General features: G+C 56.4%; 1 protein-coding gene and 1 non-coding gene across 3 annotated transcripts; both read left to right on the forward strand.

Annotated features, from left to right (window-relative positions):
- Nucleotides 1–23,603: 23,603 nt before the first annotated feature.
- On the forward strand, nt 23,604–100,652 carry STK32B (serine/threonine kinase 32B). Of its 2 annotated transcripts, XM_054724205.1 has the most exons (10): nt 23,604–23,737; nt 68,997–69,170; nt 83,537–83,574; nt 87,983–88,072; nt 89,434–89,537; nt 91,299–91,415; nt 94,317–94,442; nt 95,677–95,808; nt 97,638–97,702; nt 100,514–100,652. In XM_054724205.1, exons 1-10 carry the CDS (start codon nt 23,619–23,621, stop codon nt 100,650–100,652), a joined length of 1,104 nt encoding a protein of 367 aa, XP_054580180.1. In that variant the 5' UTR covers nt 23,604–23,618. The 2 variants fall into 2 exon arrangements, with proteins under 2 accessions (XP_054580180.1, XP_054580186.1); XM_054724211.1 differs by lacking the exon at nt 87,983–88,072.
- Nucleotides 28,596–28,698, forward strand: LOC129147339 (U6 spliceosomal RNA). Its single transcript, XR_008554714.1, has one exon. It is a non-coding gene; the product is annotated as a U6 spliceosomal RNA (small nuclear RNA).
- Nucleotides 100,653–110,411: the final 9,759 nt, after the last annotated feature.

Here is a 110,411-nt window from a genome sequence, read left to right on the forward strand (position 1 = left end):
ACGCCATCCAAGAAAATGGACCTCCCGTGTCCTGCCCTCCAGATGGCGTTTGGACAACAGAGACAAAACATTCCCGCAGTCACAGCCCGCGTTCTGCTTGCCAGACTCCCCCGTCGCCCCCGGACCCGCCGACGGCCGCTTTATCCTAGACCAGTGGTCGGCAAACTCATTAGTCAACAGAGCCAAATATCAACAGCACAACGATGGACATTTCTTTGGAGAGCCAAATTTTTTAAACTTAAACTTCTTCTAACGCCACTTCTTCAAAATAGACTCGCCCAGGCCGTGGTATTTTGTGGAAGAGCCACACTCAAGGGGCCAAAGGGCCGCCTGTGGCTCGCGAGCCGCAGTTTGCCGACCACTGGCCTAGATCTTCACGTGGAGTTGGAGGGGGGCCCTTCACCAGGCTCGACGCCTCGGGGTGTTGTCCATTGGTAGCTTTTAGACACTTGGTGCCCCGGCACCTGCTGCAGCCCCTGGGGAACAGCGTGGGGTTTCCCTGAGGTCATGGGAAGGGGAGGGTCCGCGACCCCCGACCCCTAGCAGACGGCACTTCTGTGCTGCCACGTCAGGAGCTGCCACGTCAGGAGCCTGCGTGACTTGATGGGCAGGAACACGGCAGCGAAGATGAACACCCACAGCCACCACGTCACCTGCGTGGTGCTGGCCGCTGTGACGGGAGAGGGCTGGCCTTGACTGAGCTTCTGCCGGGTGCCAGGCTGAGCCCCGGGGAGGCGCATTCCACCATCGGCGACCCTGGGAAGCGTCCCATCTCCTCGCCAGAGACGGTGAACCCGGAGCCGAGGAAGCAAGGACGCACCCAGCTCACCAGTGGCAGCGCGGAGAGGTGACCCTCCGTCGTCCTGTCAACATGACATTCAAACAGTCAAACTCATGGCTAAGTTTTGTGTTTATTTGAGCCAAACTGCCCACGATTGCCGGGAATCAAAACCTCAGCGGGCTGGGACTGTGCTCCGGAGCGTGGCGGTGTTGTGCCTTATTTTATCAAAAGAGGAGACGGAGGTGGGTCACATGAAGTCCATCGGCGATGGGTTAGGGAGGCGGGAGAAGGCAAAGGGGGGACCTCGGGGATTGGATAAAGAGGAAAGGGATGGACACGTGCTTCTCTTACTTCGGGGTGCGGGATAGGTACCAGTCACCAGTGAACTCTAACCGCGAGGGGATTTGTGGTCTCCACGGAGCGGCGCCTGTTCGGGGAGGTCCGGGAAAAGGGAAGTTACTTCGACATTCAAAGCTACCCTATCGTAGATGCCAAAAGACAATCGGCTCAGTTACGGTAAAGATTGGCCTTTTTCAGGGAAGATGTTGGCCTAGGACCGTGGTCGGCAAACTGCGGCTCGCGAGCCACGTGCGGCTCTTTGGCCCCTTGAGTGTGGCTCTTCCACAAAATACCACGGCCTGGGTGAGTCTGTTTTGAAGAAGTGGCGTTAGAAGAAGTTTAAGTTTAAAAAATTTGGCTCTCAAAATAAATTTCCATCGTTGTCCTGTTGATATTTGGCTCTGTTGACTAAGGAGTTTGCCGACCACTGGCCTAGGACATGACTGCCTCCCAGAAACTGCTTTTCGTTAAAAAGTGTTCATTTGAGCCCTAACCGGTGTGGCTCAGTGGATAGGGCATCGGCCTGTGGACTCAAGGGCCCAGATTCGATTCCGGTCAAGGGCATGTACCTTGGTTGCGGGCACATCCCCAGTGGGGAGCGTGCAGGAGGCAGCTGATGGATGTTTCTCTCTCATCGATGTTTCTAACTCTCTATCCTTCTACCTTCCTCTCTGTAAAAAAATCAATAAAATATATATATTTTTAAAAAGTGTTCATTTCAGACCTCCCTTTGTAGTGACTTTAGGTCTGAGTTTGCAAGGCCGCCACGCAGGCCTCCCCTGAGCTACTGAGGCAGCACGTGGCCCCCTCCGTCCACAGTTCTGATCCTGAAGGCCTCAGCTGTTGCTTCTTGCCCTGCGGCCGCTCCACGTAGGTGACATCTCATTGCATCCGACTGGCTGCCTGGCCCGTGGCACTTGCATTGTCGGTGGAAGAGGGACATGCCAACTGCGCTGCCCTCACCAGGGAAGCCTGCCTGGTTCCCGCTGATGCCAAGCGGAGGTGGTCACACTCCCTCAGTGTTTGTTGAGTGACTGAGTGATATGCGTCCCGTGCACAAGCCTTAAAAATGGTGCAGATGCTCCCGCTATGCTCCTGTGTTTGCGTGAATCTACTCTTATCACATGAGCTCTGCCTCCTTACATGGTAAGACCACAGTAAGCACTGTTGACTCTGTGTACACCAGACCCGTGGAGCTCACTCGTCTTGCTTGACGGAAACCTTAGGTCGATGGTGACTAACTCCCTATGTCCTCCTCCCCCAACCCCCCGCCCTCAGCCCCTGGCCACCACCAGGCCACTCCTTGATTCTCTGGATTTGACTGATTTAGACACCTTATAAGTGGAATCGGTCAGTAGTTATCTTTCTGTGCCTGGCTTATGTCACTGAGCCCATCCGTGTTGTCACCTGCTGCAGAAACGCCTTCCTTTCGAAGCCTGAGTCATGTTCTCCTGCGTGTGTGGCCGCATTTCCTTACCCTAGCAGATGGGCATTTCTGAAATCAATGCAGATCCCTCTGCTGATGGCCACTCAGCTGTTTCCACACCTTGGCTAGTGGGACTAGCCAGTGAACACGGGAGTGCTGGTATCTCTTCGAGACCCCGACTTCAGTTATTTTGGATGAGCGCCCAGGAGTGGGATGGCTGGGTCATATGGGAGTTCTATTTCTCACGTTTTGAGGAATCTCTACACTGTGTTCTGTAGCGACTGCACCCGCTTGCATTCCTGCCAACACTGGGCAAGGGTTCCAGCTTCTCCACACCCTCGCCTCACCGGCGCTTGCTGTCTTTCGTGGTTGTGGTAGCAGCCAACCTGGCAGCTGTGAGGGAACGTCTCGTGTGGGTTTGAGTTACCTTTCCAGCACCAGTGGTTTAACACAAGATTAGCAACATTGAGGATTTGTTCGTATGCCTGTTGGCCACCTGTACATCTTCTTTGGAGAAATGGCTATGCAAGTCCTTAGCCCATCTACCTAATAAAAGAGTAACGTGCTAATTGACCATACCTTTGTGATGACCACAAGCCAATCAGGTGTGAGTATGCAAATTAACCCAACAAAGATGGTGAGTTAATTTGCATACACAGGCGCCAAGCGGCCGGGGGCGGGGCGGGACGCTTGCATCATAGCCATGGCGATGACACAGGTGTTCCGCACCACCCCAGTGGCTCCGGGCCTCTGGGCAGCGTGGGAAGGCGGAAAGGCAGCTCCAGGCTGGAGAGGAAAGGTGGCTCTGGCCAGAGTGAAGGCAGTGCCGGCAGCCAGGGGAAGGAAGGCCCATTCTTGCACGAATCTTCTTGCATCGGGCCTCTAGTTCTTAATAGGTTTGTTAGTGTGTTTTTTGTTTGTTTTTCTATTGAATTGTAAGCATTCCTTATGTATTTTAGAGATTAACCCCTAATCAGATTTTCCTCTCCATTCCAGAGGTTGCCTTTCTACTGCGCTGATGGTTTTCTTTTTTTTTTTTTTTTTTAAAATATATTTTATTGATTTTTTACAGAGAAGAAGGGAGAGGAATAGAGAGTTAGAAACATCGATGAGAGAGAGACATCGATCAGCTGCCTCCTGCACACCCCCTACTGGGGATGTGCCCGCAACCAAGGTACATGCCCTTGACCGGAATCAAACCTGGGACCCTTGAGTCTGCAGGCCGATGCTCTATCCACTGAGCCAAACCGGTTTTGGCAATGCACTGATGGTTTTCTTTGTCATCGCCCCCACCGCTTTTTGTTGGCTAAGTCAAATCTCCAAGCCTGCTCAGATGCCAGGACTGCGGAAATAGTCTTGCCCTGGCTGGGGTTGCTCAATGGTTACAGTGTTGGCCTGCCCACCAAAGGTTCAATTCCTGGTCAAGGGCAGGTACCTGGGTTGCAGGTACCCATCAGGGCATGTGCAGGAGGCAACTAATCAATGTGTCTCTCTCACATTGATGTTTCTCTCTCTCTCTCTCTCTCTCTCTCTCTTCATTCCTCCCTCGCTCCCTCCCACTCTCTCTAAAAATCAATGGAAAACTATCCTTGGGTGAGGATTAACAAAAAACAACAGCACACAAACAAGAGAGTAGACATTATCTCTTGCTGTGAGGTGCTGAAGAGCCGCTGTGCAAAGGGTGTGCACAGAGACGCGGAGAGAGGGTGCTGAAGCCGGCGGCCTGGAGCAGAGACCGTGTTCCCCTCACCGTGGAGCAGGGAGGAAGTAGGGTGTTTGGATCTGCATGTATTATCCACGTGAACGACAGGCCGGGGAGCAAGTGCACCCTGGGGCTGGTCCGCCACCCCAGTGTCACCTGGCTGAGAACCAGAGCTCTCCCCAGGTTGGGAAATCCCCCGTCAGCAGCAGAGAGCGGGGTGAATGCGTCCTAGGGGTGTACGAGGATGTGGCGTGCGTGTGCGCAAAGCGTTTGGGGCGAGTCTCGTGTGGACCAGGTACAGCTCACAGCGCTTCTGTAAGGAGGGGTGCCCGCCCCATTTTCCAGGCGAGGAGACAGAGACTCGTCCAGGTGAAACCGCTCACGTAAGGGTGCCACCGCTCCTCGGGATGGGCAGGACTCCAGCTCCGTGTTCCGGAGCCACGGCGCGTGGCTCTCCCACGTCCCAGCTGCCTCTGTGTTTCAGCAGGTTTCTCAGTAGCTCAGTTGTGTCCCCCGGTGACTTCACAGTGTGGGGTGAGGGACAGCGCATCCTTGTCCTTACGTGATTCTGGGACCCAGGGCAAGAAGATGCTGCCAGATTCAGCATCGGCAGGCATGTACATGTTAGTACCTACTGTGTGAAAAGGGGGCGTAGTAGGCTCCCGTTTCTGCCCTAATTACCATCCCCCGTGGTTTGATACAAGTTTAGTTTCTTCGCGTCTGGAGGCCAGAAGTCCGAAGTGGACCTCACGGGGCCTAAATCAAGGTGTCCGTGGGCCGGTTCCTTCCGGAGACCCAGGGGAGAATCCGTGCCTTGCCTTTGCACGCAGCCAGGCTCTGGCCTCCGCTGCTGCATCACCCTGACAGACTCCTCTGCTCCCCTCATCACACCTCAGGCCCCTGTGGTGACGTCGGCCCACCTGGACCGCCCAGACACGCCTCCCCTTCTACAGGTGCATGATTAGCAGCCGCCATTCATCCCTTTGTCCGGTGAGGTAACGTTCCCAAGCTGCAGCAGTTGGACCGTGGGCATCTTGGGAGCCCTTATTCTGCCCATCACGGAGAAACTGCGCTCAACTGGGGAGCACAGATGAATTAGGGTCTCTAGTCTCAAGAAGTTTGCAGTTGGCTGTGTGTGTGTGTGTGTGTGTGCATCTGCTCACAGCTAAGTGGAGTTAAAGGCAGGAGTGAAAAGCATAGGGCAGGGCTCAGTGTAGGGTCAGAGGAAGGGAGAGGAGGGGGCTGCTTTGGATCGGGAGTTGGGGCATTGAGAAAGGCTTCGTGGAGGAGGTGGTCTGAGAACTTGGCCTCGGAGGCTGGTTGCCATTCCAGACGGTAACGTCGGTTGGGAGACACGGTAGGCAAAGGGAACGGCCCAGAAACACAGGCACCACCAGCAGGATGAGGGCGGTGCGAAGTCGCGGCCCCTCTCGGCGGCCTTCAGGGGACAGAAGTCACAGGAGTGACCTGTTGGCACCTGCATTTCCAGGAGGGCCCGTCCCAGCAGCGGGGCAGCCACCACCCTGCGGGGACCTGTGCTGGGTCGCCAGGCTATTGCTTTTCTGCAGAAGCCGGATATCTGGATTTTTATGTGAAATGTTCAGACTTTAATGGTTAGTGTCGAAGGACGTTTTCAAAAACAACCCTGAAATAGGCCAAATAGAAGTCAGAGCATTTCCATCCGCAACCTCCGATGTGAGGCACAGAGAGGTTGAGTTACTTGCCGAAGGTCACACAGCTGGGAAGCTCCGCCAGCGTGCTCGGTGACCCCTGGGTTCTTGATACCGTGCGCCAAATCCCACGGCGATGAGGAGCATGCTCTGGAGAGGAGGATGGGCAACCGGCACGGCCACGAGAGGTGTCCACGCCGGAGAAGACGGCCGCTGATCGGCGAGATGGCGCCGTAGGAGGCGCTGGGGAAGAGGGCAGTCTTTCTTTACACCCGAGGTGCTGTCCTTCCAGGAGACCTGGGGCCCCTCTGGTCTCCCGGGAGGGGCTGCCCTGCTCCACTGCGTGAGGTCTGGTGCACGGATCCCAGAATTTATCTCTTTCCGGGAGACAGAGGGTAGGGCTGGGGAGGGAGGGAGGTAAGAAGAAGGCACAGGAGAAGAAAGAGAAAGAAGAAAGAAACACTGAAATTACCTCTTTTGTTTGTGCCAGCAGGAAAGGCATTTGGCTCACAAAAGGGGATGGATAATTGGGACCGTTATTGATCGGAAAGTTCATTGGAAATTCCGTTGTTGTTTTCCCAAGACCGGGAGGATAGAAATGATTCATCTGTCATCGTCTCCGATAGCACAGAAATTCTATTCCATCTTGTACCCCAATTACGGACGACAATGGCTTCGTCTTCTGAAAGATTTTCTTCTTAAACACCAAGCGTTCCTCTCATTTGCATGTCTGCTCCCTGGGGCGGCATCACGGCTGCAGTAATGACATTGCCGCTGAGTCCCCTCGGAAGGGAGTGGCTGTGGATTGGCATCGAGGCGCGTGCCTCTTCAGCAGCTGCCACACCGTGCCGCCCCGTCCGCAGATGTACCTCGCTGGGTGCTGTGTGGCGGTGGAAACCCCGGCCCTCGGGTAACAGAGGCCTGAGTTCATTCATTCAGCCTTTCCTGATGAAGTAGCCTGACCTCCGTTTGCTGGGAGCCGTCCCGGGTTTCCAGAGCCTCCTCAGCCCAGCGTCCCCAGTATCCTTAAGAGTGTCCCAGTTCTGCCCTGGCCGGGTTGCTCAGTGGTTAGTGCGCTGACCCGGGTACCAAAGGGTCTCTGGTTTGATTCCTGGGCAAGGGCACGTACCTCAGCTTTGGGTTTCATCCCTGGCCCTGTGGTCACGGCGCCTGAGGGAGGCAGCCAGTCCGTATGTCTCTCTCACATTGACGTTTCTCTCTCTCCCCCCGCCCCCCGCTCTCTCCCTTGCACGCTTTCTACAAATCAGTGGGAAAAATATCCTCGGACGAGGATTGGAAACAAGTGTCCTGGCTCTAACACTCGAGTGGGTGTCGTGCTCATCGTGGGCTCACTCTGCACCAGGCACTGCCCTCCACTGGCGGGAAGGGCGGGCGGACGGGCGGACACAGCCCTGCCCTTCCCTGGGAGACCTACCTCATGGCGCAGGGACCCCCTACGGTCCCTGCACGCACCGGGCCTCGGTGTCCTCCTCCTCGGGGCGCAGCTGGCCGCGTCTGCCTGGTGAGGTTGGGGTGAGGATGGGTGGCCCGTTGCCTGAGACGCGCCTGGCCGAGTCCCCGGCGCGGAGAGCGAGCCGGATGCCCGGCAGTGGCAGGGCTGCTGGCATTTCTCCCGAAGGGCCCAGCGCACGTGGGGGCAGAGGCTCACTGAGAGCTGGCCGCCAGCGAGCGCCCAGAGGACCGACTCCAAAGGCATTTTTTATCCGTTTGTTTGTTTAACAAGTAACGGACATGTTTTCTACTAAACGCGCCCAGGCTCCGAGCCGGGTGCTGGGGCCTCGCTGGGGACCGAGAGGCAGCCCCTCACCCCTGTGCCCAGCGCCGTGGCCGCCGAGGCGCGCTGTGCAGCGGCGGGTCTGTGTTCGGTGAGAGGGTCAGGGCGGCTCCCTGCGATGGGTGAGACATCTCCAAGTTCAGCTGGTGCCACCCTAACCCCGGGACCTCCGAACGTGACCTTCTGCGGGGAGAGGACCTTCACAGAGGTGATGGGGCGAAAGGGAGGCCCTCAGGGGGGCCCCGATCAAGGGCACTGGTGTCCCTATAAAAAGGGACGGGACCCAGGTGTGCACACAGGGAGGAGTCACGGGAAGACGGGGGCGGAGATTGGGGTGATGCGTCTACAAAGCGAGGCACAGCAGAGGTGCCAGCAGGTGGGGCAGAGGCCTGGGCAGGTCCCCCTCATGGCCTCCCGTTCTGCTGCCTCCGTGACCTCAGACCTGCGAGAGGGTGCACCCCTGTGCTCTGAGCACTTCGCTCCGGGGCCCGAGGACACTGACGCAGCTTCCCGGAGGACCGGGCGTGCTGGGGTGCACCCTGGGCATTGGGTGAGCTGCCGCGGGCCGGCCCCCCTCTCCTGTCCTTCGCTATGGACACTCTGAGCCAGACTCCTGTCCATTCGCTTCCCAGGCTCCAGAGCGGCGTCACAGTGTGACAGAGGAGATGAGGCTCCGGAGCGTGTTCAGAGGGAGAAGGGACACATGGTTGCTCTCCTGAAGCCGGGGGTCCCCGATGGGAACCTCGTGGGGGAGGGAGGAGCGCGGATGCCGAGTCCTCGGGCGCAGCGGCGGGCCGGCCACTCCGGTTTCTGGTTGCGGCCGGGCCCCCCGGTGGGCTGGCTCCTCGCACGCAGGCTCCCGACAGACATCGTGTGGAAGCTGTGACACCTCGATGACCAGCTACACCCACCAGGCCATTTGGAAGGGACACGCCTGCAGTCCCGTGAACTGGGCCTTCATGGACCCAGCCCTCTTGTTCTTCATTACTTCTTTAAGGACATGCGTCAAACACGGACAAGTATGGGCACGCGACCACGCGCAGCGGCCGCCCCTCCCCGGCGGGAGGGAAGGAACGCCGGAGAGAGAGGAGAAGCCCCTTGTCTGCCCACCGCAGACCCTTCCGTGGGTGGTTTATTTTTTTGCCTAAGGTTGTGTAGCCCAAACCAATAGGTCCTATTTTTTAAAAATATATATTTTATTGATTTTTTACGGAGAGGAAGGGAGAGCATATGCCCAGGTTGCAGGCTCCCTTCCTCTCTGATAGCAATACAAATATATTTTTAAAAGAACAGCTTTCTGGCTTTGCTACAAGCGGCCGGAGTTAGTCCTTGACCTCTGCCACAGTCTTAGTGAGGCAGTCCAGGTGGCTGCGCTGCGATGGTTTTCCGTCCAGGGTACGAGGGCTCTGGAATTCACTGGGTCCGTCACCAAGGAGGCACCTCGGGGCCAGATTTCCGTGTTGGTGAGGCGAACCAGGTCATCCTCCCGACAGTGATAACTGCCGTCCCCAGAGGGAAACTCCGTGGCTGCATATGGTGGCGGCGGTGGGTTTTATTTAAATGTGGCAGGCACATATGTCCCCGGACGTGTACTAAACCCACATACACCTGTTATGTCTGGATAGAGAGCTAGAAACAGCGATGAGAGAGAAACATCGATCAGCTGCCTCCCGCGCACCTCCTACTGGGGATGTGCCCGCAACCAAGGTACATGCCCTTGACCGGAATCGAACCTGGGACCCTTCATTCCGCAGGCCGACGCTCTATCCACTGAGCCAAACCGGTCCGGGCAATAGGTCCTATTTGTAAACTCTACCCCGATGAAATGAGCTTATCCTGCGTCTTGCTTTTTCACTCCCGTTCTGTTTGATCTGTGTTAAGGGCTCTGCCGCGTTCCCTGTGATTGCCACGGTTTACTGACTCCCTCCCTTACGGACGGTAATGGGCGCGCTCTAGCTTGGGTTTTCTGTGCACACGCCTGGGCGTGGCTGGGGGCACTTGCCATGGAACACACACTGGGAAATGGTGGCATTGCAGGTCACAGGGTGTGTGTGCCGCCTTGGAATTGGTGAGGTGTTGATTGACAGGTTGCTCCCCAGAAGGGTAACATTTGCCTATCCACCGGTGATTTTTGGTAGTTCCTGCTTGCCCACCTGTGGTCAACACTTGGTACTCTCAGACTTAAAATTTTTGCCAATATGATGAGTTTTTAGAATTGCATTTCCTGGTCCTGGTGAGGTTGAACCTCTTTTGAAATATTTATGATTCGTTGAGGTTTCCAAAATGGGAAAGGATATTGCCCACACGTCTCTTTGGCTCATTCCCTCCCCCGCAATGGATTGAATGAATGTATATCACCAGTAATAGAAGGCATCCTTCTCTTATTCATAACTTCAGTGGAAACGCTGCTAAAGTTTTAAAATTAAGAATGATGTTTGTTGTAGGTTTTTGGTTATTAACTACTAGAGGCCCGGTGCACAAATTCGCGCACGGGTGGGAGTCCCTCGGCCTGGCCAGTGATCGGGGCTGATCAGGGCCTGGCCAGCCAGGGGGAGGGACCATGGGAGGTTGGCCGGCCATGGGAGGTTGGTTGTGGGAGCACACTGACCTCCTGCATTGAGCATCTGTCCCCTGGTGTCCGTGCGCGTCATAGCGGCCAGCCTACTGGTCATTCGGTCAGTCGGTCAGTTGGTCAGTCACTGAGGCTCATATATATATAGATTGCTGGGTTAAGGAAGTTTGCTATGTTCCCAGTTTGCTAAGAGTTTTATGAAGCATTATGAATGGGCCCTAATTTTAACTCTTTCATTGAAATATTGCGGATGTGAAAGTGCCCAAGGCCTGAGTGTGAAGGGGGGTACGTTTTCAGAAAGTGAGCGTGCCCATGTGGCCAGTAGCCAATCCAGGACGAGAACATTAGCAGTAACCCACACACCCCTTCATGCTCCTGCCCTCTCTGCTCCTCAGAGGAATCCTTGTCATGAGTTCTAACGCCTCAGATTAGTGTGGCCTGTCTCAAACCTTCTGTAAATAGGATCGAGGAATATTTGTTAGTTCGCTCCCGCCTTCCCTTTCTCGGCATTGTTTGTAGTTCTATCCATGTTGCTTTCTGTAGCTTTAGTTTATTTTTATTTTTGCTACGTTCTAAGGTGTGCACATGGTACGGTATGGTTCTCTCTTCTGATCTGGATGCTCATGGTTAACAGAATCGCATTCATTTTGAGGGTATGTGCCCGAGAGGAACATTTTGAGGTCATAGGCTGGCCTCTGCTCGATTTCCCAATTGCCCCGACTGGCATTCCCGCCCGCGGTAAGGAGGGTCTCCTTGCTCCGTGTCCTCCCGGACAATTGTCGTTGTCATTCTTATTTTAGCTGTTCTGGTAGGTGTGTCCTGCCCCTTAATTGCGGTTTTAAGTTACATTTCCCACCACTAACACTGTTGAATACCTTTTCATGTGATTATTTTTTTTCAGATGTCCTTTTATGAAATACCTTTCACTTCTCTGCCCATTTCTCTATGGCATTTGTCTTTCTATTGACTGTCCTCTGCCTACTGTGGATGTACGCTCAGCCACGGAGGTCTTAGCTGTGTGACAGAAAGATCTGATCTGTAGTGCGCGTTTTTACTCTCTTAATGGTGAATCCTGATGAACAGATATTCTTAAATCTAATTTATTCGTCTTTTTTTATGGTTGGTGCTTAAGGGTCTCTGCCCACTCTAATATCTAAGATCATGGAGATACCCCGTTGACAAAGGGTACGGCCCATTTCCCCCCGATGGACTGAGTTGTTGAATAGCATCAGTATTGGATGGCATCCTTCTCTTACTCCTGGCTTCAGCGGAAGTGTTTCTGAAGTTTTGACATTAAGCATGACGCATGTTTAAAGTTTTCGGTTGTTAACTGTGACCACATTAAGGACGTTTCCTGTATTCCCAGTTCCCTCTAGAAAGGTAGATCATCCTTCTACCTCCCAGAATCCCGAGGAGAAATCATCAGGAAAACCCGGCAGGGTGGCTGAAACAGCAATTAGGAGAGAATGGTTCTGTTTAAGTCTGAAACACCCATTAGTTTTGAAGGATGGAAACTGTAAAAGGCAATTTATATGCAAACGCTCCCCATGTTCTCGCCGCACAAGGCTGCACCCTGTCATTAGCGGCAAAGACCTCCTTTCCCTCCGTCCTTCCTAATGGCCACGCCGTCCGGGCTCCCGTGTCACCTCCACGCAGGCTGAAGCCACGGAGGTCCCCAGAGCCTCGTCCGCGGCAGAGCCACACGCTTCATCAGCCGCACAGGTGCCTCCTCTTCCCGAGGGGGGCTGAGGCCGGAGAGAAGACGCGTGCCCAGGGCTAGCCCTTCATTCACGCGTTTGCTTGTCAGGAGGGAGTTAAGTATTCAGGGAACAACTATTTCACCGAGGCGCCGGGGAAACCAAGACGGGCAAGTGCCCTTGTTACAGACGGGCACTGAGCTGGCAAACAGGCATGGACGCGGGAGGATGTGCCATCAGCGAGGGCGGATGGATGTGTGCAGGGCCTGTGACAGAGAGGTGTGTGCACGGGCCTCCTTGACGGGTTGTCTTAGTTTGGGTTTCCCGAGAAGCAGACCCTGAGGCCAGGGTCCACGTGCGAGTAGTTTGTTTAGGAGGGGATGCCAGGCTACCCGGCAGGGAGGGGCGGTGAGACAGGGCAGGGAAGGTGGGGCGGGGGGGAAGCAGGGCTTACTGAGCGAGTTACTGCCGTGGGCACCTGCGGACTCTGGGGAGCGTGTGGCAGGCGCCTCAGCGTCATCCTCTCTGTGGTCAGGGACTTGGGTTAGTGGCCCTCCCATGCCCATCCGTCACGGGTGAGGGCTGCTCCCAGGGAGGTTCCGCTCTGGGCATTTCCCACCTGAGGGGGGCGGAGCAGGGTCCGGCACCGGGGGCAGCCCCCAGTGGAGAGATGGGCGCCTGCGCCGTGTGCACGCAGGTGGAAGAGCGAGGGCAGGCGGGGGCACCCACAGTCGCCTGGGAGGCTGCATCAGTCAGGAGCACAGAGGAGCAGGGCCACGAGGAGGGAGGGATGAGCGGACAGATGCTCGGCAGAGATTTATTATGAGGAACTGGCTCAGAGGCTGAGTCCCAAGATGTGCAGTCCCCGAGCCAGGGGTGTAAGTTTCCGTCTGACAGCCAGCAGGCTCGAGACCCAAGAGGGGCTGATGTCTCAGTTCGAGTCTGACTCCCCTCTGCAAGAAGGAAGAGCCAATTCTGTTTCCAAAATATCTCATTGTTTCTACAAGATGGACAGATACAGGTGCACACTCAGGTGTGATCACACACAGGTGTGATCATACAGGTGCACATGTGTCATCATACAGGTGTACACAGGTGTGATCATGCAGGTGCACACACAGGTGTGATCATGCAGGTGCACACACAGGTGTGATCATACAGGTGCACACACGTGATCATGCAGGTGCACACACAGGTGTGATTATGCAGGTGCACACACAGGTGTGATCATACAGGTGCACACATGTGATCATGCAGGTGCACACACATGTGTGATCATACAGGTGCACATACATGTGATCATGTAGGTGCACACGCAGATGTGATCATACAGGTGCACACATGTGATCATGCAGGTGCACACACAGGTGTGATCATACAGGTGCACAGGTGTCATCAGTTGTACACACAGGTATGATCATACAGGTGTGCACACGTGTGATCATACAGGTACACACATGTGTTATCATACAGGTGCACACACGTGTTATCATACAGGTATGGTCATGCAGGTGTGCACATGTGTGATCATGCAGATACACAGGTGTGAGCACACAGGTGCTCCTTCATTCATTCCTGCGTCAGCCATCCTTTAAGGAACCTCTCCTCTGGGCCAGGTGCTTGTCTGGGGGTGCTGGGTTGAATACTGTCCCCCCAAATTCATGCTCCCCTGGAACCGCAGAATGCGACCTTATTTGGAAGTAGGTCCTGGCAGATGTAAGGAGTTAAGATGAGGTCATACTGCGGTAGGCCCTCGTCTAACGACTGGCGTCCTTAGAGGAAGCGGAGAAAAGACAGAGACAGACGCAGAGGGGAGAGGCCCCGTGAGGACAGGGGCAGAGCCTGCCTGGTGCAGCCACCAGCCGGGAACAGCAAGGACTCTGGCTGCAGCCGGAGCGTGAGGAGGAGGGCTGAGTTTCTGCTGCCGGAGCCTCCGGTCCATGGGGCTTTGTTACCCGGCCCGAGGCAGTGGCCGCGCTGGGCGAGAGGAGGCCCAGGCGTCTGAGCAGCCCTCGCCGTCGAGGAATTGCTAGGGCCACACACGCCCCCTCAGACACGTGCAGCTGAGGAATGTTAGGGTCACACACGCCCCCTCAGACACGTGCAGCTGAGGAATGTTAGGGTCACACACGCCCTCTCACACACGTGCAGCTGAGGAATGTTAGGGTCACACACGCCCTCTCAGACACGTGCAGCTGAGGAATGTTAGGGTCACACACGCCCTCTCAGACACGTGCAGCTGAGGAATGTTAGGGTCACACACGCCCTCTCAGACACGTGCAGCTGAGGAATGTTAGGGTCACACACGCCCTCTCAGACACGTGCAGCTGAGGAATGTTAGGGTCACACACGCCCTCTCAGACACGTGCAGCTGAGGAATGTTAGGGTCACACGCCCTTTCAGACACGTGCAGCTGAGGAATGTTAGGGCCACACACGCCCCCTCAGACACGTGCAGCTGAGGAATGTTAGGGTCACACACGCCCTCTCACACACATGTTCGACACCCTCCTTCTCGCAGATGCCACCTTTCCCAGCGTCCACCTGGGCTGTGTCCTGGGTTATCAGCACAACATTCTGTCTGCATTGGGCTGTGATTTCCCGAATGCCAGAGGTTGTCTGTTTTTGCTGAGAAGCGTGCAGAGGGAGAAGAAAGCCCTGGGGTTTTATGAAGCACATTCATCAACCTGCACACAGAGCCGTTTGTAATGAGGCTGAAGGGGGGTGTGGCTCCGCTCGGCACACAGCGGCTGTCTGCTGTGCTGGGGACACAGGAGGTCCGTGCCGAGCGATGGTCCCGCCATGGTCCTGCCGTGGCCCCGGCCAGCCCGAGCGGACCCTGGCCGGCGCCGGAGGGCATCTCCAGCTGAACTTAGGCTGCGGATGTGGGTGTGGTGACCCCTGAACTTTGGGGGAGGCTGTGTGCAGGGGCCAGGACAGGCCTGTGAGCAGGGTGCCGTGGGGCTGCGGGGGCAGCTGTTACCCAAGAAGAACATGTCTCGTCTCCCCCTGTTGCAGGAGGGGGTGGGGTTCTTGGGGTGCTGCTGGAATAAGCATGTTCGGAGGCCCACGGGCGGTGAGACACGGTAGAACGCTTTATTTGCGTGGCATCACGCCCCTGGGCTTCCCAGTCCCATCTCCCTGAGTCCGTCATGGGAGAAGTGGAGCGGGGCGTGCAGAACAGCTAGAGCCACGCCAGTGCCCAGAGTGTCCGTGGGAGCCGGGTCCCGTCCAGCATCAGGCTCCTTCCAGCCCAGGGTCCAGCGTGTGTGCGGTCGGCCTGGCCACGGCCACGCCGGACAATGCCAGGGAGCCAAGCGAGAGCCATGAGCCCCTGTGCCAAGGGAAACCACGAGCATAGGAGAGCGAGCGTCTTGGGGATTATAGATCCCAACTTTCCTCCCACTGGGGTGGCCACGCCCATCCTGGCCAATCATCTCAGTCCCCAGGAGTGATTGACAGGCAGCGTCTCCCCTGTGTGGTACCCGCCCCCAGGGTTTGGCAGGGAACGTACACCCTCTGATGCCTGGCCTTCCCTTTGCTCCTCTCCTGCTCTGAGTAACCAGTTAATGACAGCGGGACCCACCTGCTGGCCCTCGGCGCCGGGCTCAGTACAGACCAGCACACGCAGCCCGCGTGCCTGGGCGTCTGTGGCCTTCGCGTGTCTTGCCTGGCGAGGGTGGAAGTCCCCTTCCTAGCTGGGTCCCGGGGGAGAGACTAGATGGGTCGGGAGAGAGGAGTCCGGGGTGAGCTCCGGGCTTGGAGCCTGTGCTGTCAGATGCATGGGGAGCCACTCCTCCTGGTCCCGCTCTGGGCCGGGGAGAGGGAGGCGGCTGGAAGCCACCAGGAGGCGCTGTGAGGTGGGCAGGGATCCGTGGGCACAGCCTGGAGACCAGAGAAGCCTCCCAGAGCCCTGGCGTCGGTGGGGGCGGGAGCCTCCGTGCCCGTGAGAAGAGGAAGGTTTAGGGTGCGGGCTGGATGGGCTCCGGGGGTGGGGGTTGGGAGGAGGAGGCTGTGGGTGCAAAAGGAGTGGGCAGTGAGAGGGGCCCTGCCATGGACGCCAGGCAGGTGCTTCCGAAAGGAGCGCGCGGCCGAGGGGAAGGAAGCCGGGGTCTGTGGGGCTGAGGGCGTGGCCACGTGTGGCTGCGCTGAGGGACACGGCTGGGAGCCAGGCTGGAGCGGGGAGCTGGACGGAGCGAGAGGGGACCCCCTCGGGAAACGTGCGTGAAGGCAGGCTCCAGACAGGGCTGTGCCAGGAGGAGAGTGTGGGCACAGCATCCCCACCTGCCCGTCGCCCCGCTGCCAGGTCTGAGGCTGGCACCCACGTCGGAGGGGCCAGGACATGGTCACGGCAGGTGGGGTTCAGAGTGTCCATGCAGGAGGCAGGGCTAGCTAAGCTGACGCTAAGTGGCAGGGGGACGAGGCGGGGGAAGGCCCCCTGGCGAAGGGCACAGCGGCGCAGAGTGTCCCCGCTCTCTGCCATCCCTTCCCCTCCACACCCCCTGGGAGGCGCTCACGGCCGGATGGATGCGTCGGGGGCGGATGGAATATGCCAAGAAGTGCCATGCGGGTGGGTGCTGCCGTGGGGAAGGTAACGCAGTGGGAACGAGACGCCGCTTGGAGTACACGGTTAGGTACGTAGGTAAGAACGTTCGAGAACGAATCCGAGGTTTGGCCAGTCTGACTCGTTCCTTTTTTTCTCTCCCCCCCCCCCCCCCGATTTTCTTTTGCAGTCAACTTTGACCATTTTCAGATCCTGCGGGCCATCGGCAAAGGGAGCTTTGGAAAGGTAAGAAGGATGGTTCTTTTTATATTTTTTTTTTATTTTTACAGAGAGGAAGGGAGAGGGGTAGAGAGCTAGAAACATCGATGAGAGAGAAACATCGATCAGCTGCCTCCTGCACAGCCCCCACTGGGGATGTGCCCGCAACCAAGGTACATGCCCTTGACAGGAATCGAACCTGGGACCCTTCAGTCCGCAGGCCGATGCTCTATCCACTGAGCCAAACTGGTCAGGGCAAGAAGGATGGTTCTTAAAGAATTTCATCTTCAAAATGCCCAAGCCCCTCCCGCCATTGGGCTCACGCTGTGCGCCTGGCTTTCTGTCGGTCACTGGGCCCTGTTGGAGGGAAGCTTTGGACTTGCCACATTGGAAATGTGAAAGGAAGTCGGAATGGTTTCCTCTGGACCCGCTGTAATTTTACCCTGAAAATTAACTTCCCCGCGGCGGCCCCGGTTTGGGTGAATCACAGGGGTAATTATTTCAAGATCCCTAATGCTGCTTCTCCCTCTGGGGGCTAAATGAAGGAGCGGAAAAAACCCACGGACGTAGGAGATGGCCCACATCGGCTCCTTCCCGCACACAGGCCTTTTATTTTGTTTTTTTTATTGTTGTGAATCCTCACCCGAGGACATTTTTCCATTAATTTTTAGGGAGCGTGGAAGAGAGAGGGAAAGACAGAGAGAAACATTGATGTGAGAGAAACACATCGATTGGTTGCCTCCTTTTCGGCCGCCCGTCCCATCGGCACCTGGCTCCGTGCTCAGCGCGTGGTAGAGGCTCGGTGATCGCTGCCGAGCAATGAGGAGGGAGAGAGGAGGAGGAGACGGCCCTGTCTGCGGAGCAGCCGCCGATGGCATCAAACACAGAGTAGATCGCGTGCTCGCTGCTTCAGACAAACGCGTCTCTTAGTGCCAGCCCGGGAGGCCCTGCGTCTGGCTGATGCCTGCTTCTCAGACACCCCCTGCCCCCCGTCTTCCTGCTCGTCCTCTCCAGCCCTTCTTCCTGTCTCTCCAGCACGCTGGACCGATTGCTGACTCAGGGCCTTTGCACGTGCTGCGCCCCCTCCAGCCCTCCCAGTCCACCCGGCACTGTCTCCTGACCCCTCTGATGCTGGGCCAGCGGAGAGAGTCCGGGGCGAAGTGCGCGCTCTGAGCGAACTTGGACGGAACCGGGCCCAACGCCCTTCCAGGGAGGGAGGAGGAGACCTTGGGGAGAGCGTTCCGAGAAGTTTGCTTCAAAGCCGTCCTTTTTGGATTGCCAGCGGATCCTCTGCTTCAAGAGCCGGAGGGTGGGAGCCGAATAAACGGGGAGTTAGTTAAAATTCATGGAATCGCGGGAGGCAGTGTGCGCACGTAGTCGCGGAAAGTGGGAAAGTGGCGCAGAGTAATAGGATGATAGTCCTTTACGCCCCTCGAAGGCAGGCCCCGGTGCAGCTGGGCAGGGATCGCACGCTTGGCAATGCCGGGCCACGCCGCCTGGCTAGGCGTGGTGATCATTTCCGAACGCGAACGTATTATTAGTCGTCTCATTCCACATGCCAGACTCCCACATCTGCATGTCAATTTACGGGGCGAGAGAAATAGTTGATTAATAGCAGGCTAACCAATTTAGGGCCCAGACTGCAACAAACCCGCTGCGGAATTAAGCAGGGGTTCGATTTTACACATGCCTTTATCAGTTTGAATGTTCAGAAACATTTTTTAAAAAATATTTTTATGGATTTCAGAGAAGAGGGAGAGCTAGAAACATCAATGATGAGAGAGAATCATGGACTGGCTGCCTCCTGCACACCCCACACTGGGGATCGAGCCTGCAACCTGGGCAGGTGCCCTGACCGGGAATGGAACCGTGACCTCCTGGTTCATAGGTCGACGCTCAACCACTGAGCCATGCCGGCCGGGCATGAATGTTCAGAAACATTTGACTTGGGTATTTCTCCCCACCTCTCCCCACCCTCATCCCCCCACCCTCCACCCCCACCCCCCACCCCGCTTAAAAATAGTCTTTAGGAATCGTTTTGATCTTTTAAGTTGCTGGCCTTCGTGGTAATGGTAGCTCTCAGAAAATGCCCAGCAGGATTTTGAGGTGGACAGTACACGTTTATGGCCGCTGCCCAGCACTGTTCTAGGCGGCTGTGTGTGACCAACAGCTGGACAAAGTTCATGATGCAACAGAGCTGACAGTTCCATAGGGGGACAGGCGGACATGCAAACAATGAGCAAACACGGTGTTTCAGCAGCGATCGTTGCTCTGTGCGAGAGAATAGTGCAATGGCCTGGGCGGGGAGGGCTGCTTTCTTTGATCATGTGAAGATCTGGGGGGAAGAACACCACAGACGAAAGGGGCAGCAGGCGCAAAGGCCCTGCGGCAGGCACAGAGTCAGTCATGGGGCAGGGGCAGCAGGTGCAAAGGCCCTGCGGCAGGCGCAGAGTCAGTCATGGGGCAGGGGCAGCAGGTGCAAAGGCCCTGCGGCAGGCACAGAGTCAGTCATGGGGCAGGGGCAGCAGACGCAAAGGCCCTGCGGCAGGCACAGAGTCAGTCATGGAGCAGGGGCAGGGGCAGGGGCAGGGGCGGCGGAAGCGTGTGCGGTCCCTGTCTGCTAAGCAGGGACGCAGAGTCCGTGGTTGCTCTTGGGGAAAGCGACGAGCTGATCGGTCTGTAGCATGCCGGTCGGAGAGCCTCAGCTCGAGTCTGTCAGAGCTGAGCTGGAACGCTGGCTCAAGCCGGGGACTCTGGCAAGTGGCCTCGCTTCCCGGAGCCTGGAAAGGGAGCTGGTACTGACGCAGGAACCGTGTTTAGAATTATGAAACATGATGCTCGCCCTGGAAGCCCTGACTGTGCGCGCAGACGTCTTTCCCAAAGGGCGGTGTCCGTCTCCTGGTGATGAGAGATTTGTTCATTTGCTGCTAATGAGGTTGTGTGGGCTTGCGGCGCCCTTTGGAGGGATTTGCTGGCTCCGGGCTCGCTGTATGAAGAGCTAAATGTCACCGGGAGTGCAGGCTCCCTCCTGAATGAATGGCTTTCGAGCCTTGGCCGGGGCGGCTGACCCCGCACTGACCGATTTGACAGCCTCCATTACTCAAGTGCGTTTCCCGTCATCTTCCCGTAACGCATCCCATTCCCTCCGCTGGGTGAGCCCTCCCCCTGCACGGAGCCTTCCAACCTCGCTTCACCCCAGCGACACGCTTCCATCGCCGAGGACGTCAGGAGCACCAGGCTGGTCCTGGCCCCTGGCCTCTGGCCCCACACTTCCTGGGTGTTTCCCGACACCGTGTGTCCCTCTGTGACTCCAGAGGGGATCAGTGGGTGTGTGAGCAGTGGCCTTCATTTATTTATAAAACACACGGCACCCCTCTTCCATCTGCCATCAGAAAGAACTCCCTTCCGCCTCAAATCTCAGATGTTCTGTGCTGTTTGTTTAGTCTTTATTTTATTTACTAGAGGCCCGGTGCACAAAATTCGTGCACGGGGGGTAGGGGTGGGGAGGGTTGTCTCTCAGCCCGGCCTGCACCCTCTCCAATCTGGGACCCCTCGAAGGATGTCCTACTGCTGGTTTACAGGGACCGGGCCTAAACCGGCAGTTGGACATCCCTCTTGCAATCCGGGACTGTTGGCTCCTAACCACTCACCTGCCTGCCTGCCTGCCTGATTGCCCCTAACCACTCTGCCTGATGGCCTGCTCGCCCCCAACTGCCCCCCGCCACCAGCCTGCTTGCCCCCAAATGCCCCCCCACCAGCATGATCACCCCCAACTGCCCCCCATGCCAGTGGGCTCGCCCCCAACTGCCTCCCCTGCCAGCCTAATCACCCCCAACTGCCCCCCGCCAGCCTAATCACCCCCAACTCCCCCCGCCAGCCTAATCACCCCCAACTGCCCCCCGCCAGCCTAATTACCCTCAACTGCCCCCCATGCCAGTGTGCTCGCCCCCAACTGCCCCCCCTGCTGGCCTGCTTGCCCCCAACTGCCCTCCCCACTGGCCTGCTTGCCCCCAATTGCCCCCCCTGCTGGCCTGCTCACTCTAAACTGCCCCCCCCCCCCCGCCACTGTCCTGATCACCTCCAACTGACACCCACTGACAGGTGAGGGGCTTAGGGCTGTTTTCAAGCTGGCCACACCCCCTTCAGAGTGGGGGTCCCCACTGGGGTGCCTGGCCAGCCTGAGTGAGGGGCTGATGGCTGTTTGAAGGCTGGCCAAGCCCCCCAGCGGGGACCCTTACCCCATGGGAGTGTGGCCAGCCTGGGTGAGGAGCTAAGGGCTGTTTTCAGGCTAGCCATTCCCCCGGGCAATCCAGGCTCCCAGCCCTTCCTTTTTTTCTTTTCTTTCTTTTTTTTTTCAGCACCTCCTTGAGCAGAGGCTAGGGCCGGCTGGAAGCAGGTATCTGGGATTTATTTATCTTCTATAATTGAAACTTTGTAGCCTTGAGCGGAGACCATGGCTGGCCAGGGTGCGGGGGAAAGCTTGGCTTCCTCCATCACCAGGGGCAACCCAAGCCTCCTGCTTGCTCCAGCTCCATGGCCGCTGCCATATTTGTTGGTTTAATTTGCATAATCGCTCCTGATTGGCTGGTGGTGTAGCAGAGTGATGGTTAATTTGCATGTTTCTGTTTTATTAGTGTAGATTCTGTCACAGTTGTATACCTCAGGTCCCCTTTTGAAACCCTTCAGAAGCTCCCCAGTGCCCTCAGGACAAACACCAACTACATGAGTTTGCTAACACCTCCATGACGAACCCTGCAGACAGGGCGTAACCGGCAGGAATTATCTATAGTCTCAGTTCTAGAGGCCAGTCGGCCATCGCACGTCCTCCGGAGCCTCGCTCCTTGGTGTGCAGACGGCCGTCTTCTCCCTGTGTCTTCACATCATCTTTTCTCTATGTATGTCTACCTCCAAATGTCCCCTTTTGTATACGGCCTCCAGTCCTATTGGATCAGGGCCCACCTTCGTGACCCTATTTTAACTTAATCATCTATTTGAAGACCCTCTCTTCAAATGCAGTCACGTTCTACGGTACCACATAGTAGGGTTTCAGCTAATGGGTTGTGGGAAATGCAATTCAGCCCACAGCACCAACCTTTCAAACTTGTCATTTAAGGCCATCTGTCACCAGCCCTCACTCACCTGTCTCCTCTCCTCTCCGAGACGTGGCTGTGCTGCCTCCCTCGGGCGGACACCAGGGAGCCTGGCCCAGCGCGGGCTGGAACTCGGAGAGGCGAAGGGTCAGTGTGGCTCAGAGGGGAGCTGGACACACCCTGAGGGACACCTCCCCGTGGTGCTGTCCCTTTTCATAAGCTGACTGAGGACAGTTTAGAATCGAGTACCCAGCAGCTTGAGCACCTTAGGGGACTGGGTGCCCAGCACTTGTGTATCAGATGGGCATGTGGCTGGCGTGGGAAACAGAAAACCTGCCTCATCGTGGCTCAGACAAAGCGGGGTTTATTTTTCTCACGTAACAGGAAGTCGGAAGGCAGGTGGCTCCCCGGTAACAGGCTCAGCATCTCAGAGATGCCCCTGGCCTCGTGGGCATAAGGGGCTGCTGCAGCTCCAGACATTTCATCTGTGTTCAGACAGCAAAGATAAGAAAGAGGTGGAGGGGAGAAAAGGCTGCTGGCTTCTCTCTATCCAGAAAGAAGACTTGCTGGGAGCGTCTAGCGGACTAATCTCTCTCATTGGCAGAGCTGTGGTTACCTCTGGGTGCCTGTATTTAACGGCGCACGTTGCCTCCTGGAAGAAAACGGTCGTCCTGTTATAGGGGGGAAGGGAGGAGGCGCTGGGCAGTCAGCAGGCTTTGTCTGCAAAGACAGCCTTCCCGTCGGCTAAGGACATTGAACAATGGACCCAGCAGGCTCACCTCCTCAGTAATGGAACTTAATCCTGATTCCTCCCCTCCCCAGATCCGTGGTTTTCTCGGAATCTTGGTCCTACAAACATGAGCGCCCTTTCCTGTCACACTCACGCCGTTTATTCCTTGAACAGCTTTTGCCAGGCGCACGCCAGCGGGGTGGGAGGGCGGTGCCGGAAGGTCAGCTGGGTCAGGGGAGGGCGGTGCCGGCCGGCCCACGGGAGGGCAGTACCAGCCTTACACCACGTAGTTCTGGGTCCCAGCTCCACTCCGGCCTCTGGTTCTGGGGCCCTGCGCAGCCGTGGGTGCGCCGACACCGTCCGCGCTCTGAGCGTGACGTCCGCCCAGAGACCAGAGGCCGCGGGTGTAGCTTCTTGTCCCCCTTATTCTCCGCTGACCCGGGACCCTCTCCCCGGGTTCTTATGTGAGGTGTGCCTGCCACCTGCCGTTCTTCGGTCAAATCGCCCGAAATCCACACTGGCCAGCGTTTCTGTGTTTGTCCCAATAAGTTGTAATGACGACGGCATCGGTCCCTGATGGAATTAGAGAACGAGGAGCCTTCAGTGGGCGCTGGCCTTGCAGCAGCCGGAGTGGCCGTGGCCAGATGGCTCCTCCTCCGCCTCCGCAGCTGCGAGCTGTGGCGGGAAGGGCCCGGGCTGCCCCGCTAAGGAGCGGAGGTGCCCGCGGGACCCAGCTCTTCCACCGTCCCCTGTGCCCCTGCGGTCTGGGCAGGGGCCCTGTTGCCGAGGAGGGCTGACGTCCCTCCACGACCCCTGTCCTGGCTCCTGAGGCTGAAAGGCTGCCAGGTCTCACAGGTCCCCTCCTCAGGTGGTTCCCGGCGTCTGTGTCCCGGGCCCTGATCTCAGGGAGGAAGCGGCCCTGGTGGAAGAGGAGGCGGCAGCGGCAGGGCGTCTGGTTGAGTCCAGACCTGCAGGGAGGGCGGCTGGCGCCCCGGGCCTGACTGTCGCTCTGCTGTCGCCAGGTGTGCATCGTGCAGAAGCGGGACACGAAGCGGATGTACGCCATGAAGTACATGAACAAGCAGAAGTGCGTGGAGCGGGGCGAGGTGCGCAACGTGTTCCGGGAGCTGCAGATCATGCAGGGCCTCGAGCACCCCTTCCTGGTCAACCTGTGGTGAGTGCCCGCACCCCAAAATCCCTTCCTGGTCAGCCTGTGGTGAGTGCCCGCACCCCCACACCCCTTCCTGGTCAGCCTGTGGTGAGTGCCCCGCACCCCGACACCCCCTTCCTGGTCAGCCTGTGGTGAGTGCCTGCACCCCGACACCCCTTCCTGGTCAGCCTGTGGTGAGTGCCCGCACCCCAAAACCCCCTTCCTGGTCAGCCTGTGGTGAGTGCCCCGCACCCCCACACCCCTTCCTGGTCATCCTGTGGTGAGTGCCCGCACCCGTCCCCCTGACGGAGGCGGATGCCCACGCGCCCTGCCCGCCGGCGTCTTCGTCTGTGAAGAGAAAGGAATGAGCCTTTCTGGTTCCGTGTCTCAGAGCACGTTCCCAGGGAATGGTTTGTGGACTCCTTTCCCGGTGAAATCGGTAGCGGGTGCGGATTTAAGTGTCCATGCCGTTTCCTCACCTGGTGAGCCGAGGTGAGAATGGATCTGGAGGTGTCGGTCTCTCTGAGGACGCATGAATGCGATGGAGGTGTCAACACCAGTCTCCTGGGGCCTTAGCTTTGCAGAGCTGGTGAGAAGGGCTCGGGATGGCTGCCCAGGTGGACACCCTGAACTCCAAATTCTCAGGCCAGCCCACCAGGCCCGCCGGGACCCATGTTCTGGAACCTTCTTTCCATCCCATCCCTAGTTATTATCTCTGCTTTAAATTTGCTTCCAAGAAATGCCCGCCTGCCTCGGTGCCTGTGCAGGCGACACCTCCTCTTCCCGACACCCCGCCTCCCCTGGCTGCCCGGTTCCTCTAAGCCAGTCCTGGGGGTGCCTTCTGTCCAGCTCACGAGGGCCTCGGGCCAGGAGCCTCAACGGCGAGGGCTGGCCTTGGCCCCCTGCTTCTGGGAGTCTGACAGGGTCCTGGACGCTGGCGGCTGACCCAGTCCCCGAGCTGGCTGCCTCCCTCCCCCCCCCCCCTCCCCCGGGCGGGAGGGGAGCGCGGTGAGGAATTGCCTGTCGGCTCTATGATAATGGGATGCGATTCTGCATCTCACAGCAGCGAGGAGGTGATTCATGGCAGCCCCGGAGAGCCTGACGCAGCCCTTCTGCTCCATCGTTCTCCGGATTTGCTCTGTAGCTGGCACAGGCGGGGCCGGGCATGGCTTGTCTCATGACAACTTTTTCTGTCTCTAAAGAATGAGGGACGGGTGCTCCTGAGCCTGTGACGGCCCAAGCTGAGTTCTCAGCAGTTTTTCGCCTGTCCTGCAGCAGAGCTGTTTGTACTCTCAGGCTATGGCAACCAGGGCGAAGGAGAAAGGGAATGAAGCAATCGGACCCGTGCTGGGGTGCGAGGGGGTCAGTGGGAGCCCTGGAGAGGAGGGCAGGGGCGAGGGGGGCGGTGCAGCACTTGGCTAGGGGTCTGATCTCCACGCTTCTAATCCCAGCTCTGCCCCCTGCAGGCGGAGAGGCTGTTATGCTCTGATTGGAGTGCCCGCCCCCATTCCTATGTTGAAGCCCTAACCCCCCATGTGACTGCATCTGGGGGTGGGGTCTCCAGGTGGTTAGTAAGGTTCACTAAGGGTAACTCCGCCACAGGGATGCTGTAAGGACCAACTGAGGCAATCCACAGCAAGTGCCCGACGGTCCCGGGCGGTCCCGGGCGTGAGGTGACAGCGGCACCAGGGACCTCCTGGGATTTGCTGTCCGGAGCACACGTCCTTCCGGCCGGCCTCTGGCTGGACGCCTTGCTGACTCATCCTCTCTCAGCAGGGGCATGAGCACCGCTGACTCTGCAAGATGAGGCCTGAGTTTTTGGTACCAGGTGTTCATTCTGGTTAAATGGTAGTGCGTAGGTAGCTCACCTGTGTTTTCAGACTGTGTTTCCAGAATCCATATCTACTTCCTGGTTGGTTATATTTACTAGACTAGCTATTAAAATGTTTTGTTTAAAATAGGGCATGTGGAGAAACCAAGATGGCGGCATAGGTAAACACCTAAACTGCTGCCTCGCACAACAATTTCAAAACTACAACTAAAAGACAAAACGGACACCATCCAGAACCACAGGAAGGCTGGCTGAGTGGAAATTCTATAACTAGAAGGAAAGAGAAAAGCACACTGAGACTCAGAGGAGCTGCAGGAGGCAGAGGTACTGAGATGCGCGCGCGGAGAGGACTGGCAACTGAGTGCGCAGCTGGCTTTCTCAAGCGGGAGGGAGACAAAAGCTCCCGACTGAGCCGAACTCCAGTTCCAGGCGAGACTCTGGGGACCCAGACTCATACGGGGAGAAAATGGACTGTCTGGCAGCAGGCGGAACTTGAGGGCGGCTTTCTCTCAGAGGTGCTTGCAGCGATTACCACGGGACACTGAGACACAGGGGCCAATTAGGGCAGGGCTGACGGGAAACCAATGCTGTCTGCTCTGCCCTGAGACTCTGCCCCATCCAAGCTGAGCACAGAGGCTTATGCAAGTCTTGTCTCATAAGGGTGTCTCCAGCACAGAAGTTCTCCCAGCATAGACACAGCTGATACTCACAGTCAATTGGCCTGGAGGTCAATTCCTCCCAGTGATACCAACAACAATCAAGGCTTAACTACAACAAGATTGTGCACACAGCCCACAAAGGGGTGCACCAAGAGTGTCCACCTCAGGTAACTGGGGAGGCTGAGCCACTGGGCCCTATAGGACACCTAGCACACAAAGCCACTCTATCAACTCACGGAAGCAGCCAAAATGCAGAGACAGAGAAACAGGTCACAAATGAAAGAAATGGAGGAAAGCAAATGACTGGATATAGAGTTCAAAACCATGGTTATAAGATTTTTCAAGAATTTTCTAGAAAAGGCCGATAAATTTAGCGAGACCCTCGAGGATATGAAAAGGGACCAACTAGAAATTAAGCACACACTGACTGAAATAAAAAATATTATACAGAGATCTAACAGCAGACTATAGGATCGCAAGAATCAAGTTAAAGATTTGAAATACAAAGAAGCAAAAAACACCCAACCAGAAAATCAAAAAGAAAAAAGAATCCAAAAATATGAAGATAGAGTAAGGAGCCACTGGGACAACTTCAAGCATACCAACATCAGAATTATGGGGGTGCCAGAAGAAGAGAGAGGACAAGATACTGAAAACCTATTTGAAGAAATAATGACCGAAAACTTCCCCCACCTGGTGAAAGAAATAGACTTACAAGTCCAGGAAGCACAGAGAACCCCAAACAAAAGGAATCCAAAGAGGACCACACCAAGACACATCATAATTAAAATGCCAAGAGCAAAAGACAAAGAGAGAATATTAAAAGCAGCAAGAGAAAAACAGTTACCTACAAGGGAGCACCCATACGATTGTCAGCTGATTTCTCAACAGAAACTATGCAGGCCAGAAGGGAGTGGCAAGAAATATTCAGAGTGATGAATAGCAAGAACCTACAACCAAGCTTACTCTACCCAGCAAAGCTATCATTCAGAATTGAAGGGCAGATAAAGAGCTTCACAGATAAGAAAAAGCTAAAGGAGTTCATCACCGCCAAACCAGTATTATATGAAATGCTGAAAGGTATTCTTTAAGAAGAGGAAGAAGAAGAAAAGTTAAATATAAAAATTATGAACAACAAATACATGTCTATCAATAAGTGAATCTAAAAATCAAATGAATAAAAATATCTGATGAACAGAATAAACTGGTGAATATAATAGAATCAGAGTCATAGAAAGGGAGTGGACTGACAATTCTCAGGGAGAAAGGGGTGGGGGGGGCGGGAAGAGACTGGACAAAAATCGTACACCTATGGATGAGGACAGTGGGGTGGGGGATAAGGGCAGAGGGTGGAGTGGGAACTGGGTAGAGGGGATCTATGGGGGAAAAAAGAGGAACAATTGTAATAATCTGAACAATAAAGATTTATTAAATTAAAAATAAATAAATAAAATAGGGCATGTGCCTGCCTGCCTGGCGTGACTCAGTGGTTGAATGTCAACCTATGAACCAGGAGGTCATGGTTCCATTCCCAGTCAGGGCACATGCTTGGCTTTTGGGCTCCACCCCCAGGGGGGAGTGCAGGAGGCAGCTGATCAATGATTCTCTCTCATCGTTGATGTTTCTATCTCCCCCTCCCCCTCTGAAATCAATAAAAAAAATTTGTTTTAATTGGGCATGTGCCTGCCCTGCCCACCTTACTGCTGAAGCAACAGTGGGAGTGAATACCTGGCAGGATTGGGTGAGAACAGATGCCTGAAATCGGATTAGACAATTCTCATAGCCAGCATATATTTCTAGAACCTTCCCTGAGTAGCGATGGACTGAGTCAGGACACAGAGTGCCATGTGCCACTCTAGGCCCAGGCAGAACCACTTACATTAGTGGCTGATTTTGTTAAGGCATCGAGACCGTCGCCTAAAGGAGAACTACATGAGGTGTTTAAAGGTGCAGCTGAGTTGGGCAGCTGGGGCAGGACAGAGACCGCAGCCCCGGGTCCTTGGAGGAAGGATGCACGTCCTTCACAAATAATCGCCGGGTGCCGAGCAGCTCATTCCCATGGAAATAACCATCGCTGGCCTTGACGACTGCAGCAGCCTCCCAGCCAGCTGCCCACGCCCTGGGTGCCCTCCTCAGGGTGCCGCAGTCGGGTTGGGCCACCGTAACAGGTGCCCAGGCTGGTGACTTAGCCAGCAGGCCTTTATTTCTCACCGTCCCGAGGCTGGCAGTCTGAGGTCGGGGCCAGCGTGGTCGCTGTCGGGTGAGAACCCCTTTTCTGGTGTAGAGATGATGGTCTTCCTGCTGTGACCTCACCTGGGAGAGAGAGAGAGGGAACTCTCTCTCATCTCCTCTTAAAAGGCCACTAATCGTGCTCGCTTCGGCAGATCATGCAGGGCCTGGAGCACCCCAATCCTAAATATGGGAACGATACAGAGAAGATTAGCATGTCCCTGGGCAAGGATGACACACAGATTTGTGAAGCATTCCATATATATATATATACTAGAGGCCCGGTGCACGAAATGCATACACTTGGGGGGTCCCTCAGCCCAGCCTGTGCCCTCTCGCAATCTGGTAGCCCTTGGGGGATGTCCGAATGATGGGGGATGTCTGACAGTCGGACATCACTTAGTGCTCCCACCACCGCTGCTGCGCTCACCAGCCATGAGCCCGGCTTCTGGCTGAGCGGCGCTCCCCCTGTGGGAGTGCACTGACCACCAGGGGGGCAGCTCCTGAGTTGAGCGTCTGCCCCCCGGGTGGTCAGTGCGCGTCATAGCGACCGGTCATTCCATCGTTCGGTCGATTTGCATATTAGCCTTTTATTATATAGGATAAAAAGGGCACTAATCTCGTGCTGAGGGCTCCCCGTCAGGACCTGATCATCCCCAAAGGCCCCACTTCAGCTACTTTCACACACTGGGAACTAGGCCTCCGATATGTGCATTTTTGCAGGACACGGACATTTAGTCAGAGCGCAGGGCAGGTCTCACAGGTGCACACCCGAGCCCTCCCCTCGTCTGTGCAGAACCCTGGTGGCTCCCAGAGCCCACAGATAAGTGTCTCTCCATGCCCTGGCGTGGACATGGCATCGGTCCCTCCTCCTGACTCCCGCTGCCATCCTGCCGCATGTGTGTCCTGGCCATCCTGCCCGACGGGCGCCACCTGTAACACATCTCGCCGTTGGCATCTCTCCAGGCCTTCGCACATGCTGTTCCCTCTGCCGGGAGCACTCTCCCCTTTGCCGCTGTGAGGACTTCACCGTCCCACGTGCTCACTCATTAAAGAGGTGTGTTTTTAAAAGCCTGTGCTCCTTCTGCTCAATTCATTTTTACGTTTTTATTTTTATTGATTTCAGAGAGGAAGGGAGAGGGCGAGAGAGACAGAAACATCAGTGATGAGAGAGAATCATTGATCGGCTACCTCCTGCACACCCCACACTGGGGATTGAGCCCACAACCCGGGCCTGTGCCCTGACCGGGAATTGAACCGGGACCTCCTGGCTCATAGGTCCACACTCAACCACTGAGCCACGCCGGCCGGGTAAATGGGTATTTATTGGGCTCATCTTGGGGGCCAGGCACTGTCTTAATGTCTAAGGTCACAGAGACGAACAGAAGTAGCAGCGTGGCTCCTGCCTTCTTGGAGTTTCTGTCCGGGCGCCGCCGCCTCCTCCGTCAGCGCCCTGCACACTGCCCCCGCACCCCACCCGCAGGGTTTCTCCTGGCTTCGTCGCAGTGCGAGCAGCTCGGTCACGTTTACCCGTTTGTATGTCTGTCCCCTCCCTCAGCAGTGAGCCGAGGGGGGGAAGGGGCCACGCCTTATTCATCTCCGTACTCCCGGCATCTGCCTTCAAGAAGTTAATCCATTCCACATTTGCTAAGGGTTTGTGATGCGCCGAACACCAAACACCGTGCCAGACGCTGGTGCTGGAACAGGGAGTGAGCTGCCCTCCCCATCCTCACCGAGCTCACGGTGAGGGAGGAAGACAGACCGACGGTTCATTCTCACCTCTGCTCTCTGCCTTACATCTTGCGTAGTCACTGTCCTTGGAGTCCTGGGGTGAGTTACAAATACACAGAGATTTCAGCTGTCCGCCGTGTCCGGAGTCAGGCGATGCCCCGGCCCGTCTCCGTCACAGCGAGGGAAAATGCTTGTAGAGGTTTTCCAGTTCCCGTTGTCTCCATCGCCATGGTAACCCCCTCACCCAAGGGGGACAGGGGGTGATGCTGCCTTGTCCAGGTCCTTTCTCACCCTTTGCTATTCCAGGATAGTTGACGTCACCGGTGACTTCAATGTGTGCGCTCACGCTGCCAGGTTTCCCGGGTTTATCTGTAAGTGACGTAGGTTTGTTATGCTTAAGGGGACAGGCGTGGGGCTGTGCGTGTGGCTCATACGATGGATAAGGCTGCGTCCTGACGTCCGGAGGGTCAGCTGGGTGGAGCTGTGCAAAAACAGGGCTCAGGGACGGCGGGGTCAGGCATGGGAGCTGGGCCCTGATTCCTGTGGGTGAATGGGGGACCCAGCTGTCAATCAGGGAGGGTGTGGGGTTTGCCCAAGGTCATGGGGCAGAGCCAGGACTCACCTTGGACCCGCCCGCAGTCTTCGGGGTGCTCTGCTTCCCTACTTTCTGCCCCAACACGCCTCCTGCTTGTGGCCATTGCTGTGCCTGCGCCTCACGCTCGCCTGTGTGTTCTGCCCTTGGGCTGGGCTGGGCCCGTGAGGGAGGTCAGCTCTCGCTCCCCTGCTCCTTCATGGTAGTAGCACTACTGTCTGCGGACCACCACGGGGCACGCTCCATCCCCGTTTCATGCCGGTTCGTCCTCAGAGCCTTCGTGCAAGGTGGGTGCGATCCTTCCCAGTTTGCAGCTGCAGGAGCTGAGGGTTCGCGGGTTAAAGGACTTGCGCAGTGTTGGCGCTGGGGTTTGCAGCAGCGATGTGCGTGAGATGCCTAAGCCAGCTCTCCGAGGGGACAGAGACCCCGGTGCCCGCGTTAGCCAGTCTCCATGGCGTAAACACTCCTGTCCTGGTTCGCTATAGACTGAGGGCTTGTGTCCCCCCGCCCCCCCCAAAAAATGTATATTGAAACCGAACCCCAATGGGACGGTGTTGGGAGGTGGGGCCTTTGGGAGGTGCTTAGGCCCTGAGGGTGGGGCCTCAGAAAAGGGATCGGTGCCCTAATCAAAGACCCCAGTGAGCTCCCTCAGTCCTGCCCTGTGAGGACACTGTCGAGACGGCCCCCATGGACCAGGAAGAGGGTCCCACCGGACGGCCTGCCCTGGGCCCTGGCCTCCCTGCCCCTGCAGCAGTGAGAAATGAACGTGTGGATTCTAAGCCGCTCAGTCAGTGGCGTTCCGTCCTAGCAGCCCAAGGGACTGAAAGGTGGCCGTTTTACATGAACAGCATGTCAGCGGCTTGCAAAATTGCCAGAAATCTAGCAACCCTCATGGACCAGGATGGACCGGCTGCGGCCCAGCCCTGACAGAGCCCCATCCCTCCAAGCCCAACTTCTGAGCCAGGACTGGGGGAGGCTCAACATGAAGATGAGCGAGCATGGGCCCACCCTCCAGGGACGCTCTGAGAGGAATGAGCCCAGGGCGGCGAGGGGGGGGTGGGGGTGTGGGGGGACGGTGGCGGTGGCAACTGTATACTGGGCAGGAAATGGAGAGGGAAAACGTCCCTGCCCTTCCTCAGGGGCTCTGCTTGGGGAGCCCCGGTTTCCTCATCTGTAAAATGGGAACACACCCCCCCTTCCATGCTTCGGGAGGGAGGGCCCAGTCAAATGAAACTCGGTGGATGGAAGCCCGTGGAAATGTGATTTTAGCAAGATGGGCGTGATTATACTGCCTTCCGCGTAAGGCCCACGTGTGACTGAGGACCTGTGATGGTGTGGAGCCGTTTCTGAAATTGCCAGTGGGAGGCAGACAGTGCGGATAAACTCTGGGGCCCGCAGGCGACGCCGCGGATGCTCAGTGACCGCGCAGCGTCAGGTTCAGCTCAGGCCCCAGAGACGCACACACCGCCTCGGGGTGTCACGCACTGTACGGGCCGCGCTCGCCGGCTGGGGGCCGCATTGCATTGGAAACTGCGGCGGCCCGGCTCCTCAGGTTGTCAAAGTCACATGACAGCTCCCCAGGGGCTGCACGGCTCATTCTCCCACCGCTCAGGAGCCTGGTCCCCGGGCCCCGGAGGTCACGGTGGAGCCTGCTGACCTCCCCTGACCCCCGCACCACGTTCCCTTCCGGCTGTGCCTTCCTGGGTAGCAGGGGCGGGTCGACGTTCCCGGCAATACGGTGGGATGAGCGGATGGATAACGGAGGGCAGAGGGCACGTCCCCGGCCTGCCAGGGTCACACTCCGACCCGGCCCCTGTTTGGCCGCGTGGACACGGCGTTACCCTTTCCCTCTCGCGTTCCTGGGGTGTCCTCTGGCACTGGCTTTGAAGTTGACCCGCTGCCTTTGGAAGAGTCGCCGCGAGGCCCGGGTGTTCGGTTTCCTTGATCTCGGGTCGTGGTGAGGGGTGCTAGTCATTGTGCCTCGTCCTCCCCGGAACGAATCCCACTTTGTCTGCTCCACGGAGGAACGCGTGCTGTTTTTTCCGCAAATAACGGTGTAACGGTGGCAACGGCCGCAGCATGGAGAGTCCCCTGTGTTTTCTCTGAGTTGGTTTCTCTCTGTCGCGTGTGTCCTGTGCTGGCCCGTGTCGCCCAACTGCGTGTCATGCCGGGCCATCCCTGCTCCACGCGGTGCCAACGCCGCACAATCTATGCGAGGTGAGGGCGTGGTGCCCACCGGGGTTCCATCTCAAATTAGCCGTTATCGCGATTATAAGACTGCTTCCCCGATCATTCGCCTGCAGCGTTCGTCCCTAGAAGCCAACACACCGGGCCAGGGGGCTCTGAGACGGACCGGGAGGTTGCCTCGCGGACGCAACCCCTAAACCAGCATCTCTACGGAGGCTTTTCTCACTCCTTCGCCGGCCACTTGACGGACAAAAAAAGATGGGACCTGTGGTCCTTTACCGCACGTGTCTTTGATTCCCAGTAAGACTGATTTTTTAAATTTTGTTTTTTAGCAAATGATTGGCCATGAGTTCAGTGAGGTCTTTGAGAACTTCCAATCACTGTCAGGGCGGCCGGCGTGGCAGGAGGCAGGGACCCCACACACGGTCAGCCACACGGCCCACGTCTCACCCTGCCCATCCCGGCGATGACATCATCCTGCAGCCCCGAGAAGAAGCAGGGGGTGGGGAGCAGGGGAGAGGAAGAGGCAGCAGTGGGCGGAGGGACCTCACGTCAGGTCCCAGCCCCGGTCCTCCCTTTGCGTGCGGGTGGCCAGGTTGGCGGGAGACACGGCGGCCGCGCTGGTGCCTGGTGGTGTAAGTCCCTGCCGTGCACGGCGCTCTACGAGGCGGCTAATCCCGTTTTCCCTCCTCGGCACGCACTCGGCACCAGGCGCCGCGAAAAGGAAATCAGCCTAAACGCTGAGATCCCCGTGTCGTCCACGCCCCGGAGGTCTGTGCGGGGAGGAATGAGCTTTCTGATGGAGCCGAGCCAGGCACAGCCTTTGCGACTGGATGTTCATCTCGGAGGAGTCCTGGGTCTCACGCGGCTCGCGCGCGGGGCGTTGTCGTTCAGAAGGTGGCAGAGGCGCCCTCTTCGGCCGCGAGTCCCGCTACTGGCAGGGCATGCAGCGAGCATCGTTTTAATCAAGGATGGGGCGGTGATTTGCGCAGAAACAGCCCGAGGGAGGCAGGCACAGCCACTGCGGAGGAAGTAGAAAGCCTAATGAGGTGCAGACGGGAGGGCGCCGTGCGGACGGGTTTAATGAACATATTCAGTGTTTGCATTAGCATGTCTGCTGCTATGTGATCATGCTTCCGGTCTTGCTGGCATTATAAACCAGCCCCTCAAATGCTTCCTTGGGCCTCTGAATTACTGCGTGTTCCGAATTCGGGGAGCCCACCGTAGTCAGATTTTATTCTTTAAGTTATACTTCCTCTTCGCTCTCTTTGGTTTCTGACTCCACCGAGCTTTGCGGTTAGTTAACTGGTTATCCTCACGCCGTCCTCCCCCGGGGCTCAGCTCCTCGGGGCTCCCACACCAGGCGCTCTCAGGCCGCTGTCCAGGTCTTCGCACGTGCTGTTCCACTCTCCTGAGTTCTCTCCCAGTCCTGTGCGCCCGGTGAGCTCCTCTTTGAACCACAAAACCCTGCCCACCACTCACCCATGAAGCTTTCTCTGATCCTACCGGAGTGATGCTTTCTATGACGTTGGTTCTTGCCGGGGAGCAGGGGGAGAGGGGGTCAGGGAGCGGGGGCGGGGGGGGGAGAAGGTGAGCTTTTCCTGAAGCACTGGGACACTTCCTCATTCTCAGAATGAAAGCTGTGTGTCTGGCTGTGTCATCCTCTCCCCTCTGGTGGAACGGCAGCTCAGAGCTAACCCCCTTTAGCGAGGCCCGTGGGGCCGTAAGAATAGAGAGCCTCCCGACGGGGAGGCCGACTGGGAGGGTCATCAGGTCACTGGCTGCTGTGGAGACTCAGTTTCTCCATCTGTAAAATGGGACTAAGGTCTGTTTCTTCGATTAGTCTCCCTGTTAGGAGACTAACGGACACATGGAAGAGGGTCCGTTCCTTGGGGTGTGAGCGCACTTCCGGCTGCCTGTGGCTCTGGCTTGTCCCGGCTGCTTTGGAAATTGCCTGGCTCTCTGCTCGATGTTGAAATTCCTCGGTCCCAGATCCGTGTCTATTTTTATCATCACTTTGTTGTCTGTGTTGTAAGCCACCCCCCGTCACCTGTGGAACTGGCTCAGATCTTCTGAAATCAGCTCTTCTGTTTTAAAAGTGGTTGAGACCACCACGGCTGGCCCGGGAGGGAGCCTGGCGCCCGGTCCTCCCACGCTGCCTACCTCCTCCGGGGCCGGGGCGATGGAACCGCCCGCAAGGATGCCAAGCCAGAGGCGAGAGTGCTGCTTTCCTGCCGTCTCGGCAGAATCCGCACCTCGGTGCGTGGTTCAGGTCTGGGAAGCTCCGCTTGGACTCGAGGCCGAATTGGAGCCTCCTGCCTCCAGCTCAGATCTCGATGGGGGATCCGCGCACCCACAGGCGGCCGCAGAAATAGGGAGCGTCGTGGCGAGCAGGCCCTGAGTCTACTTGCCCAGCTGCCCCTCGGTGCTCTGACCTCACCGGGGGCCAGATCGTGGGGCCGGCTTTCCCCATGTGGCACGGGGACCCCGCTCTCCCCGTCAGGAGGGCCCAGGAGTCATCGCCGGAAAGCTCCCCAGATGATCGTAAGGTGCGGCCAGGCTCGAAACGGCTGAGCTGCTCAGCCCTTTCACCAAGCGGGCGGGCGAATGGTACCGGGCGCAGTGGCTGGACCCGCCCCCGCCGCATGTGTGCAGGATCGGCGGCAGGCTTGGTGTTGGAGGGCCAGCAAGTGAATGCCAGGCTCTGATCAACGGAGTGGGCATCTTCTCCCTTTTAGGGAGACGTGAGTGGGTGGGGGAGAGACCCTCAGCGTTCTGCGATGTTGTAGAGTGGGAGGGCAGGGGCTCTCTCCCGGGCATTGGAGCGAAAATCTGTATAGTGTTACAGCAACCGCCTTGTGCTGGCGTGCCCTGGCTACTTCCTTCTCGTGCCTGCGACAGTGACAGGGCGCTGGTGTGGTCCTGGGCGGGTGCCTTCTCCTGTCCTCGTGCCCAGCAGGAAAGCCAAAGCTCAGCCCAGCAAAGCCCTTTGGTGCCAGCGAGAGCCGTGCCTTCTTCTCTGGTGGTCAGTCCGTCAGAAATGCCTGTGACCCCTGACTGTCCAGCAGGCGACTCTGTGTGTGTGTGTGTGTGTGTGAGAGAGAGAGAGAGAGAGAGAGAGAGAGAGAGAGAGAGAGAGAGAGAGAGTCTACAGGAAGATGGTGCTCAGTACTCATGCCCAGGGGCCCCTTGTTCTGCAGCTGCGCCGTGGGGGCGCCGCCCTTCTTGGGACAGTCATGTGGTCAGTGGTGCGTCCTGGTTCTCTCTGGAAGAGACCACCCCAGTTCTCCAGTCCTGCGCGCCTATGGAGGCATCTTCCAGAACACACTCCCTGCCTGGCGGGTGGGGGCTGGTGGCCTGGCGGGTGGGGGCTGGTGGCCTGGCGGGTGGGGGCTGGTGGCCTGGCGGGTGGGGGCTGGTGGCCTGGCAGGTGGGGGCTGGCGAGGGGAGGCCTCGGGAACTGAAACGCAACTGGCGGTGAGTCACGCACAGAGGCGCGGCGTGGCAGCGCGGTGGAGGGGGTATAAAAAGGCCCATCTGTGGGGCATTTTTATAAACCCAGCTCTGTTTCCATGGGAACGAGACAGCATCCACCAGAACTGCTCTGCGGGCGTCAGAGACCCCACACCAGGCGGAGCGAGCTCGGTGTCTGGGACAGGACGGGTGGGGCTCGGGCCTGGAGCACCTTCCTCTCCGCGTTCCCATGGCCTGTCTCCCCCCCTTCTGTTCTCTTCTCTTCTGCTTCTGCACAGCCGTCTGCTCTCTTCTCCCTCATTCTCTTTACATCCTCCTGCCGCCCTGGACAGCTCCTACCTGCGGCACCACGCGTCGCAGGCCCAGCCCGTTCCCACCCGCTGGTCCAGGCTGCGGGAGGTGTTCCTGGTTTTCAGTCTTGGCGGGGTCTGCAAACTGTGGCTTGTGGGCCAGGCCTGGCCGGCCTCGTGCTTCTGTGAACGCGGTGTGACTGGGACACAGCCGGGCCGTGTATGTGTGCAGTGTGTGTGCTGCTCTCACCTGGCAGAGGCCGAGTTGAGAGCCCTGACGAAGACCTAAAGGCTCACAGAACCTGCAGCATTCACACCCAGCACCTGTCCTGATGCCTCTCCCCCACCCTGTCTCCATCACGTCCAGTTTCCTGGGGAACGAAAGCCCTTTGGTTGTGCTCCAGGCCTGGGGCCCACCTACCCGGCCCAGGAGGGGGTCTAGGCCTTTGTGTTGTAGCCCATGGGAAAGGGCTGGTCGTGGCTGCCCCGAGCACTGTTTTGAGACAGCGTTGGAGTCTGCGTCTTATCTCCTCGGAAAAGAGCACTGTCCTTAGTCCCTGCTGCCTGCACGGGGAGTTCAGAGAGGGAGCGATTTGCTGAAACCGGTTTGGCTCAGTGGATAGAGCGTCGGCCTGCAGACTGAAAGGAACCAGGTTCGATTCCGGTCAAGGGCACGTACCTTGGTTGCGGGCACATCCCCAGTAGGAAGTGTGCAGGAGGCAGCTGATCGATGTTTCTCTCTCATCGATGTTTCTAACTCTCTATCCCTCTCCCTTCCTCTCTGTAAAAAATATCAATAAAATATAAAAAAACAAACAGAGAGGGAGAGATTTGTCATATATTCATTGTCCCTCACCTGCACACCTCCTTTCGTTTCCTTTTCTTTCCCTCCTCTCCTCCTTTAATCCCCAATTCCCTTTATGTATATTTATTCAAAGAGAAAACATGTTCTGAGTTGCTGTTAGCTTACAGGCACTGCTGTATCAGTCAGGACAGGCTATGCTCTGCTGCAGTAACACCCCTCCCCTGACCCCGCCCCCACCCCCACTTCTCAGTAGCTTAAAACAGCCCAAGTCTCTTGGCAGTTCATGCCGCAGCCCATCCAACCTGTTCCTCACGGGGACCCAGACCTGTGGGTCGATGGCACGGCTTGTGCTCTGTCCAGGTCAGGGCCAGAGGGAAGGAGAGCTGAGCCCGGAGGTGACACACCCACTTCTGCTCCCAGCTCAGAACTAGTTGCAGGGCTCCATCCCACCACCAGGGGGCCAGGACATGCATTTCGACCGTGTGCCTGGGAAGGAAGAGGAGCCAGTGTGGCTGAGTAGGATGAGCAACCACCCGGCACTGCTGATGGGGAGACAAACAAGAACCGGGCACAGTCTGGATTTAGTGAGTTCTTCCCAGCACTCTGTGCTGCTGTCACATTTGCTCTTCACACCCGCCATGAGAGGCTTCCCACCTGCAGGTGAGAAAGCCGAGGCCCAGCGAGACTACGTGGCTTGATTAGAGTCACTCAGTGGTGGGACTCGCGGGTGCGATTCTGGCTTTGGAGTAGGAGCTCTGTCCGACAGCAGGGATGGACCTGGAGAGTCTTATGCTGAGTGATGAAAGACAAGAGCCATCGGATGTCACTTCCATGTGGGATCAACTGAACAAAATAAACCAACCAACAAAATAGAAACGGACTCACAGACACCGAGAACAGACTGACAGCTGTCAGAGGGGAAAACGGTGAAGGGATTCGGCAGCACAAATGGGTAGTTACAGAATGGCCACTGAGACAGAGGCTGCAGCACAGGGAATACAGTCAGCAATATCGAGAGACACACGTGGGGCCAGGTGGGCACTTGAAGCAGAGGGAAGCCACTCTGTACGTTACATGGTTTTCTAACCACATTGCTGTGCACCTGAAACCAACACAGAATAATGCGGAATGTGAACTGTAATTGAAAAAATACTTTTGAAAAAATTAATTGAAAAAGGAAGAATTCTGTCCATGATGCCTCAAGGGCTCCCAGGCCCTGGCTCCAGCTCCGGCTGCGGGTTTCTGCCTGCGACGTCCCAGCCACTGGCATGGAGGTGGGGCGGGGAAGATCCATTGAAGAACTCATTGGCCACCCCATGATGTGTAGGAGAAGATGAGGGAGACCAATCCTGGCTTGATTCACCCAAATGGAGCCCTTGTGGTGAATGATTGTTTCGTCCTGTGTCAGATAAATTATCGTAATGCCTCGCAAGCCATCTTCGTTCAGGTTTTAGAAACCACCTCCCCTCTCTGGTCATGAGTCCCTACAACCTCCAGGAAAAAGTGCACATTTCGTTGTTTGAATTTCAGAGTCCTGCCCAGTTGGACACTCATCCTCTTCCTAGCCTCCCCTCCTGGTTCAAGTGCCCCATCTCCACCCCAACTTGTACCCTTCGGTGCTTCTTTGGGTACAGAGTTTCGGGGCAGAGAAGATGCGCATCTGGACTGAGACCCTCATAGTAGGGTAGCGGGGGAGGGAGGGCTTAGAGACTGTCCAGGAAGTAAAATGTACATTTCTTTTTTAAAAATATATATCTTTATTTTAGAGGGAAAGGGAGAGGGAGAGAGAGATAGAAGCATCAATGATGAGAGAGAATCATTGATCTGCTGCCTCCTGCACACCCCACACTGGGGATCGAACCGTGACCTCCTGGTTCATAGGTTGACGCTCAACCACTGAGCCACACCGGCCGGGCAAATGTACATTTCTTGACAGGGCCAACCAACAATTCAACTTCTGAAGACAGTAAAAAGGCAATAATAATAAAGAGTAAGCTCGTGCGTCTGCTTGATCTCCGTCCCATTCTTATGTTCCAAGGAGCCAGGGTCCAGCCTTTTCATCCCCTTGTCTCTGGTATGTGACCTTTTAGAGAATCAACTGCCTGGCGCAAGGTTCATGTCACTCAGCAGATAGCTGTGAAACTGAACTGATTTGATGATGATGACCTATAATCGTCGTAGCCACCGTCTATATGGAACACCTCCACGGACCAGTCTCATGCTAGATCCCTCATCTACATTGTCTTACCTAATTGCCTACAATCCCTAGGAAGCGCGTAGGAATAGCTCTGTTCTGTATATGAGAAATAGATTGGAAACTTTAAAGATCTGGACCACAGTTGCAAAGCTACAAAAAAAAAACAGAGATGGGATGTGACCTCATAGCTTTGTGCTTCCAAAACTCGGACTGTTTTCTCCAAGAACAATGTTTCCATGTGCTGACAAAAGGAATTTAGGTCAAATATGTGAATTTTTAGAGGCCAACTGCCTGGTTTGGATGTAACCATTCATAAAAGGCTTAAATTATGCATCATTGAAGCTCTCCCATTGGAAAGTTAAAATGTCAAACTATAAGTTTTTTTCTCTCTTTCTTGAGCCACGACCAGCACGGTTAGAGAGTGGACGAGTCCTGAGTAGGGGCGACAGGGGATTGAGAAAAAGAAAGAGACAGACACAAAGACAGTAGGGAAAGCTGGGACCAGGTGGGACGCTGCCCTCGGATGGAGAGACAGTGACCCAGAGCTAGTGCAGCATGTTTATTATATACAGCATGATTCCAGGAAGTTTTACTAGAGTTTAAGACAAAGGAAATTATGTGAAATCATGGTTAAAGATCAAGCTACAGTTCTTCATTCTTGTGGCTTCTTTGTAATTGTCACTCCTGGCTGAGCCTGTATAATTGTGTCAGTTCCTTGTGCCTGGCTGAACTTAGATAATGAAACCCACCCCCTGGTGCCTGAGCTAAAGGTTAGGCTGACAACATACCTGCCTATGGCAAGGTATGTTTCCAGGACGTGGCTCTGCTGATACCACTGGACTCAGCTAAAAATCAGCTCATGTGCCTTCCTAGGCACTCTCTATATCAAACACACTCCCACAGCTCAGCACCTACGCAATCTAGCAGCCATTTCCTCGAAAATAGCATCTTGTTACATAGGGATACTGCGTATGCAAATGCAGTTCCCTAAGTGCAATCAAGGAAAGGAATGGAGTGTGGTCAGGGCCAATCGGAGGAGAGCTGGTGCCCCAGGCATGGGGCAGTGAGGAAAGGGGCCCCATTTAGCAGTGTGCAGCTCAATGAAGATGAATATGGGGAACCCCTGGCTCACTCTACAGTGAGCCATGTCCTTCATTTGTGTGCAGCTCAATGAAGATGAATATGGGGAACCCCCTGGCTCACTCTACAGTGAGCCATGTCCTTCATTTCAGGACAGGGAGCACCTCCAAACTTCAAATCACCACACCACTCTGAAACTCAGTTTCCTCATCTATAAAATGGGTATAATAATTTTATCTGCCTCATTGAATTGTTGAGATGAAATAAATTAATACATGTCAAGTGCTCAGGACAATAAACAAGTTCTCAGTGAATATTAGTAATTTATCATCGTCATCATTATCAGTAACTTTACTCTGGGATGGGCAGTGACTTTGGTGTCAAGTGCCTCCTCTGTCACTTATTAACTGGATGACCTCAGGCAAGTCCTTTATGCTCCTTGGACCTCTGTTTCTCCAATCAGTGTGCATTTATCTAGTACCTTCTAAATGTCAGGTACAGCCCTAGCCAGTTTGGCTCAGTGGATAGAGGGTCAGCCTGCAGACTGAAGGATCCTGGGTTTAATTCTGGTCAAGGACACATGCCCAGGTTGTGGACTCTATCCCCAGTAAGGGCTGTGCAGGAGGCAGCCGATCAATGATTCTCTCTCATCATTGATGTTTCTATCTCTCTCTCTCATCTCCCTTCATCTCTGAAATCAATAAAATATATATTTTTAAAAAATAAATAATTATCAGGTACAGTGCTAAGCACTTTCCATATATTATCTGTCATCTGCCAACAACTTGAGAAAGATTACAGATCCCATTTTAGAGATAAGGAGGCTGAGGTTCAGAGATGTTAAGCAGATTGCCTGGTGTCACACAGCCAGTAAGTAGGGGAGCCAGGTTTGAGCCCAAGTCTTTCTGCTTCCAAAGCCTATACTCTCAACCACCTCCCTAAGAAACAGGGTAGATTCCCTACCTCAGAGGGTTTTTGGAAAGTCTTAATGACGTCTGAAATGTCAAACACCCATTACAGGGGCAGGAATATAGTGGATGTTCAAACACAGGCCTAAAGGTACATTTTATCATTATGGTTAACAGCAGCAGCAAAGCAGCTTCCTGTCTTTCTCCTCCCTCTTCTATCCCCTTTCCTCCCCCCATCATCACCATCACCGTCATCATCAACATCATCACATCAGCATCACCATGTCATCACCATCACTATCATTACATCACCATCAGCATCATTATCATCACCATCACCACCATCATCATCATCCCATCACCACCATCATCACCATCATCATCCCATCACCATCAATATCACCATTACCATCATCATACCATCATCACCATCAGCACCACTATCATCACCATCACCATTGTCATCATCATCATCATCACCATCACCACCATAATCATCACCATCATCATCCCATCACCATCATCATCCCGTCACCATCATCATCATCACCATCATCATCCCATCACCATCAACATTACCATTACCATCATCATACCATCATCACCATCAGCACCACTGTCATCACCATCACCATTGTCATCATTATTGCCGCCATCATCATCATCATCATCATCACCATCATCATCCCATCACCATCATCACCACCATACCATCACCACCATCACCACCATCATCATCACCATCATCATCCCATCACCATCATCATCGCCATACCATCACCACCATCACCACCATCATCATCACCATCATCATCCCATCACCATCATCATCGCCATACCATCACCACCATCATCACCACCATCATCATCACCATCATCATCCCATCACCATCATCATCGCCATACCATCACCACCATACCATCACCACCATCATCATCACCATCACCATCACCATCACCATCACCATTACCATCACCATTACCATCATCACCATCAGCACCACTGTCATCACCATCACCGTCATCAGCATGGCTTTCTCTAGGTGCACTGACCCATTGTGTGTGCCTTGCCTTCTACCCCGCCCCTCCTTGTGCCTGCACCACAGCCTGGTCCCTGCATTAGAAGCCCACCGCTCAGCCCTCGTCCACGCCTCTCTTTCTGCTCCACCATCTCATCACCATCATCATCCCATCACCATTATCATCACCATACCATCACCACCATCATCATCACCACCATCAATGTGGTGATGTCCACCTTAGCCAGGCTTTCATCCAGATCACAAGCACTTTTCCATGGAGACGTTTCTCGCCCTGCCCTGGCCTCAAACTAAACGTGAGCTGTTGTGCTTTTGCATTCTTAATGGTGTGTGATACGAACTCTACTTGTGGGCTTATTGACTTGTCAGTCATTCCCTTACTAGAGCTCAAACTCCAGGAAGCAGGGAGCAGGCGTGGAGTTCACTGTCACGGACCCCGCCCGACAGTAGGCATAGGCAGGCATTCAACAGCAGAGAAGGGCGCTTCCTACACTCCTCAGTCTGTTCCTTGGAGCGCTGTTACACGGCGGTGTGCCGGGCTTTCTGTCAAAAGGTTTGCCTGGCCAAGTAGGTTTCAGAAATACCTTTCCTGTCTCCACTGCTGCAGTCATGAGAATAGTGGTATGCCAAAGGCTCTGAGAAGGCCTGCGGTAAAGAAACCACTTTAAAAAAAAGAAAAAGAAAGAAACCACTTTCACTTTTTTAACCTGGTAAACTTATTTGCTCATTGATGCCCCCTTTCCACAAATGCCCATTACTTCCCTGGGTGTGTTGTAAGAAACGAAGGCGATAAGGCCTTTCTGGTCCTGGGCTCATGGGAAAGATTTGTAATCATTTGGGGGGTGTAGTGGGGGGGCTTCCCACAGCGTCAGATTTGTGGAAGTAAAGCTGCCGTGGGAGCAGGAGGAAGGCGAGCACCAGCAGGAGTGGCCTTGTCAGCAGTGGGCTGACCAGAGCGCTGCCTTCCCTTCAGCCCCAGAGCTCAAGGCACAGGCACCAGGGAGGACCAGGGGACCACGGGTCCCTCCGCTCCTGGGGCTCGGTCCGGGGAGGGAGGGGGGCAGGGGCGGCAGCTGTGGTTCCCGGGTGCGCGTTGTGCATTTGTGTGCTTCTTTGCTTGTCTGCTTGCGTTGGGAAGGAGACACTGTCGCACGTGGAGCCTCTCTCGGGCTGGCGTCTCCTGTGTGAACTCCCTCCCTCTGCTTCATGGGCTGTGAGGTGGCCTCGTGAGGTGGCGCCATCCCCTCCCGGGGAGCAGTAACTCGAACAGTCTTGTCTCATAGTTGAAAGTACACGTCTGTTCATTTGCAGCGTAAACAGACTTGCATTTTAGACTGTGAATCGAGCAAACTCTAGCAAAAAGCAGGTGGCCAGTCTCCCGGGAGCGGTTTTTAGTTCAGTAAACGGGGCTTTTCACGTTCCTTTTACAACCGCCGTGTAGGTGGTACCTTCCCTGCTTATCTTCGTGATAAACGTGGGAGTTAGTATCACTACTCCCTCTGCTAGTGAGGACACCGGGGCGGGAGGGCAATGGTGAGTCATTCACCGTCCGTGCGGCAAACGGGGTCAGGGCCGGGGTCAGGGCCGGGGTCGCGTGTGACGCAGGCGGGCTTGTACTGAAGGATAACATCGCCTGCGGGTCTTCGTCGAGCGCATGCGGTGCGTCGGGCACTGTGCGGGGTGCTGCGGGCTGAGTGTGTGCGTGTCCCCCCAGATTCACGTGTTGGAACCTAATCCCTCCTGGGGTGGTCCATGAGGGCCATGAGGGGGGCGATTGCAGGAACGGGGTTAGTGCTCTTCTGGAAGAGAAGACCCCAGAGAGCCCCCCGCCTCCCCTCCCACCTGTGAGGACCGGTGAGAAGACTGACATCTGTGAGCCAGCATCCCTGGCAGCTTGGCCTTGGACTTCACCTCCAGGACCGAGACGGGTTCGTGTCTGTTGTTGCCCCCCTCCCCGTCGCCCCGGCCCGCCCCGTGGTGTTGGCTGCAGCAGCCGAGCCGCTGCGCCGTGGTGATGTGTCCGGGCCGTCGGGCCTGACCCCACAATTAGGGGGCAGGCAGCAGGTGGGGTTAGTGCTGACATTTAAGCTGGAGCAACTGCCGCTCCAGACTCAGAGAAGCTTGTCCGAGGCCACCGCTGCCGAGTGGCCGCCCGGGACCCAGTCCCGGCCGTCGGGCCATTTGCCCAAGTGACGCTCAGATGCCACCTCTTCCCCCGACAGCCTGTGGCTTGCTGTCAGCCAGCTCTCGAAGCCGGGGACCACAGGAAGGAAGCGAAAGACAGGGTGAGCCCTGCCCTCCCGTGGCCCCTCTGAAGAGGCTCCACTGGCCACTTGAGCAGTCACCCGCACCCCCACGTCCGCTCCTCCGCTCCCTGGGATTTAATCCAGACTTTCCCCGTGTGGTTCTCTTAGCCAAGGCCACGGGGGATTTCTCCCGCATTTGTCATCGTCCCTTAGCGGTAGGAGAGGAAGTTGCCGTGCCGGGCTGAGGCTAGGATGACACTTTATCCACATTTAGTTTGGACGCAAATGTCGTATTGGCCCTGGGCCGGGGCTGTGGGCGGTCAGGATAAAGTGTGCGTGTGACGCGTGACCCACGGGGGTTTGTGAGCGAGGCGAGCGGCTCCGGGGACGCAGGCAGGAGACCTTCATCGTTGTTGTGGGCGGAGGGTCAGCACCTGCTCTCAGAGGCAGCGGCTGCTCTCTGCACCCCCTCAGGCTGTCTCTCCAAACCTCCGTCTCCAGTGCCTGTTCGGAAAGCCGGCTCGGACCTGAGCAGCGTTCCCTCCTCACAAAAAGCAGTCAGGGGCTATTGAAGCGGCACCTCGCTCCTCAGACATTCTTACCCATTTTTCTTTCCTTTTGATTGAATTCTTGGCTCCTGCCTCCTTCACACACACACCCCCCCCGCCCCCGCATCCGCACAATAGCAAACCCTGGTGGCTCTGCCGGCTCCTTACTCCTCCAGCCCCTCACCGAGCCAGCCTCCTGCCTGTCACCGTCACCGTCACCGTCCTGGGTTATGGCGAAAGCCGGCTAATGATCCCTCAGCTTTCATCCTCGGCCCCTGCCGTCTGCTCTCCACAGAGCCGCCAGGGTGAACTCCTAAAAGGCTTAAGTCAGATCATGTCAGGCTCGTTCGAAACCATCCTGAATCCAATCCCGATTCCTTTCTGTTGGGATCTGAGTCTATTAATACCGCCTCCTCCCTTTACCGGCCCAGCTTAGAACCAACTGGGAATGGGCCAGAGTGAGGCTGAGGCGGGCAGAGAGCCAAGAGTCATGTTTATTACAACCAGGAGGGGGCAGAGGGACGTGGCCTGGGTCTGCTGAGCGGCGGGCTCCTAATGCCCCTCAGCGGGACCCCCCTAAGGCAGGCTGCCTCTGTAATCACAGGCCTTGCCTCCTGGGGCAGTGTTTCCCGCTGCAACCCTCCCACCTGTATTCATGCCTTTTTACTCATTTTTAACAAGATGGTCTTTTTCCTCCCGGATGTAGGGGGGGGGGGGTTTATAAATGTTAAATATCTTCTTGCAATTTGTAGCTGGTCCGTTACATGTTATGGTGCCTTCTTTTATTATTGATTTTAGAGAGGAAGGGGGAGGGAGAGAGAGAAACATCCGTGACGAGAGAGAATCACTGATCGGCTGCCTCCTGCTCGCCCCCTGCTGGGGATTGAGCCCAAAATACCCCGGCATGTGCCCTGACCAGGAATTGAACAGTGACCTCGTGGTTCATAGGTTGAAGCTCAACCACTGAGCCACACCGGCTGGGCTGTTAGGGTGACTTTTGGTAAAAATGATCTCCGTTTTAATGGCATTAAACTAACAATCTTTTCTTTTTGAAGTTGGTGTAGTTCGTGTCGGCTTTGAAAAATCTCTCCCAACATAAATATAGGTCACAGGACATTTCCCTATATTTTCTTCTAACAGTTTTTGAAGTTTGGCTTTTCATGTTTTATTCTTAAATCCAAGAGGTTTCTGTGTGTGGTGTGAGGTGTTGGTTTTTGTACATGGTGACATTTAGATCCAGTTTCATTTTGTTCCTCAGCTAAAACCCGCTATTCCAGCATCATTTGTTATAGTCCCTCGGGGGCCCAACACCCCCTCCCTTTCCCCAGCGACCTCCTATCTGTGGGTCTGTTTCTGGGTTGCCTGTCCCGTTCCTACGGCCCGTTTGTCCAGCCCCGCACCACAGCCCCACGGTGTGAATCATCACAACCTGATGATGTGCATGAAAATTAAGAAGACATGGGAGCTCTCTCGCGACCCCGCACGTAGCAGACGGTCTGCCTTGAGCTCGCTGCCATTTCCTCTTGGTCTCCTGCTTGTGCGTCTGTTCAGGAGAGATTTCAACGTTCATTTTTCCTTCATAAGGAAAATGTTTTCCCTTCTGTCTTATGTTTTATGCATACTTGCAAGTACTCCACGTTTATGTGTGTATTATGAGACATGTGTGAACAAACTGCTAACGTTTTTGCAGGAAGCAAGGTAATACTTTCATCTAGGGAGTCACTGTGTCTCTAAACTACGTACACACAGTTCCTTCCCGGTTCAGAAATGAGCAGTAACGATCCATGGGAAGGGTTGGATCCTCCGTGCCAAACTCGGACCCAGAGCCATCGGGGAGCAGAGGACGTACTGAAAGAAAAATGCTGCGTATCCCAGGCCCTGTGGACGGGAGCACGCGCTCGCTCTATGGGATCATCATCGATGCTTATTCCCGGAGCAGACAGTGACGTGGGAGTGCGTGGAGTCCTTTCCTTTCTCCAGGGGGCTGGACACTCCGGAGAAGTCCGGGTTCCACTGGGTTCTGAGTTAAGAGGGACCCACCCGGGAATCTGCCTGGGTGCTCCCGGCACACGTCGCTCCCTAATACGAATACTCGGAAGGAGCAGAGGGGGGGCCAGACTAGAAGCGTGGCCACCTGGGCAGCTTCATCAGGAAGCTGCAACGTTCACTCCCCGGGGACCCGGTCCATTCCTTGCACATCATGGGGGAGGGGCTGGACCAGAGGAAGGTGGGCGCATGTGCAGTGAAGTCGGGATGAAGTAGGGAAAGCGCTTTAACCTGGGAACAAAGAGATATTGGCCCGAGGGGTGGAGCCAACGCAAGCCCGCCCGCGGACATGGGGAACGCATCGTCCCCAGGCCAAGGAATTTCCCCTCCTGTTCCTCTGGCTTCGCTCCTGCTGGCTTGCTCCTGCTTGTTCCGTGGCCCACGCTAGCTCTCCACACTCCGTGACCATGACCACGCAGCCCCACGGGCAGGGGATGCAGCTGGAAGCACAAGCTGTGATTTCTAAACGGGGAGTCGTGTTGATTTCCGTTAACGATTTCCGTTAATGATTTCCGTGACTTCAATCAGACTTTGCATCTTCCCCTAAAGCGGCTGCAGCCCCGACGTCCTTCCCTCTCCTGAGGGGGTCTGCTCTGCCGGCGGCGGTCAGGGGCTGGCGCACACGCAGGCACCGCACACGGGAGCACATCCCTCTGATTCCCGCCAGGCGGCTTCCCCCACGTCGGAGACGGGGCTGCTCTTTGCTCCCTCCAACAGCTCCCCTCTTGGATTCCATGGATTTCTTTATCTATAGCCGTTTACAGAGTCCTCGTGGCGTGGCTGCTCCTGCGTGGGGTGGGGGGCCGCTGGTGGGTTTGATAGACTTACCCAACGTTGGGTCGTGTTTCAACCTGAGCCACTTCAGGTGTCCGTCACCCTTCCTTCCACACCTCTACCCCTCGGAGCGCGCTCTGCGCTCTCCTAGACTCTCGGGGATGGGGGGGCTCAGCCCGACTTGCCCGACTCAGGAGTCTCCTCTCCAGCGTCACGTCAACGTGGACTGAGTGTCAGCGCTAAGCCGGGAATGGACCTGCTCCGGGAGGAGCCACTGCCCGGCTCACTTCCCCCGGGCGTTCTGGTACCGACTCTCCTAACTGTGAGGGAGTCCCTCCTGTCCCTTATGCAGAACCAGCCCGCGAAGAACACCCGCCGTTGGTCCGGGTCTCGCCGCGTGTGCTCGCCCAGTGCGCGCCTTGCTCGTGGCGTGTGAGCGCCTTACCATCCCCCGTGGCTCTCCAACCTCCTGTGCGTCACCATCCCGTGCGCCTGGGAGAGCGCAGGCTGCCGGCCCGCAGTTCATGACCGGGTAGGACTGCGGTGGGCCCAGAGGGTGTGCGTTTCTACCAGGTCTCGGGGGGCTCCGATGCGCAGATCTGGGGACCACACTAACTTCCGTTGTCCACAGAGAGCATCCCTTTCTCCCCGGGGTAGCTGCTGAGCGGCAGGCCACAAACAAAACCGGTGCAGCCTAACCCTCATGGAGTTTGTGTGCTGACAGGGGGTGTGCAGAAACTCTGAGAGGCAACTGGGGAGCCGCGTCTGGTCGGAGCTCCAGTCAGGGCGGCCCCTCTGCGGAGGTGGGGTTCCAGCCAGGACTTGAGAAATCCCTTGTTTGTGAGGCTGAGGAGAGAAGGAGGGGCTGGGAGAGGGAAGTTCTACTGAGTTCAGAGCCCCGGTGAAGACCAGGGCGCAATCCACACAGGCCACGGACAGCCGCTGGTGGCACGTGGAAAGGCAGGGCAGGGCCGGGGGAGCTGGGGGTGCTTGGAGAACTAGCGGAAGAGGTTCAGTTTGTAAAAGGAGAAGCCATCCCGACCTGTGTGGCTAGATTGTTGAGCATCGACCTATGAACCAGGAGGTCAGGGTTCGATTCCCCGTCAGGGCACGTGCCCGGGTTGTGGACTTGATCCCCAGTTGGGGGCGTGTAGGAGGCAGCCAATCCATGTTTCTCTCTCATCGTTGATGTTTCTGTCTCTCGCTCCCTCTCTCTGCCTCTCCCAGATCAATAAAAATGTATGTAAGAAAGGAGAGAAGCCGTGAAAACCCCACAGGGTTTAAACCAGGGGAGCGGTGTGATGCTTGGTCTGTTGATTGACAGGGACTTGCTAATTTATGAAGTCAGTCTTACTGGGAACCATTCCCCGGCTGCCACGGGCGGTGCGTGGAGGAGCCTGCACTCCCTTTGCTCTGTGGACAGCGAGCGTTCCACAAACAGGAGCTCCCCCGGGTGTGAACGGCTCATACACGCGTGTGTTCGTGCGTGGCGACAACTGCGGCTTTTGAGGCCGTCCCTATGTACGTGTGTGCGGTGCCGGTCAATGGTAACTCGGGCGCAGCCAGCTCACCGCTTCCCTGCGGCGGATGGCGGGTAACACCCTGGTGCTGGCCCCCTGGGCAGGCAGGAATTTAAATCAGACGTTGTATCAATTTGGAGAAGGCATAGTTTTGCATTCTTCCACACTTAGGCAAGGTGATGATTGACTGACATAATCTAAGGCTCATCACCACCCCGCCGACCCACGGGACTGGGTATTTCTGCTTCCCCCTGGCCAGGAGGTCACTCTGCATTTTATGAGGAAGAAGGGGTGGGGCCGTGGGGGCGGAAGCGGGAGAAAGCGGCTCTGGCCGCAGTTTGCCGACGTGGAAGCGAGGCAATGCCGGGGCCTATGTGCCTCCTTGGCGTGTCTTGAAGAGCAGTGACGTGTGGCAGGAGGGCGTGTGCCCGTGGCATCGGTTAGCACATGGCTGCAATCACCGGGTTGGCCCTTGTACTCAGGGTTTCTGGGGCAGACAAATCTCCCAGCCACACAATTCGGCATCTGACTTACAGTTCTCATAATTTGGAGCAGAGAAGATCTCACAGCCATTGGACCTGTCTCTTAATCTTAGTGCCTGAACTAGGGGAAGGGCTTTGTCAGAGCCGCCGAGTAGAGGGAGGGTGATGCGGGGGTTTCTCCTCCGGGCAGGAGGGTGGAAGGCACCTGAGCGTCCGCATCTGCCGTCTTCTCGCTGGAAAATAAGGCGAGGACTCCCGGCCTCACGGGATGTTAAGACATCGTGAGTTTATGTGTCTGAGCAGTGTCGGGCCTGCTAAGGCGGCTTCGTTAGCTGGAAGCTATTATTGTTGTTGCTGCTGTTGTTTTTGTGGTTGTTATCTTTCCCCGGTTGTATCCCTGGATCCCGTGCCTTGTCCTCGGCCTTCCGGGGCTCTGCAAGCTGCTTGAGTCTGCACGGCTGTTACTCAGGACCCAGCCCGGGGGTTGCACGAGCCACGTCTGCTGCATCCTGTTAGTTACCACGGCCTGCGGCCCACCCAGACCCCAGGGGGCGGGATCTGGGGACACCTCCTCATGGGAGTAAATAGCAGGCAGTTCTGTGTCCGTCTGTCACCCGCGAAGCTGAGTTATGTTTTTAAAAGACGCCTCTGGAGAGACTGCTGTGTGGGAGAGAGATTCGGGGACAGAAACAAGTGGCCTCTCTAGGAGGCGTCTGTGGTGACCCAGGAAGGAGAGAATGATGTCTCGGGTCCAGTTTGCAATACATAAATGGGAAGTAGATGGATTTGAGAGACATTTTGGAATAATGGATTGGGTCTCAAGGGCAAGAGCTACAAAAGCTGGACCATAGAATGTGAGGATTCTTTTTTTAAAAAAATGTATGTTTATTGATTTCAGAGAGGAAAGGAGAGGGAGAGAGAGACAGAAACATCAATGATGGGAGAGAATCATTGACCAGCTGCCTGCTGTATGCCCCCTCTGGGGACTGAGCCTGCAACTCAGGCATGTACCTGACCGGGAATGCGAACCATGACCTCCTGGTTCTTAGGTCGATGCTCAACCACGGAGCCACGCCCGCCCGGCATGAATGTGAGGATTCACAGGTCAGAGTCCAGGAAAGCCCAGGCCCCTGCTCAGGAGCCACCAGAGCCAAGGGCCTCCCTGGGAACTGTCCAGGGTCCTGAAGCGATCCCTGGGCCACCCAGCCACCCAGGGCCTCCGGCCTGTGCCAGGCACTGTGGTAAAGTGAGAGCACAGCTAGGACAGGGTTCCCCCTCTCAATGAGCTCAGGGCTCTCTTGTGGTGATGGACAGGTGTGCAGGGAACCCCGGGATAGGGAGGTGAGTGCTAAGATAGAAAGGACAGGAAGGGGCGCCGCAGCCAGCCAGCTGAGGTCCCACCAGGCTTTCTGAGCTGAAGACGGAAGGGTGCGTGGCGGGTGTCCAGGCTAGCGTGAGTCAGGGAGAGCAGTTGTATACGTAGGCAGCTTGCAGTAGCAGAAACCTCAGAGGCAGGAGGTCAAATGAGGACAGTCGAGGCTGGGGAGACGGGACAGAGCACCAGGAGCCTTGTAGGAGGGGCTGAGGAATTTCTGTTTCACTGCAGCCAGTGAGGGAGCGCAGAGGGTTTTTACGTGGGGTGAGGGGCATGGGATGATTTAGGTCTTAGCTATGTCTCCATGGGAGTGGGGTGTGGGACGGAGGCCGGAGGGCAGTGACGTCTCTGTTGCAGTCATCAGCTACAGTGTGGCTGTGGGGTGGAGAATATAGGGGTAGCCTTTCCTCCCGCTCTTCTCCATCAGGTTGGCCCCCAAATGAGGATTTCTGCTAAGGTCTCCCTCTTTAAGGGGCTTAGGGGGAAGGAGCTGTTATCCTCTCTTCATGCCTCTCAGCTCCGCAGTGGGTTTCTGATGGGTGGGTTTCCCCCATCACGCCTGCCCCCTTTCTCTGTTGGAAGCGCCTGGCATGTGGAAGGGGAAGCTCCTGGCAGCGTGCCTGGCCCCTCTGCTCTCCAGATGTCTTAACCGGAGGTTGTTGCTGTCCTTCTCTCTTAGCTCCTCCTTCCACAGGGTGGTGGGTTAGGGTCTGCTCTATAGATGCAGCTCTTTTTTTTTTTAATTTCTTTATTGACTAAGGTGTTACATATGTGTCCTCATCCCCCATTAGCCTCCTCTGCCCCCCCAATCACGCCCTCACCCCCCTGTTGTCTGTGTCCAGTGGTTAGGCTTATATGCATGCATACAAGTGCTTTGGTTGATCTCTTCCCCTTACCCCCACCCTCCCCTACCTTCCTTCTAAGGTTTGACGGTCTGATCAATGCTTCTCTGTATCTGGATCTGTTTTTGTTCATCAGTTTGTGTTGTTCATTATATTCCATAAATGAGTGAGATCATGTGATATTTATCTTTCTCTGACTGGCTTATTTCACTTAGCATAATGCTCTCCAGGTCCATCCATGCTGTGGCAAATGGTAAGAGTTCCTTCTTTTTTACAGCAGCATAGTATTCCGTTGTGTAGATGTACCATAGTTTTTTAATCCACTCATCTGCTGATGGGCACTTAGGCTGTTTCCAAATCTTAGCTATAGTGAATTGTGCCGCTATGAACATAGGGGTGCATATATCCTTTCTGATTGGTGTTTCTAGTTTCTTGGGATATGCAACTCTTTAAAAAAATGTTTTTAATGATTTTTTGGGAGAGAGAGAGAGAGAGAGAGACATTGATGAGAGAGAAACATCGATCGGCTGCCTTCTGCACACTTCTTCCTCGGGGATCAAGCTCGCAACCCGAGCATGTGCCCTGACCTGGATTCAAACCGGCGACCTCTTGGTGCATGGGTCAATGTTCAACCACTGAGCCACACCGGCCGGGCTAGACGCAACTCTTTTAATATTGAACTTCCAATGTCTGCTGTTGCAAGGAGGTGCTAGGTGGCACCCCGACGTTTGCCAGTAGAATAAACTGTATTCTTCACCTTAACGTTACAGCCTTAACATGCACCCAGTGTGTTTAATGCCGCGTGTTCCTGAGATGTGAAGGAAGTGGAACTGGCAGGGCTTGGTGGTCAGACTCCTTCAGGAGACAGGGAATAAGGGAAGAGGGGGAGTGGTGGACACCCACGTTTCAGGCCCAGGGGACGGCACTGTTGGCTGAGGAGACGGCTGCTACAGAAGGGAGCCGTGTGGGTGGGAGGGAGAACTTACCTCGCCCGTGAACTGGGCGTGCGGCAGGTGCCCTCCGTGCTTTGCCTGCGCCCTGCCTGCCCCTCCCTCACCACTTGGCCCCAGTGCTCTCCCTCCAGCTGGCTGGCACCTGGACGCCGCTTTTGGAGGGCTGCTCTCAGCCTTCTGGGGCGTCTTTGCCTCATGCACATGAAGCTGGAATTGCCTAAGAATTATACCCTCCCGGAGGTGCCCGGGTGCGATGGCGGAGTCCTCAGCTCCCTGTGCCTCAATTGGGGATATGGGGGGAGTGTTTCACATCCTCTCCAGAGCTCCCCCCGGGGCCTCCCTGGGGATTTTGCGTGACATCCCATGTGTCCTTCCAGCCCAACTTCCATACTCCCGGGCTGGTTTTCCGTGGAACGCTCACAAGTGAACTATTTTCAGATCAATCTCATCTCGGGGCCATCGTCCGGGGAGCCAAAACGAAGGTTAGGAACAATCGCTAGTAACACTTCTGTCACAGAGCCGTGAGGATTCAGTACAGTCATGCTGATAAAGGAACCTCAGACGTCTGAACGTTCTGCACAGCGGAACCTCAGGCGTCTCCCATCTCGAACAATCCCCTCCTCGACCTGACAACCCGTTCATGCTGGTGCCTGTAGGATCCGTCACGCCTCTCTCAGGAGACAAAGGAGAGAATGTGCGAATCTGAGTCCGTTTCCCACTGTTAAAATCTCAGGATAAGCCGAAACCGGTCTGGCTCAGTGGATAGAGTGTCAGCCTGTGGACTGAAAGGTGCCAGGTTCGATTCCGGTCAAGGGCATGTATGTGGATTGCGGGCACATCCCCGGTAGGGGGTGTGCAGGGGGCATCTGATTGATGTTTCTCTCTCGATGTTTCTAACTCTCTATCTCTCTCTCTTCCTCTCTGTAAAAAATCAATAAAATATATTTTAAAAAATATCTCAGGATATTGTGCTGTGAATATTTTCATGGGTTTTTTTCTTTTTGCTTTTGTTGTTGCTTATAATTATTGTTAAATTTTCATTTTGTACTGTGCATTTCCTTCCCTTCTTGTTAAGTTTTCATTTCCCTTTCATGTCCTTTTTGTTCTTAACGTGTTTATTTATAGGTTAAACAGTACAATAGACATTAAGGGAAGTTAAAACAGGGAATCATTCGGGGGTCTGGAACAGATTAATTCAGTAGACATTATTTCTAATGGGAAAAAATGATTCGGTTTTGAACAGCCTTCCGGAACAAGGAACTTCGAGAAACGAGGTTCCACTGTATTGTATGCTTGACGTATTGCTGACATTCAAGAATTGCTAGCTAATATTTTCTTTGAAGCGAGATTTTAGAAATGCTTATTTGAGGTGTTTGTGGTCACTCATGTGGCTGTCAGAGAGATAGCTTAAGATCAGCAGCCTCAACGTGCTGGGTCTCAGGACCCCTTATATCCACAGAAATCATGACGACTCAAGGAGTTTGCGTATGTGAGTCTTATCTACCAATATTTACAGTTTTAGAAATGAACAACTGAGAAATTCAACACATGTATTTATAAATGTATGTTAAAATGACAATAATGAATCCCCTACGTGTTAGCATAAATGACATTTTAATTTAAAAATACCTATTTTTTCTCCCAAAACAAAAATACAGTGAGAAAGGGCCATCATTGTACATTTTGCAAATCTCTCGAACAGGTGGTTTTCTTGAAAACAGCACTTTGTATCTGCTCGCACCTCTGTCGGTGGGAACGCAATGCTTTGAAGACTATGAAGAGAACCGGACCTCACACAGACCTGTGGTTGGAGGAGGGCGGAGTGTCCTGTTAGCTTTTCCCCGATGACAATTTTACACACTCTTCTTTCATGTTGTTCCAAAACACGCCTGGGGTTCCTTAACGATGAGCTGTGAGACGGGACTTGGAACATGTTACCGAAGTCTCACAGCCGGTGCCTTAAGGCCCGTTAGTCTGCATTGAAGCCAACGTGGGTCTTTTAGCCACGAGTGATTTTGGAACATAGTACGTTGGTTATTTGGAAAATAGTCCCTGACTTATTAGGATGTCCCAAGTGTGGGCTCACCCCGTTATGCAATATTTTAAAACCACATTTATTAATTTCACGACCGAACTCACCAGAAGTGCCCATACGTGTGGGAAAGCTGTGACACTCACATGGCAGATGCATGTTTCCTCAAAGGGTCGTTTTCACTTGAAAACTCAAATGTTGGCAACAGACACCTCGGATGATGTCCTTGCAAGGACGGGCCTCCCAGTCCATCTGCAGGCTTGCGGGTCGGCCGATCTCTGGAGCAGAAATGGTTGCCCCCGGAGAACCGTGTCTGCCTCAGCTTCCAGCTCGGATGCCCAAGTGTCTTGTTTTGTTTTGTTTTGTTTGTTTTTCCGGAGAGAAGTGCTTCATGCGTACTTCCCACTGTCACACGGGATATTAGAGACACGCATAGCCAAGGATATAAAATAAGATTAATATTCTTTCCTGCCTCATCCATGCCATCCTGAGGGGAAATCGGCTCTTTAATTTGTTTCTGTCTGTTTTTGTGTTTTTTTTAATCATCATTCAAGGATATTTTTCCATTGATTGTTAGGGAGAGTGGAAGAGAGAGGGGAAGACAGAGAGAAACATGGATCTGAGAGAGAGACATTGATTGGTTGCCTCCTACACATGCCCTGACCAGGGCCTGGACGGGGGAGGAGCCTGCAACCAAGCGATGTGCCCTTGACCAGAATCGAACCCGGGACCCTTCGGTCCTCAGGCCAGGGCTCTATCCGTTGAGTCAAACCGGCCAGGGCTGAAATTGGCTCTTATTCATGTGCGGCAGTGAGGAACACAGCGACAGCTGCTGCCGTCCGGTGCCGCGTCTTTGATTTGCTCAAGGGGCCATCGATTGTGCCCACTGCAGCGTGCCGTCCGTGAGGACACAGTCTGAGATTCAGGAGGCTTCAGCGCCACGTTGCCAGGCGCTCCCATAAAGGTCTTTGAGGATGAGCGGGAGCCGATGCCGGGATGCAGGCCAGCCGTGTGCGCGGTGAGAGCACCTTCAGCCGGCGATCGGCTCACTCGGTGGCACAGGGGCCCCTAAATCCCGGAGCTGGAACTGCTGCGGCTTCTTTTGCTGACCTGCCACCCGGCTGGCGCTCCGGGCTGTCACGGGCACGAGGTTTATGGGACTCTGCGCGGTCGTTGGCGCCTCCCTCGCCGGTGAAATGCAATCACTTATCCTGGCACTTGCTTGGGTGGCTTTTTTGTTAGCGTCTGAAAATCCGTACTAAGCAGTTTTTGGTGGTTCTTTGCTAAAATACTGTACTCCCTAAACACAGTGAGAGGAAGGACGAGGAGCCGTGGTGGTGAGGGGAAGGAAGCGTCCGGTTTGTTCTCACTGTCGTCTTGTTTGTTTTCTTACTTAATTCTTTGGGTCGGATCCTTCGTTCCCGTGAGTCAGAACTCTGCGATGTCGCTTTCGTCTTTTTCAGCATCTTTAGACGAAGGTGACTTGGCTGTGGGTTGAGGAGTCGAGGAATCTAAATTTTTAAAGCTCATGCTCAATGCACAAATATAAAAAAGAATATTGTAAATTAATGCACATTTATTTTAAAGCTTAGTATTATAAAGTTGTAAAATAATGGTTTTGAATTTATTTTCTAAACAAGGGAAATCCCAGGATTTCACATGGACGAGTTACTGGGGGATAACGAGGTTGCAGATATGAGGAAGGGATACCAAAGATGGCCAGTGAGAAACTCTAAGAACAGGCTGACCAGCTTTGAAAATGAACATATTTATACCTTAAACCTACTGCGCAGCTTAAAACATGTCTCTGTTTTAATTTGACGTCATCACATATAATGAGTCTCAGGGAAACTCCATTGCACACTCATGAGAGTATGAAAGTTTGGGCAAATAAAGTCTTAATATTATAAAAACTAGAGACCCTGTGCACGAATTCGTGCACGGGTGGGGTCCAGCCGGCCCGCCCCAATAAGGGCCAATTGGGGCAGGGCCAGCTGCGGGGAGGAGCCGCAGGAGGTTGGCCGTGGGCCCCACCCATTAACAACATTTGGCAATCTCAGTCTTCATGGTCATTGTAGTCAATGTATTGGTCTTTCTTTGTGGTTTTAATTCCCGTTTCTATGACAACTAATGGTGTTGGGAACTTCACTTCCTTATTAGCGTTCATATCTCTTTCTTTGCGAATTGCCTTGTAAGCCTTTTGCCTGTTTTTTTGTAAGTGGGTTTGCGTTTGTTTTTAAATTGGGGAGTCATAGGAGTCCTTGGTGGACGTTCTTTGTCAGTTACACATTCTGTGACCGTTTTATCTGGTCTGTGGCTGGCTTTCTATTTTCTTTACGGTATCTTCAATGCGTAAGACTTCGATTTGGATGAACTGTAAGTGATGCATCTTTGTTCTTTATGTTTATTGCTTCCTATCGCCTAAGAATGTTCACTTACCCCAGATCACAAAGAGGGTCTTTTGTGTGTGTTTTCTAGAAAATATATTCCACTTGTAGATCTGTTATCTGCCTCAGATCACCTTTTGTGTGTGATGTGAGGTAGTGATTCTTATCCCATATGGACAACTGGTTGTTCCAGTCCTAAATGTTAGAAAAAGCTTCCTTCCCCCAATGGCTTCCTTTTTGTCGTTGTTGTTAGAATCCGTGAAATGTGCAAAGCTTCCACCTTGGAATTGTGCCACCCGAGGAGTGAGAATGCTCGGGGTGTTTGTACGAGTCCTAACTGAGGGAGTCACCCAGGAAAGGGCTCATTCTTTGGTTCCTCGAACCTGCTGCGTGCTCGGCCTTTGCAGGCGGGACGCACCCATGCAGTGACAGTCACAGGTACCTCGCAGCTGACTGAAATGGTGGGGTCCGGGGTTCCTGGCAGGTATTGGCACATTTGCCGTATGCTAACCCTGAATCACGCCAGGAACAGTGAGATGCTTCTAAAACATTTTGAACTAGAGCAGTCTTACTTTTATTTGTTGCGTATAAATTAACTTAAAATTAAACACGCAGCAAACCCGTCCACAATCCTGTGACCCCAACGGACTCTTCATTTCCCCCCGTTATTTCGGCTTTTGTCCTACGGACTGATTTTCATATAATGTGATGGTCGTAGACTTTGCATTTTTATTCTCTTTATTTTCTACTTGATAGTATATCCCAGGTGTTTCTTATTTCCCACTGGATAGTATATCCTAAGTGTCCTCCCTGTAATTGGTTTTAATAGCAGCATAATATTCCATGATATGCACTTACCCATTCTCCTACCTGTTATATAAAAGCCCAGCGACCATTAAAAGCCCTATCTGTTATATACAAGCCCAATGCAGGAGCTGCCCCCTGGTGGTCAGTGCGCTCCCTCAGCGGGAGCACCGCTCAGCCAGAGCTGGGCTGGGCTCACCACTGGCGAGTGCAGCGGCCTCTCCTACCTCTGCTGCAGCGCTAAGGAGTGACAAGTGGTAAGGACCAAGCAGGCGGGCAGTAAGGAGCAAGCAGGTGGGCAGTTAGGAACAAGGGGTCCTGGATTGCGAGAGGGTGCAGGCCAGGCTCAGGGCCCCCTCCACACGAATTGCATGCATCGGGCCTCTAGTTGGTAGATAATCGATCGGGTCCGATATCTGCCGTATATAAAATGACGAGCATCTTTGTACAGATTATTTTGATTTTGTTCTTTGGGGCACCTTTCTAGCCCTTGGATTGCTGCCCAGAAGGGGTAGCTGGGGGGTGTTTTCAGTCTGCTGACAGGCCTGCAGTCTCCTGAAAACACGGATGCCTTCAGTCGGCTTGGGATGCAAACCAAAGTTGCTGCAGTGAATTGTGTTCATGATTCTTCTAATTGCCGAACATTAGTACCAACAAAAGCATCAACCGCATTTGGAGGCCGTTCATGGTGTCTGGGTTTTGACAAAGCACATGCGGAGCTGGCTTGCAACCCGTCCCTGGCGACATCAGCTGTCTGAGACGCACAGTTAGTTATCCAGCTCCCTGTGCACACGGAGCGGATGGCGGGGTTAGAATCGGTTACCTGCAGAGCCACGCAGGTCTCCGGGGACGGCCAGGGTTAGGGTTAGGCCTGCTTTCAAAGGACCTCTTAGTTAATGACCTGGGAGATCTCCGCGGCAGCTGGTTAATTACATTCACAGAGGGACCCACCTGGGAGGCGGCGTGAGCTCTGGGAAAAGGTGAAGGAATTAGATAAAGAACGCCTGGAACCGCCCAGAACACCAGGTGAGAGTGAAAGTGTGCAGTGTCCGAGTCACAGTCCCCTGCTAGTCCAGCGTCCGGCCTCAGTCCCAGCTCCGCCTGAGCTTGGTGTGCGTGAGGGAGCCCCGCGTTTGGCACGGCAGCCCGGGTGCGAGCCGCTTCCCTCCATCTTGGCCATCAGCAGCAGTTCCCCTGGACCTCTCCGAGGCTCAGACTCCGGCCTATACACTGGGAAGAACAGCTGTCCTGACTTTGCAAAGTGAAAAAGGGGGAAAATGTGAAAATGCTTGGTTAACTCTAAAGTGACTTTACTTACAATTCCTTCTCAGCTGCCAGCACCTTTTGCATGAGCTTTGATCACATACTCTTTTTAAATTGTTGATTTCAGAGAGGAAGGGAGAGGGAGAGGGAGATAGAAACATCAAGGATGAGAGAGAATCATGGGGAGAAGCAACAACAATGGGGAGAAGCACCAACAATGGGGAGAAGCACCAACAATGGGGAGAAGCACCAACAATGGGGAGGAGCACCAACAATGGGGAGAAGCAACAACAATGGGGAGAAGCAACAACAATGGGGAGAAGCAACAACAATGGGGAGAAGCACCGACAATGGGGAAGAAGCACCAACAATGGGGAGAAGCACCAACAATGGGGAGATGCAACAACAATAAGGAGAAGCACCAACAATGGGGGAGACCCAACAACAGGGCCTCCGGCCTCTGTATACAGCTTTGGGATGCGAACAGATCTTCAATATCTGGAGGATGGAATCCTTATAGCCCACCCTGGCCTCTGCAGTGTGTGTGCAAGCTGCTCCTGGAATATGTGCTCAGCCTGCTGCCCTGGGGCTAGAGCTACTCCTATGCTAAGAGCTGAAATTGACCAAAATTGGCTGCAATTTACCATCCTGGGCCCTTCAACAGACTGCAGAGTCCCAAAGCGGTCACATCAGGCAGCTTCTACTGCGTTTGTTGTCTGGGTGGGAGGTAGATTCCGGGTGCTTCCTTCTCCACAAGTTTCCCAGAATGTTTTAAGCTGGGTAGTGGCTACACACTTTATTTAATTGTTACTTAGAAATTATTACATATATACGTATCCTATTAATAAAAGCCTATGTGGTCATCATGCCCTCACGCCACAACAAGTGATCACCAGGAGGCTGCATGCACAGCGGGCGCGCGTGGATGGGCAGGGGCTTCACACTGTGTGTGCGGCATGGAGGCTGGTCCCGCGACTCCGCATGGCGAGGTCGACCTACCTCTTTGGGGCAATCCATCGAGGACCCCCAGATGGGTGGGTGAGGCCTACCTCTTTGGAGCGATCGACTGTGGGGCTCCCGCACTGTGAGAGGGCACAGGCCAGGCTGGGGGACCCCCTGCCCTGAGTGCATTAATTTCATGCACTGGGCCTGTAGTATGTATATATATATATATATATATGTATATATATATATATATATACCCACACACACACACACACACACACACACTCATATGTGTGTGTGTGTGTGTGTGAGTGTATATATATATATATAAATGTATATACATATATATTTAAATAAATAGAAATATGTAGATTTATATAAGTATATATAAATCCATAACTATATATAAATCTATATATTTCTGTTCTTTGAAATATATAAATGACAAAAACTGAACAAAATTAAAATTAATTCTAAAAGCTAGGTTTAAAAAGGACTAGTGATCTGTAATAGAAAGGATTTAGAGGAAGGGGTGATTATCATAGAACAACTCCAAGGTCCTTGTATGTTTTTAAGAAAGAAAGTAGAGATTTTAAATTCAGTGCCTTGCTAAGTGCAGTTATTTGCAGTTTAAATGTTTAAACGCTAAAAGTTTAGAAATAGGATATATAGTCAAAAGGGGAAATAAGGGAACTTAGCAAATCAAATTGACAGCAGATGTGAAGGGGGATGGAGAATGAAAGCACGGTATAGTAAGCACTGTTCAAAAAAGACAACAAAACATTCAGAACGTATCAGTCACCATCCTATCTAATAAAAGAGTAATATGCAAATTGACTGCACCCCCGCTACACCCACAAGCCACGCCCACCAGCCTATCAGGAAGGAGTATGCAAATTAACCCAACCAAGATGGCTGCAGCCACAGAGCAAGCAGGAGGCTTGGGTTTCCCCGGCGATGGAGGAAGCCAAGCTTTCCGCCCTCCCTGGCCTGCCCTAGCCTCCGCTCAAGGCTACAAAGTTTCAATTATAGAAGACAAATAAATCCCAGATCCCAGGGCCTCTGCTTGGGTCGCTGGGGGGCGTGGCCAGCCTGTGAACCACCACAGGCCCCTCGCCCAGGCCACCCCATGTCCCAAGGGAACCCCCACCCTGATCTGGGACACCCTTCAGGGCAAACCAGCCAGCCCCCACCTGTGCACCAGGCCTCTATTCTATCTAATAAAAGAGTAATATGCAAATTGACCGTCACTCCAACACACAAGATGGTTGCCCCTATGTAGTCAAAGATCCTGCCCCCATGTGGACACAAGATGGCCAGCAGGGGAGGGACCAGGCCTGCAAGGGAGGGCAGTTGGGGGTGATCAAGCCTGCAGGGGAGGGCAGTTAGGGGTGACCATGCTAGTAGAGGAGGGAAGTTGGAGGCAACTGGGCCTGCAAGGAAGGGCAGTTGGGGGGGTACCCAGGCCTGCAGGGGAGGGCAATTAGGGGTAATCGAGCTGTCAGGGGAGCAGTTAGGCATCAATCAGGCTGGCAGGGGAGTGGTTAGGGAATGATGAGGCTGGCAGGCAGAAGCGGTTAGGGGCAATCAGGAAGGCAGGCAGGCAAGCAGTTGGGAGCCAGTAGTCCTGGATTGTGAGAGGGATGTCTGACTGCCCATTCAGGCCCGATCCCTGGGTCCCCACCAACTGCCCTTCCCTGCAGGCCCAGTTGCCCCCAACTTCCCTCCTCTACTGGCCTGGTCACCCCTAACTGCCCTCCCCTGCAGGCTTGAGGGGTCCCAGATTGGAGAGGGTGCAGGCTGGGCTGAGGGACACACAGCCCTGTGCATGAATTTCGTGCACCGGGCCTCTAGTCATAGGTATAAGCACCCTGAGCTCACTGAACGATACCCAAGCTCTCCTCTCCATATGGGTGGCTGGAAACGCTGTATATAGCCCAGCCGAGTGGCTCGGTTGGTTGATCATTGTTCTATGCACCGAAGGGTCACCAGTTTGATCCCTGAGCAGGGCACATGCCTGGGTCGCAGGTTCAATCCCCATGGGGCACATAAAGAAGGTGGCCAATTGATTTTTCTCTTTTCTTCTCTTCTCTCTCCCTCCCTCCCCTTCCCTCTCTCTCTAAAATTCAATAAAAACATATTCTTGGATGAGGATTTAAAAAAACAGCTGTGTATAGCCTATTTACAGGAGTTATAGTGAAAAACACGAGGAGAATGAAAAACTGAACATAATGGGATATAAACAGATATACCCCCAAAAAAGAACATAGGAAAATATTGATCTCGCAGCAAAAAGCATTTCTTTTTTCAGGATAATGAGAATAACTACAAAATAGAAGAGAAGTTCACATTTCTGAACTTGTATGCTTTGGACATAAAACTGGACAATATACAAAGCAAAAATTGCTGGAGTTACAAGGAAAACGAATGAATCAAATACTTGCCGAGAGACTTCTAGCTGCTCTCATTAGGGGACAGATCAAACTGGCAGGAAGCAACGCACAAGTTACAAGTCCAAGCCGCTACACAGAAGTGGCTCCCTGCAGGACACCGAGCGGAGAGTCAGCACTGGGCGGGCGGAGGCGTTGGCAGCATAGACACGTGCCGAAGATTAGTTTCCAATAAATAGTAGCTCCTACAGACGCAGAGCAGGCCCAAAGCCCTGTAGCTAATCGGGCAACGAACGAGACCAGCAGTGCCGAGGACAGGCCCAGTGGCAGACGGGTCTGGGAATGGATACCAGCCTTCTCGTTTTATGGGCTCACTTGTGTCCCCTCAAAATTCATATGTTCATGTCCTAACCCCCAGCACCTCAGATCGCAACTATGTTTGGAGAGCAGCTCTCTAAAGAAACCATGAAGGGCCGAAACCAGTTTGGCTCAGTGGATAGAGCGTCGGCCTGCGGACTGAAGTGTCCCAGGTTCGATTCTGGTCAAGGGCATGTACATTGGTTGCGGGCACATCCCCAGTAGGGGATGTGCAGGAGGCAGCTGATCGATGTTTCTCTCTCATCGATGTTTCTAACTCTCTATCCCTCTACCTTCCTCTCTGCAAAAAATCAATAAAATATATATTAAAAAAAACAAACCATGAAGGTTGCCTTGGCTGGTGTTGCTCAATAGTTAGGGCATCAGCCTGAGGGCCTGAGGGTCACAGGTTTGATTCCTGGTCAAGGGCAGTACCTGGGTTGCAGGTTCAATCCCCAGCGCCAGTTGAGGTGCATGTGGGAGGGAACCGATCAATGTGTCTCTCTCACATCAATGTTTCTCTCTCTCTCTTTCCCGTATCCTCAGGTGAGGATTAATAAAAAAATTTTTAAATAAAAAATATTTTTTTAAAGAAACAGTAAAGGTTGAATTAGGGTCACCACGGGGCCTAATCCCATCTGATTGGTGTCCTGAGAAGAGGACGTTAGGACACAGACACACACAGGGGGACGGCGTGTGCGGGCACAGGGGGCAACGGCGTCCACAAGTCGAGGAGAGGCCTCAGGAGGAGCCACCCTGCCGACACCTTGGCCTCGGACCCTGAATCGGAGGCTGGTCCTGTCTCGCGTCACTGCATGGCCTGTGCCAGGAAGCTCGCGAGACCTTTGGCATGAATTGGGCTGTTTCCTCCTGCTTCCATTTTCTTGAGTTCCTTTTTTATTTTTGACCTAATCTGTGGCTCACATGTTTTCAATTTTACTACATTACTAGAGGCCTGCTGCACAAAATTCCTGCTCTGGTAGGGTCCCTAGCGGCTGCCGGCTGGGTACTCCCTCCCTTCCCCCAGCTGGCCCCGCCCCCTGGTCGAACTCCCGGATGAACTCCTGGTCGAGGGGACAATTTGCGTACTATGCTTTTATTATATTGGACTAGAGGCCCAGTGCATGAAATTTGTGCACGGAGGGGGGGGGCGTCCCTCAGCCCAGCCTGCACCCTCTCACAGTCCGGGAGCCCTCAGGGGATGTCCGACTGCCAGCTTACGCCCGCTTCCTGGCCTAAGCTGGCAGTTGGACATCCTTAGCACTCGCCGTGGAGGTGGGAGAGGCTCTCACCGCTGCACTCACCAGCCGTAAGCCCGACTTCTGGATGAGCGGCACTCCCCCTGGGGGAGCGCACTGCCCCCTGGTGGTCAGTATGCATGATAGCAACCGGTCATTCTGCCATTCAGGCAATTTGCATATTAGCCTTTTATTATATAGGATATGCATTTTGCAAGTCACATTTAATTTTTCTGGAACAAGTTCATACATTAATGTTTATTATGTTTTTAAATATGTATTTTACTAGAGGCCCGGTGCACAAAATTCATGCACGGGTGCGGACCCTAGGCCTGGCCGGCAATCGAAGTGCGAGCGTCTGATGTGGAAGGGCAGGTACCAGCTGACCTCTGGGCCCTGGGCAGCACCTGGGCCCCTGGGCCCCATGCTACCCCCTCTACCTGAGTCACAGCACCCGAGTCCCCACGCGGAGATGCGGTAAGCACAGCTGGATGCCGCAAGCCGGGGCACAGCGTGGGCCTCTGGTCCGCCCAGCGGCACCACACAGAAGCCGGGAGGGGGCAGCGCGCTCTCTCCCAGCCAACCTCGGCAGACCGGCTCCTGCGTGAACCCACAGTGAGCCTGACCGGCCCCTGTGGTCCCAGCAGCTGCGGCCCTGCTCACCCGGAAGCCTATTGGGGCCGGCAGCACCTCCACTGCCCCCTGCTGTCAGTGCCTCATCGCCGACACCCGCCATGTTCCGCGCCGCCCCCTAGTGGTCAGCGCATGTCATAGTGAGCCGTTGAAATCACGGTGGAACTCCTGGTAGAGGGGAAATTTGCATATTAGGCTTTTATTATATAGGATTGATTTCAGAGAGGAAGGGAGAAGGAGAGAGATAGAAACATCAGTGATGAGAGAGAACCATTGACTGGTCGCCTCCTGCATGATCCGGGATCGAGCCTGCAACTCGGTCACATGCCTGACCAGGAATCGAACCATGACCTCCTGGTTCATAGGTCAGCGCTCAACCACTGAGCCACCCCGGCTGGGCAATTAATGATTTTTAAAAACAGACATCGGGTCCTTCATGCTGGTCTGTGTCAACATCCAGGCCCGGATCGATGCCTTTCCCGCTCCTGAGGTCTGCGCTCCTCGCGCTGAGCCTCCTCACCCAGCCTCCACGGCCAGCGCGCCCAGCAGCGCGGAGTTTCTCACGGTGACCCTGCCCTTCCGACGCCGCGTGCAGCACGGGAACTTGATTATAACTGCGAACGGAGCCGCGGCACAAAGCCGGGGCCAGCACAAGCTTCAGAGAGAAACGAGAGGGCGTCCTCCGTCCCCTGATAACAGCACCGCGTCTCTGTGGGGAGGAAGGCAGCCGTGGCCCGGGCGAAGATGGGTGTGTAGCAGGAAGCAGCCGAGCCGGGCTGCGGCGCTCCTCACTGCTCTTTGCATCCGGCTTTCCTCTTCAGCATGCATCCCAGCCTGCTCTCCTGAACACTCCCGGTGCTGCTCAGGGCTCGGATGGAATGCCGATGAGAGCCCTTTGGCAGTGGAGCTGGGAGCTGGGGGTGCGGCGACACTGGGAATGTAATGCGGCGGGCGTCCGCCAGCCGTTAGAATACAAATGGAGCACCTGCGGGAGGCGTGTGATAGCTGATTGCTGTCATTTCTTTGGCGCGTCTCAACACTTCTCTCCACTGGCAGGTGGAAAGGGGTGTCGGCTCAGACTCCGTCAGTTCCAGGGCACAGTAGCTTAAGTCAGAAAGCACAGTCATTGCGACCTGGCTGGTTGTCCCAGTGGTTAGAGCACCAGCCCGTGGACCAAAGGGTTGTGGGTTCGATTCCGGTCAAGGGCACCAACCTCAGTTGCAGGCTCAATCCCTGGCCCCGGTTGGGGCGTGTGCGGGAGGCAATCATCAATGTGTCTCTCACGTCGATGTTTCCCTGTGTGTCTCTCTCTCCCTGCTCCCTCCCTCCCACTCTCTCTAAAAATCAATGGAAAACTTATCCTCGGGTGAGGATTTTTAAAAAGCACAGACATTGCAGTCATTGCCGTTCTAAGGACGGAAGAGCCCACATACCGAGCCTGAGGGCAGCCCTAAACAGCCGTGACGTGGAGTCACAGTGTCATAAAGGGGCGCCCCGTCCCAGACGGAACCATGGCCTGTCAGGGCACCGCGAGACCTGGTCACAATGGCCGAGTGTTGTCATGGGAACTTGGGCCCAGGTCTGGTGTCTGTGTCAGTTTCCTGTTGCTTTGGGGGGGACCTAAAACGGAATGAATGGCTCACAGCCATCTTGCTGTCTCGTGTTCTGTGCGTGGACTGGGCTCCGCTGGGCAGTTCTCCATGTGGCATCAGCGGGGCTGCCCTGGGACACCCAGGTGCCCAGGTGTCATCCATGGCCCCTCCCCCCTCCCCGCCCAGTTCCTATTCTGAGGCTGCTGACCAGCACACCTTCGTCTTCCTCTCGTGGCTTCTCCCCGGGGCCCGGGCTCTGGCCGGTTCTCGAGAGCCAGGAAGCAGGAGCTGCAGGTTCCCTGAGGCCTGGTCCCTGGCCTTGGACTTGGAAGAGCATCACTGGATCCAGGGGTTGTGGAAACAAGCTGGCTGTGGGGAGCACGTGTGTGCAGGGAGTGCGTGTGTGTGTGTGGGGAGCGTGTGTGTGTGGGGGAGCGTGTGTGTGTGGGAAGTGTGTGTGTGTGGGGAGCATGTGTGTGGGGGGAGCGTGTGTGGGGGGAGTGCGTGTGTGTGTGGGGAGTGCGTGTGTGTGGGGAGTGTGTGTGTGGGGGGGGAGCGTGTGTGTGTGGGGAGCATTATGTGTGGGGAGCGTGTGTGTGTGGGCAGCACGTGTGTGTGTGTGGGGGCAGTGCGTGTGTGGGCAGTGCGTGGTATGTGGGCAGCACATGTGTGTGGGCAGTGCGTGTGTGTGGGCAGCACGTGTGTGTGGGCAGTGCGTGTGTGTGGGCAGTGCGTGTGTGTGGGCAGTGCGTGTGTGTGTGTGGGGGGGAGCGTGTGTGTGTGGGCAGCGCATGTGTGTGTTTGGGGGAGTGTGTGTGTGTGTGTGTGGGCAGCGTGTGTATGTGGGCAGCACGTGTGTGTGGGCAGTGCGTGTGTGTGGGCAGCACGTGTGTGTGTGTGGGGGCAGTGCGTGTGTGGGCAGTGCGTGGTATGTGGGCAGCACATGTGTGTGGGCAGTGCGTGTGTGTGGGCAGTGCGTGTGTGTGTGGGGGGGGAGCGTGTGTGTGTGGGCAGCGCGTGTGTGTGTTTGGGGGGAGTGTGTGTGTGTGGGCAGCGCGTGTGTGTGTTTGGGGGGAGTGTGTGTGTGTGGGCAGCGCGTGTGTGTGTTTGGGGGGAGTGTGTGTGTGTGTGTGTGTGTGGGCAGCGCGTGCTATGTGGGCAGCACGTGTGTGTGGGCAGTGCGTGTGTGTGGGCAGTGCGTGTGTGTGGGCAGTGCGTGTGTGTGTTTGGGAGGAGCGTGTGTGTGTGGGCAGTGCGTGTGTGTGTTTGGGGGGAGTGTGTGTGTGTGTGTGTGTGTGGGCAGCGCGTGCTATGTGGGCAGCACGTGTGTGTGGGCAGTGCGTGTGTGTGGGCAGTGCGTGTGTGTGGGCAGTGCGTGTGTGTGTGGGGGGGGGAGCGTGTGTGTGTGGGCAGCGCGTGTGTGTGTTTGGGGGGAGTGTGTGTGTGTGTGTGTAGGCAGTGCGTGCTATGTGGGCAGCACGTGTGTGTGGGCAGTGCGTGGTATGTGGGCAGCACATGTGTGTGGGCAGTGCGTGTGTGTGGGCAGTGCGTGTGTGTGGGCAGTGCGTGTGTGTGTTGGGAGGAGCGTGTGTGGGGAGCGGAGGGATTGTTGAGGAGGGGTGCATCTCGGGAGACGGTGCCGCCGGTCCTGACCACGTCGATCTCACATGTCTGCTGAAAACGAAGCAGGACGCTGGAGCCACACGGTGAAGGGCCCCTTGTCCGCCAGCGCCGGGACCAGTGCCGCGGCTCTCTCCCGGCCCCCGTTTGTGCGGCTGAGAAGTGGGGCACGGGCGTCCCTCCTCCCTCACGGCTCTGCCCCCTGTGCTCCAGGTACTCGTTCCAGGACGAGGAGGACATGTTCATGGTGGTGGACCTGCTGCTGGGCGGGGACCTGCGCTACCACCTGCAGCAGCACGTGCGCTTCCCCGAGGGCGCCGTGAGGCTGTACATCTGCGAGCTGGCGCTGGCGCTGGACTACCTGCAGCAGCACCGCATCGTCCACAGGTGAGCGCTGCGGGGCGGCGCCGGGGCCTGCGGGGGCCGGCTGCGGGGTGTTTTCCCACACCGGGTGTGCGGGGGCCGGCTGCGGGGTGTTTTCCCACACCGGGTGTGCGGGAGCCGGCTGCGGGGTGTTTTCCCACACCGGGTGTGCGGGAGCCGGCTGCAGGGTGTTTTCCCACACCGGGTGTGCGGGGGCCGGCTGCAGGGTGTTTTCCCACACCGGGTGTGCGGGGGCCGGCTGCAGGGTGTTTTCCCACACCGGGTGTGCGGGGGCCGGCTGCGGGGTGTTTTCCCTCACAGGGTGTGCGGGAGCCGGCTGCAGGGTGTTTTCCCTCACCGGGTGTGCGGGAGCCGGCTGCGGGGTGTTTTCCCACACCGGGCGTGCGGGGGCCGGCTGCAGGGTGTTTTCCCACACCGGGTGTGCGGGAGCCGGCTGCGGGGGAGGGGGCTCCCACGGATGTTCTTTAGTCCTCACAGTGCACGGAGACCATAAAATACAGTGCACTTTGGTCCTCCTCACTGTGACCTGCCTCGAGGCGCAGGCCCGCTGCCTGTCACGGGGAGGCGGGGGGGGGGGGGTGCACGAGGGGACCTGCGTGGTCCCCGCTGCCGAGCCGGTGCCTGTGGGAGGCTGGCGTGTTCTGTCCCCCCGTCTCAGTTACAGGGACCATGTGCGGGGAGGTGGGGGGACAGTTCTGCTCTGCCCCTCCCCCCTGGAATCCACGCTGTGCATCTGGGAGGGTTCCTTCCTGGGGGAGCTGCAGGGCTGGCCCTGGCCGGCTGTCCGCTCCGCGTCCCGCTGCCTCCCCAGGGCAGCTTCTCCCTGGGACCCGCCCGGGCCAACCACTGGGCAGCGCGAGTCTGACAGCGGGGCAGGCGGGCAGCGGGAGGCTCCGGGAAGCGGGAAGTGACGGTCTCACTAGTGGGGTCTCCTCCCTGACCACAGGGGAGGGGCTGGGGCGAGGGGCCCCACGTTGGCCCACAGCCTTGCTCTGTGCCTGGCGGGTCCTCTAACCTGCACAGGCGTGAGAAAGACAGGGACTTGAGCGTCCAGGACGTGATGGTGGTGAAGCACTCCCTTCTACGTTTTCTTTCCTCTGAACTCAGTGAAAGGGCAGTGTTTGGAGGACGATAATTCACAAGGATGGGGCAAAGCAAGAGGAGACGAGAGCAGAACATTGGGGTGTGCGGGGGAGGAGGGGGACGGAGAGCGGCAGGTGCCTGGGGGCCCAGGAGGTGTGTGTCAGGGCTTCCGCTTGTGACCTCTGAGCCTTCGCATCTGCAATTCCACCCCGCAATTCCAGTTCACAGCACCAAGAAGAGTTTCCGCGATGCAGAATGTTTAAATCTATCTACCCCCGGAGCTGGAGGGCCGTGGCCGGGGAGCGGCGAGGGCGTCATGGAGCCTGGAGCGGGTCCAGCGCTGAGCGGGACCCTCGGGGGACCTGCTCCGTGAGAGGGAGCGGGCAGTGCCAGAGGCAGGGACTGCGACACGAGCTGGGAACGCACGGAGGGGACGCAGCCAGCCGGGGCGCTGCCCAAAGGAACTCCAACTCCCAGGCTCCGGTCCCCCCGACCGGGCAAGCCCGCTGGGAACTGGAAGACAGTGACACCTAGCAGTGCGGTCCCCGTGGTAGAGAAAGGGCAGGGCGAGGGCTGGGCCACTCACGGCACACGGCCCGCGTGGCCTCCTGGACTTGCTGGTTATACGCTGACCTTCCTTAATCCCAGCTCTGCCTGGACAGGTTTCCTAGAACGTTGTGGTGACAGTGTTGCCCCCTCCATGATGGCCACCGTGACTTCAGAGGCAAGCACAGTGGGCCTTTCACCCTCTCTGCTGCCCAGGCGCCTGGTCCAGACTCCACCGCCCCTGCGCCATCCCTGCGGCCTTCGGCTCCTGCCTCTTCCCCCACCACTGTCCCTCCGTCCTCCTCAGCAGCGCGGCCCCAGGGCCTAAGACAGTGCCTGGCTGTCAGAGATGTTTCATTGGGCCCTGGCTGGTGTGGCTCAGTGGTTGAGCGTCGTCCCATGTACAGAAGGGTCACGGGTTCGATTCCCAGTCAGGGCACATACCCAGGTTGCGGATTTGATCCCCGGTTGGGGTGCATGCAGGAGGCAACCATTCGATGTGTGTGTGTGTCTCTCTCTCCCTCCCTCCCTCCCTCCCTCTTAGGAAAAAAAAAGTTTGATGAACATGGACGGCCTCTAATAAGAGTATCCACCTTTCATATAAATATACCTTTTACATAAATACTTCGGTAGTTCGAATTTTAGCTTTAGAGCAGGCGTCCTCAGACTACGGCCCGCGGGCCACATGCGGGTGTTTTCGCCGTTTTGTTTTTTTACTTCAAAATAAGATATGTGCCGTGTGCATAGGAATTTGTTCATAGTTTTTTTTTAAACTATAGTCCGGCCCTCCAACGGTCTGAGGGACAGTGAACTGGCCCCCTGTTTAAAAAGTTTGAGGACCCCTGGTCTACATACACTGAGTGGCCAGATTATTATGATCTCTGAACACATAACAATCTGGCCACTCAGTGTATATCCTATATAATAAAAGGCTAATATGCAAATTGTCTCCTTGACCAGGAGTTCGACCAGCAGGCAGGCTGGCCAACCGCCCATGTCTCCTCCCCCTGGCCAGGCTGGCTGGACCCCACCCATGCATGAATTCATGCACCGGGCCTCTAATATATATATACTGAGTGGCCAGATTATTATGATCTCTGAACACATAACAATCTGGCCACTCAGTGTATATCCTATATAATAAAAGGCTAATAGGCAAATTGTCTCCTTGACCAGGAGTTCGACCAGCAGGCAGGCTGGCCAACCGCTCATGTCTCCTCCCCCTGGCCAGGCTGGCTGGACCCCACCCATGCATGAATTCATGCACCGGGCCTCTAATATATATATACTGAGTGGCCAGATTATTATGCATTCAGAGATCATAATAATCTGGCCACTCAGTGGATATCTAGAAAGAGTGGACGAATGAACAATAAGGGCCTCTAAGAATTCTCTAAATTAAACCCTAAATAGAATCTATTTTCATTCTTATTCCAAACCCCTCGCATGTTTCACCCCTCACCCGACCACCTGCAGGCGCGAGGAGCTGCGTGTCAAGCAGCATTCTGGGTACAGCGGGCACCGGGTGCTGGCTGGAGAGGAGGCTCGTCTGTGAAAGCGCTCCGCCCGCAACTGCGTGAAACGCGGAGGACTTCCGTTCGGGCGGCAGGTGTCCTTCACGTGCTCCCACACACCTTCCTGGGGCAGAGCGAACCTGGGAGCTGGTCTTGGATGTTGATGTGACTCATTCTGCAGGAGAGACTGATTAGTGAACCTCTGGGGAAGAATTTATCAAGAGTGTGTGTGTGTGTGCGCGCGTGCGCACATGTGCGTGAGCTCCACACATGCGTGTTGCTACAGACGGGGCCCCCGAGGGCCTGGATGTAAAGGGCAGGGTGCAGGGCTTGGCTGAGAACTTGTGACCCAGCAGGGTCATGCCCCCGAGGTTTGCAGCTGTGCTTGGAGAGTTGATGGGCAACTCTGAGTTGTGCAGACAGGGGCGTCCTTGCTGCCGGGTTCTTATTTCCGTAAGACACGTGCGCACTCAAATCTAAAGAACCCGGTGCCACAAGGGAAAGAGCATGAACGGCAGCGAGCAAGGAGCCCTGGTCCCCAGATCGAATCCCCGCTGTGCTGTCCGTGGGACGTTGCCTCCAGCCGCTGGGCCTGGTCCAGTTCCCTCCTCTCTGTGGGGACCCGATCACCTCAGGCTGCTGGGAGGATGAGAGCTACAGAACGCGGGCCCAGTTGGGGGTGCCCTGTCACCGTCACTGGGTCCATTCATTGTGCTTCCCCGTCACTTCCCTCCTCGGAGCGCCTGGGGAGGCAGATAAAACAGACTGCAATCTTTATGAAGTAAAACCGAGCTGGGAACCTGGCTGTGCCTCGTGCGGTCTGCGTCAGAGGAGCGAGCGTGTGGGTCCCTTCCGTCCTCGTTCTCTTGATCTTCACGACGAGACGAGCACCATCACTGCCAGGCTGGGGTGGAGGCGAGATGAGATGACGTCTGAGATGCTTAGTGCCTCGGAGGGGCAGGAGGCATGGATGGCCGAGTCACCGGGCCCGGGGGCAGCCCCACTGGCAGCAGATGCACCAATTTCTTGGTGGCCTCTTGGAGATGCGCTGCGCTGAGTGGAGGGCCTGGCATCTCACAAAGCTGGACGTGGGTCCGAGCGCTGACCGTGTCTGTGTTTGACGTTGATGCCAAGTTCCCAGGCGACTCGGTGTGGAGGGCAAATCAGAGTGAGCAGCCCTGGCGATGGCGATGGCTGCCCTGGCGATGGCTGCCCTGGCACACGGGCCGAGGGACGGGTTCCAGCAGGTGCCTGTGTGCGCCCCGTCGTTCACGCCTCGCAACCGCCGGGTCTGCTGACCCCACTCGCGCTGCAGGCGGGCACGCAGAGGCGGCAGATGGTTTGGCACGAGAGCACGGTAACGCGAGCGGACAGTGGACTGACCCTGTGAGAGAGATGAACTCCAGGAGGGCTTACATTTGGGGAAGAAAGGGCAAGGGGTTGGGAACAGGGTACCAGCCGGGGAACAGGAAATGTGGAAGCGGGTTGGGGGGGCGGGTTCTGGTGAGTCTGATGAATGAGCAAGGCCGGAGCAGCGGCTCTGGAGCTGCCGGGCCCTGGCCCCCCGGGTCCCGCCACCTCCATCCAGGTAGTTCATCTGCACCGGGCCGGCCTGGACTCAGGGTGTCGGGCCCCGCGCCTCCTTCTGCATCTGAGATATTGTCACCCCGTCTGTACTGGCGTCCTACCAAGGAAATCGTCGTTAATCTAATGTTCCTTCCTCTGCGAGGCCAACAGATCCAGAATGTTTAAAAAGGAGGAGATGAAAGCTGCTCTCGTGTTTCTGGGTCAAGAGACTCTTTAATAAGGTTCGGCTTCACTCCTGTCGTTACAATAATAACCGCATCTCCCGCCTGGAGCCCAGCGCCTCAGAGGAGAGGGGGGTCCGCAGACTCGCGTCCCCGCTCCGCCTGCACCCACGTGGACTCCGCAGGCGCTTCTGCTGTGGCGCTGAGCTTCGGCGTGAGCCCCATAAAGCAAAGGTTGGCTTTCGCACAGCAGAGCCCATTCGGGACCTGAGACCCGAGGTCTGGGCCGCGAACCCTCGTTCCTCCCGTCTGAGGTCTGCAGAGCTGAGAGCTCACCGGTGCTGAGCATTTGGTCGCCCCAACTGGGAGGCGGGGTGGGAACTGAGTGGGGTCGGCCCACGGAGCCCGGAGGCGCTCTTGGAGGGGACAGCTTGGGAGCTGCGGCGTGAAGCAGGAGTAGGCGTCACCCGGGAAATGGACATAAGACGGGACCTCCGTTTCTGAGTACTCAGGGGTATCACTTGCCCATCCGCCTGGGCGAGAACCAGTAGCATATCCACATGCATCGTATACAGATTACAGAGGCGCAGGTTCCAGGATCTGCAGGGGAGTCCTCATGCTGGGCATCCAGGAGAGTTGCCGGGGGGCTCCTGTTCATAGCCAAGCCAGGACCCAGCCAGAACCCAACCAGGACCCAGCCAGAACCCAGCCAGGACACAGCCAGAACCCAGCCAGGACACAGCCAGAACCCAGTCAGAACCTAGCCAGGACCCAGCCAGAACCCAGCCAGGACCCAGCCAGAACCCAGCCAGGACACAGCCAGGACACTGCCAGAACCCAGCCAGACACAGCCAGAACCCAGCCAGGACACAGCCAGGACACAGCCAGAACCCAGCCAGGACACAGCCAGAACCCAGACAGAACCTAGCCAGGACCCAGCCAGAACCCAGCCAGGACCCAGCCAGAACCCAGCCAGGACACAGCCAGGACACAGCCAGAACCCAGCCAGACACAGCCAGAACCCAGCCAGGACACAGCCAGGACACAGCCAGAACCCAGCCAGGACACAGCCAGGACACAGCCAGAACCCAGCCAGGACACAGCCAGAACCCAGCCAGACACAGCCAAAACCCAGCCAGGACACAGCCAGGACACAGCCAGAACCCAGCCAGGACACAGCCAGAACCCAGCCAGACACAGCCAGAACCCAGCCAGGACACAGCCAGGACACAGCCAGGACACAGCCAGAACCCAGCCAGGACACAGCCAGGACCAAGCCAGAACCCAGCCAGCACCCAGCCAGAGCCCAGCCAGAGCCCAGCCAAGACCCAGCCAGGGCCCAGCCAGAACCCAGCCAGAGCCCAGCCAGAGCCCAGCCAGCTCAAGACCCAGAGGGGTGGTATTTCAGTTCAAGTTCAAAGGCAGTCGGCTTGCAAACAGTTCTCTCACAAGGGGGAAGGTCAGCCCTTTTGTTCAATTCAGACCTTTCACTGAGGGAGGAGGCCCGCCCCCATTAGGGAGGGCTACTGCCTTACTCAGCACTGATTTAAATGTTAGTCTCAATCAGAAACACCCTCACCGACATCCTGGAATAATGTTCGACCCAATACCTGGGCGCCTGTGGCCCAGGCAAGTCGATGCATTAAAATTACCCATCACACCATCTATTCACAATCCCCGTGAGGGGGGCTGGCCTGGGGCTGAGCTGGGTTTTGACTGGTGGAGCTGAGATTCGTGGAGACCGCAGCTGCACAGCAGGCGACAGCCACGTGGTCTCTCCCGCTCCTGATGCTTCCGCCTCAGAAGGCGCCTTGCTGGGCCCTGAGTCCCTCCGACGTGGATCGACTCCGCTGACTAGCGATTTGGAAAGACTTACCAGCCAGGCCCTGCTCGGCTCTGCCCTCGGCACGTGCTCCGCTCTCTGTGCTGTGCCTCTGACCCAGCAGCTCCTCTCCTTGTGAACGGACCCTCCTGGCCCCCAGTTGCCCGTAGCGGGTGGCTGTCTCCTGGTTCCCAGGCCCAGGCCCCAGGCCCGCGGGCCCACCTGCAGAGCCTCGCCCTCCGACTCACCCTCTCCCAGCAAGAAAGCTGACATGTTGACCTCTAGCTGTACTTTCGTTTTATCCTCCAAGTTGTCTGAACCAGCTGGGGAAGATTGGCGCTGTTTGCTGTTTGCGGTCCACTCAGATACCCCGACGTTACACCCAGGTTACTCAGAGTTGAACTGTGGAGGTTGAAGTTCAAGATAATCTGGAAAAAGAGGATTCCCAGAGTGGTGGAGAAAGTGTTGACGAAGGAAGTCAGAGGCCCGGGGCCAAGCCTGGACCTGAACCCCCGCACATGGACAGCGGCAGAAAGAGGGGTGGCCACGGACCAGGCCGGGGAGACCCCAGCCCACACACAGCCGCTCACAGAGCAGGAGCTTCTGGAAGATGGGGGAGGGCAGAGATCCATGTTTCCCAACTCACCACCACCCCAAAGTCCAAGCCCAGGGCACATCCTGCATCTGTCCATCCCCGAGTGAGCCGGGTCTGCAGAGAAGCAGTACCAGTAAGTCTTACACGTCTGGGCAGCCTGTGGCCCAGTTCCGGGGACACAACATTGACCATCACAAGCCCTAAGTCCATGACTGTGTCCTTGTAAGAGATGGGAAAGGACACACAGACACACATGAAGACAGACAGAGGCAGGGACTGGAGTGACGTGGCCACAGTCAGGGAGTGCTGGAGGCGCCAGGAGCTGGAGGAGGCGGGAAGGGCCCTCCCCAGAGTCCCAGGAAGGAGCTGGGCCTGCCCACCCCTGGACTTCAGCCTTTTGGCCTCCAGAACTGGGAGAGAATATACTTCTGTTGTTTTAAAATATCCAGTTTGTCACAGCAGCCCTAGGAAATGCATACCTTTATCACTTTCACCACATCTGCATACTCCCCATATGATCTATACTAATAAAAGGGTAATATGCTAATTAGACCGGGTCAACCGGCCATCTTCCGGACGTCTGACTTCCTTCTGGACAAAGCCATGATGATGGGGGCAGAGGCAGAGGCAGTTAGGGGCAATCAGGCTGGCAGGGGAGGGCAGTTGGGGGTGATCAGGCCAGCAGGGGAGGGCAGTTGGGGGCCATCAGGCTAGCAGAGGAAGGCAGTTGGGGGCCATCAGGCTGGGAGGAGAGGGCAGTTGGGGGCCATCAGGCTGGCAGGGGAATGGTTAGATGGCAATCAGGCCAGCAGGCAGGCAAGCAGTTAGGAGCCAGCGGTCCCGGGTTGCGAGAGGGATATTCGACTGCGGTTTAGGCCCCATCCCTGTGGGGCCTAAACTGGCAGTCGAACATCCCCCAAGGGGTCCTGAATTGGAGAGGGTATAGGCTGGGCTAAGGGACAGCCTCCCCTGTGCACAAATTTCGTGCACCAGGCCTCTAGTCTATAATAATAAAAGAGTAGTATGCTAATTAGACCAGACAACCTTCCGGACGAAGCTGGGGCTGCGAGGGAAGCCTGGGTCCCAGGTGCCTGCCAGCAGCTGGAGGGAAGCCCAGGTCCTGGGTGCCAGAGGGAAGCCGGTGCCAGCAGCCGGGGGAAGGAAGGCCTACTCTTGCACGAATTTCATGCATCGGGCCTCTAGTCACTAAAAAAGCATTCTAGAGTAGACTCCGTGCATTTTGCTAAGATACATGGGTTTCAGAACAACGCTTTACAGTGGCCTTTAAAGAGGAAATAGCTTTGTCTGTCATGAATGTAGGTGACCATGAATGTCAACACAGTGAGACCAAAATACCATTACGAAGTGCTAGCTCGCGTGTGGCCTGCCGGAGGGAGGGCTCCTGCTCTCCGCTCTGTGAGGAGGGAGGTTAGCAGGGCCCACGTTAAAGAGACACCAGAATCTAGCTGAGACCCGGCTTTGACCTAGTTGGAGGGAGTGAAGGGGAGTTTCCAGAGAACCGTGTTCTCATCCCAGGATCCAGTGCGGCAGAATGAGGTCCCGTGTGCTTTCCGAAGTCACCACCCAACATCCGTGGGTCCTCGCCATCTCACTTCGTGAAGTCGGGGCGCCTGTCCCACCGCTCTCCCGCCCTCCGCCACCTCCAGCCTGCTCGTCCCGCCTCCTGGCCCGCGCCTCTCTGATCACATTGGCTTTCCCACCTCCTAAGTTCTGTGCAGGTCACAGGTCATCCCCTGCCCCCCCCTGCCCCCCCACTCTGCCTCCGCATAGCCAGGCCGCGGCAGGTGCCTCCTCGGTGAGCACCCAGCCCTCCTCCCCCCGCCCGCCCTCTCTGGAACTCCCACGATCTGGATGTTGGGTTTGCCAGCATGTCCCGCGTTTCTCCGTTTCCCTTAGTGTCCGCCTCTGGGGCTTCCCTTCCACGTCTGGGAAGTGTCCTTGACGTCATCTTGCCGGCCCTCCCGGGATTGCTCTCCCGGTCCTCGGACACGTGGCTCCCGAGAGCGCCCCCTCTCTGTCCCTCTCTGTCCCCCTCTCACCCCTCCCGTGTCTCGTGGGCACAGCAGCTCCTCCTAGCTCGGAGGATGTCCGTTATCGTTCTTTCGAGTTTCCTCTCCCCTGCGTTTGTTTCTGCTCCTCGGAGGACCTTTGATCTGTGTCACTCATCTCTGTTGTCATTTTCAAAGTTTTCAGGTGGCCGCCGGTCACTGATGAGATACTAAAGAATGAGATAGTAAAAGGCTGATTGGTTGGGTTCATTGGCCCGGGGGTTGGGGGGCGGGGGGCGGGGCGGGGGCATAGTGAGCATCGGACAGCAAGAGCTGGGAGGCGGGCTCCTCCGTGGGGTGGTCAGGCGGCAGCGGCCCGCCGGCACCTGCAGGTCTTCCCTCGGGGGGCCTTCCGAGAACGGCACTGGCCTTGGCGTGGCTGCTGAGGATGTGGCTGCGGGCAGGAGGAGGGAGTTGGGGCTGGGGACACCACTGATGCCACCCTCCATCCCCCACCCCACTTCTACCCTCTACCCTCCACTCTTCACCCCCCACCCTTCCCACCTCTACAGATGAGGAAGTGGAAGCTCAGGGCGTGCGGCCCCGGCTGGTCCGTTTGACAGACTTGAGGTCCCTTCCAGCGTGGACAGCCTGGGACTCTGCGACGCTTATACATTTTGGCAACGTGCCCCGGGGACGAAACACCGAGATCGGGCCCTAAAAATAGCAACGCTTAAAATATGGATCCACTGCAATGCGCCGCTGAACCTCCCAGAAACTCCCGCCTGTGCCCCACCCCCACCCCCGCCCTCACCCTGCCCTCAGCCCTGGGGGTGGGGGTGGGGGTGGGGGCTGTTTGCCTGTGTCCTTTGCAGCTGGAAGGTGCTGGGCGTCTGGCAGCTTCAGATCTCTGCCGGGTTAGAACTCGGGTCTCACTCCCGCACGCGTCACACTGCCATCGGGAGGGGTTCCCCCCCCCCACCCCCACCCCCGCGCCCCGCGTCACGCCGCCGGTCAGATGGCCCGCTCTGGGGGCTTGGCAGCCAGACCAGAGCATGCTCACTGGTTCTCGGGGGAATCCAAGCCCATCACTGGGCCCCGCGTTTTAATGAAGCTCCGCCTGCATGGCCGAGGCTGAGTTCCCAAAACATCCTCGGGAATGCTGGGAGCCCGTGCGGGCCTCTGTCTTCCCCGGACGTCAGCATCCCAGCGGGCTGGTTGGGAATGCAGGTTCCCGGCCTCGCCCAGAGTCTGAGGCTGTGGCTGGCCTGGGGTGGGCTGGGCCGGCTGCGGTGTGGGTCACACGGACCCTTGTTTCTGAAGCCGCTGGACGGTGGAGCGGCGCTGACGGGCAGGTGGAGGGGGTCACAGAGGCGGGCAGCCCCGGCGCCAGGCCTCGTGGTGAGGATGTAGGTTAGGTGCGTTATCAATGAGCAAGAGAATCATGACTGAAACTAACCACCTCCTCACCCTAACGCGTGGAGTGTGTGATGTTACCCGACTTACGGCTGGGGAACCGAGGCTGGGGGTGTGGGGAGCCAGCGCCAGCGAGAGGAGATTCAGGGCTGGACCTCGGCCCCTCCCGCCTGCCTTCCCCCACATGCCCGCCACCTCCATGCATGTCAGTAGCGCGATTCTTTCTCCGGTGGGAAAACAGCCACCGATTTCCGTTTCATGAACGCGCCTCCTCTCCCACCTGGGTGTCTGTCTGTCCCCTTAGCTGTGAGGTCCTCAGCACAGTCCCTCAGCACCTCGGCTAAGGGGCGCTCACTCGGCCTCCCCTCGGCCCACGCCGTCGGAGCCGAGCCATTTCTGTGCTGGTTTCTAAATAGCCAAGCTGACATTCTGCTGAGTTCTATTTGGAGCTGGGAGTCATTCAGGAGCAGGAGCTGGTTTTCCGGCCTCGATGCGTCCTTTCCATCAAAGTGTCGTTTGCCCGGCTCTGACAGGATGGCCTCCCCCACTCGCTGCTCCAGCGCCCTCTGCGCACCGAGCCCATTGGCGGCGGGTGACGCACGAGAGCTGAGATGCGATCGATGTGAAAAATAGAACCAGAGGATGTGGCCGAGACCAGGCGGCCCCAGGGCTCTGGTAACAGGCTTTGCCGTCCAGGGCGGTTCTTATTGAATCCCTGGACGCTCCGCCGTCTGGGATGGCTTGGCAGGAGCCTGCCAGTGAGTCTCCCAGGGAAGATCTAAGTCAGTGATGGGCAACCTTTTGAGCTTGGTGTGTCAAACTTCGCCAAAAAACTGAGTATAACTCGGGTAGTGTGTCACTTTGAGGAAAAAACATTATTTCGCAAATGTTTCATCCTCAGGAGCAGCAAATGTTTCATCCTCAGCATGCGGCCGCGTGTCATCAGAAATGGCTACGCGTGTCAGTGCTGACACGCGTGTCATAGGTTCGCCATCACTGATCTAATTCATTTCGCTAAAAGCTCAAGAACCCACGCAGAGTCCCCCAGCTCCTGGTAAAGGGCAGTGGGAGTGACCCACCATCGCTTATTTCGACCCTTCTCCCGCCCCGGAGCCGTGCTGAGCCTCCTGTAAGTAGCAGCTCATTGCCGGCCCCAGGCAGCAGTCACATCAGGGCTGCCAGTCCCAGGTGAGCAAGAGGCTGAGAGTGAGGAGGAGGCTGAGAGCGAGGAGGAGGCTGAGAGTGAGGAGGAGGCTGAGAGTGAGGAGGAGGCTGAGTGAGGAGGAGGCTGAGAGGAGGAGGAGGCTGAGAGTGAGGAGGAGGCTGAGAGAGAGGAGGAGGCTGAGAGTGAGGAGGAGGCTGAGAGGAGGAGGAGGCTGAGCCGGCCAGCATGGCTCAGTGGTTGAGCGCCGACCTATGAACCAGGAGGTCACAGTTCAGTTCCCGGGCGGGTCACACCGACATCGCCTCGTGTCAGTACAAACAGCCTCCTGTGCTTGCAGGGGGAATCGCTCTGATAAACCGGGAACTATGGCTTTTCACGTGAAGGCAGCTGTCCTGGTCGCAGAAGGTTTGACAGTTACTGTCAGTGAGGGGTGGGCTTGCAGTCCTGAACCCGGTGGTATGACCTTGAGCCTTGCGAGTGCGTGCGCGTGGGGGCGGGGAGCTAGGGGAGGTGTCAGCGGAGCCCTCGGAGGCACGTGGCTCCTGCGCCGTCCTCCGTCCGCTCTCGCCGCGTGCCCCGGGTGTCGCCCAAGGTTCTCTCCTCCACCAGCCTCTGCCCCGGCCCCTCCAGGTCCTGCTGCCACGGGGCCCGCACCACAGCCTCTGCAAGCCCAGGCGTGGCCTGAGCCTCCCCATCGGGTGAGCAGAGTCCAGCCTCCTCACCGGCCCGGCTCCTCGGCCCAGGCGGTGCCTGATCCCCCGCTGCCTCCAGCAGGAATCCCAGGCCAGCTGAGCCAGCATCCCCCTCACCCGATGTGTCCTCGTAGAATTTCCCACCCCGGCACCCGCCCCCCCCCCGCCCCCCCGCTGCTCCGTCGGACGTGGAGGGAGCCTGTTCCACACCCACCCCTCTCCCGTGTCCGTGGTCCTGAGTAAGGGCCGCCTTTCCCGTGGTAGCTGCGTCCAGCCCTGGTGTTTCTTCGACGGCGTCTGCTCGTGACGGGCCCCGTGCTCGGCACAAGGGGTGCAGCGTGAGGAGGCAGAGCCCCGCCCTCACCAAGCAGCTCTTGAGGTGGAGGCCTCTGTGCTAAGGTGACGTAGAGCAGAACTTTCCGGAAGCTCCCAGCCCAGATGTTCTGCGTGCGGTTCACTGTGTCGCCCTAAAAAGGCACCAGCAGGCTTTCTCCCTAAAGGGCCAATGAGAACCATGTAGCCTTTTAGGGCACTTTAGTCTCCTTTGTCCATGCCTTTTTGTTTCTGTGTGTGTGTGTGTGTGTGTGTATGTGTGTGAGTGTGTGTGTGTGTGTGTGTGTGTGTGTGTGTGAGTGTGTGTGTGAGTGTGTGTGTGAGTGTGTGTGTGTGAGTGTGTGTGAGTGTGTGTGAATGTGTGTGTGTGAATGTGTGTGAGTGAGTGTGTATGTGTGTGTGAGTGAGTGTGTGTGTGAGTGTGTGTGTGAGTGTGTGAATGTGTGTGAGTGAGTGTAAGTGTGTGTGAGTGTGTGTGAGTGTGTGTGTGTGTATGTATGTGTGTATGTGTGTGTGTGTGTGTGTGTGTGTGTGAGTGTGTGTGTGAGTGTGTGTCTGTGTGTGTGTGTGTGTGGTTGTTTTGTTTTATTTTTACAGCCCTTTAAGGATGCAAAAGTCCTTCTCACTCACAGACGTACAAAAACCAGCTGAGGGCTAGCATGGTTCCCGGTCTGTGGAGTGGAGACAGTGACGTGGGAGGTCTGTCCTGGCCAGCTGGGGGGCTCATCACATCCGAAGGGGAAGCGTCTACACCGCTGGCAGGACCAGGCGCTCAGTGAGCAGTCCCGGGGGGAGGTGAGAGGCCAGACATTGTTCAGAGTATTCCAGTCCTGGCCAGCTGCTCAGTGGTTAGAGCATCTGCCTGAGGACCGAAGGGTTGCAGGTTCAATTCCTGGTCAAGGGCAAGTACCTGGGTTGCAGGTTTGATCCCTGGCCCCAGTCAGGGTGTGTGGGAGGCAACCAATAGATGTCTCTCTTCTTCTCTCTCTCTCTCTCTCTCCCTCCCCCTCTTCCCCCCCTCTCCCTCCCTTTCTCTCCCTCTCCCTCTGTCTCTCCCTCTGTCTCTCCCTCTTCCCCCTTCTCTCCCTCTGTCTCTCCCTCTTCCCCCTTCTCTCCCTCCCTTCCACTCTCTCTAAAAAAATTTAAATAAATCAATAGGAAAATTATCCTCAGGTGAGGATTAACAAAAAAAAAAAAAAGAGAGAGAGAGAGAAAGAAAAGAAAAAGACTATTCTAGAAAAAAAAAATCCACACAGTCTCCTGCAGTTCCAGGAGAGCAGGGAGTGGGGCACAGGCAGCCCGTGGTGACAGTGACTCCTTCCTGCTCTCCGGCGGGGCCTGGCGCCGGGGAGAGGAGCTGCCGGGCCGCCGCGCGTGTCCCCGAGGGTCCCGTGTCTGGGCTGTCGGCGGCTCGGAGCCCATCTCAGCCTCTGTTTTCTGTTACAGGGACATCAAGCCGGACAACATCCTGCTGGACGAGCACGGTAAGCCCGCGGGCGCTGCAGCGAGGAGTGGGGTCTGGGGCTCTGGGAAGTGGGGGTCCCCTGATGGACTCGAAGCCTTAAAGCTTCGGTCCTGCTGGATGGGCATCTGTGTAAGTTTCTGGTCAGCGTCCTGCCAGGGTGAGTGGAGTCCAACGTATGTGACGGTTTCACGTCTGGAGACGCAGCTGTTGGCTTCCCGGTGAGGAGGACAGGGCGGAAGTGGGGATGAGAGAGGGGCAGGCGGCCCTGAGGTCAAGACCCCAGCTCCCCATGGGTGACAGCGACCCCATGACTGCGGGGAGGGACTCACCTCTCAGCCTCGGTGTCACCTCCCAAACAGGGAAGGGGGTGCCCAGCTTCCAGATCGTCATGGGGCCACGCGGGCTAGTGTATGGCTGACGAGCCAACAATCCGTCATCGGTGATCAATCACCCGCCAACCCTCCCCTCACCCAGGCTCCTCAAGCGTGTGCGTGCCTTCGGAGCCTGGCTGAGTCGGCCTGAAGCGGGCGGAAGATTCTGGGTCTCACCGCTCCCAGGTGCAGCCGCCTGAGCCGGTCCACGGAGCACCCTGAAGAGCAGGCTCCATGCTGGGCTGTCCCCGTAGTCTTGTGGGAATCTCCAGGGAGACTTGGTAGGAACCGAAGGCCAGCCCTGACCTGCTCCGGCGAGCCCGGGGCCATCATTCTGGGTCGGCCCCAGGGAGGTGGTGGCCAGCCACGTCAGGACCGTGGGCCTCGGGCCAGCCCGGCGATGCACAGCCGGCTGTCCTGCGAGTCCACTGGGCAGCACCCCACGCTGCCCACGGGCCTCTGGACCTGCTCCTCCTCTGCTCCTGCTTCATCAAGTGTCTCCACCAGGTGCTGGGACAGAGTGCTGAATGCGCTATTTTATACTAGGGTGTGAGTGGCTGCCTCACCCGCCCTTTCACCAGTGCCGGAAGGAAGTGTAGGAGCAGGCAGTTCTCAGAAAGCACGAGCCCCTCCCCTAGCGGAGAGGGCCCTCGACTACGATTTATGACCGAGCCGCGCCTCGGCCTTTGTTCGTTCCTTAGTCAGTGTTGCCCCCCGCCGCCCAGCTTTATCGAGTTATGGCTGGGATTTAAAAGTTGCACCTATTAAGGATGGACAGCGTGGTTTTTAAGGTGTACAACACGATGATTTAATACACGCGAGCCTTGTGAAATGACTGCCGCAGCCAGGCTAATTAACACATCCTTACCTCACATGCCTTCCTTTTAAATGCGTGGCGAGAACGGTTAAGATCTACCCCCGCGGGCAAACAGCCTCATTAACTGCGGTTACTGCGCTGTACGGTATGTCCCCTGACCGCTTGTTAATGGCATCACAGAACAGCGTGCAAAGCAGATCACCCTGCCTGGCTGTTCACGCAAAGAGTTTGATCATCAATCTCCGTCGGTGTTTCCTCGGAGACCCCGCCGCTTGGCCGCGTGTACGATGAAATAGACACGTAATTAAATAGACGCATTAATAATTCATTAATAATGTTTTAAAGCCTGCTGCTCACGCAAAGCCCACGCCTCTCACGGAGCTGCCCCTCCCCCAGCGTCGGCTTGGCTCTCTGACCTCCAGGCGGGGCTCTGCCTCCCAGAATGGCGCTTGGCTGGGCTCTGGGCCGGGGGTCCCTTGGCCAGAAGCAGAGGCAGACAAGCTGGGGGGAGAGGTAGCATCGCAGGAGGGTGGGAGCGGAGCTGAGGTGCTTTGGGGCTGCGGGCAGGGCCGGAGGGAGTGGGGGTGAGCCGCTGAAGGGCTGCCCCCGCTTTCTGCTGGTCCCACGGGGCTGGGCAAGGAACAAGCCCCTGAGCCTGATGCGCAGACGGGAAGGCCACGTTCGTGCGCAGGTCTGGGTGGCTAAGCTCTTGCAGGCTTGCTCCCTAGACAGAGGTCACGTGATGTGTGCTCACTGCCTGGGGCCACCTGGCTGCCGCCGAACACCTGGGCCCGGTGGTTGCCTGGGGGCCCCGCCCTCTCCTCCTGGCCCCCCTCTGGCAGGCCAGCCTTGCATGGCCACGGTGGAAGCCAGAGCAGGGCAAGTCCAATCACTCAGGCCTCCCCCGTGTCTCCCTGCTGCCGTCCCAGTGGGCCAGGCACGTCACGTGACCCCACCTGGGCCAAGCACGTCACGTGACCCCACCTGGGGCCGAGGGAGGACCCTGCAGAGTTGCAGGGCCACAGGGGCAGCACCGAGGGGAAGAACGTGGCACCCCGCGCCCAGTCTAAAGCGGCCGGTGGGACGGAAGGACCGCCTGCCGGTGGGCGGTTGCCCTTGCCCACGTGGGGAGCTCACGCCCCAAAGGTGGGCAGAGAGACGGCACCAGAGACAGGAGGGCGGCGCCCATGTTTTGCTCTGGGTGTCGCTGCCCGGCCCTTAAGGCTCACTGACCTGCAGGGCTGTCCTCCTCCGTGTCCAGGCCGGTGTCCCTGCATTTTGGGGGGTGTTGTGCCAGGTCTCCGAGGGGCACAGCAGCCCTGTTGTCTAGGACCTCGGGGTCTCGAGCGGTGGTGCTCAGCCATGGCTGCAATCACGCAGGAGCTGTGAAAGGTGCCGCCGCCAGGCCCCGCCCACACAGGCGGTGCTGGGTGGGGTTCCTAAAGCCCCGTGTCCCTGAGGCGGAGCCGGGGCTGAGGGGGCCACGGAAGAGCAGGGAGGTCACTCTGGCCCTGCAGGGTCAGTGCTGGGACCGGCGGGGGCCGGAGGAGGAGGGGGAGGACTCCTGGAGGAGGGATGGCCACGTGGGATCCTGCAGCATGATGGGGTCAACACAGCGTTCGGGGTCATGGCCTTCCAGAGGGCAAGGGGGCATCTCCGCCCCAGGAGGCCATGAAGACCCTCCGGCGTGGCTGTGTTTCTGACTGTCCACAGCTGGGCGGTGAGGGGGAGACCCACGCTTTACTGTCTGTATTCTACGCTTGACTGCCTCACACTCCAGGCCACCGCCTGCCCTGGCCATCCCAGCATCCCACAGCCAGGCGCCAGACACCCAGGACAGCCCCCTAGCCCCCCACTAAATCCGTCAGGCACCGTCCTGAGGCCCCCACTGACCACAGCCGAGACAGGAGAGCAGGAGCGTCCTCTGGGCACAGGAGCCCTCTCCTCGCCCTGCCCTGCCCCCACACAGTCACACAGTTGTCCTGAGACGGGCAGTCTGGGTGGACCTGCCTCTGCTATTCACAGGAGCTCTCCCTCTCTGGGTCCGTGCCTCTAAACTTGTAATCCATAAATATTTTTATTATGCCTTCATTATGAGTAGATGTTTATTTATAGGTAATATGCATGAACCACTAAAAAATGTGTACTATAAAACTTGCCCATAAAATAGACATCCTATCTAATAGAGAGGGAATATGCTAATTGACCCTCACACCATCGCAAAGATGGTGGCACCCACAGCCAAGAAGGAGGGAATATGCTAATTGATTGCTCCACCCTCAAAGATGGTGGTGCCCACAGCCACAAGATGGCGGTGCCCAGTCCCCTCAGCCCCAGTGGGGCAGCAAGCACTTGCCTCCGGAGTCCCCCAGTCCCCTCAGCCCCCCAGCCGCCCAGGGCCGACCCGAGGTGCAGGCAAGCCTCAGATGGCAGCTGCTCAGCCACCCAGGGCCGCCCAAGGCTCAGGTAACCAGGGCCGGCTGAGGCTTGCACTGCCAGCAGTGGCAGCAGCAGAGGTGTGATGGGGCGTCACCTTCCCCTGATCGCCAGATCACTTTCTGCCCCTGAGGGCTCCCGGACTGTGAGAGGGGGCAGGCCAGGCTGAGGGACCTCTCCCTCCAGTGCATGAATTTTCATGCACCGGGCCTCTAGTCTATATATAAACATTTAAGTTGTACTCTTAGCAACTTTCAATTATACAACTCAGTGTTATCAGTTATAGCCTCCATGTTATCCATTAGCTCTTCAGACCTTATGCATCTTAGAGCTGCCCTTTACCAACCTCTTCCACTTCCCCACCCCAGCCCCTGGCAACCCCTTTCTACTCACTGTTTCTATGAATTTGATTTTTGTTTAGACTCCACATGTAGGTGATATCCTGCAGTATGTGTCTTTAGGTGTCTAACTTATCTCACTTAGCACTGTGGTTGCAAATGACAGGATGTCCTTCTTTCTTGTGGCTGAGAAATACGTCACTGTGTATATACATAGCACACTCTTTATCCATTTGTCTCTTAATAAGCACTTAGGCTGTGTCCGTGTCTTGGCTACTGTGAATAATCCTGGGGTTGGCGGGGAGGGGAACGTTATCAAAGTATCAGATAAAATACAAGTGTAAGCAGGCGTTCTAACCATTTCTTCCCAGCCGGCACCTCGCAGACCACAGCTCTCAATCGCACCGGGAGTAGCACAGCCGCCTGCGGCTCTTGCTAACGGGGCCTCTGCTTCTCTGTCTCCAGGACACGTCCACATCACGGATTTCAACATCGCCACCGTGGTGAAGGGGGCGGAGAAGGCTTCTTCCATGGCCGGCACCAAGCCCTACATGGGTGAGTGTCCCAGGACCCCTTTGGGGTGTGACCTGCCCGGTGGCTGAGGCATCGGTACCCTCTCCTGCTTCACCCCCACCCCCAGCCGTGCCCCGTAGGTGCCCGGCTCTCTGACACCTTCGGGCTTCACCCAGGCTGTCTGCCCTGCCGGGAACACCTTCCCCTCCTGTGTCTTCTCTAAGGAAACCTTTGGAGCAGCGGTTGCCAACCAGTGGTCCGTGGACCACTGGTGGTCCGTGAGGTCCGAGAGGTTGGCGACCGCTGTTCTAGGGAACTCCTGCCCAGCCAGGAAGCTTGGCTCAGGCTTAGAAAAACCACCCAACCTTTCTTTTCTTTTTGATTCAAGTGCCATAGTTTTACCAGAACATATAGCCTTGGTGTTGGTCAGTTGGGTCTGTATGCTTAAGTATACAATGTGTGGTTTCAGGCTGGGTTTTCTTCATGACTTTTGACGGGAGTGTTATTTTTGGCAAGCATTCTGTTTTCCCTAAGGACGCCGATTATTTGAAAGTTGGGTCTTCTTTGCCACCCTTCAATATTTGTCATTTTCAAATCTTTCTTCTATCTCCCTTTATTCATTTAAGTTTTTCTCATTTTTCTTTCTCTTTCCTTTAAAGCATGATCTGTTGAGTGTATTCACTTTGTGTGCTTTCTAGTGAAGTGTTTATTACTGAAATAGTTTCCCTTTATTTCTGATTTTTTCCCCCCTGAGTTCTCTTACCTGATCGCTGAGTTTTTCAATTCAAATTGTGTTGTTCTTTTATGTCTTGTATAATTTTATTAATGTCTTTCTTAGTTCTTAATTCTTGATGTCTATATGAGTTCCCGTTTTCCTTAGTAACAAACCATGTCAAAACTCCGTAGCTTGGAACAGTAATGACATATGACTTCTCACCATCCTACCATGTGGCTGGACGGACGGTTCTTTGCTGGTTTGGGCTGGGCTCACTCATTCAGCCGGTGGGCCAGCTGGGGGCGGGCTCCCACAGGAGAGCTGAGAGGAACGGGCCTCTCCCTGTGTGGTCTCCCGTCATCACAGGGACCAGAGTGAGCCTGCGCACATGGTGACAGTGGCCTGGAGGAGAACCCGGTCCCATATGCTTATGGAGACTCTGCTTGCCGCACATTTCCCGGTGCCCAGTTGGCCAGAGCAAGTCACATGACCCAGGCCAGGGGCCCTGTGGGAGGGGTCTACACAATGGCCTGATTCACTGGAGAGTCAGAAGGAACTGGTCCTCTGCACTGCGATTGGATCGTGGGGTCCTTAACGTGCCACATCTGCAGAGACGCTCTCCCCCGCTCTCAGGGGCGGGGAGTGCACTTGAGCCGCGGCGACATTCTCTTCTTCCTGTCTTTGGCAGCCCCAGAGGTGTTCCAGGTCTACGTGGACGGAGGCCCCGGGTACTCCTACCCCGTCGACTGGTGGTCCCTGGGCATCACGGCCTATGAGCTGCTGCGGGGCTGGGTAAGACATACGCCCGCGCAGCGGGCATGCGGGGCCGTGGAAGTGGGGGCTCGGGGCGTCCCAGGCTTGGGGGGACTAGGCACACCATTTTGCTGGGCCGGCACCGGGTGGCAGGAAGGAGCACAGTGTGAGGAGTCAGAGGCCTGGGTGCCAGTCCCGATGGTGTGCGTGCCAGCTCTGAGGCCCCTGAGCTCAGCGAGCTTCTGACCCAGCCCCTCTTTCTGCTCGTGGGCAAGGGACGTCGGGAGCGGAAGGCTGTGTGAAGGTCAGCGGCTCATGAGTGGCAGCTCCGACGTGGGGAGCGCCTTGGCCTGTGATCTCCAACGCTGCCTCTTCCCACCCCCACACGATGTCCTCCCCATTTCCCGCTTGGTCTGAAGCCCTGGCGGGGTGCAGGCCTTGCGTCCTTCACGGGCCTGTGGGTCTGTTCGTCCCGATCTTCCCTGAGCACCTCAGCTCACTGTCCCACAAAGATGGGGCGTCCGGAACGTGTTTTCACCTGATCGCATTTAAACGGAATAACCACAGATGGCCCCTGGAGCTCCCTGGCAGCTAGTGTCTCGTCGCTTTATTTGAGCAGAAAGAACAATGACACACAGACCTTGAGGCGTGTTTTCTCTGCACAAGGGTTGTTTGCAAAGAATGCCGCCTCACCTCTCAGGACACGGCTTCCCCCGCGCACCGTGGGGGCCGTGCCATCCTTCCAGCCGGCGCCGCCGTCCTCACAGCATTCACCGCTCTGGGCTGCGGCGTGCGGTTCGCGTGTCACGCACCTTCCCAGCTCTGCTGCCCGCACAGCAGGCGGCGTCCCGTTCCTCCCACTGGCGGTGCGCCCCGCCCTTTGCACAGGCACCGTCAGCCAGTAGCCAGCGCTCCGTGAGGGCAGGGCCCGGGCATGGTGACCACGGGTGATGAATGAATGAATGAATGAATGAATGAAGCAGTCTATAAGCCGTCAGAGTTCTGAGAGGGCACATATGTATTACTCATCACCCCGTAGCTCAAGCAGCTGTGGTCTACTCTCGATCAGTTATTTCCCCTGAATTCCTCAAAGAGGGAATTACTGTACACGGTGCTTTTTAGAATGCAAAAAACAACAACAAAAACTATGAGTCTGTTCATTTTCTCACGCTCTGAATGGAAAGGTTGATCTCCCACAGGCTGCCTCACTCCTGGTGGGTCCCTGTCGTCTGTGGTTCCCCAGACACACACACTCGGAGGAGGACTATGAGGGTCCATCGTATTTGTCAGAACCAGAGGACACAAGCGTTTGCCAGATGCTGACTGCCTCGCCTAAACAGTCAGGCCAGTGTCCGTGGCGAGCAGCTGACCTGAGCTTGGTTGGGCCTTGGCCAGTAGAAAGTTCCTTCTCTGTCCTTCCTCACGGGTCAGAACCGGCAACGATGATGACGTGGCCGAAAGCCCCAAGGATGGAGTGGTTCTTGCTGCTTCAAAGATAAACTCTTTCTTTTAAAAATATATATATTGATTTCAGAGAGGAAGGGAAATGGAGAGAGAGAGAGAGGGAGAGAAACATCAATGACGAGAGAGAATCATTGATCAGCTGCTTCCTGCACGCCCCCTACTGGGGATTGAGCCTGCAATCCTGGGCATGTGCCCTGACCGGGAATCGAACCGAGACCTCCTGGTTCGTGGGTTGAGGCCCAATCACTGAGCCACGCCGGCCGGATGTATTATGGTTTTAACCCAGCCAGTGCCGTGTCCTGTCACTCTCTCTGATTCTGCCCGTTGTCTCTGCAGAGGCCGTACGAGATCCACTCGGCCACGCCCGTGACTGAGATCCTGAACATGTTCCAGGTGGAGCGCGTGCACTACTCCTCCACGTGGTGCAAGGGCATGGTCGCCCTGCTGAGGAAGGTAAGGGGGCCGCCGCCCGCTAGCGGGGTGGGGTCGCAGTGCAGACAGGCTTCCCGGCACCGTGAGGAAGGAGGAAACAGAGGGAAGGAGATGGCGAGCAGGGCTCTCAGCCGCCTCCCATGCAGGCTCAGCATCTGGCTTTCAGGATCGCAAGCTGCTGGCCGGCGAGCCTGGCTCGGAGTCCCGGTGGTGACGGCGACGCCGGGCCCTTTCACACCGGCACGGGCTCCCAACACATAGAGACCCTCGCTGCAGGTGGCTCTTCACATGTTTGCTACAAAGCGTCTTCCGATCACTGGGCTTGAAGACACTGGGCATCTCGGGACCTTTTGCTGTTAGAATGAAGCAGAGGTTCTCAAAGTGTGTTCCGGGGACCAGCGGGGTCGGCACCTCCCAGGGGCTTGTTGGAAAGGCCGATTCTCAGAGTCGGAGCCGGGGGTGGGCCAGGCTGTGTGTGTCTCCACGAGCTATCGGGGTGTCTCTGTGCACTCGGGGGCCGTAGGCTGGGTGTCCTCCCTTTGAGCTGGCCTTCAGCTGTGGCCCCTGGGAATCCTCCAAGCGTCAGTTGACGGCACTGGTGGTCACGTGCCAGCGCTGGTTGAGGGACTAGTATGTCCTGGGCCATGAGCTGGGTCTTCTCCCTTCATCGTGACAAGCCTGTGTATTTGACCCTGAAGAGTGGCGTTGTCCCCATAGTAGAGATGAGAAAACTGAGGCTCAGGAAAGCAAAACCTGCAGGCAGTGCCACGGGGCTGCGAAGGGGCAGAGGCGGGTTCACCCCAGCTCCCCAACCCCGAGACCAGCGCTCACTCCTCCCCCATGGATAATGCACTGAATCGCTATCCGTTGACTTGCTTTGGAGTCACCACCCGGTTCCTAGGGGTCGGTGGCCCTCAGCCCGACTGGTCCCCAAATCACTGGAAGCCCTGCCACCTGCCATGCCCCCCCACCCGCCCAGCGAGTCAGACCACTGCTGCCCAACCGCTGAGCCCAGGTGCAGCAAGGAAATGGGGCCTCTGTTTAAATCATCACCCCTCGTTTGGGGGCACCCCCTAAAGATAGGCTGCTGTGACCAACAGATGACACCTGCCAGGCGTCCCTCACTGGGTGACTGGCCCTCTCGCCAGGCACAGTGGGAGATTTCTCCAGTGACTGGGGGGGGGACAGGCTGTCGGGGGCTCCCCTCCCGGCTCCACCTACTGGCACTGGGTGTGGCCCTGCCCTGACCGGCCCCCCGGGGCTCATCCAGCCACGAGCTGGGCGTGGAGGCCTGGCCGTCCCTCTCCGGGAGCAACTCAGGCCTCAGCTACCCAGGGCCGCACCGGTCCAGTGGCCTCCAGACGAGGACTCCTGTCCTATTCGCAGGCAGGTGCTCCCGGCGCCAGAGGAGCAGGTGACCCACAGGCAGAGAGCCCTGCGGACACGGGGCAGCCTGGGGCGGCTTTTGCACTGACCACCCTTCTTAGCAGAACCCATGTGAGAAGAAGCTGAGAATGGTCCCCTTGGCGACAAGTGAGGTCAGTGCACCAGGCCACAGAGGGCGGGCGCCTCGGACTGTCCAAGGGGAACCATGACATGTGGCGCTGTGGCGGGCCGGCACGGCCATGGCATCCTCAGCCCCAGGGCGCCTTCTGTGCCACGCCAGCTCAGCCAGGTTCAGTGACCCTGAGAGGGGGCAGCTGAAAGGCTTAGAAAAGACAGACAAGAGAAGGAAAGCTGGGTCTGGGTGGGACGCTGCTCCCTGATGGAGAGACAGCGCCCCAGACTACAGGCCGTGTCTTTATTTTATAGCCAGATGCCACGAGGCAAAGTAAGGGCTGGTCAAGATGTTTACAGCATTCTCGTGGGTTTCAATCCTACCCAATTACATGCACCAGATCACGCTTTGTTAACTTGCAGCCTCTATCATTCAGGCACGTGGGGCCACGTGTTCAGACCATAGGTTCAAGCTGACAAGTTCAGCTGTTAGCGATCATTGTGCTGGGAGGCTCTGCCCTCCAGGCTGGGACTTGCACGTGGCCACGAGAGGACTGTGCCCTCTCATCAGTCCAAGGCTTGAACCTGTCCAAACACTGTAGCTGCACCCCACATGGCGCGTCCCATTATCAAGCTGAAAGTCCCGAGACAAGACAGCTGGTTCTTTTATTCTTAATTGGCAGCCTCCGTGCTACCAGGGAGAGCCAGTGCCCGGGCTGACCAGCAGCCCCTGAGCGACGGATGAATGATTACTCTGACGCACGTTTCTGTGAAAGAGAGGCTAAGGGACTGCCTGGCTATAGGAACCAGACAGCTCACTCGCCGGCCTCTTCAGGCTTTTATTGTGGCAGCAGTTTGGGATAAAGTTTATCTTTTAGATACAATCAGTAGGGTAGTGATCTTGGGAGGCCGCATGTGTCTGCAGTGTCCTTTAAGCAAGCACGTCTAAAGATTAAGCGTAAAGATTCCGGTAAACACCCGAGGGTCCACATGTACACAGACTTGCTTGGAAAGGTCAAGGAAGAATTAGGGGTGCCACCTCCAACCAACTCCTCGAGGTCGGAATTCTGATAAATAGGGGCGGATGCCTTCAGCCATCTCCCCTAGGTCGCAGTTTCCTCCTTACAGACTTTCCAACCTAGTCTCTTGTGCTCCCCTACAAGCCAGCGTGTCACGGGGCCATGGTCCCCGAGGGGAGCCGGCGGCTGCAGGGTTCGCCCCCGCCCAAGGGCCCCTGGCTGGATGCCCTGCAGAAGCAGCCTGACCCCTCAGTTCCTCCCTGTTGTAAAGAGATGGGTGTTGGTGACACTTCCAATGACAGCGTCCCAGATGGGGCGACCTGGCTGGTGCGTGACCCCCGCCCTCAGCGCCCCGCCCACCTTGGTGGCGCCGAGCTCAGGCAAGCACTTTGCCCTGTGTCCCCAGCTCCTGACCAAGGACCCCGAGAGCCGCCTGTCCAGCCTCGGCGACGTTCAGAGCACACCCTACCTGGCCGACATGAACTGGGACGCGGTGTTCGAGAAGGCGCTGACCCCCGGCTTTGTGCCCAATGTGAGTGGGGGTCCTGTCTGATGGCACGCCACCCCCCGCAGGGTCCCACCCCGCCTTCAAGACTCAGCATACACGCAGCGACTGGCCGTGGGGGGGTCAGCACCGGTTCTGCTCTGCGGGCAGCCTCTCTGCGCCCCCTGGAGAGGCGCCCGGGTCTCCGTTAGTGGCTAATAAGGTCCCGTTTCAGTGTCTGCCATCCTCCTGAGACTTCAGAGAGTGGGGACCATGTGGGGGGGCCGGCCTCTGCCTGGGGGAGACCCCAGGATGGGTGGCCTTCGAAGGCACCAGGAGGCCTCAGTGTGTCTTACCACATGAGAGGAGCTGCATGAGAGACAGCAGCCAGCAGGATGCAGTGTGTGCCTGGCCTGCACACCCAGCGTCTCATACAAGCCTCACCACAGGGCAGTGCGTCTGTCCGTGTTCTCAGGTTAGGAAACTGCCCCGATCACTCAGTGAGAGATGGGCAGAACCAGGCTTGGCCTCGGGCAGTCTGGACTCAGAGCCTGCATTGGAGTGAGTGAGTGAATGAATGAATGGCAGATAAATCGGGCCAGGAAAGACTTGGGCCTGAAATCCAACTTGCTCATTGGGAGAATCGGTACCTCCAGAGCCGTGGATGTTAAAACCACTAGGTGTACTGCCCGAGGGGACTGGCACCCTGGGCTGGGTCTCAGGACAGAAAAGGCCACCTGAGGTTTTGGATCCAAGGTCTGGAAGGCAGGGAGACCCACATTCCTCCTGCCATAGTGGGCGGGGCCCAGCCTCCCGGAGGCCAGGCCTGGGCCGCTGGCTCCAGCTGCAGAGGACAGGGAACCAGGACTGGAAACGGGGAAGAATCGGATGAGAAATGGCATTTTACACTGAAGGAGTGAAAACGATATTTATAGAAAAGGGAGTGGTGGCAGGAGGACGTTTGATAAAATACGTGGAAATGTCAGATCAGAAAACTAAACTCAGCCTCGTGAGGGACCATCCATCCATGGGAAGGAGACCGGGGAGCGCGTGGACGGCGATGGTGGGGCCGCCCGGGGTGTGGGGAGAGGTCAGGGGGATCATCACAGGACCTGAGCGGTGGGAATGTGTTGCTTTTCATCGTCAGAAAAAAATATATACAGCGGACACATCCCACAGCAGTCGGTCATCGTTTCTTGTTGAAGGAATGATGGAGGGATGAGTGAGTGAGAGTAAAGTTCCATGATGGGTGGGACAGAGACAAACCACGTTTCCCTTTCAGAAAGGGAGACTGAATTGTGATCCCACGTTTGAACTTGAAGAAATGATTCTCGAATCCAAGCCGCTTCACAAAAAGAAGAAGAGGTTGGCGAAGAACAGGTCCAGAGAGGGCACGAAGGACAGCTGTCCGCTGGTGAGCGCCATGGTGGGGGGGGGGGCACCCGGAGGCAGGAGTCCTGTGCTCCCAGGATGCCATGGAGCTAGGCTACCTTTTATTTCTTATTTATTATTTTAAAATATGTTTTTATTGATTTCAGAGAGAGAGAGCGAGAGATATAGAAACATCGTATCTCTTACGATGAGAGAGAATCACAGATCGGCTGCCTCCTGCATGCCCCCTACTGGGGATGGAGCCCACAACCCAGGCATGTGCCCTGACCGGGAATCCAAGCATGACCTCCTGGCTCACGGTTGGACGCTCAGTCACAGAGCCACGCCAGCTGGGCGCTAGGCTGCCCTTTAGACAGATGGAGGCCTGTCACGTCACCACCCAAATGCCCTCCCTGGCTGTGAGATGCCTCCACCCACAAGTGGTCTTCATCGCAGGAAACGGCCTGAGCTACACGTGGCGCTCCGATCATTCACGTGACGGTAGCACCGTCCCCGGTGCAGGGACCTCGTGAGTCTCCAGGCGGGAGTTCAATGCTGAGCGACATGGGCCCCCTCTGTGCTGTCTCCTGAGCACCCAGTGGAAGGTTCCGTGCTGTGGAGACAGCCCGGGCCACAGGGTGACGTTCGTGGGGCCCTGGGCACGCCACGCGGGCTTTGAGCCGCTGTATTCATTTTCTAGGCTGCCTGCCATAGTGTCACAACCTTGGTGGCTTACCGTAAGTGAAAGTTTTCTCGCCCAAGCCTGGAGGCCACATGTTCAGAATCAATGTGTGGACGGAGCCGGGCTCCCCCAGACACTGGAAGGAGGTCCTCTCTGGCCTCTCCTGCCCCCGATGGCGGCCAGGGGTCTGCCATGCCTTGGCTTGTAGCCGCATCCCTTTGCCTCTGCCTCCACGTCACGTGGCGTTTATCTCCGTGGCTCTGTGTCTTCACGTGGCCTTCTTGGAAGGACACCGGTCCTTGAGTGGAGGGCCCCCTACTCCAGTGTGACCTCTCCTTCACGAGGGACAGCGCACAGCCCCAGCCCCACAGAAGGTTCCCCTCACCGTGGGGGGTCAGGACCTCAACGTGTGTTTTGGGGGGAGGGGCAGAATTCAACCCACACCCGGCCCTTCCTCCAGAAGAGCATCTTAAACATGATGTGTAACGACTGCAGTGGTATGACGTCAGCTTTCCATGCTAGCAGTTCATTTTTTTCTGCTTATTTTTTAAATATATTTTTATTCATGTCAGAGAGGAAGGGAGAGGGAGAGACAGAAACATCAATGATGAGAATCATTGGCGGCCGCCTCCTGCACGCCCCCTACTGGAGATTGAGCCCACAACCCAGGCATGTGCCCTGACGGGGAATTGAACCGTAACTTCCTGGTTCATAGGTCAACGCTCAACCACTGAGCCACACGCCCGTCGGGCTTTTCTGGTTATTTTAAAGAAACTGAAACATCTTTGTAGACCCTAACAGTATGGTGGGCCCGGGCCCCATGGTGCGGCAGCAGAGCCTCGGTGAGGCAGGTGGCTCTCGGCTCCTGTTCTTGGCGGGAATGAGCACCTCCAGGATGCCTTGCGCTTCTCCCCTCCCCCTCACGCTTTATTAGGCCCCACGGACATTCGAGCCATCAGGAAGCCCCGCCCAGGATTTTCTGCCCACAATCCCCCCCACCATCGCTTTCAGGTCGGATTTAGTGGCTTCAAACTGAGAAAAACATCTTTGTCCGCCAGGCTGCCTGGCACAGCCACGGGGCCCGCAGGCTGCTCCCGGCTCTTAGCTGGTCCCCAGCCCCGGGCGACTGGTCTCTGCCGGTCATGGCCCTTTGTCCGTCACTCACGGTCACCTGTCTGTCCCTTTGACAGAACGGACACCTGCAGCAGTGCCTGGAGACCGTGCGGAAGGAATTCATCATATTCAACAGAGAGAAGTAAGTCCCCCCTCCCCCCGCTGCCGCCGGGCAGAGGCCTCTGAACCGCAGGCTCCCGGGTGCCAGCCATGACCTGGGAGGGGACGGCTCGCCGAGCTTCCCTTCCCTGGGCCTCAGCGTCGCTGTGTGAAATGGGGAAGCGGGTGGGACCTGGCCCGGGGACGCTGGCACGCACAGGCGGGGTCGCAGGTGGGGAGGGGCCGGGCTCGGGAATGTAACTGCCTGGGCCCGGTCCTGGCGCTGCGGCTGCAGAGTGACCTCGGCCTGGTGCTTGCTTCCCGGGCCTCACGCCAGCCGTGGGAGTGACTCTCTGCCTTGCCTGTGGCTGGCATCAGACTGAAGGAGGCTGTGGGTACAGTGCCTGGCATGGTAAAGCCCATTACTATGGTCATTATTATTTAACGGGCGTGGGCTGTGCTGGACCCCAGCGTCTCCAGCTGTGGTTCCAGACGTCCTTCCTGCTCTGCTGGCCAGAGCAGGGGCCAGGAGACTCAGCCAGTGGGCGAGGATTGCTGGCCGGGCCTTGTGTGTGAGTCTGGGTTGACCTTGACCCCCACCTGCCCTAGAGCTGTGGCCACCCAGGATGAGTGACAGGCTGCTGCCTTCTTCACCCTCCCCAGCCCCAATGGGAATGGGCCCCTGCCTTGCCCACCTGCCCACGGGCCAGAACCCGGACAACCTGCCCGGATGGGTCCCTCACCTCCACCACGGCCCACCTCCACGCATGCCCCCGGAATGCAAACTCCTCAACCAGCCACGGGCCCCACGTCTGCCACCCAGGTCACTTCCCCGTGTCATCCCCACTGCTGGGCTTCCACGCCTGTCCCCTCACACCCTTCAGGACTGGGGGCCCCTCAGGAAGCTACCCTGACCCCTGGCCGAGCCTGGCACCTGCTGAGAGCCACTGCCTGGCTGCCCTTTGCCCTGGCCTGTGCCCAGGGCTGCCGGAGTGCTGGTGCGCGTGTGGGCTCAACCTGACGTGTGGAGCGGCTCGATCTGCAGTCAGCCTGCTGGCCGGCCGCTCTGTGTTAGGCCTACGGAGTGCTTTGCCTTCGAAAAATGCCTCCGGCCCCATCCATTACGGGTTTTGACAGGCGTTCTACTCCCGTCGGCCAGGCTCTGTGTCACAGAACATTCCTTAGCATCTGCCAGCCGACCTCGGGAGGTAGAGAGGGCTCACGCCCGTCCGTCATCGGGATGCTGCTCACGACACTGCCCATCAGTCTGATAAGTTGGCTGAGGAAATGAAGTGCTCCTGCCATGGCCAGTGCGCCTCCCGGCCTTGAGCTACACCTCGTGGGATAGGAAAGCCCTCTTCCATGTCCTCCGGAGCGTGGACAGCTGGGCTGCCATTCAGGGGCCCCTCGGCCAGCCGAGCCTGTCTCCTAGCTCTGTCGTGGGCCAAGGATTCCTCTTGGAGCCATGTGAGCCTTCCTGGTGCCTTCGGGGCGCGGAGAAGGCATTCCCGGCCCCCCTTTCCCCACATCCAGACCGAAGGGCACGGGGTTCAGGGGGAAGAGCAGGGGTGTGGGCCTCAGGCGGCCCCTGGGCTGGAGTCCAGCTTCCCCAGGTCACACGGCTGGGAAGTGGCAGCCCAGGGATGGAAACCGCCTGGCTCCAAGCCCAGGCCCTAAGGCCACACCACTCCGCCTCCTTCCCACAGAGCGGGCACTCTTGGCTTCCTGTCCTGCTCCCAGCCCCTTCAACTGTGTGCCTGGCACTCGGAGCCTGGCACTCAGAAAGTGCCAGGCTCCCTTCCTTCCCCCCCTTCCCTCCCTCCCCTTTCCTCCCTCTTCCCTCCCACCCCCTTCCCTCCCTCTCTCCACATTCCATACCAATCCTTAAAGTCCAGCTCAAATGCTGCTCCAGGAAGCCGCCCCTGATCCACACAGGATTTCGGGACCCACGTCTCCCCCACCGGGGCTCCCTCGTCACTGCTCCCCTTTCTGAGCAGCCTCTGCAGTTACGTTCTGTGTTAAAATGGGGGAAGGACGGGAGTCTAGAGATAGCAACGCTGGCTCTCAATATAGCCACACTCGGTACGGGCGCTATTTTTAAATGAAACTCCCCGCTTGGGGCGCTTCAGTGAAAATCTTAGAAGGATGCACCCTTATCCTGGGAGAGCCCCAGGGACTCTCGCGGTGTCACCGTCGTGAGCCCAGCGGAGATGCCCTAGTTTGGAAGTAGAAGTATTTCCGTTTCACTCTCATAGGTTTCTTAGGCGTCGGGTTTTCCCCGGCTGTGACATGATTTCCCCAGAGGTGCTCCTCTCGGGGGAGGGAGGGAGGGGAGGGGACGGAGGGGGAATCAGATTCTCAGACACCTCTGCAGTCTGCCTAGGGGGTCCGGCCACTCCTCCCCTCCCGCCCCGTCAGGCACTCCGCTCCCCGAGGACAGAGACAGGCTTTGCTGCCAGGGTTTCCCCTGCTCCCCGCAGGGGGCTGGTCCTCGGTGGGCGCTGGACGTGAATGTGTGGGTGAGTGATGGGTGGGCCTCATCCCCTCCACTCACCTGAGCTCAGGCACGTGGCATCCACGACCCCTGTACACGTCACGAGGAGCCACGCGTGGGCGTCATGGTCTCCATTTTACAGATGGAGAAACTGAGGCTCCGTGTGTGCAGAAACTCACCCGAGGGCACCTGAGCCGGGCTCTGACCGCAGGCCCACCTGCCTGCGGGGCACCGTGCTTCCCCGGCCAGAGGAAGGTGTGGGCTGGGGGCTCCTCGGTCTCCCTCCTGCCCAGGGCGTCCTGGGCACCTCGCCGTCCCCGCCCCGGGCACTAACCCAGCCTGTGCTCTGCTTGTTCGCAGGCTGAGGCAGCAGGGCCCGGGCGGCCAGCTGCTGGACCCCGAGGGCCGCGCCGGGAGCCAGGCGCCGCCGGGCAAGCTCCAGGACGGGTGCAACAACAACGTGCCGGGCCCGGCCTGCGCCCGCGGCTGCAGCAGCTGAGCCGCCCCTGGCCGCCCGGCAGGACTGCGCCATCCGCCCTGCCCTCCAGCCCCTCTCTGCGCCCTCCCTGCCTCGCTCAGAACGCCAGATGCAGAGAGAGCCCTGGCTGGGAGCGGGGAGCCAGCCGGGGTGGGGCGCTGCCAGAAAGAGCCTCGCCCTCCTGGGCCTGCGTTTTCTGCATCTGCCGAAGGGAAGGGGTCGGCAGCTCTCCGCCCTCCTCGGTCACAGGCTCCTGGGGGAGTCCAGCTGGGTCGCAGACACGCGGAACGTCTGACATTTACAAAATGGTCCCCACGGGCCAGATGGAATGGTGATGTCGGGCGCACGCTCCCACCCCAACGCAATCAGACCCTCACGGCTTTGCCATTCGACCTGTCCCGGCTCCTTCGGCGGCACTTTGGGAAAAGGCAGCAAAAAGGCAACATCAACACGGGCACGTCTGCCCTTTCTGGGGACGCGCCGTCCCCACAGGACGCAGAACCTGAAGTGTTCGTGGCGCTCGCCGCCTGGCCAGTCTCGCCGGCCATCTAGGTGGCGTGGCCTGCAGACCAGCCCGGTCCCGGGTCCTGGGCTGTGGGTGCGCTTCTCCCCACCCTCACAGAGGACTGCCTCACCCACTCTTCCTTTCAGCAGCCCCACCCCGGTCACTCCGATAGAGTGTCCTCGGTCCCCGGAAGCATGTCCCGCTGCAGAACTCGGACCGGCCAGCCCCGCAGGGTGTCTCCCGGGAGGGCGTGAGGTTGTCTCGTCAGGATTGTCTTCACGAGGGTCCCCGGCTGCCGTGGGCCGGCACCCCGTGCTGATAAGTGAGGAAGCGAGGGTCGCCGTCGATGGTCCACTCACAGGGACGCTGGGCGCACGCAGAAATCACAGCAGTTCCCGACCTGCTCTGGAGCCGCGCCGTGGACTCTGAAGACGCTGTCGCACCAGGGATGCACCTGGACTTGGAACCGGTCCGTGTGCAGAAGCCGGCCCTGCCCTGTGCTAACGGAAGCCCTTAGGCCAGTGATGGCGAACCTATGACACGCGTGTCAGCACTGACACGCGTAGCCATTTCTGATGACACGCGGCCGCGTGCCGAGGATGAAACATTTGCTGCTCCTGAGGATGAAACATTTGCGACTAGAGTCTTGGAGTTAGTTTTTTCCTCAAAGTGACACACTACCTGAGTTATGCTCAGTTTTTTGGCGAAGTTTGGCACACCAAGCTCAAAAGGTTGCCCATCACTGCCTTCGGCAAATCGTGTCACCTCTTGAGCACCAGTTTCCTCGCTTTGAAACGGGGTAATAATGCCACCCCTGGGCCTGTGTGTGAGGCACCCACACACCCACTCCCTGAACAGTGGCCACGCGGGCCCGCGGCGCCCTCACCTGGCGAAACCCTCCCGTCTCAGGCTCTCGTCTGGTTGGGTTTCGGTAGAAATGAGCGCGGTGTGTGGATTCTTCAATACCCGTGTGTTCCTGTCGGCGGTCAGTGGTGTTTTTATCTTTGCACCCAACTCCTCCTCTTCACTTTTTACATCACAAGCCAGTCCTCGGGGCTGCCGGTGTCATCTCAGAGTCCTGAAGAGACACGGTACTGCGGGGTGTGGGTCCATATCGCCATTCTTCTGAATGGCCATTGCGTCCTCCTTTGAGCCAGGGCGATGGTGTTGCCATGCGAGTCTACTTGGCTTGCACACTTTCCATCCTCCGCTCCCGCCACACCGTCCTGTCCCCTCCGGGCGTGGCCGGCCTGCCTCTCCTGCACTGTGACCCCGGCAGCGGTTAGGGTTCCTCGGTGCCTCTCGGCGCCTCCCCGTGCTGGACTCCTGAGGTAGGGCAGGGGCTGGAAGGGCCGTGAGATGCCAGGCCTGGCTCTGTTCGAGTCCGCACTGTTCCTTGCTCAGAATAAACGATTTCTTGGGCAGTCCTCCCTCCGATGTTGCTCTTATTCAGGGTGGGGTGGGGTGGGCAGTGTCCTCAACTTTAATGAGAAACGTAGAGATGGGGGTGGGGGTTCCAGCTCAGTGATGTGTTTACCTGGTCCAGGGAATGAAACCACACTCAGCCATGCAAGGCTCGGTCCCCCTTGATCACAACTTGTATTATTGATTACATGGTCACTATTATCATCATCGTCTTCGTTATGACTTTATAGATACAAAGGTGCAATCTGCACACCAGGGGGAAATACACAAAGCTCTCCGTCCAAAGAAAACACTCTTCCCGGATGGTGTGGCTCAGTGGTTGAGCATCAACCCATGAACCAAGAGGTCCCCGTTCCATTCCCAGTCAGGGCACATGCCCAGGGGGCAGACTCACTGCACATTGGGGGGTGCAGGAGGCAACCGATGGATGTGCCACATTGATGTACCCATCTCTCCCTCTCCCTTCCTCCCTCTGAAATCAATAAAAACATTTTTAAAAAGGAGAAAAGAGAGAGAAACCAAGATGGCGGCATAGGTAAACACCTGAACTGCTGCCTCACACAACAACTTCAAAACTACAACTAAAAGACAAAACGGACATCATCCAGAACGACAGGAAGGCTGGCTGAGTGGAAATTCTACAACTAGAAGGAAAGAGAAAAGCACACTGAGACTCAGAGGAGCTGCGGCAGTAAAGACAGAGGTATGGAGGCGCGCATGCGGAGAGGGCTGGAAACTGAGTGTGCGGCTGGCTTTCTCAATCGGGAGAGAGACAAAAGCTCCCGACTGCTCTGAACTCCAGTTCTGGGCGAGACTCTGGGGACCCAGACTCATACGGGGAGAAATTGGACTGTCTGGCAGCAGGCAGAACTTGAGGGCGGCTTTCTCTCAGAGGTGCTTGCAGCGATTACCAAGGGACACTGAGACCCAGGGGCCTCTTAGGGCAGGGCTGACGGGAAGCCATTGCTGTTTGCTCTGCCCTGAGATTCTGCCCCACCCCAGCTGTGTGCAGAGGATTTTGCATGTGAATGGCCTGGTCCTTTGAAATCTAAACTTACCTAACAAACTGCAGCTGAGTCAGTGAGACCCAGAACATCCAAAAGAAGGCCCAAGGCCCCAAAGCAGCTTGCATTGCTTCACAGCTGGGCCTCATCTGATCACCTCCAAACCCCAAACAAAGAGGAATCTGCAGATCTCTCCATAGCTCCTGCTGGGTGGCCTCAGGCAGAGGCTAAATTAGCACCTCCTTGGAGATCCAAGAGCCAGTGTACCCAGGGGTCAGAGTAGGACCATCCAGATTACAACTCCTCAGGTCCATAAGGGACAGACTCAGGCAGAAGACTCAGTGAGCACCAAAGCCCCACTGAATCAAGTCTTGCCTCATAAGGGTGTCTCCAGCACAGAAGTTCTCCCAGCGTAGACACAGCTGATCTTCACAGCCAATTGGCCTGGAGGTCAATTCCTCCCAGTGACACCAGCAACAATTAAGGCTTAACTACAACAAGACTGTGCACATAGCCTACAAAGGGGTGCACCAAGAGTGTCCACCTCAGGTAACTGGGGAGGCTGAGCCACTGAGCCCTATAGGACACCTAGCACACAAAGCCACTCTATCAACTCATGGAAGCAGCCAAAATGCAGAGACAAAGAAATAGGTCACAAATGAAAGAAATGGGGGAAAGCAAATGACTGGATATAGAGTTCAAAACCAAGGTTATAAGGTTTTTCAAGAATTTTCTAGAAAAGGCCAATAAATTTAGTGAGACCCTCGAGGATATGAAAAAGGACCAACTAGAAATTAAGTATACACTGACTGAAATAAAAAATAAAAAATAATATACAGAGATCTAACAGCAGACTAGAGGATCACAAGAATCAAGTCAAAGATTTGAAATACAAAGAAGCAAAAAACACCCAACCAGAAAAGCAAAAAGAAAAAAGAATCCAAAAATATGAAGATAGTGTAAGGAGCCTCTGGGACAACTTCAAGCATACCAACATCAGAATTATGGGGGTGCCAGAAGAAGAGAGAGAGCAAGATACTAAAAACCTATTTGAAGAAATAATGACAGAAAACTTCCCCCACCTGGTGAAAGAAATAGACTTACAAGTCCAGGAAGCACAGAGAACCCCAAACAAAAGGAATCCAAAGAGGACCACACCAAGACACATCATAATTAAAATGCCAAGAGCAAAAGACAAAGAATATTAAAAGCAGCAAGAGAAAAACAGTTAGTTACCTACAAGGGAGCATCCATATGATTGTCAGCTGATTTCTCAACAGAAACTATGCAGTCCAGAAGGGAGTGGCAAGAAATATTCAAAGTGATGAATAGCAAGAACCTACAACCAAGAGTACTCTACCCAGCAAAGCTATCATTCAGAATTGAAGGTCAGATAAAGAGCTTCACAGATAAGAAAAAGCTAAAGGAGTTCATCACCGCCAAACCAGTATTATATGAAATGCTGAAAGGTATTCTTTAAGAAGAGGAGGAAGAAGAAAAAGGTAAAGATAAAAATTATGAACAACAAATACATATCTATCAACAAGTGAATCTAAAAATCAAGTGAATAAAAAATCTGATGAACAGAATAAACTGGTGAATATAATACAATCAGGGGCATAGAAAGGGAGTAGACTGACAATTCTCAGGGGGAAAGGGGTGTGGAGGGTGCGGGAAGAGACTGGACAAAAATGGTACATCTATGGATGAGGACAGTGGGGCAGGGGTAAGGGCAGAGGGTGGGGTGGGAACCGGGTGGAGGGGAGCTATGGGGGGAAAAAAGAGGAATAATTGTAATAATCTGAATAAAAATTTATTTAAAAAATAATAAATAATAAAAAGGAGAAAAGAAAAATACTCTTAAACTTTCCACAAATGGTGGGTCAGACCTTACCCCTCCCCAGGCAGGTGCAGAGGGACCAGAGTTTGCTTTATGGGAGGGACATCGAACTGTCTCTACTACTCCAGGTGCCTGACAACGACCATTCCTACATATTAACAATAGGTGTGACTCAGGGACAAATTCCAGCTCTTCTACAATGCTCTAACCCTAATGGAGTCCAACCCCAACCCCAAACTTAACCCTAACCCTAACCCACAATGCTGTAACCCTAATGCAGGTCCAAACCTAACCCTAACCGACAATGCTCTAACCCTAATGCCGGTCCACCCCAAACCCAAGAAATAATCCACAATGCTCTAACCCTAATGGAGGTCCCAACCCTAACCCTAAACTTAACCCGAACCCTAACTGACAATGCTGTAACCCTAATGCCAGTCCACCCTTAACCAAAAAGCTAACCCACAATGCTCTAACCCTAATGGAGTCCAAACCTAACCCTAAACTTAACCCTAACCCTAACCGACAATGCTCTAACCCTAATGCCGGTCCACCCCTAACCAAAAAGCTAACCCATAATGCTCTAAACCTAATACAGGTCCAAATCTAACCCTAACCCACAATGCTCTAACCCTAATGCAGGTCCAAACCTAACCCTAACTGACAATGCTCTAACCCTAATGGAGGTCCCAACCCTAACCCTAAACTTAACCTGAACCCTAACTGACAATGCTCTAACCCTAATGGAGGTCCCAACTCTAACCCCTAATACAGGTCCAAATCTAACGCTAACTGACAATGCTCTAATGCTAATACAGGTCCACCACTAACCCAAAAGTTAACCCACAATGCTCTAACCTTAATGCAGGTCCAACCCTACCCCTAACTCTAATGCAGATCCAGCCCTAACCCAAACCCTAACCCTAACCCTAACCCTAATGCAGGTCCAACCCTAACCCTAACCCTAACCCTAATGCAGGTCCAACCCTGTGGGGCTTGATGGGGGACCTCAGGCCGTGCAGCCTGCCCTGGTGCTAAGCCGAGGGACCTCAGGCTGCACCTCCCGCCCCAGCACTGGACAGGGGTACCTGAGAGTGCACTGGGGGACCTGAGGCTGCACCCCCCGCCCGGTGGGGCTTGATGGGGGACCTGAGGCTGCGCCCCCCCACCCCCGCCCAGCGGGGCTTGACAAGGGTGGGGCTGGCCGGGTGTGGATCTCTCCCAATGGGGGTGGGGCCAGCTGGGTCTGGGTCTTGTGCAATTTTAAGGCACTGTGGGTGGGCGGGGACTTGACTCTGGGTCCTGCAGTGCACCCCAGACTCTGACAGGAGGAAGATTTTCATATACATTTTACTAATTTTCTTTCATCTCTGAAACTTCTATTTATAGAGAAAGGGCAAATAGCAATATTAAAATATTTCCTCTAATTAATCCCCTATTAATGTGCATGAATTTCGTGCACCGGGCCACTAGTAAAAATATATTAAAAGACAAAAACAAAAAACTTGGTCCTTTGGAGCCCACATGGTCAGCAGCAGGCCCCGGTTGGCCAGTCCAAGGAGGGGTTGCTCAGCATCCTCCGTCCAGGCGATCCCGTGGGCCGCTCGGCCCTGCTCCTCAAAGGCAGTGCTGCCCGAGGCGCAGAACCTACAGAAAGCGCCGGTCTAATGGCGGGGCTAGCCCGCCCCGGGGCCCCTAAGCGTCCTTGCTCTTGTGCCAGTTCCCAGGGGAACCCACACTCCGAGCCAGATATGAACCAGGTCCAAGCCCCTCCGTCTCCTGGGAGCTTGCCTTTCAGAAGCAGGATTTCTTCTGATATTTTTGTTTATGAAGTTTTCCTTTTGTTCCTGAGAAAACAACTGAGCATCATCGAAAAGCTCGAGGCGACAAGCTTAGGGGATGACAGCTGCCGTTCCCGGCCTCCGGGCTTCGCGGACAGCTTCCCGCCGAGGAACCGCAAGACGGAGGATGAAGCCACCAGGGAGGAGCCGGGGGCCGGACCCTCACCTCCCCCCACTGGTTCCCCTCACGGTCCAATTTGACAAGCTGTCTTCCCGTCTGGGGGCCCCAGGGGAGCCCGCCCGGGCCTCCCACATCGCCTCACTGAGCCCTCACAGCGGTGCTAGGACCCACGTGATGTTCCCCCACCCCCCACCCCCAGTTTCGAGATTAAAAATGGGAATTCAGGGAGGTCGCCGAACTTGAGGTTGTTCAGGTGATCCAAGGCCCTGGATTAGAACCCAGAACCGTCTGCCTCCACACCTGAGCTCTTTTCCCCGGGCTCTCCAACAGCTTAGGGTCCAGTTTCATCCGCAGTCTCCCCGCAGCCCAGCTTCCCAGGCAGGTCCTGTGGGGGCTTGTGAGACGGTGCCTGTTAGCAAACAAGTTTCCTTAGGACGGGCGGGGGTGGGGAGGGTCTTTCTGCTCTTAAAGCGAGACTGAGCCTCGTCCCTCACTGCCCCCTGGGGAGCCGCGCAACCCTCCTGTCAGGAAGGGGCCGCCCCGCCCACTGCACAGAGGAGAGGGGAGGCTGAGCCTTGTTCACTGTTCACTCACCGGGTCTGCCTGCCGTGAGCCCGGAGCCGAGGCGCGAGAACACGCCCGTGGCAAAGCAGACACGAGCCCTTTCCCGTGCAGCTGGCACTGTGGTGGGGAGAGACAGAATAAGCAAGCAGATGAGTCACTGACACATCAGGCTCCGAGCTGGTGGTGCCAGGGAGAAAACCAAGCAGGAAGTGAGGAAGGCGGATAGGTGCCGAGGACGGAGGGGTGGGGTGGCCATTGTCCACCAGGGAAGGTCTCGCCGAGACAACGGTAACATTTGAATGAAGGCTTCAGAGAAGGGAGGAAGCACGCCGTGTGGGTGTGGAAAGAAGAGCATTGCAGAGAGAGAGCATCGGCACGTGCAAAGGGCCTGTGGCAGCGCATGCTTGGCCAAGCAAGGGCCAGAGTGGCAGAAGCAGTGAGAGGGGGAGGTGAGGGGGAGGGGGGGCAGTGACGGACTGCCGGTATGGCTTTCCACGCAGAGGAAGGAGCCGCCCTCGCTCTGTCTGGGCCGGGCAGCCCTGGGAAGGCTTTGAGCGGAGGAAGCGCATGGCCTGCCTTCCATCTTCATGGGGTTGAGATGAAGATGCTTGGCCCAGGCCAGGGGCCTGGTAGGGACAGAGGAACAGGCCAGGGTGTCTGACTGGGAAGCTGACTCCTCTCCACCACCACTGGTGTCAGCCAAGTCCGTGTCCATCCCTAGCGACGGAGAGCGCCATGGGAGGTAAAGCAGCGCCGGGGAACCCGGGAGGGCGGGAAGGCCTCCCTGAGCAGGTCATGGCTGAGCTGAAACCTGGAGGGTGGCGAGGAAACACCTGGAGAGGAGGGTGGTCAGGAACAGGGTGCCAAGCATCCGAGACAGACCAGCTTGGCACGTTGGAAGGACAGAGAGAAGACAAAGGTGCCGAGTTAGGGGGAGCCGGGGATCAAGACGGAGATGAGGTCAAAGAGCAGCCAGACCCTCCAGGGCCTTGCAGGCCGCGGGAAGGAACCCGGGGCGTCTTCTTAGGCGGCATGAGGAGCCGCTGGAGGGTTTCTCAGACCTGCCTGGCTGCTCCGTGGAGAGCAGGCTGGGGCCGGGCATACGGGCCGCGTGACATAAACGGCAGCTTTCCACATAGAAAACGATGCTCATTTAAGAGCGTGGCGGACGGTGCTGAGGGTGTGAGGTGAGTGTTACCCCCATGGAGGGTGGGGATCTGCTTCCAGAAGAGGGCCTGGCAGCAGCCGATGTTCCATTAGCTCTTGGCTGAATGAATGAGTGAGTGGGTGAGTGAATGAGAGAATGAATGAGAGGATGAATGAGCGAATATGCTTTGAAAATTGTGAGGCACCATAGAAAGCTGAGGGGCTGGGGCTTCAAGCCTTTCCCAAGAGAACCTAACTCTCAGCAGCGGGACCTGAAGTGCCCAGGACCACATCTGAGGGTTTCCTTCCATCCAGTACTGCCACTGGGTGCTAACAAAGTCCCTGTGATCGTGTTGTGGGTGGGAGTGTGGGTGGGGGCGGGGGATAGCCCCCTGTAGTTCATCCAATTAACACCCTTGGGCTTCCCGTCAGGCGACTTCAAACGCCTCAGCCCCGCAGCCTGCAGGGTTATTTTCCAGACGGACAGACGGACGGACGCGCCGAGAGCCGGGGCTGCCGTTGCTCAGGTCCCCGCTGGCGAGGAGTTGGGCGCCTGGATTCCTTCTGCACCTCACGGGGACTGTCACTCAGCGAGCATCTGGCCCACAGAAAACCTCGGCTCCGTGTCAGGGAGCAGAGGGGCGGCCGGTGGCACAGCACACGGCTTTCCTTCCTCTCGTCTCTGTCTAAGGAAAACAGGAGGGTTTTCTCTTATTTAGCTCCTTTTCTTTTCGTTTTTGGTAGCTGTGCTGAAGCTGCAGGTCCGCTGCTCGTTTCCGATGTGTCCCCTTCCCGACAAGCCTTCGATGATGGGCACCAGCCAGAGGTTTCCGGCATTAGTTAGAGATATCAGGGGCCTCCCAGACCCCCCAGGGCCTGAGGATGAGGTTTGGGGGCCACAAAATCCAGGAACAATGTCCAACCCCTGCCCCCCCCCCCCCCCCCCCCCCCGGCTGGTCACCTCCAGGGAAGTTCTCCCGCTGCCCCTTCCACTGAGCTCAGACGTCCTGGCTCCCAAGGCCGATCGGAGGCTGGACCGCAGGACCCTGGCCCCCCTGCCCCTCCGTGGCATCCTCAGGAAGAAGTGGGTTTTCCTATATGCCCGCCTCAGCCGATCATTGCTCTCTTCCAAATCCAGGTTTCCTACGAGTGCATCTGATTGGTGGAGCCTGAGTCACATGCCTGCCCTGCTGCGCAAGGGAAGCTGGGAAAGCGAGTTATGACTTCTGTGTCAGGGAGGCAGGTCTCATAAGGAGGGAAACTTCCCAAATTTGGGACGGGAATTCCAAGGTCTAGGCAGGACCACAGCACGCTATCCACGGCGCCTTCCCCAC

This window comes from Eptesicus fuscus, chromosome 2 (genome assembly GCF_027574615.1).
Source record: "Eptesicus fuscus isolate TK198812 chromosome 2, DD_ASM_mEF_20220401, whole genome shotgun sequence".
Taxonomy (NCBI): Eukaryota; Metazoa; Chordata; class Mammalia; order Chiroptera; family Vespertilionidae; genus Eptesicus; species Eptesicus fuscus.

Excerpts from the sequence above, each read along its gene's own strand:
- STK32B (XM_054724205.1), top strand. The coding sequence starts at position 23,619 with ATGTACGCCATGAAGTACATGAACAAGCAGAAGTGCGTGGAGCGGGGC. Across the intron at positions 83,575-87,982 it reads CATCCTGCTGGACGAGCACG|GACACGTCCACATCACGGAT; the intron begins GTAAGCCCGCGG and ends CTCTGTCTCCAG. Across the intron at positions 97,703-100,513 it reads ATCATATTCAACAGAGAGAA|GCTGAGGCAGCAGGGCCCGG; the intron begins GTAAGTCCCCCC and ends GCTTGTTCGCAG.